This window comes from Spodoptera frugiperda, chromosome 12 (genome assembly GCF_023101765.2).
Source record: "Spodoptera frugiperda isolate SF20-4 chromosome 12, AGI-APGP_CSIRO_Sfru_2.0, whole genome shotgun sequence".
NCBI lineage: Eukaryota > Metazoa > Arthropoda > Insecta > Lepidoptera > Noctuidae > Spodoptera > Spodoptera frugiperda.
The window spans coordinates 4768358-4912536 of NC_064223.1; the positions used below are offsets into that span (position 1 = coordinate 4768358).

Sequence of the window (144179 nt, forward strand, 5' to 3'; positions counted from 1 at the left end):
GCCCTTGAAGGCTGCTTCCCTTCCTTGAGTGACGTGCGTGGAATTACCTAAATTCCAACGGAAATATATGTAACATGTTATGAGCCTTGTTTTTTTCTCGTTTTAATCCTACATGAGTCGTAAATAGGCTGCATTCGGTTGGTTTGTTATAATTTAAAACCACTTGCCAAATGTGGCAAAATCTAGATATTTCAATTTAAGACCATTATAGTGGTTTTAGTTTTCACTTTATGGGTTATATTCTGTTGCATACTATCATTTGATTTCACGGATGTCTACACCTCACGCCATCTCTTGGTTATCACATGTAACTTTCAGTATGTAGCTTATTTTTTTTTTTCAGATGTATTGCGCGTCTACAGTTTATTACATAACATTACAAATGTATTACAATATTACAACTAATCAACTTGTCGCAGTAGTCGTAGCAAGGTCCGTAGCATCTGTAGCAATGCCTGTAGCAAGGTGTGTAGCAACGTAATATATTTGTAGCGTTGCGCGTTGCTTGTAAGGGTTATAACTAGAACAATGTAAATTAAATATCTGTAGCATAGCAGTATAGCAATGTAGTAGGTAATGCGGTAAAAATAAAACAATTTAATCAATAGAATAATGTAACAATTATCATAGCAATGAGTTACTGTTCGTAGCAGCGTAGCATGTTTGTTGCGCCTATTGTAACACACGTAGCAATGAAATGTAACATGTTTCGTAGTACTAGTAGTAATGTTGTAGCCTGTAGCAGGGTCTGTAGCAATAATGTTACATTTGTGTGGTCTATAGCAGAGGCCGTAGAAATGTAGCATGTTTTCTAGCACTGTAGCAGAGTCCGTAGCAATTTTGCTCGTTTCGTAGCACTGGAGTAGGTTTGTAGCCGTAGTTGACCCTGCTACAGTGTTATTACAGTATAATTTGTAGTGTTGTAGCACAGTTCGTAGCAATGTAGCAAGATTCGTAGCACTGGAGTATGGCTGTAGCCGTAGACCACCTCAAATGGGGCCCAGCAAGGCTGATGTCTGATCCGGAGCCGCGGACTACCTAGTTGGTTTACCGGGGTTTCACTAAAAGCACTAAAAGCAGTAGTAGGAACGGGATGGTTTTTAGTCAGTAAGAGTCTGACACTTCCATTCACCTCGCCCAAGGCGAGAGAAGTCATTTGATGATATATATTTTTTCATACAAGAATTTTCCTTCCATGCTTTGATACGACACCCAAATAAAACAAACGTTTAATCTTAATCAGCATATTATTTAATTTCACTATCATTTATATTGTAATCATGTCAACCGTCATTCCGACAGGAACATTGCAGACAGAGGTAATGTACGGTTTCACAAAATTCATAGGTTTTACAATCTCTTTCATTTTAAACCAAGTTACTAATTGAATACAGAATACTTAGTACGAGTTTGTTTTACGTTCAATGAGATCGAAACGAGAGTGTGTTCGGCGCTCTGATTGGCCGGCACGAATTAACCAACCAATCAGAGCGCTGAACGCGCACTCGATTAGTTTTCGTTCAACGTAAAGAAAACTCGTACTAAGGGTACAGTTGTCGTAGTTAACAATTTGTATTATCTACTTATGTTTAAATTGTTTACAGTTAACCGATCGCCTAATTTACTTTGTCATATAGATGTAGGTTGTTTCTTTACGTTGTTTCATACAAATACTTTTTGTACCCATATTTATTTTAATCTTAATCATACATTTAAGTCAATATCGGCCGAAAGCCTCGTTAAATTTAATATTATTGGGACACACAATATATAAATGACATTAATAATACCTTCTCAATACAATAAGGAGAGATTACTAAACATTGCTGAATGCGTGCTTTGGCTAAGTTTGTCTCTGTCACGCAAGATTGTTTAGTTAGCGCTAGACAGAGACGGAAATATAGCTTGTTAAGTACGTGCTAGTAATGTTTATGTAACTCCACTTTGAGCCTTATTTAAGTATCCATGAAACTGGGCTTTAAGTACTGATCGTTATTTGATTACTAACCACCGAACTCAGAGTCATCTTAACTTAACCAAATTCCTTTGCAAATGTTTTTGATTATTAAGGAATAGTTTAAGTAAACATTGAATGTTTCTGAGTGCGGCAGTAAATACATGTCTCACACAATCCCTCACACTTCGATGTTCGAACACATTATCGTATACTTAAGTACAGATATAAAATTGAGCTACAAAGTTATCACACGAATTACTTATAATAAAATACAATAAGTAGTCGTGAAAATGGACAGTGTATAATAAATAGAAAATGAAACTATATTTCGTACTTAACTAGGTATAAAATGCTATAGCAAGAACACGATCACGAAGTATGATATATGAATATAAGCAGAATACTATATAATTTGACTTCACGTCGCTAATTGCTAAGAATAAATGTATATATTTATAAAATAAGCTAGCAAGTAAAATCTGGCGATAAGCTCCATATGAATAACTACCGTACACAGATACATTTAATGATTACTTAAACTATTCCTTAGTAACGATTTTGTATCAGAAACAATTGCTAAGGACTGGGTTAAATAACCATTAAAAGACTCTGGGTAAGGCAGTAAGATTTGCTTTGACGTTCAAAAGTGCCTTTCTGGTCTATTTGAAATAAATGATTTTGACTTTGACTTTGATTCTCTAGTTTAATGAAATGACACGCTCATGTAAATTACAAAATGCTTTAATTCCGGGAATGAATCAATTAAGTCTTCTTAAATATTACCGTTTGTTGAGACACTCCAAAAACAAAAAACAAAATAAATGCTAGACTTTAGTGTTTAGGACTTATCTGTTTCATAACACATTTAATTATTAAATTTCTCATTCCCAACTAGAACTTTTTATATAGAAATTGTGATAAAATGTTACAATATTCGTATATTGTAACAACATTGGTTGTGTTGTTACAATTTAAGTACTTTACACATAGTTTGAAGGTATTTTGTGACTTCTTGTATTATGTTGAAAGGAATCACAATACAATGATGTAACGTTACATAAAAGAGAATAGACTTGTTTGTTTTTAGATGTACATAGATTAATTTATAGTTAGAATGTAATAGGTAAGTCGAGTTCTGTGGGAGCTCTTTATTCAAATGCAAATAAGTAGTGCAATGAGAGAAATGTGCACTTCAAACCCATTGTTCTATTGTCTTTAGTTTTTCCATCCTTTCGATAGTTTCAACATAATTAAGTGCCTCTACTAAGTACATTAATTACCACGGTCTTTTAATGCCTACACGATTTATAAGACGTATCAGTCACATATTTTTCTGTAAAACTTTTGCTAATCGTAGATACAAATATAAAAAATATAGTAAAATTATTAAACTTAGAGCCGATTCAATTCCTAATTACACTTTCATTCCACCAAAGTTTACGCCATGTTTACCGAAAATAGCAAGAGGAATCATGACTTAATGTCCAATCCGTCACGATTCACTGTGCATACGAGTAAGTGCATTGTGCGTAATATCAAAGATTTATAATAAAACCCGATATTAATAATATTAACCCCTCCACACGTTCATTGTCAAATGCATTCTTGTTTATGACTAGCCAGTCAGTAAAGTTTTCTTATGAGATGTAAAACCACACACTTATAACTTGAATTTGGGATTAATGTATTATTAATTTCGGGGTAGAAAATATTGCATAACCACGGCAAGTTAGGGTGCGGTGTGGCGACGTGCTAGCTGCGTTTTGTAGACGGGTTGCTTGTCGCCGCCGCTGTGCGCTAGTCACGCGTACGTTTCGCGGAAACGTTTCTGGAGATGGTGAGCTGCGTTGAGGAGACGGTGGTGCAGCGTGAGGTGGGGGTGCGGGGTGAAGGCAGGGGGCGCGGGGGCGGCCACGGCGCGCAGTGGCAGCGGCGGCAGCACGGCGTCCTTGTCTGGGTGGCAGAAGAAGGCCACGCAGTGACGGCCGCGAGCGCGCGCGTACGCACCTGTGGGTACTACCACGCGGTGCACCTGTCGACACAACAACAATTGTTAGACCAAATCCATTATGACTTAATAAAAAATATAGGGTACAAATTAATTTAATAGTCTTACTGCCGTACTCAGAGTCATTTAATGCTTACTTAAACTATTCCTTAGTAACGATTTTGTATGGAAAACAATTGCTAAGGACTGGGTTAAGTAACCATTAACTGACTCAGAGTGCGCGAGTTTGTCTATTAATTAAATTTATGTAAAATACTTACAAGTGCTGGGAGAAGATTAGCAGTCCAAGCGGCAAGAAACTCTCCTGACTGAACGAGTATCGCTCCCGGGAGATGTCCAACTTTCTCCCATTTATCACTGCCGTTCAATTTCACCTGCAAATAAAAATATCAAGTCAATAACAATGTTCTCAAAATATCTAGACTTAAATTACTCTATCCGGTACAATGGCATCAGGAGATTAGAACAGTCATTGCATATAATAATGATGATGATCATGGAATTACGTTAAATTATACTTAAATGTCAAATAATGGTTTATTGAATGACGGGATGATGCATCGAGAATGAGTCACATGACTCATGAACGCGAAAATTTGTAATTTTACTGCAGTGGGTGACGTGTTCTTCACAGGTATTTTGTTAGTGTGGTCACATGACGTTGGTGAACGACACACAATAAAGGATAAAGGAAAAGATCACGAGGTGCTCTAAACTAATATTTAAGTAGCAAGTGTGATTAATGCTGATTTCTTGCAAGCTTTTATTTAACTTGCAATGTGTATGTAATAGGAAATACAGGAATCTTGTAAGTCAATTTTGAAGCAAATGGTTTTTTTTTAATATGTTTATTTACTTTTGTTCTCCACGGACTCTTGGTCCGTGCCCTTGTCATACAATTTGTTTTTCTTTTTACAATAAATCTTATCAATATGGTATCTACCTTACACACTACAATTAACCACAACTATTAAATTTTAACTACAAAAATACTTACGATTAACATATTTGTTTTCTTTTTTTAATCAACTAAATTAAATTTACCGGCGGCTCTGCCAAGTCAGTCCACCAGCGCGCTGGGAGAGCCGACCTGCCCCAGCAGAAGGCACTCGTTCACGAGTATGACGTGTGTGTCAGCAATTGGTCCGGTCAACCATTTTGTTGGGAACGGAACAACCCAACACACAGCGCCACCGACTGTAGGACATTTATGTGAGCGTGACGCCTCAACCCCTGTCGGGTGGGCTGACTTCAACAGAGCTTACAGAAGTCAAAGAGTTACCAATTATATAATTATATTCTTATTTACGTTTTCCGCATACACATTACCTCCCGCTATATAAATTTTTATTTTAGTCCGAGGAACATTTCTCGCCCAAAAGCACCCCCACAACTGTCGCGTCTCTGTGTTTGATGGCCATTTTCAGGTTGTAGTCCATAATCCCATGGTCGCTCTCTTCGGCAGCCCTTCTGATCAATTTACTTATCGCGTCATCACAGTTGTCCGTGTAGTAGATGCAACTATGTGTGTGACGCGAAATTGCAACTACTGCATGTGGTACGCTATCATGAATTTTTTGCCTCTTTGTTGCTGTGTTCACAACTACCACCTTCGCGGACGAAAGTCCCTGAGCCTCGTGTATAGTGAGGATGCGTGATCCCTCGCCCGACCCGTATCCCTGGTTCTTAAGGGATTCCTTTTCTGCCTGGGTGTGTATCAGGTATAAGGTGTCGGGGAGTGATTTTGGGATCATCGCTCCCGAGAATCTTTTTGTCTCGAGGGATCTCACGCCCGACCTGGACGAGTATATGCCACTGTAAACTGTGTTGAGAGCATAGGCCACGTCCATCGGATTCCTGTGGGTACACAGCAACTCCTGACTTATGGGTGTGATATGTGTAGGGCGGGCGTAGTGGAGAGGGAAGAGGTTGTCACGATCAATGAACGGGAGCTGATTTATGTCACCAATTAGCAGGACCTCCTTGGCTAAAGTTATTCGGGCGGCCATCACCACGGCTCCAAAGTGGTTCATAAGAGCCTCGTCTACCATTAGTCGAGTGCAGCTCTCTCGCCCCTTCAAGCCGTTTACTAAGATGGACGCCATTGTTCGAACCCTAGATTTGACTAGTAGTCCCCCAAATCGACAAGATAGTTTGCCTCTGAGGTCATTTGCTGCTTCAGTTGTTGTGGTGACAATAAAATCTTTGTCCGCATCAAATTGATCCACTATCCAAGTCGTTTTACCGCATCCAGGGACCCCGTTCGTCCAGTGAAACCTCGGAGTGCACCAGTTCTCAAAGGTTATGCCGTCCGGTCCGGATTCCGATATGGATTTTACCATTTCTAATATCCCATCGTCTAGCATAATCCTGGTACACTTTGCAACCACCACTAGGGAATCGTTGGGGGGAGTTTTAAACTTCACTACTCCGCATCGATTTGATTCCTTCTCGTCCAGCGACACAAATCCTGCAGTGGCGTTGTAAGCTGCCATACTACGACTTATAGAGGTTCCTCTCAGCACTCTCGATGTATTATTGTCGTATATGACTGCTTCTGCTGCTTCGAGTCTATCGTCCAGTATCAGCTCGTTACCCTGCAGATAGGTCTGCAGAATGGCTTCGCAATTCCGCAAGTTAACCTGCTTAGTTGCTTCTATTACTGCGACAAACTCGAGAAAAGCGTTTATGAGATGGTCTCTGGGAGTGGTGGCTTGTCGAAGCTTCGGTGGACAAACGTGGCCCATAGCTGCTCTTGTTGGGGATGACCTAGAATGAGCAGACTGTATCTGAGTGGGACAGCTCTCCGATCTTTGAGTGGACTTGGATGCATTTTTCCTGAAAGGTGACGCAATGAGTCCGGTTACTGAGCATATGGCTGTTGTTATTGCCCACATTCTACCTCGGGACGCTAGTTTTTTATTTTCCCTTTCGGTGGCCCGCTGTTGTTGTTGCAGAGCGCTCTGTTGCAAATATTGTTGCTGTAAACGCTCTGAGCCGCTTGGAGAATCCACCCTTGGCTGGCGCTGAACTGACCTCTTGAGGAAGCTCAAATCTTCCCCCCTGTCCTCGTACACGATGACCTCATGATGTTCCGAGGCCCTAATGCAGCCCATAAGGTCTGCCGTTTTCCCTTTCTCATAAGCCACCACTGCAGCGTCTACGCTAATTATTCTGGAATGTATGCCTTCTACGTCTCCCCACTCACCCACGCCTGACAGCACCTCACATGCTTGTGCAAAACCAGTTATAGAGTCGACGCTGGAAAACATTGCGATTGTTTTATTGCGTGTTCGCAACAATCGACAGCTTCGACCCAACAGTTTCATGTCTGGTAGTGCATCATAGACTTTGCGTCGCATGCTTGTTCTGGATGTGCTGCCATTGATCAGGGAGGCTAGGCCCGGTGAAATAGTGAGCCATTTGTTGTTCCTTTTTTCGCAGAAGGCTATCCCTAGTCTTTCGCTGCTGGTGTTCATGAATAGGGCTATCCCTCGCAACCGTATTCCTTTGGTGCCGCGTTCTCCATGTAGGAGTATTTGCCTCTCATTGATTATGAGCGGCTCATTAGTACGAGGAGTCTCGGGTACTGCCGTGGCAGTTGTTGGTTGATTCTCCAAGGTGGCTATTTGGTGTCTATTATTTAATGTGCTGTTTCTTTCAGCCGCCCTGCTAAAGATAGTGTCTATGTAGCTCAGGAAGTGCGGTCTTTTGACTTTATCAGCTAGAATGGCACTCAGATTGGAGGTATCCAGATTTGTATCTATTTGAGCCTCTAAGCTGGATCTGGCGGCCAGAAAACGGGGACAGTCGAGAATAATGTGCCATACTGACTCACTGATGGTTAAGTCGCATTCGCAACCTGCATTTTCTTTTAATTTGAATCGATGCAGGTACTCAGCGATCCCTCCATGTCCAGTCAACGCTTGTACTTGGGCAGGTGTTAACTTTGTCGATCTCACTAAACGATATGCCTCATTGACATCCGGGAGAAACGTCTTAGTGACCTGCCCAGTAGTGGAGGTGGTATACCTGTCCTGCCACTTTCGGATGGTTTCGTCTCTGATTTTCTTTTTGACGTAGGACATGGGTACCATACAGTAGTCTGCCGTGGTGTTACTTTTCTTTTTGGCAGCAATTTTAGCTAACTCGTCTGCCCTCTCATTCCCGGCCGTTCCAACATGGGCCCTCAGCCAGTAGAACCGGATTTCTCTTCCCTGTTCCTCCACGGTCTCCACACACTGCTTTATTTCTTTGGCCAAACGATGGGTAACTTTGGGGTTCTTCAAGATGTCGAGTGATGACCTAGAGTCACTCATGATGTTTACTCTAGTTGCTCTGCTGTCAAGAACCATTTTGGCAGCTCTGTTCAAAGCGTATAGTTCAGATTGGAAAACCGTGCAGGAAGGGTCCAGACTAAAAGTGGAGAACACTGACTCACGACCCTCCTCCCACCAAGTCAAGGCAGAACCGACGCCTCCCTCAATTCTGCTTCCATCTGTGTATATCTGAGGGCCGGTAATTCCTTGGACGAGAGGAGTTCCAGAGTCATCGCTCTCCAGAAGCTCATAGTTGATAGATATTAATTTTGAGGGATGTGGTTGATCTAGGTAGTTAACCTGTCTTTCGAGCTCCTTTTGAGGTGGTAAATAGTCTTGAGATAATCCTCTTTTAGTTAGATACAGAAGCAAATGGTTTCAACCGATTGAGCTGGAATTTTGTGTACAAATGTAATAACTTGTCATGAGAGATTTATGTATTTGTATACCCAAGTATTTTGTATATATTTCTGTCTATTTGAAAAGATGTGTTTAATTCAGCAGTGGAGCAGATTATAGGATATATGCTATTCCTTACCTCGAGTCCGCCTTCAGAGTCCTGGGCCAACAGAGTGAATGTGCCGTAGTCTGCGTGTGCGCCACAACGCGTGTAGTGCACGGCGTCGGTCTGGCAACAGGGGCCCACGTCTTCGGGCGGCACTGGGGGGTAGTACAACAACCGCATCGTGGATGGGTTGCGACCTTCCGCCGTCAGCATGCCCGAGTGACACGCCAGCAACGATGTCGGGGGAACACCTGGAATTATAATTAAGATATTTTATAACTTATGACTTTGTTTTAAAATTCATAATTATACATAATGTACTTATTTCGGTTTAGGTACAGTCATGTACAAAAGTCGATGACGACATTTACATTTTCAAAATCACTGCCCAACAAGAAAGGCGCCTGTATTGAATGAACTTCATTTAGGATCAAAACTAACTGAACACTGTGTAGGCAATCCGACTTCGACATTTTCGTGTGCCTTTAACCCGAAAAAGTAAAGGGCCCACTCTAATTAGACAGTGTTTAAAAAAAACAAATTACATATTCTATTTTGTATTCTTATAGCAATCTTGTTGTTTAAGTCGTAAGTAGTTGTATTTATGTAGGTTTTTACTAGCAAAACAAAACTTTTATTAGCATAACCAGGATATGTTCATACGGAAGTCAAGATTTTCATCGCTCAGTTTATGTGAATGTAATTATACAGACAACAGATGGCGTGTTTGTCAATCAAACGTAATGAGTTCCAAATAATGTTTTAGGATAGTCATTAACAAATTATGACGGTAATTAACCTAGAAATGAGATCATTAGAGTATATTTGCAAACTGGTACTGCCGATTTGGTAGTTGACCTTTAAATGTTAATTAAAAATGCGATATTCTAATTACTTTTGTGTTTATGCTGTTTATTCAAATTGTTTTGCTGGCGCCAAATACAATTGTCATTGATTGTAGTAGGTACTAAGTTAGGCTAAGTTATGTGTAAGTGTGAAATGAAGTGCAAAGTTTAAAATGATAGAAAATCATAATATGTACAATTTTTTTTAAATGTTGCCCACACTAGGATTTTCTCCTGTGTCGTGGCTACGTTTAAAAAAATTGTTGGATCACACAAAGTGTTGCTCCGTGCGGAAATCAAACCCGTTATACGTTGCATGACAGCCAGTTGCCTACCCATCGCGCGAACCGTGCAGTCATTATCCATTTCGAATTACATTCGTAAAGTATCAAAAAAATATGTAAATCTTACCGATAGCATAGGCGAGGGCCTGCAGCACAACACGCGAGAGGTTGGTGAGGTCCTGTGCGAGAGGGATGGCGTGTTTGGTGAACTCCGGCACCTCCTCCTGTGCAGGCATCGATGATGCGGACAGCGTGGTGATGTTGAACGAGTGACGTAACTCCTGGAGAAGGAAAGAAATATAGGAATTATTTGTCAAGTACCTTTATGTTTTTGTTTAGATCGGTTTCTGACTTGCTGGATAGAAGTTAAAGTTTATCGATGGAATGATACAGAATAAAAAAGATAAAGTAAATTTGAGACTGCCTATTTTATTTAATTAGAGCTATGTGTGTAGACGAGGTGGGTGGGTTGTAGGCCAAAGGTACTACGTTTCCTAGGTCACAGGATTCATTTAGTCTTGATTATTTTCCACAAAAAACCGAATGCAAAAAAGTTCAAAGTTTTCATTTATTAAGAGTTGAGACATTACACGTTTCTTTAGACTTAGTGAAATACGACGCTAATTTGTAAAAATACCTAAGCAGATGTTAACTCGTAACACAGCAAACAGAAGTCGTGTGAGTGTTGAAATCGAGTATTGTGTTAAACGATGACAATAACTACAGTGAAAGTCTGTAGTCTAGGTTTTCGGGTTACGCTAATTTAGCGTTCACTCGCTAGATGGCATTAGTAGTTCTTCAAAGCGCCCGCCGTGTTTTAAATGCGACGTCGGAAAATATTATGCAATGTTTTAGAGGAAATACTAAATATCTGTTGTTGAATGAACATTCTAGATGGATATTATAATGTACTAGATCATTAGTCTTAACCTTATAACATATAATTCTAGTTTTTATTTCAAGTGCGTTAAGGTACATTTCCGTTCTGCAGAGTATAAGTATTTGTCATAATATCAGAATTTATACTAGAAGATACGACGACAAAAGAGCTCTCCTTAGTGCCTATCAAAGGACGTTCGATATTTTAACAACTTTTTCCTCTAGACTAAAACATGAGTAAGTAGACAAACTACTACTAGGTAGAGTATTGTAGTAAAATTAACTAGCAAATTATGAATAAGTAATGCTCGTTCCGTTTTGTAATTCAGAATATAATAACTACAAAAAAATATATATTATATTACTACTAGCCAGTTCGGCTGCCTCGTTGGTTACGACTTGCAACCACATGCGCAAATTAAATATTTTCGCAAATTTAGTTTTTTGTAAATAGCACAGAGAATAGAGTTATACCCAATATGGTAATAACCTCACCCTCTAATACACGACGCGAAAAATAACAAGTTTTAGACTTTCGGGGATTAATAGGTAAATACATTGGGTGATTATGATTAATAGGAATGTGATTAAAAACTCACCTTCTTAGTGGTGTCAAACTGGTCCATGCCTGGGCGCACATACCCATGGTTGCTCACCGGGTTGCGTAGATACTGCGCCTGGCAACCTTCTGGCAGAGCGCAGAAGTTGTCCAGGTCAGCATACACTGCTTTCAGCTGAAAAGAACAGAACAGAAGATTATAAACAATCGTCGTTTACGTATTCTTCTTTATTATAGAACAAAAGGTCCCTTTTAAGAAGAGTTAGGTCATAATTTTCGAGTTGGGCGATGGGGTTTGAGTGTTTGAGATTTTACTTAGGTCAATGATTTTTTCTTGTCGAGTCCGTTCCAAGAGCAACGTTTAGGAAGAACAAGGTGATGCGATACCAGAAGCTGCGGACTGCCTAGCGGGTTAACGGGGCTCTGCCTCGAAAAGCAGGAGTAGGAACGGCGTGGTTTTTAGTCAGTAAGATTCTGACAGTCCCTCTCGCCTTGTCCAAGGCAAGCCATTAGATGAATTTCCCTCCTTAAAAAAAGGTGGTTAAAATAAATTACGTCTAATTTTTTTGAATCTCCGGAATGAAAACTTAGAACTAACTGTCACGAATCTGGCAATGATTAGGGAAACCAACGAGGCTGCTAGCCTTCATATTTTTTTTATTTAAAGAAGTTTGACGTTGCAAATGGGAAGTTAACTCAGCAGGAATAAATATGACGTTCTTTGTTAATTAATTCCTGATAAATATGGTTTAACTTGTTACTCTCATACAAATTGTTTTCTTCGGTGCAAGACAGAGATGAATATAGTTTTAGTTATACAGCTGTGGATCAATACACATAAAAAAAAATATTCTTCGAAATTTAGGTATGTATGCGCATAATTCTCGAACGACTGCACTGAATTTAATAATTCTTTTTTATTTTGTGCCTATGAAAACAAGGTTTGTATAAAAAGTTTGTATGGAAAATATCACTCGTTCGAATGGGTGGACGGCTTTTTAACTACATAATTATAATATTCGATATTATTATGGTTAAAGTAAGACCTACGCACTTTTTAGACATTAAAAAAGGCTCTTGAGACTGTAGGCGTTAAAATATGGAAATTAAAAATGTCATCGCTTCTTTATTCAACCGTTATCTGACCTTAGTTTAAAGACTAAAATTCTGTCATGTTATGTGTTTGTGTGTATGTTTGTCAGTGACAAACGGACTCAAGCACGTTAAAACGGCTGAAGGGATCGGAATGTTTGGAATAGGGGTTGATTATGGTCTGGAATAACACATAAGATACTTTATTACCCTAGGGAACGCGGGCAAAACCGCTGGCAGAAACTAGTTTTTTAATAAGAGATTCATGTATTTTTTTTCGGAGTATAAAGGAGTATGAAGAGGTTATTTACATACACAATTTAAATATATAATACAAAAAGGTAAGGTAAATACATTAGTTAGGTCATTTAAAAAGTAAATATAAATATTCTACTACTATTATAAATGCGAAATATTTCATGTTTATGGACTTTGTGCTCATGTCGCTGTAATTGGTTGGTTTATTCGAGCCGACCAGTCCCCCTAGTATGAGTTTAAAAAAACGCGTTCGGCACTGATTGGTTGGTTTATTCGAGCTGGCCAATCAGAGAGTCGCGTCGAACGCGTTTTCGTTTTGATCTCGTCAAACGTAAAACAAACTTGTACTAAACCCTCAAAACGACAAACACTCTCTCGTTTCGATTTATTTTAAACGTAAATCTAACTCATACTAAGGGTACAGTTGAGCGACCAAGAGATTCAACTATGTACCTTAGCATTTAGTTGTTTTAAGTATTTGAAAGGTCATTTGTAATGCAGGCCTTGGTCAAATGTGTATTGTGTGTGTCAACTTGTCAAGATTACTTATGCGATAAGAAATACTAATATAATTTGAAACTACGTATAAATGTGTTTTTAACCCCCGACGCAAAAAGAGGGGTGTTATAAGTTTGACGTGTCTGTCTGTCTGTCTGTCTGTCTGTCTGTCTGTCTGTCTGTCTGTCTGTCTGTCTGTCTGTCTGTCTGTCTGTCTGTCTGTCTGTCTGTGGCATCATAACTCCCGAACGGATGCAGTGATTTCGATTTAGTTTTTTTCGTATGAAAGGGGACTTATGTGCGAGTGTTCTTAGACATGTTTGATGAAAATCGGTTGAGCCGTTTTAAAGTTATGGGCGATGAAAGTGGGGAGAGTAGCCGAAGGTCTGCAAATATACTGGGATGGGGTCTCAAATTAAACCGCACTGAAAGAAGATATTGAAAGATATTATTTTTTCGTATTACCAAAAATAAAAAATAAATAAATAATTAAAAAAATAAAAATTTAATTAAAAATTTAATGACAAAAACATAAAATTTTCAATTTAACGTTTTATTATAAACAAAAAATCTTGAACCAATATAATCTTTAGCCTACTTATAGAAAAAAAAAATAGGAATTAATAACTATTATTAGAACTTAATACGGGATATTTACCATGTTTATTCATTTTATCGAGTTTCCGATATTTCGTTATTTAAAAACTTATATAGTAATTAATAAGTCAAAAAAATAAATAAAAGTGAACGAGCTTGACCTTAGATGTAATCTTTACCTTAACAAGAATCGAAATTATAGTAAGTATATGTAATATAGTTACTAAGCCTAACTCAACCTAACCTACCAAGCCTAACAAACCTACCTATAAAAAGTATAAAATAAAAAATTAAATTAAAAATTTAAAAAACCCCCGACATAAAAACTTAATTTCCCTTTAAAAAGTAAAAAATAATATAAGAAACTTAATCTTAAAGTACCTAAGAATGTACTAATAATTCTAAAAAAAATACGTCACGTTGGGGGACCGCATTCTTACGGACTGCACGCTATATTTCTATTTTCTGCGTTATAGTTAAGTACTTAAACATCAATTTACTTTAATAAACACCAAGCATGTGATACTTATGAACAAATCGTAGATAAGTAAGAAATAATTAGGAGCGGTCCCCCAACGCGACGTATTTTTTTTTAGAATTATTAGTAACTTCAAGATTTGACCACTCAGGTTTGCCTTGAGAATCGTGTCACATTTTAAAATATGTATGTAGTTATTTACTTTTGACGCGTATTTACATGTTCAAGGAAAAGTTAACTTTTTCCGACAAAATATTTTAAACGGCAAAAAATAATATTGCACAATTGAATGCAAGCGAATGAGTAGCAATGTAAAAGAATTTTGTTCGTCTTTTGTGGAAAATTGTCTTAACTACTTTTTCATTAACAAAATGAAGTTATTAATTTATTAATAACTTTTAGAATTATAAATAAAAAATAAATACTGATTTATTTAAAGTAATTTCATAACTAATTAATCTGCCTACTTGGGAATCCTTTTACCTACCAAAACCATTATAATAACACAACTTTTGTGGCCAGATGTGTGAAAAACGACATTTTCCTAGCAATCGTCTACCTAGCGGGTTTTCCCGGAGCTCCGGCTCAAATAGCAGGAGTAGGAACAGTGTGGTTTTTAGTCAGTAAGAGTCTGACAGTCCCTCTCGCTTCGGCTAAGGCGGGAGAAGACACTGGATGATTATGCCCCCTTGAAAAAAGTTTATGTACCTTGTAAAATCTCGTTATAAAACTCACTCATTGAATAACTAATTCAACTATTTCAATACACTAACATTCATCACATCAATAAATGTATTGAAGTCTATCGATCAACTACTACCTACTAATAACAGGTCAAGCCTTGAATCAACCATTTCGAGCCATACACCGCATACGCGTTCATCTCATTCAGGAAAACACCATGATGCGTTTGTTGATATAACTTCCTTCCTTTTACATTTCCTTATTTTCTATAGACCATTTATCCTGGCCTTGGGTACACCTAAATTGACTCTAGTGGTTGTCAACATGGAGGTTCCTAGAACTGGTCATTCAAGTGTCTGAGTGGTGTAGTCACAGTCATATAAAGTAGGTATTATTGTCGACGTCTATCAGGAAAAATCATTTACTTAGTCAACCCACTAGTCATAATAATCATGATTTCAGTAATATTCAGGATTTCAATAATATAAGGGAAAAACTGGCAGGCAGGTTACTCATGATGAAGAGTCCCTCTGTGACTCGAAACTAGTATGAGTAAACCGTGATTTTTAGTTAATTCAGTATGTCACACGATAGTTATTGTATATTCTTCTGCTGATGATGAGTTAAAAGTCTCAGGAAATTCATAGTTTTAAATTAAATTAAGTATTGTGTTTTCTTTAACCCCGAAAGTTCGGAAACTGAGAAGTTGAACTAGAAGTCCTATTATCATCGTCATTTATTATTTTCTTTCCAGTTAGTACAATTTTAAATTTAGAAATAAGAGGTTCTGATTCAACAAACGATTAACAACCGTATTTCTGTTTCTACAAAGTAAAATATTTGCTGTTTAAAATGAGGACTCACCTTTTCATCAGCTATGCCGTGGTTGACGAGTACCGCCAGTCCCTTGGTGCTGAGTGCAGTGAACAGCTGTTGTCCAATGCGTCTCAGCACTGATTTCATGGGGCACACATCCGTACCTGGGAAAGGAGAAATAAATCGTTATTCATCTGTTTTTATGGGTCTTTGAAAAGCATCAATGATGCATCAAAAGAAAATGGTAAGCATCGTACGCATTCCGTATGACGTCATCAGCACGCATTGCTGATGATGCGGATCAGTGGACGCAGTTGTATGAGTTTCTATACAAGACAAACTAAAATCCGTTGCGTGCGATGCGTACGATGCAGGCCTGTGGACGCGTACCTTTATCACGTACTTTTACATGAAGTAGCATAAAAATCTATGAGTATGAGCCTGTGTGTGTGAATATGACTTTTTCATAATGACTGTACAGGTGTTCACACATACATTATAATATGTATACTACTACATACATAATATTTATACCGGGAACATTATTTCGATTTCATGGGAACGATTTTACTTGTGAACGGATGAAGATCTGACAACAGCTATTTGTAACTATAATAATAGTACCTATACCTATGTACATACCTAGGCTAGGCATACCTAGACTAAGACTGAATTAGTATTTGGTTAGGTAGTATTGAGTGGAGCCCGCTCAATGTCCACAGACGTCATGGCAGAAGGAGATGGCGGGACGAACTCGACATCTATGACAAGGATTGGCTGCAAAAAGGCTTTAAACAGAAAGGAGTGGAAGGAGGGTAGGGAGGCCTTTGCCCTGTAGTGGGACGATCATGGTTGAAATCTAATCTAATCTAGATAGTATGTATATGACAAGAAAAGAATTGCAGCTAGAATGATGTAAATACATATTATATGGAATTTTTCGCAATTAGCTGACCCATAGAAGCATTATATAAATATGTCACGATAATTAAAATGGAACAGGAATTAAATAATAATAATTGGCGTGACAATCTATGGAAAATATAATGACGAAAGCGTAGGTATCATTTGTAATGATCGTGGTTGTTGAAATAATTATTTATAGTTACATATAGGTACCTATGTACATAGTTATGTAAGTAAATAAGCTAGAAATAATTATAACACAGGTACCTAAGTGTGTATGTGTAGTATTGTTTAGATGTGTTGTGTCTTTGAATGTCTTTTTATAATAACTAGCGACACGCCCCAGCTTCGCATGGGTGCATTGGTGATATATTAATACGCATGTATTATACATATAAACCTTCCTCTTGAATCACTCTACCTATTACAAAAAACCGCATCAAAATCCGTTGCGTAATTTTAAAGATTTAAGCATACAGACAAACAGACAAAAATAGCGACTTTGTTTTATACTATATAGTGACTATCGTGAGACATATCGCATACTAAATTAAGTAGAAATCACGGTTTACTCACGTAATTTAATGGAGAAAAGCTCTACGGTACTAGTTTCGAGTCATAGAGGGACTCTTCATCATACTGGCTCAGTACGCCGTGTAGGATAGGATATCCTTATTATAAGAATTTAGAAGATTTATATCGAGTGTATTAGGGTAAGTAAAATGGTACAGCCTAATTATACTTTCAGTAAATTAAGCGTTTTGACCATCCACAATGGAAGAATTTTCAAATCGCTCCAGCAGTTTTAGAGACTGTTCAATGTAAACAAATATTCAATATTTTTTTCCTTATTTATAGTTGGTAAGTACCTATTTATAGACATATAAATTATGATAGAATGAACACCATTTCCTGCACAATATAACGTTACTGCTTTCGATGAAAGTTGTAACTAAAAGTGAGAGTATAAATAAAAACTAAAAACTAACCTAACCTGTTTTGAGTTAGATAAAGTTAGTACCTAGCTGCTAGACTTCGTAAATCGTCATGTAGTTATAACTAAGAATGCAGAACAAAATGTTGTGGCATTTTATTTTCTTCAAAGTTACAAAATTACTTTTTAAGATCTGTTAGGGTTTTAAATGTAAAGAAAACCTTTCAAGCTGAGGTAAATAAAGTCGAACAAACAATGAGAACCTCCTTTTTGGGAAGTTGGTGAAGAAAGAAGTTGTCGTTGAATATAAAATCGTTTAAAAATAATTAATTTGGGTACAGTAAATTGTTTGTATATGCAGTGAATTGTTGCAGCAAATTGTTTGAAACTGTGTGCAGAGGATACAGAGAGATTACACTTATATTTTAACCTTTTTTTTAAGGGGAAAATCATCCAATGATTTCTCCCGCCTTGGGCGAAGCGAGTCTGACAGACTCTTACTGACTAAAAACCACCCCGTTCCTATTCCTGCTTTTTGAATCAAAGCCCCGGTAACCCGCACTAGGTACTCCGCAGCTCACATTTCAAAATTTAATATCGAAATATATCATTTGAAATAATTCCATTCTTTGAATAAGACTATACGGAATTAATACATTCTTAAACTTAAATAATCGTTGACCTGAAAGATGTAGCATGTAAAATGGCGGTTCACCTCGTCTTGTGCAATATGAATTAAATATGTCTGTCTGCCTGTAGGTACGTTCGGAGTTAGCTGAAGGTCTGGCCGTGACACCGATCTCTGATGCCATACACTAGGGTAAATCCGGGATAGATGCCCTACTTTTCGAAAGTGTTTCATTATTTGAATACCAAACATATTTGCATAAATTGTCCCTGTAATATAGTTAGTTTAATCATTTATAGAGTTTTAGAACCTGTATTTATTTACCTAACCATTACTGGTTTTGCAAAAATTAAATTTTTGCGAAACACATTTTTGGGGATAGGTGCCTACCTATATGGATAGACGCCTCACCATGAAATCGCTTAAGAGGATAGATGCCTGTGATGCGGGATAGATGCCTTTTTAAATAATCAATAAGAATACGTAATCACAATGTAATATTTATTTATTATCTTTATATAAAATGCTTAACCATAATTAAGTGTGGGAGAGCCATGCTTCGGCACGAATGGGTCGGCTCGACCGGAGTGATACCACGGCCTCACAGAAAACCGACGTGAAACAACGCTTGCGTTGTGTTTCGTTGTGTGAGTGAGGTTACCGGAGGCCCAATTCCCCCTTCCCAATCTTCCCCATCCCCATTCCCGAACAACAACCCTTAAATTCCTAACTCCCAAAAAGCCGGTAACGCACTTGTAAAGCCTCTGGTGTTTCAAGTGTCCATGGGCGGCGGCGATTGCTTACCATCAGGTAATACGTCTGCTCGATTGCCGGCATGTCTCATAAAAAAAAAAAAAAAATTATATTTATGCATGTCTTTAACAAAAAATACAAAAAAAATTCGGTTTAAGCGATAACATATTAAAATTATCATCTCAAACGAAACATTCCCGTTTCAACGTAGAAATAATTATTTAACATTTAAAAAAAAAAACAATATTCATCTCTTACAAAATAAAGATAATAATTTCGTTTAATCTTATTATTTAATATTTTTTCATTGTTCGTCTTTTTTTGGAAGCTTCAGTCTTGTTTATCTTAGATTCTATTTGTTTCTTTTTCCTTTCAGCTATATCCCTTTTTTCTTTTATTTCTCTAGAATTGTGAATATCTGCCGATTGTTTAGCTCTTCTTGCTAAAGTCAGAGGATTTTTTGGTATTGGTGATGCTTCGGCTAAAAATTTAGAAGGTGTTTCTTTTTCTTTGTTATCTAGAATCCTTATTAGTGAATCATCACCTATATCAACAATATCAATAAGAGTATCTTCTAAAATCTGAGGATCGATCAAAAGGCTTGGTGAGTTTCGGTTGAATGAAGTTGATGGCATATTGGGTGGTGTTACGTTCAGGTCTGCAACATACAAATATTCGTTTTCAAATGTAGTTGAACAATCAATCGAAGAAACCAGAAGTGTAGTTGTTTTTACAACTTCAACTTGCAGTATAGAGCAACACTTGCAGTATAGAGGGATAGAAGCCCCTAAAGTCAACTATCCCTTGTAAACTCGGGGCAACTATCCTTTTCACTAGGGATAGATGCCTCTCAATATTTTATAAATAAAATAAATGCAAACATCAGTGATTGACTCTTAAATGTGTTCACAAAGAACCAATGTATTAAAACAATTCAAATAAAATGTAATCATTTAACTGTTTATAAAGATATGGAATAGTGAATACTTACGTTTGAAATTTTGAAGCCTTCGTCGCGTCCGCTGCGAATGTACTGCGACACACAAGCGAGAAACGTCAGTCTAGCACAACAACTCGCGCGTCATTGAGGTGGGGGTGCATGTAGCACGTATTTAAACAACGAATTTGTTGTTTCGTTCTCCCGTAGTTGAGTTTATAGAAACGAGGCATCTATCCTAGCGCGGCATCTATCCCGGTTTTACCCTACATTTGTGCTGACTTCGAAATGCGGGCTCTTTTTTTATTATGATAATAATACGAATTAAGCTAATGTGGTAAGCAATTCGCTTTTATAGTAACGCAATATTTTTTAAAGGGGAGAATATCATGCAATCATTTCTCATAAACTCACTCTAAAGGGAGTGTCAGACTCTTACTGACTAAGAACCACCCCGTTTCTACTCCTTCCTATCAAACTGAAGTTAAGTAGTAAGTTTCCAAAATTCTTAAGTCAAACAATACCAGACTCTATTACATTGACTGAGAATTTAAAATGCAGTTACAAGCACCTTGTATGATCATAATTGATCTCTCAGATTTATTCAAGCACTTAATCTTGTTTGTAGTTCCAAGTCAAGGTTACAATCAATATCAAATAAATTAAATTCCGATACTAATTAGATATTATTATTTCAATCTTATTGCGAGGGAACAATGACCATTGTGTTGCTCCCTTATCAACAGTTAACCGCTTTTCAGTAGCCTTAGTATGAGTTTGCTTTACGTTCAACGAAAATGAAACGAGAGCGCGTTCGGTGCTCTGATTGGCCGGCTCGAATAAAACAACCAATCAGAGCACCGAACGCGGTCTCGTTTCGATTACTTTAAACGTAAAACAAACTCGTACTAAGGATACTGATAAGATCTGACCGTTAACGATGACCGTCATGGGTTCGTGACGTCATAACGCCTACTGTCTCGTTTCGTAATAAAACATGGCTGTCGCCCTCGCAAGGATCGCCGGAGATTAATTTTGTACAGAATAGTTCATTGTTCCAGTACTTTTTTTGGTTAGTGGTCTGGTTTTAAAGAATTATAGCTTAGTTTGGTATTCTTACTAATTATCTCGTGAGTTATATCACAGAATACTACAGTTACAGTAGCACCACTCTGTGAAACACCTACACATCATATATTTATATCATTGGGCCCTGGTTATGTCATTAACGTTTTGTTATTTTATGTGTTATGCTATTGTAATCTGAATCTACCTACTATATATCTAACTGCCGTAGTCAGAGTTATTTAATGGTTAATTAACCTAATCCTTAGCAATTGTTTTCGGTACAAAATCGTTACTAAGGAATAGTTTAAGTAATCATTAAATGTCTCTAAGTATTCTAAAGATATGAATAAAATTGTAATCGAAAGCGGTTAATATAAACACCATTAATTTGTATCGACACTCGAAATACCATAAATCTCATACTGTACATACACCCGTACATACAGTATTCAGTAAATAAATAACAAGACAGTGAACATTTCAATCAAATCGTAAATAAACTAGCACAATAGTAAACGAACGGCCATCTAACAAGTTTACGGCAAATAAACCTCATTCGTACGATCCAATTCATTACGGTCTATGGTGGTCGTCACTCGTAAATGACTCATATTTTCTCCTGCATCGGTTTTTCATTGGCATTATACTAACTCTGATTCATGGCCTCACTGCTAACAACAAATAAATATAAATAACACGATCTCCTGTAAGAATTTCATTGTGATTTCACAATGGTAAGGATGATGCATAGTTTCACAGTTTATACCTATTTCTAGAACTAGAATAACATTTATGACGTCAAATCGTCTAGGTTTTTAATTGGTACCCTTTTTAACATATACTTTTTGAGCCCTATGTAATAGAAAGGGAGCCTATCGCCACATATCAGGTACAATTTCAGACTAATTTTCGTAAATCCAGACAAGTACAATATTGCTATTCTCGACTACTCTGGTGTTGCGGGTGTCCATGGGCGGCGCTGATCGCTTACAGGTGACACGTTTGCTCGTTTGCCACCTACTCCATAGAAAAAAAACTCGGGAATTCTACCCGAGACCGGTTTCGCAGTTTCATTAGCGATCACTCCATCAACAAGGCAGTCGGTAGAATCACGGTACTAGTGTTCAAATCACCAGTAAAAAAGTTTGAATTTAGAAATATGATATAATATCATGTAGGTGTGTTACATAATTTGTTCTATTATAAAATAGGAATGAGTTGTCCTACATTTGATACGAGCACGGCCGTCGCGTGGGGCCGTCAGAGGGATTAGTACGAGTTTGTCGAGATAGAAACGAGAGCGCGTTCGGCGCTCTGATTGGTTGGTTTATTCGCGCCGGCCAATCAGAGCGCCGAACGCGCTCTCGTTCAATGTAAAGCAAACTCGTACTAAGGTTACTGGTAACACTACTCTGTTACTCTTGTAACATGAACAGATTGCCGTGTCGTTTGACGTCTGACACTGATACTTTGAAATATGTTAACGTTAAAATAAACAGTCTGTTGCTTTTTCATTCAAATCAACTTATAGCTCAAAGTTCACTGCAAACGAGGCGTAATTTGAAGAATTTCTATGCGGGTTTTTTGAATTGTTACCTTGTGTTACCAGTATTAAGGTTGTTTTAATATTAAAACGTATATTCGATGTTTCTGTGACGTCTAATGTTTTATGTTATCATATATTATGTGCACAATTTCGGTGGTTTGGCGCTAACATGCTCTTATCGTGTATCGGTCGGGGGTCAAGGCAATCGAAGTGATTCCGTCATACACCAACGTTTATTTTTAAATATTACACGTTTGGAGTGCCATCTGAGCGCCCAGTGCGAGTATTTTTTTTGACATTAGCAGTCGAAACGTTACCGCGTTTAAACTTGATTGGTTGGTTAATTTGAAGTAGCCAATCAGGAGCGCCGAACGTCATAAACGTGTCGTCTGCGTTAACGTAAAACAAACTCGCACTAGGCATTCTGTTGCTAGTCGGTTTGGGAAAACCAGTTATCATTGTGCATATTATAATATCTACCTTTGAATTTTAATTGTGTTCGCCGTCTGTTCCAAACAATCACGTCTAACAATCCCACGTACTGAATCATTCTAGAATTTGTTACCAAGTTCCCCAGATTCCCAAGATCTGTTATTTAGATGTTCTTTACATATTCTATTCTAAAAGCTGCACTTGCATGTGCATGGAATACTGATCTCAATTACTTGAGATTTAATGGTGATTGTGACGTGGCACATATTTCTAGCCATTCTCGTAATCACGTCTTCTCAAGAATATCAAGTTGCTATGTAATTGTACACTGGTTTCCTACAAGTATCCTTGTTGCGCGAGTATCGAGTACCGACATGTGCTGTGTTGAATCGATTTTAGTATCGATTTTTAGTGCTTGCATTGACACGGTTAGCTGAAAGGTCTGAAACTGTCCTTCATTCGCTGTTGATGGTCAGTCGACCACAAGGTTTGTTAGAGACCTTGTAAATACAATACATGGTCATAGATGCAGTAATTTAGGTAAACATTTGTATGTCATAAACAAGCTTGTTTTCCTTTGTTTAGAGTACATACTTCTATGCCTTATGTGACACAATTAAAAGTTCATAACTTTATACATCAAAACAAATCTTCATCTTTCGTCTTACATTAGATTTTGAGTTCTATTCCTTATTCTATTTAAGGTCTATTCTCCTTATTCTCTTCTATTCCTAAATAGAAGAGGCTAGGAGGTAAGTTACTACACTATCCTGTAATTTCATTCACAAAGGATTAATTAATTTTATTATGTACTACATTGGAATACATCGGTACATTGTTTCTTTCTTCTTATATGTATAGAGAAACGTGATAAATGTTTACAAAGCTTATAAATATATCAGGTAAATGATAGTAAGGTCAGGGGGCTAATGCCGGCATATTTTTTTACTCACATTTGAGTCTCCGTATCGGATGAACGTGTTGATGTATGATCAATGATATGGTCTCATCGAAATGAGAATCTATTAAGCTTTGAAATGCCGGGACCTTTTTTAATTAAATTGTCGCCAGTGCCAGGATATTAACTGTTTTTTAAAATTTGAGCAGTAGACGGATTTTTCCTTCTAAAATCGGAAAAATCCGTCATAATCGAAGAATTTATTGAAATCTTTAATTGTTTTAATAAAATACGTATTTGTAATATACTTCTGTAAGTGACAATGAATTCTGTGTTTCACAATCTTTAAAATAACGTCTCGTTTTGGTTAAATACGTAAAAATCATTTTTAGGGGCTATTTCGGCATGTTTAAGCCAACAGGGGTGGTCAACATATTTTAGTGGAGCGTTATCATCTCATTTGTTAAATAGGTACTTGTTAAATAAGTACCGCTATTTACGAAAATTATGATTTTACACCTTATACAACAGTACAAAACATTGGGTGATTCGATTTTTGAGTATACACTTATATACACATATACATTTAAAAACATCCCAAAGTAACATATTCTTGTGAAATAAACATATTAATGATGAAGACGGCGCAGATGAAGTAAACTAAACTTAAGATAAACGTACACCGAAAAATATGTAATTGTCTTGTTAAGGTCGTTTTAATTCACAAATCGTTTTAATTCAATCAAAAACTTAAAACCTATCAAAATCAAATGGTATTTTAAAACAATATTGTGGTGGCAATTATTCTGTAAATGTTACACACAAAAAAGATTTACGATCTCTGTAATGGGGCAAATTCGGCGTATTATGATTTTGCCCCATTCAAAATAGACGTAATTATGCACTTAATCATTTCGTGGTTACAAATTTGTTACGTTAAATAATCTGATCATTGGTAGCGTTATCTTGCAAAGAAATACACTGAAGATAAAAAACGACCCTACACTATATATATTGAATTCATTCGACACTGTAAATAACATAATTTTAAACTTATCTTCAAAAATACAGGAGCGTAGGGCACTTGCATTTCACTTTAAAAACGTAAGTAAACTTTGTAGACTGTTTTACCCGTTTTTATAGCGCCTAACGCCAATCTGATGAATTTTATTTATAGTTAAAAGTAATGTTGTTTTACCGACCGTATTACAAACGCTGTAACTCGACTGTAAGGAGCGTTATTTCAAGTAGACGGTTACGCCCCATAGACGGAATATGCCACCCTGACCTTACATATTAAAGTAAATATGACGTATTGAAAATATTTACTAAGTACCTGCCTACCTCTACCGTAGGTACAACTACAACGCAAGAGGTGTGTTTTGCTCAAACAGTTTGAACAAATAACTAATAATTTTATCTTGATTAAATGGAAATACATTATTTTCCAAAGTACCTACCTATTGTTAAGTACCTCCCCAGTTATCAAAACTTTATTTATCAAGAAGTTTATCTATAATTAGTGACAAGTGAGAATACAGAAGTGCATTTTTATTTTATACGAACCAAATTAAGAGTCATTTTCATATACAATACGTATTAGACAATGAGGCAGTATACATTTTTCCTACTTAACTAAATAACATAAAAGGATGATAACAGCGGTATTCCAATACCTAATACGCAGTTTAAGAGTCAATATCTGTAAAACGTTGTAAACAGCTGATGACGAATAGCTTGAACTTGTCAAAATATTTACAAGCGAACGATCCGTTACGCTTCTATATATTTATGATGAATGAACTATAAAATCCACGTACTAATTGATCCTGACATGACACAAGTTGTAAATGCGCCTTTTTATTAAAGAACCACTTTATTGACGGGGGAATCATCAATCATCAAATCATCCATTGACTTCTCCCGCCTTGGAGAAAGAGTATGACTCTTATTGACTAAAAACCACCCCGTTCCTCCTCTTACTTTGTCCGCAGTCAAAGTCCGCATGATTAGATTACCAGTTTACCTCCTGCAGTATTTTTTTTATCCTTTTATTTATTTATTTAATATATTATGCTTCATACACTTATATTAGCAAAAGGACTAGCCGTAGGCGCATTGTTTATCAGTCTGACAGTATCACCAGTCTGATGCAGAAAAGAGTAAACGATGGGTGCAAGGAGCAAGCAATGATTTTATGTAGGTCTTCTTGTACTTTACCCACAATATCTGTCCTAACTTCCTAAACTATTATTTTCCAACTTAGCATGTACTAGGATTACAGAAATATCCAAGATCTCTACATTTTCTTGGAAAAATAAACCTTAAAATTAAGATCTCTAATGGAGTAATAATTTTTACATATGACCCAGCAGTTTCAAAACTCATTCAATCAAACAAATAAACAATCAAATTTTTCCTCTTTATGACATGCGCTATGGACATGATTGCGATCGTATAATTGCATAATGGCTAGCATAAAAATATAAATAAGGTACAAAAGTTGAACTTTGGACTTGATGATAAAGCATAACAAAGTAATTAATAATTGAATAGGCAGGAGAATGCAAATGGTGTGCAGTTACATAACATAGATGGAAGTGCAGTAACTGCAGTATGTAATGTGTTACCTATACTGTTATTAGATGATTATGACATTAACAATGCGTCAACGAATAATTCTATGTTGTAACTTTATAGCAGACTGTGCATACATTAGTTTTATTATGAAAAAAGACTTAGATAATGTAATCATGACACGTACTATTGTTAGGTTTTTAAGCAATGAACATTTCCGGAGCGTATAAAAACAGTAACTATAAATAAAACTCTCATTTAGAATATTCTTAAACCTGAATTAACATTCAATTACCTTAAGACCATCCGATTTTTATTCTTGTTGATTTTTTTCATTAATACCCATTTTGCACATTAATCCGTCAATCTTTATTACAAGGATTAATCGAAGAACAATAAAAATGCTGGATTAAAACCGAAGTGGCTAGATAACTGATTACGCTATATCATGACGTGTGCGAGTATTAGCTTTAAAACAAAGACTCACGGAAGTGTTAGCCTAAATTAATATGGCTACGTACATATGCTGCAGAACGTGACGAAATAAAGAAGGTCATCTTGCTATATCCATTACTATTACAGCAGCCGAAACACTCGTCTCTTACGATATCTTTTGTAATTACACACAACACATGTATTTGTATTTACTGCAATCGTGAGAACTGTGTGTACTTCATAGGAATATTTTGTCCTACGCCCTTTGTCAACTTCATCACGTGCGTGAAATTATAAAACAATGCATTCTGTGTTATATAACGTCTATATATGGTCTATAATCGATTTCATGGCGTTGGAACCACCCAGAACTGTGCAGTTGGTAACTAGGTACATAAATCTAATAGCATGCTATGACTAATGTCACTTTACGAGTTGTTAGGCGGTATCCGCAACGGGTGTCGTGTCGAAATCGCACGCCCGCTTTACCATTGTGGGTTAGATTAGGTTAGTAGGTCTCTGTTACTGAGTCTGCGACGTAGTTACCCACTTACAATCCTCAATAAACAATTATTTTATAAAATCATACAGCTACATTCGTCTATTATAAAATCTCATTTATAGTTACGATAGCCTTGGAGGATGAGAGAAAGCTGATGGCACTAAATATTTTATTACTAAAGTAAAATTTATGTTACACTCCGTTTTATGGCAATTGAATTACTTCAATGCACCTGGCTTGCAGTAAACGGTGTATAGGTATTGATTAAACAAAGACAATATAACAGAGTCCAAGATTGATCACGCGCAGTGAGCCGTGCCACAATGTAATCAAACCATCAACTCGAATACATGGGACTAATGGAAAAGAATCCGAAAAATAAATTAAAGATACCAACCAATAAGGTAATCTAGGACGAAGCCTGACAAGTTTTACATTGGGTTTTCGTAATGAAAAAGATACAGATCAAGTTCCATGGGTTACTGACGTAGGTACATTTGACGTCGCACTATAAAAGTTCGATGTTGTAATACACAATAATAATATTATATTCTTAGGTGCTGCTTCTTTAAATAATTTTTTATTCATGATACTTAAAATGTCGACAGAAAGCGAACACACTGTGAATTATCATCATCAACATCTCTATTTTATAAACAGGGATTAGAAAAGAATAGAATATTCGACGACCGGGTTCATTTCATTTACATTTAAGATCAGTGATAGTTGATAGTGATGTCAAAGGAATAGATAAAAGGGGAATAAGGAATAATAAAATTAAAGCTACTAGGATACATAAACTTAATACATATTTACACATCGGTGTGTAGATGAAAGAGTCCTAGAAATAGCGTAGATTTCCTAGAAATCAGTTCAAATGTAAGTAAATATAGATGAATAATAATGTACTTACGACTCTTGTTACAATGTAGGACAAATTGTAGCTAGACCTACCTAGATTCTAGACCAACGCCTACGTGTAGACTAAACGTCCCAATTGATTTATAACTTGCGCTAGAAAGTGGGTATTTTCTTAATCCAAAGCCTCAATTAAAATTTATAATACTCAACCATTATTTAGGGATTTGGCAAAAATCCATTCAAGTCCAAATATTAAAGTCCAAAGTTTTTGAAGAGACCTTTGATTGGACATTTTCATATCTATTGTATCTTTATGGTAATGATTAAAGTGATGATAAGGAAGCAGGTTACAGGCATATCATACGAGGTTACCCCAATAATAAATACTACTACGATAACAAATTCACACGCAATTCATAATAACAATAACGTCAATTTTGATTTGAAGCTCAATGGAGTGCCGCAGGGAGCGATACTGGGTCAGCCCAATAATAAAATAATTAAATCTAATAATTGTTTTCTTTCTTATCTATGAGGGCTTTTATTGCTGGTAATTATGATTAAGTACTTATCGTTTTTCAAGAACTGGGCAGTGGGCGTGGTTTCTATCAATGGTAATGCACAATTTGAACAAAGGCAGCGTAAAATAAACAGATCTATTGTAATTACTTGAATAGGGCGTGGGTTGGTCATCATACGGGTTGCGTGCATAGGATCTCGATAAAAATTGAATGGGTATATTCATTCAAGTGCTTGCCGTTTGAGCATTTGTGAGCTAATCCTAGTAATTGACCGATAAGGATCGCTGTGCCAGTTTTCAAGTGTTACCTCTATGGTGGGAATGACTTTATTGGGGCCGACAACGCTGCGTGCTCTATTGTATGTCACGCTAAATAAACAAAATGGACGATATTTTACCCGTTATTCTGCAACGTGACTTTCTAAATACAAGTTTCTATTTCGACAAAGTTTGAAGGTAAATTACAAAACAAAATAATATTCTTACATTTTATATGAAAAATGTAATCAGGATATTTATGACAACATTTGAAAACAAATTGAGTTTTGAAGTAAAAAAGTACTTAATGAATGCCACTTAAGTCTCAATATCAAGAGAAGGTGGAAACTACAATAATATTTACAAGCTCTCGTTTGTTTTTTGTAAACAGCAACACTTCGTTTCTTAGGATTTTTTATTTGAATATGTTAACCTCGTGATGAGTCGTGTGCTAACCTTCACAGGCTGATGGGCGCTCATCTGACTTCTTGGAAACGTTGAAGTAGGTTTAAACAGAGAGATAAGATCTCTGTCAGTCTTAGATTACAAACATACACTCATAGAAGCAAACAGGATATGATTATTTTCAATCACGTGGATTTAATACAAAATGCATTTGAAATTAATTAATTTAATGTTGGTATCTGCTAAGTATTTCCTTACTGAGTAACTAAAACGTGCTTTGTTATATGCAATTAGGTTTTTAGGAACGAAATAATTGAACAAGTAAGTAGATATAAATAAAATATATGTTGACTTTTATGTGCACTTCGTAAATAAATTAGGTAAGTATGTTTTTCATATTGCATTTGAACAGGAAAAAGAAACTGACAAATAACCCTCCTTCTGGCGCAGTCGGGTAAAAAGAAACCGACAATATTCTAGACAATGTTTTATTGATAAAATATGAAGTGTCATATCTTATTTATTGTTATGAAACAAGCAAACTTAGACTTTCAGTAACCAATCATGGTGTTCATAATTCTTTGACAAAAAAAAAACTTGAACAGCTTGCTAGATTATTCCGTGACGTCCCGAAGCGAATTTACTTTAAAAATAACCGTAAAAATATCGATTATTTATTCAATCGGAATGGGGACTGCGTAGTTTGTCGACAGGGGATTTGATACAACGGAAATGAATGGACTTTTTTCCCACGACCGTTTTAGGGAACGCCTGACGAAGGAACGAAGCGTCATTAAGGAGTATTTTTGAATGTTTTTGGTTCCAAAATAACGTCTTTCTTGCCCAAGATGTATTGTTTAAAAGGCTACTGAGTTGCCTACGTGTTTATACCAAAGATTGTATTCATGGTGTTTACAAAGAATTCACTTTACGACATTGGACACGTGCAATGATCAACGTGAATGGTAATTCTTATCAGCGACCAATGCATTGCAAAAAACACGTTTTTAAAATAGCAACAATGATGTGATTGGATGTCGGTTTTAGAATTTTTTGATTAGGGAAATGATTGATGAGGTTCGCGATTATTTCAATTCAATCGTACGATTTGTTGAAGATATTCAATGCAGATACTTATCTATCTACCTACTCTTTGAATCTTTTGAAAATCAAAAGTCGTTTTTTGCAGGAATATGTATGTACTTTCACTTAAAGATTTCTATCTGTAGAATCCTTTTGAAGTGAGAAATTACTATCATAATTAATTTGTAGTTGCAATTTTTTACTCTAATCATAGCTGTCAAAGGAGAAAGTCTTAGATAGGAAGCTTTGAAAAATCTTAGATAGATAGCCTTTGTTGAAATATCGTAGAAACTAATAATTAGTTACAATTATTGTAAAAAGACTGCACGGTTGATGCGATGGCTGGGCAACCGGCCGGGTTCGAATCACGTACGGAGCAACTTTTTGTGTGAGCCACAAATTGTTGTTTCGTGGCAGGGTGTCATGTGTATGTGAACTTTGTAAACGCACCCACGACACAGGAGAAAATCCTAGTGTGTGTGTGTATTAAAAAAAAAAAACGGTTAAGTAATTGAGTAATTTATTAACACCAACAAACTCACATGGCCAATTTAAGAATTTATATCGAACCTACTTGGTGGCTATTTTTATTTTGTCTTGGTGACACAAACGCCACTTTAGTCACAATATGTTTTGTTATTCCTCTTTACTATACATAGTTACAAACTCCGTAAATAATACAACGTTAGTTACACTTGGCTTTGTTTAAGAAAATTATTTTCTTAGATATTTATATAAATCTTTGTTCGTGTGTCAGACGGAAGTGTGCGAACAAAAGGATTCTACAACCATTGTTTTAGTAGATATGACCTGTCGGCGTCAATATGAAGAGTCAGTGATAAAAATAAAAAGGTTTTCAACTATGTACTCATTAGTCATTAGTATATAAGTATCATCAATTTAAAAACGTGCTTAACAAACTATCTATTGACTAAGTTATCTGAAATAGTACCAAGAATATTTCATTGTTAGAAATGGGCGATAATTTTCAAACTCTTTTTTTTTAAGTTTATTTACATTTGTTCTCCACGGACTCTTGGTCCGTGCCCTTGTCATACAATTTGTTTTTTTTACAATAAATCTTATCAATATGGTGCCTATGTTGCACACTACAATTAACCACAACTATTAAATTATAACTACAAACTCTCAACTCTTTTGTGTTTAGGCATTACTTACTATTGGCAGTGCCTTTTTATTTACTTTTTATTTTCGAAATCGACTTTGCTGTATGTATGTTTTATCCAGCTAAATGAACCAAACACAGGACATACATGCCTACTTATATTAATTGTTGAATATTCATTTCATATCATGTAGGAAGATTATAGCCAGTCACGTTTACCTTTAACGTACCAAGAAGTTACAATAAAAAATAGTCATTACAACATTGCATAAAACTGATGCGTGTTTAAATTCAGTTTTTTATGATATCAATGCCTGAATGTGTAAGATTATTCTGGAAAATCTGTTGTTCTTAATGACAGTTTAATGAATATATTTAGTATCTTTATTCGGTCTTTAACAAATTGGTCGTATCTACATATTAAGTACCACTAATCGTCAAAACTTTAATTTATTTATTGACTTAATCTACATTATCTAATCCTACTAATCATTAATCTTTCATTCATTTACTAAGTTATTATTAACGAGCAAAAACTAATAATGTATATTGACGTAAAACCTAGAATATCTGCGTCATCGATCTCCGAATTTCATAGAACAATTTTGTAAACCAGTTGACTAGGTTTCAATATTTCTATTAGGTAAGCATACCACATGACAACAAGAACTTCTCATAAAAATAACATGTTTACAAACACAATAATAATATGTTCAAACACAAAGAACATTACTACTCAATAAAAATACCAAACGAACTGTACCCTTAGTATAAGTTTGCTTTACGTTTTACGAAATCGCGTTCGGCGCTCTGATTGGCTGATTCATTCTCGCCGGCCAATCAGAGCTCCGAACGCGCTCTCGTTTCGTTTTCGTTCAACGTAAAGCAAAGTCGTACTAAGTGTACTGTTTAACAATAGCTTTAAACTGAAGGGGAACTAAATCAGTTCGACTGACCCTTTGTCCTTGCAGAGACATTGACCGAGGTCAGGTCTGCCGGAACAAAGGACTAAAGCCCTTGCAAAAAACATCGTTCACATTGTAAGGTTAGACCCCCTGTCAATTCTGTCTGCCTGTCTGTCTGTCCGTCTGTTCAGCTTGACTACCATTATTTTATAATCAATTGTGTTGAGAAATGGTGGTGGATATGTTGTAGTGGCCTTTTTTAGAGGGGGGGGGGGGAATCATCCAATGACTTCTTTCGCCTTGGGTGAGGCGAGAGGGAGTGTCAGACTCTTACTGACTAAAAACCACCCCGTTCCTACTCCTGCTTTTCAAGCCGGAGCCCCGGTAAACCCGTAAGGTAGTCCGCAGCTCCGGGTCGTAGCGGTCTGGAGCTTAAAGACTTATCATGCAATGCTAAATTAATGCAGCCTTCAGTAATTCATTAAACCATAAAATATCTTGCAAATGTTGAAAATGAGGATAAAAGGCGTGACGTTGCATATCTTGTAAATGCAATCTGCAATCCGTGAAACTCGTTTTTAGAATGCTACAAGCATATCCTTAATCATTTAATCTCAGATTTTTCCTTAAAATATTTTTCCTTGAGACGTCACTGAGGTTTGTTAAGAGCTGGGGCCTTAGTACGAGTTAGCTTTACGTTCAACACGAACGAAATGAGAACGCGTTGGTGCTGTGATTGGCCGGCTTCAATGAACCAACCAATCACAACACCAAACGCACTCTAGTTTCGAGCCCTCTGATGCGCTGTCGAACAGGCAAAAATAATTTCTTTTCCACTTACCGCCGTACTCAGAGTCATTAAATAGTTACTTTACCCAGAGCTTAGCAATTGTTTTCGATACAAAATCGTTACCAAGGAATAGTTTCTACATACATATCGTCACGCCTTTAATCCCCGAAGGCGTAGGCAGAGGTGCACATTATGGCACGTAATGCCACTGTGTACACCCACTTTTCACAATTTATGTTGTAAGTCCCATGTAATAGGTGGTGAGCCTATTGCCATATACCGGGCACGTTTCCAGACTCCGTGCTACCACTGAGAAATTTTTCGAAAAACCGAAAAAAGCCCAGTAATACTTCGCCCGACCCGGGAATCGAACCCGAGACCCCTTGCCCGGCAGTCGCACTTGCAACCACTCGGCCAACGAGGCAGTTTATTACGGCTGCGGTTATTAAATAAATAGGTACATATCTACTAAGTCGTACCTAATCGGTAAAAAAACCTATTAGTCAATTGGGTTTTTCTATGTATGATAAATGTACAATTTAAAAGGTAATAATTGCCTATTTTCAGGTATTCAGTAATCGTTTTAGTATGACTATGATAACAATATTGGAGTAGGTAAATATATTTTGGTTTACGTGTATCGTGAAGTTATGAACTTTGATTAGGTTAAAGAATTAAAACGAATGATTGCAATCTAAATCAAACCAACTTCTCATTTTACTAAAGGAATTTTAAGGCATTAAAGAAGAAAATTGAATGTAATAAATAAGTAATTCATTGTTTCTATTAACACGTAATTGAATGAGTATATCACGAGAAATTCCAATTAATATTTGCTCAATTTATTTATCAAATGCAAATAATATAAAGCCTCTTAGGAAGCCATTTACTTATACAAACAAAAAGATAATGATAAGAAATGAAATATTGCACCTACGTAGACAATTAATTACCTTTGTCTAGATTTTAATTTTGATAGAATAAAGTATTATTAATTTGAAAATACTCAGTCTCTCTCACAAACTTATTTTTCACCAGTTATTTTATGAGTCCTATGTAATAGAGAGTAAGTCTATTATCACACACCGATTTTACTACATTGCCATATACCGACAATGCCATATATCAATATTACTATGCATGTACCAATATTGTCATACTAGCTTCTGCCAGCGGATTCGCTTGCGGTCTCGTGGGATAAAAAGTGTCCTATGTGTTATTCCAGACCATACTCTACCCCTGTTCCAAATTTCATCCCGATCCCTTCAGTCGTTTTGACGTGATTGAGTAACAAACATGTACACAATCACACAAACATTTGCATTTACAATACACATTAATACATGTATGTATAGTAAGACACATGTATGTATAGTATATTATGTCATCTTTCTACGGAAAACACGGTTTGTGACGTGATTGTATACAATTTTCCCTATTATTGACGGTATACCCCAAAATGATAGGTTTGCATTGTATTTTATGACGTAAGTAGCAACATTTAGAATTGCAATTCGTATTTGTACATGTTACCTTGACACGTGAATGAGGATTCACTTGGCACCTTCACTCCGATCGTGCTAGCTTGTAGGTACAAGGCGACTTAATAATGCCAGTGTTTTTGAAGTGATAGAAAATATGTTAAACGTCGTCGTATAGCATTGTAACTCTACTAATTCTCCGGAGCTGCGGACTCCATAGCGGGTTTACCGGTGCTCTGGCTCGAAAAGCAGGAGTAGGAACAGGGTGGTTTTTAGTCAGTAAGAGTCTGACACTTCCTCTCGCCTCACCCAAAGCTGGAGAAGTCATTAGATGATTTTCCCCCCTCAAAAAAAGCACCATAAAATTTGATTAAAAAACTAATTCATATTTTTTTTCTACTAACAGTAAAGTTGAACGATATGTCAGTTATCTTAATGGTGATTAGATAATGTACGTAACGCATGTTGTTCTATCTTTATTACTTTATATAATCATCGATTTATGGCCTGAGAGATTGTAAACTGTTTTGTAAATATTAATTTCAGACTTTAAAGGCACCCCCTTCCCAATCCCCGATTCCCCAACAACCCTCAAAAGGTAGGGAACCAGGTTTGAGCATTAATCACTACAGTTAGGTACTCAATGCGGGTTGGCGATTACAAACTTATAATCAGAAATTATAAGCCCAAGTTTCCTCACGATGTTTTCCTTCACCGTTTGTCATTGGTGTCTAAATAATCTTAGAAAGTACATATAACTCGGAAAAAGTCACATTGGTTTACATACAATTGGTTATTAATATACCCTTTAAAAAACAAAAGTGCTTATTTACTTTCATTCATGAAACAGTTGGCAAGACGCTCTGTGGGTAGTCTACGTCTGTTTACGTTCGCTGTACCGTAGTAATACACTTTACGTGATTCATTCACTAATAGTACACAAACTGTCTGTCTAGCTGCCTGTTTAGATTTAGGTCAGTTGTTTAGGATACCTATTTGGCTGAGTCAAAGTTAGTGTTTAGAAAATCTTTTTTCGCCTTAAAAAATCTTTTTATCTTTTCAACCGACTTAAAAATATCTGGCTATGTACATATGTTTGCGCGCAATTATCTCGTGTATGGCTGAACCGATTTTGAAGCGGTTTTCAGCATAGCATAGCATATTTTCAGACTTAGGTTACAAAGGTTTTCGGTATATTACCTGACTTAAAACATCGAAGGCGGTAAAAGAAAATTGAAGGCGGTTCCCATTTTTTCAACATTTTGGTTGTTAAATGCGAATTGTGAATAATTTTGGGTATTGAAAAATGTTTTGTTTTTTATATTGCATATTGTCAGTGACAGATCGAAGTTTTTATTCCAATACGAATAACAATCTAGTGTTCTCTAGGCTGAAATTGGCCTATCTAAAATGGCTCTTCTGCCTATTTATTTTTAAGGGATACCGTAGTAGGTATGATGTTATGTTCTTGACGTAGCATGTTTTTGTTTTTGACTTATGTAGATGTTATGTTCCGTGGTTTACGGGAATCACCCATCTGGTCTAGTTTATGTTACATACAACTTCTTCCAAGGAAATGTTTATGAACGTTGATGGTAAAAAAAGAAAAACAACTTTAGCAAACTAAAAATAAGATTCGAATTTGCTTATTGCGTAGTTTGAGATTGATCGTTGAACTGAAGTATTGGAAATTATCTTTAGATTTTTAAAAACAATTTCTTTCACAATATGTAGTTCAATGCCTTTGTCCGATTTATATACCTAATGAGATACCGGGGTATAATTAATTGATAATAATAGGTACACGTCATAATTGAAATCAATTAACGACGTCGCTGTCATTTTTAATTTCAATAACTAAACTTTTATGCCTGTTTCTTACCCTACTCATCTCGTGGGTATAGTGAGAGTCGATTAAGGGAATACACAATTGACAGAGACCAGTACCCTTAGTACGAATTTGCTTTACCTACTTTTAACGAAATCGAAATGAGAGCGCGTTTGGTGCTGTGATTGGCCAGCACAAATGAATCAACCAATAAAAGAGCTGAACGCACTCTCATTGAAGGTAAAACAAACTCGTACTAAGCCCTCAGATAGTTGCACTTTCTGATAAACCTTCCAATCGTAGATATAGAAGAAACAACTCCAGCATGGCGCTAGCGACCACTTAAATAAAAAGACTATAGTCCACTTGAATACTATAATCGCCATTCTTAGAATTGTATGACATTTAAGTACATACTTTAATTATGTCCTTAATTACTTTGCGGTTCTAAGACATACCTATATATATTACTAAGTATAATATGTATAGCATACTACGGCTACTACCTCAGTCAGTACCTAACCAATCGGTTTCTAAGAAACATTGGAATTCCCATCAGTATTGTTGAGGAAAATTTATAAAATAAATGTTTAATCAGTTAACATATATCTACTTCTAGTATTATTTAGATTTTGTTACTTCAATAGAGATAGTTTATCTATTCTATTTATTCTTATTATCGGTCGCGATTTGCGATTGTCTTTCATTGAAGATTGTACGAGTAATGTCATGTGACAGAAGTACGTTCTATTTTGTTCTCTGCGATAAGGGAAACACACCTCTTATTATTGTTTATTATTTGTATGTTGATGTCATAATACATACATAATAGGCTAGTTTTCCTACTAGTCAAAGTCAATACTTTTTTCGAAACGTCAAAACCTATATTACTAGCTACTTCCCCGCGGTTTCACCCTCTCTACTCGGCTCCTATTGGTCACAGCGTGACGTTTTATGGCCTATAAGCCTTCCTCGATAAATGGACTATCCAGCACAAAAAGAATTATTCAAATCGGGCCAGTAGTTCCGGAGATTAGCGCGTTCAAACAAACAAACTCTTCAGCTTTATAATATTAAGTAGTTTTTCTATGAAATTTTGTATGACATAGTGCGTTATGACGTCGTCAGATTTTTACGTCAAATATTTTATTTATTTATTTTATTGACTTATTTCCAGAAAATTATTTAGAAAATCCTCTAGTTACTTATTATTTTGTATGTTGATGTCATAGTAGGCTAGTTTCCTAGTAGTCAAATTCAATACTGTTTTCGAAACGTCAAAAACTATATTAGTATTTTCTACGAAATTGTGTGTTATGAACGTCATCAGATTTTACGTCATAATATTAGGTTTATGAGCTTTTCTTGAGAAAGATGCTATGAATAGAAAAATAAGTAGGCAGCTAATGATAGAGGAATTGCTAGATATAAAGATATTAGTTTATTTAAATAAATGAAATGATTTAATGTAAAGTTTACTAGACATCTGCGGATTCAATCGTAACTTTGATTGATGATACATATTTCGTTGCGTATCAGTTAAATAAACTAACAGATTGATTCATAAGTCAATCGTGCGGCCATATTTATTCAATAACATAATAATTAAACATATATAGGTACTTACATGCGTATATATATCGTATTGAATGAAATATTGTTTACTTAAATATGTTGTAAACTTATAACGTAAATACTAAGGAATTATTATGGAAACTATATTTGTGTGTTTTCAGTTATAATAAAGTTACTCGTACATTGACATGTTATTAAACTGTTGTACCACAATGGCGGATGTACTACTAATAATAAGAAACTGAAACAAACTTTAGTCCGTCAGAGTGGGAGCAAATACCTACGTCATTTCTACGGATAAAATATCCTAGAATAGACGTCACGCCATATTTTAATCGATATATCTTCGAAAGTATTTGTTTCCGTAAGAAAATTAAAAATACGTGTCTAATATTTTAAAATGATCTACAAGACGGACATTGAAATAAAAATTAGTCATCTACCCTATTATAATAACAAAGATTTTTGATATCTTTGTTGGCAAAAAGGGTGCGTTCTACAGAATATCGAGTATGTATTCGAATACAATGCGGTCATTGAAATCGATTTCCTTTTAACATTTAATGACAATGACACTGATTTAAATTAGCATGACTAACGGACACTTGGTGATAGACAAACTCCTATTTAGACAACTCTTTACAAGTATTTAGATAATGAGGTAAATGTAGAATTGAGACTTATGCCCGAATACTCAAACGCTACTCAATTTTAGGACGCTGTCAAATGTAGTTCTGTCACTATCAATTATTTATAAAATGACAGAGATAGCATGATATTTAAGTACAACTTAAAATTGAGTAGCGTTTGAGTAGTCGGGCGTTAATTGTACAGACTAGTGTCGTGGTGGCCCGGAGAAGTATAAGATGCCTGCTTCTCATGCAAAAGAAGAGTGCAGATTCGAAACCTACCAACGGCAAGTACCAATGTGACATTTTCCGAGTCATATGTACTTTCTAAGATTATTTAGACACCACTGACAATCGGTGAAGGAAAATATCGTAAAGAAACCTGAGCTTATAATCACTAATTATAAGTTTGAAATCGCCAACCCGCATTGAGCCAGCGTGGTGATTAATGCTCAAACCGTGTGAGAAGAGGCCTTTGGTCAGCAGTGGACACTTATAGGCTGTTGATGTGTGTGTATAGACTAAAGGTTTAAACTATTTTGGGCGCTTTTTTGCGCTAGAGTCATTCACACTATTACTAGATACAAATTCAATATCAGGTTCTTGTCTTCACGAATTCTAATAATAGAGATGGTGAGTGAACTTACCTGTTCATCCACTTTTACAAAACATCAATTTCGGTTGGAGACTAGTTTCTCTATTTTTTTCTTTATCTGCCTACTTAGACGGGTAATTAAAATTCAAGGCACCTGTGTTAATTTGACAAGAATTCTAGAAAAAATACGACACTGTTCAGAAGTTGAAAAAATAGTTTTATTTTTTATGGTATAAGCCGTTAAACGAGCAGACGAATCCTTGATGGTAAGCAATTGCCGCCGCCCATGGACACCCGCAACACCAGAGGCATTACAAGTGCGTTTTCCGGCCTTTTGAAGGCCTTTTTAAGTGTTGTTGGGGAAACGAGGATTGGGCAGATTTTGAAGAGGTTATTGGGCCTCCGGTAACCCACTCACTCACATAGCGAAATACAACGCTAGTGTTGTGTCACGTCGGTTTTTTGTGAGGCCGTGAGTTAACTCCGGTCGAGCCGGCCCATTCGTGCCGAAGCAGGGCTCTCCCACACACACCTTACTTACGTGAATAGGATATTCTTATGAAAAATATAAGATAGACAAATATCCCTTTACAAAATATCAGTGTTAAAATTCCATCACATTCCAAAATTAGACATTTATTTGCTCAACTGATTGTTGTAGATAAATAGATAATGTACACAACTAACTTCGAAATAAGATGTCGGGGCATGAGAAGGCATTTTAAATATGGTTCGTTTGTCTGTTACCTAAAGCAGACTGTCTATATAACAGTTAGTTACTTGTAATGAGGCATGTAATTAACATTTTAAATGCAGAAGCTAGCGTCATTCCTTTGTTAATTAAGGATTAATGATGCTTGATATTTTTTTGTTGGGGTTTTCACTGGCGAACATAGGAAAACTGTACTGTAGTTTTGTTATTTCTAGAAAACGAGGAACCTAAGTATCTGCTAATATCCGGAGTTGCAGACTACCTAGCGAGGCTGCGGCTCGAAGAGCAAGAGTAGGAACAGGGTGGTTTTTAGTCGGTAACTGTTTGACACTCCTTCTCGCCTCACCCAATACGAGGGAAGTCATTGGATGATTTTTCCCCCTTCAAAAATACCCGATCAGCAAAAACTACTACCATTTTCTGTACTACTACTGCTATAAATACAGAAACCGTTATTTCTATTTTGTCCTTCCCAATTATATTTAAACAGGTAATAATAAGTCTGTATTCTAGGAACCAAGGCAGCCATTTTTAGAATAATTACCTTTTAAACAATTATTGCCTCTATAAAGACCAAGGTGACAAGACAAGGATGGAAAGTGAAATCTATTTACGAAGTGCCGTTCACCGCTAGCATTTCTTGCTGCTTGTATTTATTTTAAGGCAGTAACTATTTGCGAATGTCTATTGTTTGCTCAAGAGAAACACAATCCGGTTACCTAAGATTAGAAGTGTCGTTGTGCCCAAGTGCCGAAGTTTTTGTGTAGAATCTAAAGTTGGTTCTGAACGAGCAATGTGATTACAGAATAAAATTGTTGTAGGTAGGTAAGCCTTTAACTTTGCATGCACCTACTTTGTTTCTATTGAGATCCTGACGTGATTCCGGAGCCATGTCAATCAGTTACGCCAATAAAACTTTTTTTTAAAAAGGGAACCGCCCTCAAAAGTCAAAATGATAACCTCCATTTTTTAATTCGGGTAATATATCTTCTCCTAAGTCTGAAAAATACTATGCTTTAAACCGCTTCAAAATCGGGTAGCCAAACGCGAGATAATCGCGCCCAAAGATACGAACGGATCAAATTGAGAAATTCCTTTTTTTGAAGTCAGTTAAAAATGTTTGAATAAATTACCAAGAAATTAAATTACATGGCAACGTTTCCAATGTTGCCATTTGATAGAAAAATAATGTCCGTTTAGCACTTATAGTTCAGTAAATAAATGTTATTAGCAAGCTATTTTATTGCTTCGTATCTATGTATTAACGAATTATGTAAGCTTAGACACGGTGACGGTTTTATCAACGGATCAGTGTATCTAAAGCGGGATTTTGGCACGCTGTTTATTAGAACATAGAAGCGAGTGTTAGATAAAAGATAAAGTAACATCAGTTTTGATATTTTGTAGGAACATAACAAACCTGTATAAATACCTAGATATCTATGCATCTGTTCAATATATAGTTATTGTATTCAAACAAATTAGGAGCTAAAGCTTGGAATTGGTCTGGCTATTGTTAATATAGGTTCTATAGGCCTATTCCAGCAAGCCAGTAACAAAGGTACATCTACTTGGCAGTTGGCACCCACTTCACTACTGTGTTTGGCTAAGTATAGGAACTATAAATCTCTATTAGGTATGTGGTTGTTGAGTCGCCACGAAGTTATAGAACAACTTAATATTGAAATTACAATTTTCAGAAACACAAACAAATTATTATTATTTTTTATTTACAAAAATGTTATGTATGTTCATTACATAATCACGGGACCACAGGGTCCCGGATCTTTGGAAGGCGTACGAGGGGCCGAAGCCAACTCGCAGAGGCCCGTTGAACAATTTTAATCTAAATGTAATGGGACATCAGCCGGCGATTATCCCTGTATGCACTATGGAAGTACACCAAAGGACAATCCCCGGCTGATGCAGGACTATTGTGCAATATGGAGGAAAATGATTGGGTTATGGGTGTGGGTGGCTAATGGACTGGTAAATATGGTAACTATGGACTACTATGGCCCCTGCCCCTGACCAATATTGAAAAATACGGATAAACAGGCAGGGGGTGACTCGCAAACTCAATAGTGGGCCCCTGAAACGGCCGCTAGCATGTAGCGACAAGGGAATCAACATCCGTTGAGCTGCTTGAGGAAGGGAGGGCATCCCACGGCTATCAGAGCAATTATTTTATTATTATTTTTTTAAGGTGGGTCCAGTGCGTTTCAGGGACATGAATGTCTTGGATGCCGCAACGAAATAAGTCAGAAGATATTATGTATTAGTGGAGAAGATAAAGAAAACGATAGTTCCAATAAAAAAGGATTGCTGTAAATCGCGCTTATAACTCTTGTCCCTTATTTGACAAACTACTAATGCACCTATTTATCTGCTTGTTACTAAGTATGAAATGGAATTACGAAAGGACTGGATATAGGAGCAAACAAAGTAACCAAGTACCAAGATGTAATAAAAATTGAACGGGTGCAGTAAATAGAATTTTGGCACAGTTGTACGATAAGCGGTTTCTCTAACGGAGAACCTTGTTTAGCCTCATTCACACAAATCACGGAGTGACAAAGACAGAAGCTGCTGAGAAATACCCGTTTGATGGCTTGCGAAACATTTCAACTCATTTGTTGTAGGTGTATTGAAACCATGAAATAAAGGCTTTAAGGAAAATGAAACAGCAAATAATCTGCATGCATTGAAAACAGAAAAACCTAGTAATTAATTTCTTTGGATCGGAAATTGAATCTGAGATTGATTGCTTTAGGAAACGAGCAAGCGAATATAGGTAAAAGGATGATAATGTTAGATAATACTTATGTTTGTTTTCCAGAGATGCGGACAACGTAACTGGTCGATACCGGGGGCTGTAGGTAAAAAAGCTAGGCTGTAGAAAATGAACGGGGTGGTTTTTAGTCAGTAAAAGTCCGACATTTCCTCTCGCCTCGTTCAAGATGGGAGAAGTCATTGGATGATTGTTCTCCTCAAAAAAAAAAAAAAAAATATGTTTGTTTATATCTACTACTTTGTTAAGAACACTATAGTTACAACACTATAGTCCCTATAGTTACAATAAGTACCTATATAAAAGAAAACAGATCTGCCATAGACCTCGTTAATTCATGATTTATGTCTACATGGGTAGTGCGAGTATGTGCAACTGGTTGTTCACGAGGACGCATTCAAGATACACGTGCCGACTCAATAAACTACTCGTAAATCAAATTGAACCAATACAAGGCTCAAGGTGTAAGTGCATCGATGCATATGCACTTGCCATGCCTTGCCATGCAACGAATCACCGAATCTAATGCACGATAAGAATGATTGACGTGTGACCTTAATTTCGAAGTCATGTTCCACAGTGCTGCCCTCTTGTGGTTATTGTCGGGTTTATAAGTAAGCTCTTGAACTTTTTATGATAATGTTCGGGAGTTAAGCAACTGTTTTTTGTTTTTATTCTTTGACGTCATTTGTTTGGAAATCCCCAGACCCCGAAATGTAATCTAAAGTATTGAAATTAAGAACCACTTCTAGATAATAATGAAACTCTGATGCAAGAGATGAGATTCTGTAGGTATTTGGTTATTAAAATATGATAAGTATTTATTATTCCCGGAACGAATTGGCAAATCTTCCTTTGTCCACTTTCGACAGTTATGTTATTGGTTGTATTATGGTCTAAAACAGCGGTTTAGTAATTCTAGCTAAGGTATTAACAATGTACAAGTTATTTACTTGGTCCATACCAAGAATTTAAAAAACGAAAAACCCAACGCAATTGAATACAACTATGACACTAAAAGACTTGGTCATCAAGCATTTTCAAGAAGCTATTAAAACATCTATTTTCCTATTCTAAAATAGCAACTACATCAACGATCAACAACACAGTTGTAAACGAAACAAACGAAACAGCAACGTAAATATGAAAATAACAACTTTATAACATTTCCAGTGTTTTTAATGACGTATGTTATGTACGATACATGCAAATATTCGCTGCGAATTTCATGTACACAGATGGTACAGTAAACAATAGCAAGTTGCACGTCATTAGGATGTACAGCATTTGTCGAGGGTCGAGGACAATGGTTGGCTCAAGGCAACCTATTCTCTGAACAAACCGTGCAGGTACCACTCAACACCCAGTACCCGGAAAATCCACCAAAATCGGACGTCTTTTTCCGCCGAGTATACCAAAATACACCCTATTACTGTCAGTTTAAAGTGTAATTTCTTTAATCATGTTGAGTACCAGTACCAGCTTCGTCTGTTGTCTCAACAAATATGGCTAAGAGGCCACGAAGGCTTGTCAATACGCACCTTAGTTAGCCGATTTTTAAGCAGTTTTGAGGTACCTCTAGTATCTCACATCTACATAAAAGTGTCGCGAAGACAATTGATAATTGAATTGATTTATTTTAGTTAAATTGACAGCACCATATAAGTGTGCTGTTAGTAAACAAAGGAGTGTCTAGTTTATTTATAAAATGATTGCCTAGTTAATAATAATGGCAGGTAAAAACTGTTTATTGTCATTTATTAATGTTATTGTGAGCTAAAGATTGTCATCAAATTGTGCGTAAAAAGCGTGAAGGTGAAAATATGATAAGCGGTTCAGAAACCTATGAGTAAATATATTGAAAGATAACATTGTTTGCTGCATTTATCGAGTGTTCAAATAATAATGAAAGTGTTTGCCTAGACACCTATTGATTAACTACTAGAATTTAAACTGTTTACAGAACAAAAGGACTTACAGTTGGGACATATTCCTGTATTAAAATTGTAGACCACACTGTATACTATGGATGCATTAAAGTGATTTGATTTGAACTAAAACAAACATAAAATTACATTTCGTGGTTATCACCTTTATTTTCCCTTTTCCATGAATAATATCAATTTTAAAATACATCATGTTCCTGGTGCAATGATAATAAAATGATTTATAGCTATTACCAGTCAGCTTTCTCTTCGTATGCTTAGTCTTAGTAACAGACTCGTTTGGCTACCTCCCGTAGAAAGATCTAGTTCCAACTAAACCCTAGGTACCAAGATAGACAGTCCAGGTGATCCAGGCATATCTGATTCACCATATCTAGTTATGTTATACCTTGTTTGTAAATAGAAAAGTTAACATGAAAAGAAGATACGATTTCGCACCTACTTTTTATGTGGTATAAGCCGGTAAACGAGCAGTCGGGTCACCTGATGGTAAGCAATCGCCACCGCCCATGGACACCCGAAACACCAAAGGCGTTACAAGTGCGTTGCCGGTCTTTTGGGGGTTAGGAATTTGAGGGTTGTTGGGGAATCGGGGATTAGGAAGATTAGAAACACAGTGCAAGCGTTATTTCACGTCGGTTTTCTGTGAGGCCGTGGTATCATTCCGGTCGAGTTTAACCATTTGTGCCGAAGCATGGCTCTCCCACAAAACCTCTACCATTACTTTCTAACTATTCTGTAAAAAATGTTAGCAACTTATACAGTTCTTATCACTGGCATCTGGTAACAAAGCCTTTGTAATCTGTGCGAGCCTTGACCTAATCCAAGTGTTTTTCCAGACTGTTTTACATTACAGAAAATGTCGGTCGTCTGAGGGAAAGTACTGAATGCCATAAATATTGATGATCCATATTTTTATTCACAAAAGGCTCCTTGAACATACATTGTGCACAAATTGTGTTCAAGAAACTATTGTGAAGTGAAAAACAATTTTGTTTCTTGAGCCAAGGATACGAAAAAGGAAAGCCTTGAATAACAATTTCTTTTGAAATGAAAAGGAATTCCCATTGTTGATTTTCCTACTCTTTAGTGCATTTCCTTCCCCCCTTTAGACGAAAGCGTTATTCATAGACTCATTGTTAAGGAATGGGAACTTTTAACTTATTTGTCATATGATTTGGTAACCACTTCCCCGAAAGAGCTACTTCATAATGTGCTCACTATAACACCTACAAAGAACCTCATACATTGCCACTTTATTTTACTGCTGTTTTTAATTGGAACTCAAGATTACTTCTCCGCGAAATGATATGTTTTTACTACATATTTCCTGTCGTATTTTACACTGCTTAAGACATGGTAAGGGAGGACACTTAGAAGTATATAAGTGGGCCATAATAAACAATTTAGTGACAGTTTATTCCGCTTCCTCGAGCATTTTCCATAATTTACTTGAAAAATTGTACGTAATATTGTTCGCTAATATTACCTATAGCTGCTCAAGTGCTCATGTCAAGTGCCATTAGTTTCGACTTCCTCATATCTAACAACGTTGCATTCTGATAACAGGAAAATTATATTGTTCAGAGCAATTTTAAAATAAGTGCTGACACAAACCGTGATATACCTAATACCTACTTCATTATCTTTATTGTGTACACGTACCTACCTAGCTAGTTTAGGTGTGTAGTAACTTATAGTACCCTAACCAAATAAGGCCTATGCCCCAATAAAGCCTATTTTGAAAATTTCCCTCTTCCCGATGTCAAATGGTCGCCAAAGTTTGTAGAAGTGTGCATGCACATTACTTAACTAATTTGAGCACAGCAAGCAACCCGTGCAGCGATTATGTTGGAACCTACAGACGAAAACAATCACGACGTGGAGCGCACTTTAGTTTTTATAAAATTCGAGTAGCGTAAACTGTTAGTATTTTTATATTTATCAGTATACGACGTGCCGTGTTTTGTCTGTATGACAATTATACATTTAGCCATCTCCTCACATTAGTGAAATAGCTATAATATCGGTGTATTTCATATAATCGTTGTTTTGTTTACCTATGTGCCATGCCCTAATAAAGCCTACAAAACAAAAATAAGGCCTTATTACGGCATAGTTGTTTTTCAGTAATGTCAAAGAAAACGGATCACCAGCTTCTGTCAAAAAGAAAGCCAATGGATTTTGCAAAAGATGGAAAACGCTGTTAAAATGGTAGAAAGGGGTAAACGGGGTGAATAGATACAGAAAAGGGGTGAATGGATATCGGGAAATTCTTCATAGTATCTATTCACCCTTCGAATTTTATACACCCTGTTTTACCCGGTAGGCTGCTGCAGCCAGATATAACATCCAAAGAAGTACGCATCATGTAAAGAGTGGTTTCCACTACACGAAAGCTAGGTCGGTCGCTAAATTGGCTACAGAACAAGAAGTTATTCTCATTCGTTTGACTGATGCTGGGGTGCCGATGACTTCAAAGATGTTACTTGGGTATTACATGATGAGAAACTCGTTTAGCCTGATGTATAATGACAAAAATTAATTAATAAGATCTCATTACATTTATTATAAGCATTGACAAAGTTTTGTTATAATTAAGAAGTTGAATACTTACCTACTAGTTTTTATTGAGGCCTTATTAAGACATAGGGTTCCCAATAAGGCCAAAGTGACACTTTAGTTATTTGTGTTTATAAAATTGTAAATTTTGTTTCTAAAGCCATTTTGATTCCATTATTACAAAGTTTAATAAATAAATATAAGATTTTGAAATTATCAGCCCATTGTCATTTTAAACCTACGAGCTAGGCGGTAATAAAAATAAGGTAGGCCTTATTTGGTTAGGTTACCTTACTACACACCTAATTTGTGAATTTGTTTATTTAGAGCTACGCATTCTCAACAAGCAAAATCGTATTAGGTTTCATGTTAGACTACAATGAACAAACGGCTTCCGTATGTAATAAATATTAATATGGGTACGTTAATAACTGTCTAGTGACTTAAACAGTCTCATGTCCGCGTGTTGGTTTAAAAATTCGTGATTAGACGCTATTTAGCAGAATAACACGTCTGTCGGCGCGAGCGAGCCGCGTGGCCGAGTAACCGATTTGGAGCGTTTGCAACATGTTACCAAAAGATAAAAAGAAATATAAACGAGTTCAACAAATTCTGGGAAGTAGCGGAACGTTATTACGGTTTTTGAGTGACGATGGCGTTGCCCTCTGCAGGATATTGAGCTGCGCAGACGCTGCGTGCGTACATCGCATCACGGCATCCTGCATCTGTCAAAGAGACCGTCTCGCTGACAATATACCCATGTCAGTCAATCATTAAAGTGTTCTTGACACCATAAACGCACGCTATTATAAATCGCATGTTAAACGCACGACTGATTCGCACCTATCACTATTAAACGCATTAAACTTATCATTTAATTACGCTCCAGCTTCTAACGGCTCAATTTCTAGAGAATTACTCACTTTCAGCTGAGTTAACGATGTTGTACGAAAATAGCTGTATTGACGTGCAATTTAGAGTGATAAAAATACTCAGTTGGTTGTAAAACGCGTGGCGTGACGCAACTGGCGTCTAGGAAACGGCGTGAGACATCATCACATCACTATCGTGGCTCACATAATGGGGGAAATTAGCAATTAGTCTCGGTCTATTTGGGTATACTACTGTGCAGACGGCTAGACTGCTAAATTATCTTTTACACAATAACCACATTATACATGCAACTTTTCAACTGTATAATGATCTGTCTGACATTAGTACGTTACTTATACATTTTGAAATACCTATATACCTATGTTACAACAGTCACATGTCCCACCGTGTTCAATGCACGTGGTAATTAAAGCTAATGGGTAAATTGATATTATTAACCAATTATTAACTAGTTAATGGTTGTCGTTACTTATGGTTATGGATACGACAATCTTTTATTCATCAAGACGATTTAAATTATTATTTATATTCTACAAGTTTTTATAGAAGCATGCTTTGTCCTTACCATGATGTGTTTATTATGGAAATAAAGTCCTTACTTGTGGCCTATAAGTGTCTATTGGATTTTCTACACTAGCAATCATAAACTAAAATAAGACGAAAAAAAAACAGCATTTATAAGTCCCAGATTTCTGGTAAATAAGGTATCGGCCAGATGTCGACCCATCGGCCAGTCAGATGTGATCAAACTACGTTCAAAAACTACCTTTGTATCGCTAAAATCATAAGTGGTTTTTAAAAACGTAACCCCGAAACATTTGATTAGTCACTCCTTTCTCAGTACACTCACTTCGAGAGCATCTCAAGAGAAATAAACTCATATTTTTTGTCTGTCAAACGTTCGAGTGATGAATAGCCTCGTATCTGGGTCACTGGTCGAAAGCCAGGATCAAATGTGACAGACCAATTAACACTGCGCTTTGAATGCTATGCAAATACATGTATAATGTATTATGTGTACATAACCTACGTCGGTGACGGTTTTATGAGCTTGTAACGGTAAATCTAATCGGGTTTTGTTATCTGATATAAAACAAAGGGTGGGTAAATGTGCTGTTTGTTTGTTTAATATCGAATCAACCGGGTAATTAGCTAGAAAGCTGTTTCGCTGTTTGTTTTTATTTTATGGAGTTAAATGTACTCTTGATAAACTTATTTTAGACGTGTTCTAGCTGTCTAGTGCATGTTATGTTTTTATTTTTACAGGATTATCCTAGTTTGGGGACTACCGATACACTTGATGACAACATCAAAATTAAACAAATTATTGTGATATAGTATAAGACCATGATGATTGTGAAGTTCGTTAATTTTACTTATAAATTTGGGAATATCTTTAGTTGTGTGGTTCAGTGGTTAAAAGCTAGATAGGTGGAAGTTGATTAGCTATCTACAACGTTTGATATATCACTAAGTAGATATCTACTAAGTACGTAACTTTTCAAAATTTTGATATGTATGTTGGTAAGCAGTATTTACGTAGAAGTTTGGATTTGAAAAACATGATATATCTAATCTAATCATTTGGTTGTTTTTGATTATATTTTGCAACAAGACTTTGGTTTATTTATCTTATCCGTTGCTGTCCTTCGGTGACAAAGCACTTGGGTGTAACTTGATCGACTGTCTTTGTTCATAGTAGGTAAAATAACACAGGTATCTGTGTTATTTTTCTCTTATTACACTATTTGTATTTGTAAATTCTCATTAGAAACGTATTAACATGGATCTATCATTAGCTACTAAGTAATTATCTTCAGTTACCAAATAATTAGTCTCAGCATTAAACAATCATTTGTATTTAATTCAAGGTTTAATTACAGCAACTAGGTATATAAATAGGTACAGACTAATTTAAGGATGTGACGTAGCACAACCACAGTTATCGATATGACTGAAACCCGAAAGAATCTGGAAATTCACTGTTTATATTTGAACAATAACGAAGCTGCGTCATTGCACCATGGGCGGTGAATCATTGTCATTATCCAGAAAACTACAGAGATGATTAGACCCTGCTTTTAATGTAAATGAAAAGTTTGTAGAAACTGTGTTCTGATGTTGTAGATAATGTTTTATGTTTAGATGCGTGCTGACACGCGAGTGCAAGGCGTGGTGCGTCGGCAAACGCATTGATATCGCTGAGCCTGCGCTCGGCTGGAGTTACAAAGGGCCCATCGGCCATTGCCCTCACATTGCAAAGGATCCTTTTTACGACTCCTTCGCTTAGAATATACTTTCTGACATAAGTAGGTATTGACGTTGAAGCGTAATACTAATAACTAGGATTCTTCGCATACTTCCAACTGTTATTTAACTTTTTATACTGAGTTAGTATAACAGTTCTAAAAACGGGAATTTCTATTAGAATCGCCTTCGTAACATACCTACGTGTGTCTATTATAAGATCGCTAAGTGCATGCATATTGTCCGCTATCTTGAAAGTGCACTTATTGCGTATTGTTAATGACATAACTAACAGACATTATCTATTAATTAGCAAGTGGATCGTTTATATGTAATAGGTAAATTATACTTTATGTAATTATATATTTCGGTAGATATTACTATTACGGTATGAGTTGCTATTTGCCTTCGGATTAGTTTTCTCCTGTTGATTCAATTAACACGAGCTTAATATAAACTGATCGAATATAGGACACGTAAGTAAACGCATGCACATCCCAGTTACTCATCGCTCCGCTTCAAAGCAGCCCTCCTTTGTTTATAATAAACATTTATAGCCCTCATAAGACGAGGTAGTGCCCTCTTTAGACGTGTGGATGTCTATTTAGTTTACTCGACCCATTAGGATTGGATAGTATAAATTAACGATGAAACTTTAATTTATCTTGGAATTAGGCGGATGAACTGCGATGAACGGTTCGGATCTGGGTGTCCGGTCTTTGAACCCGAGAGCGGGATGCCGAGATTGTTTAATGACAACAAATAAACCATCGGTGCACAGCTGTCGGTCGGCTGGCGGGTTGCACGCGAGACACCGGAGGGTCCCCCTTATTATACCGAAGGGTCGGCAGGTAGCCAACTTGATGGATTTGTATTTATCTGGCTTAACATTCTTTATTATAAAAATTCGAATAAAACTTAGGAAGGTCGTAGGTAGACGGGTTCTACTTGAACGCTAACAAATGTTACTGCTACGCCTCGATATAATCGTTTTGACAAAAAACCTATCTGCAATCTCATTGAAATTTAAATTAAATAGGTATACCTAACTGATTACTATAATTACGCAATACCGACAGGCGCTAACAGTACAAAGTTTTGCCGAGTGAATGTATAGTGAGGTGAATAGGTAGTGTTGTAGTGTTCAATGCAGCACTTTCGCTGATGAGGGCGGCGCAGGCGGCGCTGCGGTGAAGGTTGCAAGCAGTAGGGTGCAGGTGCTCACCTATATGCGCCAGGTCGATGATGGGGATTTCGCAACGCGAGAGCAGACTCTCCTCCTGCTGGGCCGCCATTGTCGTCGCTGGATACAACAGCTCTGATTTCCGCACGTCGAACGCTCGTTCAGTCAACACTCCTTATCACTCGACTTCCACAGTAATTAGCAATTAGCGAACGCGACACCGAAAGATAATTTAAGGTAGAGAAACGATAGATAAGCACTTATACACCGTAAGGTACAACGTAAACGTTAAAGTTTATTGAAGTTGTGAATGGTCTTTTGATTATTCCTGGTATAGAAGCGTTCAGAACTCATTTGCATAACCTTGTAGTTCTTGCTCGAGGCGTTCAGCGATCTGACGTAGCAGCAATAAGCTATACTGACTTGACACATTAAAAATTGGTTTCCGTTGCTTCTCTCAGAGTAAGTAACTATGTGTTAAGGTTGGTCCCGCGTGTACGACCGACGGCGTCGCGCGCCCCCCGTCCCTCACAGCTGGCGAGTTTCGAATGTCTCTCGTCGAACAAACTGGCTCACCGTGTGCGATGAGCGTTACCCTGGCGTCCGATGTCGGCTCTCACTTGTATATCATCGCGCACACTTTCGCAACCGAGTGCCGTGTCGAAACAGCTCTGCCTTGAGCACGCTGCCGTGTGGAGAAAGCGTACTGAGTGACGGGTGTGCGCGAGTGGCTCGGCGTTCAGAGTAACACTGGCGACGGGCGCTCGGGCGCTGCTCACAGTGCTCACTCGCGCGACTGACTCACGCGGCCGGCCCTTGATCGCGGCTCACTTCGCGCCACTCTGCCACGGCGCCGTTGCCCTGTGTTGGTGCCTCGAACCGACTATAACCTCGTCTCGCGACCCATTCACTCGCCTGTCTCATAGTAAACGTGGGTTGTCAAACCTTGTTGGCACCTGTGCAAGCTAATTTGTGTCTTATGGGGCATATATAAGGTCCACACATAGTCAAATCGTGTAGTACAGCGTACTGGTTTGGTCTACCAGAGAACATATGGACATCAGTCAATTCAAGGAGTATGGAGTTAGTAGTTGCATTGTCATCCTAAAGGGTTGATAGTTTATTTATGGAGTCGTTATTATCAGAAACTATCAAGTGACGCCATCTACGTGTGCATTTAAAATTAATCTAATAAGCGCCATCTACACGCAAACTTACAAACTAAAATAAAAAAATCGAATTAATTTAGTGGTTTATAATTTAAAATTCTACGAGATTTAGCCGTTAACAGGCACATCCGCATGAATATAATAAAAAGAAAATATTTGTTAAATTAATAGTGTATAAAAAATATAGGATGAACTCTTTCAAATACAAATAAATGATATTGACATTGTAAATACGTCAATCCCCACTTTTTGTTTTTGTTGAATAAATAATCAAATACTTTAATTTAAAGTGAGATTGTTTTATTTATATAGGGTTGGTAGCATTAATTTACAGTTGTGTTGCGATTTCATTTGAGGCATCTCTCGAAGTAGGAGGAGCCGACGTACCCGCCTCGCATCGCTCTCTGCACGTGCTGCTCAAACAACCGCCTGTTACTCTGCAGCTCGTCCGCAGCCTCCTTGTTTAGAGGGTCCTCGGGATTTGGTTCCTGGAAAAAACAAATATATTTAGAAACATTTAAAATACGTTGTTGGCGTAAGTTCACCGAACTTGGGGTCTTTTTCGATAGAAACCGATCACTTGGTTAGAATTATAGAATAGAAACCACTTTATTACAAAAAGTTAAGGTAGAAAAGAAATTCACGACATTGTTAGAATTTTATCGCATTTAATGTTAGGGTTGGGATACAAAAATCCCATCATTCTACCTGAACAGTACCTATTGTCATGAATGTTGAAATAGGTGTAATAACAATGCTATCGCGGAGAAAAAAACCATTTGCCTAATATTTAATTGTTAGTAGTTTAGTAGGTAAAGGTTTAGATACTAGTGTTTTAATTTTCATTGATAAAAAGTATTAGGATTACGTTTTCAATTTTCTTATAAATTTAGTAGTTTAGTAGGTGAATTTGTCGCTCATTTTATCTTTCTATCATAAGCAACCTACAAAAAGAAATGAAATCCCACAAAAACATTTCATGTTAAATGTTGCCAAGACGAGACCATATAGCTCGCACTGTCAAAAAGTAATCAGATCCCGTGTAGAGCCAAGTTTCTAACCCTATACTTTTGAACTGGCGAGTTGGCCGCACGGAAAGAGTTTAGAAGATTGAATAGATTTTTAAGCTCAAGCCCATATGACGAATAGCAAAAAGTCCGTGCGGCCGACTCGCCAGTTCAAAAGTATAGGGTTAGAAACTTGGCTCTACACGGGATCTGATTACTTTTTGACAGTGCGAGCTATATGGTCTCGTCTTGGCAACATTTAACATGAAATGTTTTTGTGGGATACAATATGCTACAAATGCTTGTTAAACAATAACCCTGATGTTATGGTTTGTATGTTAACTATAATAATCTAGGGAATGAAGCAAAACATTCAATAGTAAGTCTTAACTATGTGTCATACATGTTATAGGCTGAATGCCTTTCAGCCTTAAGCATGCCATAGAGCTCCCGACCGTTTTTTTAAGGGAGGAAAATCATTCAATGTCTTCTCCCGCTTTGGGCGAGGCGAGAAGGAGTGTCAGACTCTTACTGACTAAAAACCACCCCATTCCTACTCCTTTTTCGAGCTGGAGCAACCCGCTTGGCAGGTAGGCAGTCCCCAGCTCCGGGGTGGACAATAGTGTTTGTGTGTTACATATTTTCGACAGCTGTTTTACGTAAGGCATTTCATGTCACATTTTAATGTGTAACTGTTTTTTGTACCTAATAAATAAAAAAATCTTGATATACTGCTTGTATTCATTCAAGATGATGTCAGTGTAAAATCCATTTACCACCACCCCAATGAATCACGCCGTGAGTGGGTGTCTTTATAGCCGACTTAGGACCTAGTTACACATCATTTTACAAAACACTAACAACTACCACATTAAAATTCGACAGCTCAATAATCTACAGTCACCACTCAATACTGGCTGTATAGTTAATAACATTGGAGACTTGGTTGCCATTATAGGAAGAAAAAAAAATTACAGCAGCTGTTTGGTTTTTTTTCAATTGGTTTTTGTTTATTCCGATTTATGAGATACCTGCCAGTATAGAGATACCCTAATAAATAAAAAAGCCCATAGTCAATCAATAGATTATCACAGGCTATTGACAATAACAATGATAGAAAATTAACAAAATTTAAACACACTAGGTACAAGTTCATGATAGAAAATGTTGATGCATTATCAAAACAGTCAGACAAAATACTGTCTTTTTAATAATGGAATCTAGGTAATTTCCCATTTAATTACAAATCTAGGTAATTTCCCATTTAATTTAAATCTAGTGCATCAATACATGACATCAGTTAACAATAATAGCTTTTAGACGGCCATCGAGAACTTATCAGTTCTTAAAATGATTAGTCATTGTCTTTTATCAGTTTTCAATTTATTGTGTAATCATGTCTTTAATTTATACTAAAATTATACTGAAACTAGGATTTTCAATGTCGCAAAGTGTGTTGTTAAACAAAATGGAATAGCTTTGTTATTATGTAAAATGTGCAACGCTTTAGTTTAATGACTGTAATGTTATACTATTATACTTTAAATAAGTAAATCTAACTATATTATATTCTAGAAATAATTCACACAAACATACCAAGAATAAATACTGGAGTCCATATACTATAGAGTTGACAGTAAGCACAGGTTTCCAGTCTTCTCTTAAGATGTTCAGACACACGTTGCCCTCCAAATCTATGTTCGGATGGTATACTGCTGTTTCACACTTCACTTTCGGAGGCTCATGAGGATAGTTTGGTCCTACCTGTAACACCAATTCATACATATAGCAGGAAAACATACACAAAACAATATATAACTACAAAATTATTAGTAAATCTCGTTCACAATATGTTCTTACAAGACTATTCGATGGATATAACTTGAATGGTAGGATTGTAAGGTCTTGTAAGACATTTTCTTCGTCTAGGTATAAAAGAAGGTTTTAATGACAATCTTCATTTCATGCTTATTGGATAACAAGAACTAAATACCACAAAACAAAGAGGACAAGAACATAACAATACTCTTTGGTGACAATTTTGTGTAACAGGCAGTTTCAACTATGGCAAATGTTATTAGTAACAATGGTGATTCATAGATTTTAATAAAGTATACCTAAATATAAGATATTTAGTTTGTCTCCAAGCTTTCTGGTAAGAAAGCAACCATAAAACATGAGTTAGTTTACATTCCTCTATTTTGACTAATATGGTTTTGAAGATTTCATATCATTTAATACAGTAAACCATTTTCAAATACGATAAGATTACCTTAAAACTAAATATGAATCTCCCTCCTCTGTAGAATCCTTCATCAGGGCATATGATTAGTTTGAAATTAAGTAAATCATCTGGATCTGGAAACTCTGTATTGCATGTCTTGGGCAAATTCAATTCATTCAAATCTGAAAGGAAAAAAACAGTTATTAGGCCAATAATACTGTAAACAATTTAGTCATCCAGTACAGTAAGGCTTGCTTGAGGACGCAAGAAAATTATTAGATGCTTAACGTATAAGAATCTACCCCCTAACATCAACGTACAGCTAACTGTAAGTAGGTTATTTAGAGATTTTGCGTAGGAAAGCCTCTCAAAAATATTATACCAACAATGAGTACACAACGCGTATATTTGTTAAAATTTCTGAACTTTACCTTTTGTAATCCGCAATTGAGCGGCTGACGCTTTTTTCTGTGAACCTCCTGCTCTTGCCGAGCCTTCCTCATCTTTCTTTTGTTGTTTTAATGAAAAAAGTTTAATCATTGTCCTAACTAATCGATAAAATAGAAATTATTAGAAATAAAACCACGATCTATTTTGACAGCTTAAATTTTTGTACGAAACTTCAATTTAGTTAGATTGCAATTTGTAAATAAAATAATCGGCTCTTTTATTTTATTGGCAAACCTAACAAAAAGAAAAAATGTAAGACCAAAGGACCAATCACCAACTAGAAATTAGTGACACTGACAGTAAACGTGGATACCAAGGTGGTTAAAAAATCAACTAAGTTTTTAATTTATATTAGAAAATAAAAGAGTTTCATTAAATAACTTGTTTTTTTACTGTAAAACAAAACACATTTTCTTCAAATAATAAATAATTACCACAAACTTGTTTTCGAAATCCATGTGTTTATGATCATAAATAATTTTTAAAAGTATAAATATTTTATTTTTAGAAAAGTAGATATCGGAATAGTACATATAATATAATAAAGCGGATTATATAGATTTTAAATATTTTAATTTGTTGAAGACAAACACTTAATTATTTGGATGTAACTTAGATATGGCAACTATTGCTGCAAAATATTTCAATCAAGCGTCAATGATGGCAGCCCCCAAAAATAATGTCAAATGTTTTTCGTTTTCATTCTGATGTGTTGGGTGTCGCTAAAAACTATTTATTATTTGAACTGGAAACCACTTTTAAACTATTAATTTAGTATACGGACAGATTTCTATCTTAATGTTATGTGTTGTGATGTTGAATGTTGAAACCTCTTTGGATGTACAATAACTGAAGCATGATGGCAAGTGAAGATGTGATAGAATTAGGGTCTTCGGACGATGACACTGAACCGGCTCCGAAAAAGGTATCAAATTTAATCTAATGTTTTCTGTCTTAGATACATGTTTAATTACGCTCTTGTGGTTATTCCAACTTCTTAAATATACCATCAGTGTTCTGTATTGATGAAGTAACAAATTTTGTTTCAGAGTAGACCAAAGCCAGATGCAATGGTGTGCATACCAAGGTACAATTTTAATGATGTCACAATAAAGCCTTCTAGTACGAAATTAAAAGTAATTTCAGGACCTGGGAGATCTGGGTCCTCATCAAAAAATGATCCTATTTTAAAAGTGTTATCTGCGACAGAGGGAGTAACTATTTCCAAAGGAAAATCACAAAAAGTATTTTCTCCAAAAGAAATTGTAACATCAAAATCATCAGTAGTGTTGAAACCAGCAACCCCTTTAGCGAAGAAAAAAACAACCATAACCAGAGTTCCAAATATGATAACCAATCCATTTGCAAACAAAAATAAACCCAACGGTATACCTGTACAAACAATGATTTCAAAATCAATTTTTCTACCTAAAACTGTTAAAATCCAAAACGCTCAACCTAACAAAATGACATTATTTAAACAGAATCCAATAAAAATTGCGAATATTGCTCCTGCAGTATTGAATAATATACATCAACAAAGTAAACCAATCAATTTACCACCTAGTATAACTGTCAAGAGAACTCCTAAGCCTGCCCATAAACCAGTAATTTATATGAAATGCAATAGAAACATAACCAACACAAAACCAATCAATGTAGTCCCTACAGTTGAATTAGATGATGATGAAGGCTCTGCCAGTAAACCGGCTACCCCAGGTCCTGCATGGTATTTAAGACCAGAAGAACAAGAAGCTTCTACATTAGAAGAAGAGAATAACAAAGAGCCAGAAGGTCCTAAGATGATTGAAATAACAATAGATGATAGTCCTATTAAACCTGTGACAAATAAAAGGGCTGCAGAAATTGGTACAGAATTGGCTATCACCATTGATGACAGCCCTATCAAAGCTGTAACAGACAAGAACGGATCACTCAGTGGAAGTGAAGAAGAATCTACCATTCCTAAATCTCCAAACAGTAGAAAGAGATTGGAATATCCTAAAGAAGAAGATGAAAGCAGAAAAACTGTAGAAATTGAAATTGAAATACCTGCAGCGGAAGTTCTAGAATTAAACAAAAAGGGTGTAGATGAAGATGGTAATGATGATATAACTGAAGTTAGTGTTGTAACAGAAACTAGTAAAAAAGATGATTCCTCCAAAGTATCAAATGAGTCAGGATCAAGAGAAAAAACCGGTGAAGAGCCCAGTACTGGAGTCCAGGGTGAATTCCATCCTGTATACCAGAACTTCATTGATGTCTGTTTCCAATTAGAAGATTCTGAAGACATGAATAAAATAGTAGAGAAGAAAATCAAAGGCTATTACAGACAAGTTCCGAAAGACTACACGGAATCCGAGGAGTTCATTGACATGGTGAGAAGTAAAGTAGTTGCAATGAAGGCCAGCCCTGAGAAGATGTATTTGTTTATAAAAGATGTTGTTGATGAACTAAATATGGAGAGAAAAAGAGCTAAAGCACAACCACAAGTAGTGGCTTTGGAGACAGTACCTGAAGGTAACTATGCTATATTTATTTATTTTGTGAAATGTGACTATTATAATTGCCAAAAGTAAAGCTCTCTACTTATATTATTGTAATATGATCCATATGTTATGATTCTGATTGGATTAAGTATTTTGTGGGTTAATATAAAAAAGAAAGCTGTGACTTTTACTTAAAACTTTCACATTGATCTTTTTATTGTACTAGTGGTCGCCTAGTGGTCGAAATTCGACCATATACGATTTAATTTACAATACCACTTAACATACGTTCAAGGATAATTTGTATTTAACGAATTGCTATTAGTTTTGTAAAATTCAAATTAATATATTCCGGCGCATCATGAATAACCAAACCTCCTTCAATTAGAAACCTCTTTTCATATGAGACGTGAGAATATCATCGCAATGTCTGTCAATTTTGACGTTTTGTCAAATACGATACTATGCATGGTAGTGTGTGTAATGTTTTATTTATTGATTTTATGTAAGCATTATTTTTGAAAAATATTAACGTTCCGCAATTCTCCTACACATAAACTATAAGTGTACCAAATGTTATGCTCCTACGTCCGCGCAATTTTCGTAAAAACAGTTACAAAATTTTTGCTTCACGTATTAATATATAGATTGTATAAGCCGGTAAACAAACAAACAGATCGCCTGATGTTAAGCAATCGCCGACATCCATGGACATCCGAAACACCAGTGGCGTTACAAGTGTGTTGCTGGCCCTTTTGAGGGTTAGGCATTCAAGGGTTGTTGGGGAATCAGGGACCTCACTCTCACAACACAAGCGTTGTTTCACATTGGCTTCTTTGTAGAGGCAGTTTGTAAAGTTATTTTTAATGGTGTTTGATAAGGTAAAACTACCTTTAAGGTAGTTTAAAAAGAGTAATAAACAAGTGTTTATAATAGCCATTTTGTTTTTTCCAGAATCAGATAAATTTCAGTTTGGAGATGATAATGAATTTGATTCAAAACGTCAAAGGCAGATACGTAAATTAGAGAAGACTATAAAGAAACTGCACAGAGCTATTCAGAAATTGGAAGAACATGAGGTTGACTTTGATGATGAAGATGACTCAGTATATTTGTTAACTGAAAGGTACTTTATATTACCTTGAATTATTTGTTACTTGTTTGTAGGTTCTCTAGAATATTTATTATTTAATTGTGATTGTAAATGTGCTTATAAACATCATTATCAGCATATCAAATGATCAGTATATCTATAAAAATATGTTGATGTTGAAAGTAATTGAAACTAGAGCTGGTTCAGCGCTCTGATTGGTTGGTTTATTCGAGCCAGCCACGACTATGTTAAAAATATGTGGATGGGGATAAAGGGAGTGCTTAAAGATATTTATATTTGTTATTATTTTCGAATCTCAATGATTAAAGTTTATTCTTAATTTCTAGGTATAAAGAAAGAATGGTACGAGTTTACGCGAAATTCTGTCAATTGACAAACACAAAAATGCCTTCTGAGCCCCGTATTACAGTGGAATCGCGACCAGGCCAACCGGCGGGACCGGCTAAACGACTGGAAAAGTGGGTAAACAAAAAGGTACCTATTGGCACTCCACTGCCGTTCCCAGACTTCCATGATGTGCTCCGATGTGTTAGAGAGGCAAATGATGAAGATAAACTGTGTTGGAATGAGGCACAGATTATGGAAGAAGGTAAGGACTTTTATTATTGCAACTTACAGGAGATATGGAGGATAGCACAACATTAAATTGAAATACATAGACACTATGACAATTCTTCTATAGGCCAATGGCAGAAAAGGATGTTATTTAATTAACATAAATGCTTGAGATAAAAATATATTGTTATGATAGTCAGCTTTGTAAAATAGTATTAGCATTTTTTTTTTCATATCCTGTACTGATGATATCAGTTAAAACATAAAGTTGACTCATACTAGTTTTTAAAAATCTTATCGCAATCACATTGAAAAAATGTTAGCTACTTATTCAACACCGACTGTAGGGGACACAATGTTGCCCTTGTTATAATTCATTATCATATCATATATTATGATCATCTAGCTAAATTACTGTGAAGTAGTTCTCTTCAATGAGACTCAGGGATTCTTGCACATGAAATATATTGAGGTTATTTACAATAAAATAAACAAAATACTACAGCACATCGTCGCTTGTTAGGGTAGCGATGAAGACTCACGAAGCGATGGCGGCGATCCGCCCCCATAAATAAAATATAAGTACTGGCCGCGCTACTCCATCGCGGAAAAGCAGGCTTTTTGCACTCGTGTTAACAAGTACATTAATTCATTACCAACTGTTACAGCTCGAGACTTGTTCACAAGATGTGGAAAGAAACTACAAAGGCGTAGACAAGAAAACGAATGGCGACTAGCAGCTTCAAGACTAACATTGGATGTAGGAGACCCGGCGGAAAATAATGAGCAGCTAAGGCAACAACTTGAAGTGAACAGGAAGCTTGCATCCAGTAAAGAGACTGAAATATTTAATAAGTAAGTGTGATTTTATTTATTTTGTATAAACTATAACTGGAGAAACATAAGATTTCTGTTTTTTGCACTTTTATTTTGTATGTGTATTCTCTGTTGAAGATCTTAAATAAATTAAAAAGTATAACATATAAAAGGGATTCAAAGACATCTTAAGGTTTTAAATTTCAAATTAGCTAAAGACGGATGCATAATTCTCTGTCTATTTAACACATGATGGCTTGAAATTGTTCTTATATAAAAAGACGACCATATCAAATGTTTTGTGTATTCCAGGTTTGCTGACCGACAGAACCAAATGAAATTGGAAGCTGAAGAAATTGGTGATAAGGAAGCTGAAGAATCACCAGTTGAGAGTGAAGAAGACGAAGATGCTAACGATGACGATGAGAGTATTTCTTTAGAGAACAAAGGTAAAAGAAAGGAACGATTGAAACGATTAATAGAGGAGATATCCAAAGGGCCTAGTGAGGGAAAAGAGAATCAACCATTACAAGAACCCAACACCAGTCCAACAGAAGAAACTGTTAAAGAAACGGAAGTTAAAGGCGATAAAGAAGACTCTGAGGCTTTGGTAAAAAGTAAAAATACAGACAAGGACATTCAGAATGCTGAAACATTTTCAGTAAGTAGTGAAAATAGTAAAGATTTAGATTTAGAGTCAGATGTAGATGAGCTTCACTTGTTACAAAAGTTGCGTAAAAGTAATGAAGATTCGTCCACACAGGAATCTTCAGATTCTGATAGTCTAATAGCTATTTCAGACTCATTCGACTCTGATAATGACAGTAAAGAACTAAGTGACGTAATTAGTATTGAAAATTCGAGCTATTCAGAGAGTGAAGCTGATAAAGTGGATAGTGTGCCATCTAAAAATCTAAACATTCAACAAAATAATAAAACTGAAGTTCAAACTAAAGAAGTTGAACTCGTTTTGGAAGACACTGACATGAACCCTACAAATGAAATGAATGTAGAATGTTCTAAATCCGTTGAAGATAATCTTCTTGCGTCCTCAGATAACGAAAGTGGCGAAAATAAGAAGCCAGAACACACACTTGCTGTAGATATTGAGATACCCTGTGAAGATGTGGACACACCCTCTACTCAAGTAGACACACTTTCTCCTAGCAATACTTGCATTAATCTTAAAGATGATCTCATTTCGATTGACGAAACAGTTGTGGGAAATGAAGTTGCTAACCTGGAAGAAAATCCAGCTAGTGAATTGCCTGTGATAGAGTGTGAAACAGAGAATAGTGGGGATAAACTTAGTGCAGCAGAAAATGAAAATCTTAAAGATGGAGATAGTAGAAAAGAGAACAGAGATGATATCAGTACAGATTCATTACAAATTGAAGCGCCTAATGCACCTGAAGAATTACAAAAAGACATTGTTGGTAGTACTCCTATCAGTCCTGAACTGGATCCACCAGAACCTATGGATGTTGATGAGCCACCTATAACAGAGACGGTTGAAGCCCAATCACATACAGGAAGGCCTGAAGTAGCATTATAATCAGTAAATAATGGCTAATTTAAATTTATTTTGCTAAATACGACTGAAGTGTTTAAGTGCAGAGTTATTATTTTTTGTATAATGCGTGAATGTCGAGGAAGCCAAAGAAGTATGTATATAATCGCGTGTGGTGCTCTGCAAGTTATTAGTATGGAGTTAACATGGACATCAAGCTATTCAAAACCAGTTTATCATGGTCTTGCTTTGTTCCATCTTTCCGCACATTGGACGGTCAGTTTATACTAGTTTTGCATAGCTTATTGTGCCGTATGTATATAAAAATAAAACATAAAGCTCGTGAAAGTTATTAAAGTACTACAAAATATTGTATAACTTTGTGGTCTATCTTCGAAACACTATATGGCTGAACTAGGAAATGGTACTTTTGTTCATAATATTAAACAGCTATTTATTATATTATAAAATGTCCATATACTGGCTATGTAGAATCTATTTGGCTAATCTGATTGTCAGTTCTAGTTTTGTATAATTGAGGTACATAGATAGGGGTGTACTACGCCAAATCGAATGCAAAATAATTGATGATAATAAGGATTTTTATGTACGTGTGCGATGGCGGGTGTATTTTCCAGATTTGCCTAAATTTATTACAGTGATTTGGTACATTCTATGTACCTTTACGTGTCTCACTTGAAAAATTGTGTACCTTCACCTGTACAATGATATATTAAGAATTAGGTACACCCGCCATCATGACACACACGGATTTTTACATCGTATCGTCACGCCGGTTTATCCCTAAAGGGGTAGGCAGAGGTACAGCAGATACGGGATTTTAACAGTCATTGCTAAATTATAATTCAATTATTTGGCATTCGATTTGGGGTATGCGGAATCGAATGCTAGATATTTTATTTTCGTTTTATTATTATTTAATGAAAGTGGAACATCTTACGTTTACAGGTTATATTAGAATAGATAGTTATGAAAATGTTACACTGTTGATTTGTGTCAATATATTATTTTGTAAGTTTAACTTAATTTTGAAGTAAATAGATTACACTACGTTCATCATAATCATAACAATAAATACGACTTTCAGAAACTTTTCGTTGTTGTTTTTTTTTTTTTAATAAAGTTTGTAGTATGTCTTCCTGAGTATTTTATAGTATACTATCGTGATTTAATTAGTTTTGTTTCTTATACTAAATTGCGTTATTAATCTCGTTATAGTCTTAATTCTGGCAGAAAGCGGGTTGGTGGCCAAACGCAACTTATCAACACTGAAAAAATCTATAATATAAAAATGAAGCGCAAATCTCGAGAAAGGCTGAATCAATCTCGTTAATTATGTTTATGTTGGGTTTATTATTGTTAGGAGAAGTTTCTTATGTAAGAAAAAGAAATGCGCTGAAAAATTTTCAAGGCGAAACAAAATTCACAGAGTACTAGTTTTTGTTTAGTAGTAAATAATATTGAATGCAAGTAAAGGTCGTCACAACATTTATTTACAATATTTACAAAGGTTCTCTCTTAAGTACATAATGTTTAAACTATCCTTATTTACACGTGTGTTAGAGTTGAAATTCAAGTGTCATGTGAAGCAGACTGGTCCAGGAGTGAACGTGAACTGGTGTTCAGCGTCTACGAACGATAGAGGCTGGAAGTCGCTGATTGGCAGTCTGTCAGTACGTGATGTCTTTATTTCAAGCACTATTTCGCCCGTACCCTCCTGTAAAGTTAAACAGAAATTGTTTATGAACTGTGAACTATGCAAATGGGACAATGTTGCTCTAGTGCGGAATGTGTTACAAGCCGTTGTAGCATATATACAAAAAGTAATGAACAAATATGACGTTATCATAGAAAATAGTCCGAGATAATTAAGTACCTATTTATTACGGAAGTAAGATAAAAAAGGTGGTAGGAAGAATTATTAAAAATAATTATTACAAAATAATAAAATAGTCACCTTGCAGTCATCTTTGATCAATAGCGGTTCACGGAATTCCACGGAATTGTAACCGAAAAGTTTCAAGCTGTTCTGTCTCGTCAAATCACTGGGAATGTCGGATCTGAAACAGTATAAAGTAAGCATATTAATATACATATTAATCTATTTACTTGTTTGCATGGATGGACCTCTAATGAAGTACACTCAATCCAATAATTTGGTATGTATATAAGAATAAAGATTAGCATTATTATCTGCGTGTTTTATTGTTTACTTATCTAGCAAATAACTTGATTGACTATATTTTACTAATAAAATAAGAATGTTACCTTTGTAGAGGCGCCTGAGTGTTGACGCAGGAGTACGTGAAGTTCTGCCTCGCTCCATTTGACAATAACCTCAAGAAACGAAGTTGTATGGCACCAGATCCTTCACCCTCGTATGTAAGCTGAAAAATGTAAGACCACATTTTTTAATAGTAGAAATCAACCAGAAAAAAAATTACTTAGTTGAAGTAAAATTATAAAAACGAAAATTCCACTATATTAAATTACAATTTTTTATGGTATAGGAGGCAAACGAGCAGACGTATCATCTGATGATAAGCGATCAGCGCCGTCCATGTACACTAGAGGAGGCATAAATGCGTTGCCGGTCGGCTTCTATAAAGTTTCTATGTAAATAGGTAGGAAGATATTTACCCTGTAGCCATTCTCAGATTGCGAGAACTTGTGTGCAGTAGGATCAGTGGTAAAGACGGCTGGTTCTCTTTCATCCGGGTATATGCAGGTGCTGTGGCCCTTGCAGTATACTTTGATCGGTCGTCCGCTGCTTGCTCCTCCGCGAGCGTCTATCCAGTAGTAGCCTGTGGAAGAGGTACAAAGCAAATTGATTAAATAAGAGCTATCGTTAATCTAAAATTACCACAATAAACGTAATTATCGACGATGAAGCGTAAAGTCCTTTTATTGACTACGGGGGAAACCTTCAAATGGCGCTTAGCTTTGAGGGGAGAAATACTAGGGAGCGTGGGATTTATACCTCACTAAAACCACCCTTCTCTATTAAGACCTGCTCCGGAGCCCCCAAAAGCGTGAAGGTCTAATCTCTATGTTAGCTGTTAAAACAGTTGCTCGGTGGTGTGGGTGACCAACTTTTGAGCGATATGTTCGGAGTTCGGAGACAGATTTCAGAACGAACTTAATCATCGCAGCATCTATGTTTGTTTGTATAACATTGCAAGGTTTTGTTCTTGTTCTTACCATCAGTCAGATTGACGTGAGAAGTTCTGAGATCACGACAAGACAGTGCTGGATAACTCCTGGTCCCTCGCGGTCGTCTTGCTGCTTCCAGTGCACCGCGAGCAGACAAAACTCCGGTCATGATTTCTTTCACCCATTCTATGTCTTCCTCTGTGAAGAGTTTTATTATAGGTAAGTGCTTGAATCTCATTGATTTACCACATAGGGCTTACCACACCCGCATTATCTTTAAAATTATGCAACAAAGTATTTAGGTTGGTCCTCAAAGGGAGAGTCGAGAGAAGGGGTGTGATTAACTTACCTTCTTCAAAATTATCTTCAGTAACGGACTCCATAGATTGCATTTCTACGCTTCGACGTCGTCTAGTGTATGATGAGAATAGTTCAGCTGGTATTTGTGGCGCAGGAGCTGGTGGACCCGGAGGTCCAGGGGTTCCTGGTGGTCCAGGAGTACCTGGTCTTCCTTCTGGTCCAGTAGAGCCTTTTGGTCCAAGTTGACCTTCAGGACCAGGAGGTCCCACTGGCCCAGTGTCACCTTTTGGTCCAGGAGGTCCGATAGGGCCCTGGAAAACAAACGTTAATATACAGAATGTCTTGAATATATTATGTACTTCACTAGATTAGGTTTTTATTATAGTTTTAATTACCATGTCGCCTTTGGGGCCTGCAGGTCCCATTGGACCGGGTAAGCCTTGTTTGCCAACCTCGCCTTGGTCGCCTTTCAGTCCCATCGGTCCAGTATCTCCAATATGACCCTTTGGACCTCTGTTGCCCTTTTCGCCTCGTATGCCTTGATTACCTGGAGGGCCAGCCTTGCCTGGAGGGCCAGCAGGTCCCATTATACCTGGAGCGCCATTTTCACCCTGTAAATAAATAACAAAATTGTTTTTGTAACTTTTACTAATGTCTGTAACTTGTAGGCAATTATTTCGAGTGTACTTTTCATTCCTATTTATTGATACTCACAATGGGACCCGGTAGTCCTCTTAGACCTCGTTGTCCTTCTGGCCCTGGTGGTCCAGGGGGTCCATTAGGTCCTTGTTCACCAGGAACCCCTTTCGGGCCCATATCACCTTTTTCTCCAGTTAATCCAGGGTTCCCTTGAGTACCCGCTGGTCCTTCTGAACCCTACAAAATTGGCATAAGATTATTAGTACATTGAGCATTTTACTTTCAGTATAAATATAAACTGTATTTTAAAAGGTATACTTTACCGGATTGCCAGGCATGCCAGTTTCTCCGGGTTTTCCTGGTGGTCCAACTGGGCCTGGTGCTCCCGGTGGCCCAGTGCTTCCCTCAGGTCCATCTGAACCCGGCTCACCCTTGATGCCTTGTGGTCCTGTTTCTCCACGTTCACCAGGGAAACCAGCTGGTCCAGTGTTTCCTTTGGGACCCTCAGGTCCTGGTGGTCCCTTTGGCCCTGTTTCTCCTTGTAATCCAGGTAAGCCATCGTCACCTTTTGGTCCTACTGGGCCTCTAGGTCCCTGTACAGATAATTTGTAACATTAACTTAAGTTTTATAATTTTTATTAACGATCTAAAATCTTTATTCTATATTTTATCTTACCAATTTTCCTTCAGGGCCTTGCACACCAGGAGCTCCTGGTGGTCCAGGGCTTCCAATGTCTCCTTGTTGTCCTTCAGCACCACGGGGCCCAGGTTCTCCTTGTACACCCTTTGCTCCTCTACGTCCAGGTGGGCCGGCGGGACCAGCTGGACCAGTAGCTCCTGTAAAAAAAATATAAAACAATTTATTTTTCAATAGAGAGTCATCTTTATTCCTCTACAAATATCCTGAAATTATATTAACTAAATTCATACCTAAAGCTCCAGGGTCACCCATATCTCCTTTAGATCCTTGTTGTCCTTTGACTCCTTGAAGTCCAGCTGGCCCAGGAGGTCCGGTAGGGCCACGAACGCCATCTGTCCCAGGTTGACCAGGAGGGCCTGCGTCTCCAGGTGGGCCTTTATCACCTGGCAAACCAACTGGCCCTGCCTCTCCTCGAAGCCCTTGTATGCCAGGTGAACCCGGTGGTCCCTTTAAAAGAAAACAAGTTGTTGAAGTTCATCTACACTTCATAAGTATGATAAAATTAAGTTATTTTGCTTTAATACGTACAGCTTCTCCCATAGCTCCTTTGAAACCTTTTTCTCCTGGTGGACCAGCTTCTCCTTTGTCTCCATCTTCACCAGGGGGTCCTACTGGACCTGGGACTCCAGTTAAGCCTCTTGGTCCAGGTAATCCATCACGACCGATTGGTCCTAAAGAGCAATATTTCAACATAAGCACTACAGTAGATTACTAGTAAAGTATTAAATTAATTTGTAAAAACCTTCGTAATGTGAAGTGGTTACTGACCTACTGGGCCTGGTTCGCCAATTTCGCCTTTTTGTCCACCTGGTCCTGGTGATCCTCGGGGGCCTTCACGGCCCTGTGGTCCTTGTGGTCCTTCGTTACCAGTTTCACCAGGTTCGCCTTTATCTCCTCTAATACCTGGGGGACCGGGTGGCCCTAAGTCACCTTTAGCCCCTGGTATCCCCTGTAACATTTTATCGTTAACCATTAAGAATATGTGTTTAACATGCATACAGAGTTAACTTTTTTTACAAGGCTGAGGCATATTAATTAATTCTGTTTCATACTCACAATTGCGCCTGGTAATCCAGGTTCACCGTTGTTTCCAGGTGGGCCTGGCGATCCAACTGGTCCTGGCTTTCCTTCGGGGCCAGGCGGTCCTGGTGGACCTTCTTTCCCAACTTCTCCTGGAGTGCCAACGTCACCAGGTGTCCCTGGTATACCTGAAGCACCAGGTGGCCCTGGCGGCCCAGGCTCACCGTTTGGTCCTTGTGGGCCAACAGGACCTGAGGGTCCTGTTAATCCTGTCGCACCCGGTTCACCCTATTGAACAGTAAAACATATTTATTTATGTAGTGCTTACGCGTGTTATAGCTCCCACTAGTGTCATTCATTTATGTTACTAACCGTCGGTCCTCGTTCTCCTGGTGGACCTGGCAAGCCAGCTTTTCCGTCAGGTCCAGGGGGACCCATAGCACCAGGGAAACCGCGTACGCCTTCTAACCCTTGTGGTCCTCTCTCGCCTGTTGCTCCCGGAGGACCTGGTTGACCTGTATCTCCTTTGGGTCCTGGAGGTCCATCTGAACCTCGACGGCCACGAGGACCTCTATAGCCCTGGAATGAACAAGTTAATGGAGAATTCATGTTTAGATAATTTATAAAAAAATATTTAGTTTAATATTGAGGCCTTTGCCCTGCAGTGGGACGATCATGGCTGAAATTTAATCTAATCTTAATATTGATACTCACCCTTGGTCCAGTTTCACCCCGATCTCCTTGTTGTCCAGCTAAACCCTGTGATCAAAGTCCAACAGTTAGAAAAAAATTCAGAACTAATTAAGTAACGTAAGTAACTTTATTTCATGCATTTAAAATTTTCAGGAAAGTAGTAGGAAATTACCATTAATCCCTTGGTACCCCGTCTGCCTCTCCTTCCAGACGCTCCTTTATCTCCTTTTTCACCTTGACTGCCGGGGTATCCTTGAGGTCCTTGAGCACCAGTCGCGCCCTTCTCACCAGCTGGTCCAATAGGCCCCGTTTCACCTCGTGGTCCTTCCACACCCTAAAAATATGTAAACCATATTATCCACTCATTTGGTTGGTCGACCGGTAATATTTTGCAAAGTCCTTTGCTTTGTAGGTTAAAAAAGATGTATGTAGTACCTTTTGCCCTTCAGGACCTTCGATTCCAGGAGGACCAGGTTCTCCCGCTAGCCCTCGTTCTCCTTTTGGTCCCATATCTCCTTTTTCTCCTTCGATGCCTAAAATAATAATCAACATAAGATTTAGAATAAAAATCCATGTCACCATCTTTAGCACCTAAATCGAATGAAAGATTGATAGGTACCTCTAATTCCCTTGTCTCCTTTGTCGCCAGGTAGGCCACGTGGCCCTTCATCTCCTTTCAATCCTCGACTACCAGGAAACCCGAGCATACCCTGCAAAGTATCATGGTACATTATGGATATTGCATATTTTAACGATGAACACAACATTTATAATAGGAATAATTTGGGTACCAACCTGAGGACCTTGTGGGCCTACGTCGCCTGGTGCTCCTTGTTGCCCTGGGTTGCCTGGAGTACCTGGAGACCCTTCTGGGCCGGGTAATCCTGAAATACCTGGCTTTCCTTGAGGACCCTGCAAAGTACACAAAACGTTAAATACATATTCTAAGAAACTAGTCGAATTTTGTAGTTAAAATTAATTATAAAACAGGTACCTGAATCCCTGGAGCTCCAGTAGGTCCTTGTGGCCCGGGTGACCCTGGTGAACCAATCGTTCCAGGCTGTCCCGGTGGACCTGGGGCCCCTGGTTGACCTGTAGCACCTTTTGTTCCGTGAGGTCCTTCGAGACCAGGTATACCTGGGTAGCCTATAAGACCTGGAAAACCTCTTGGTCCCATGAAGCCTCGGGGTCCCTGAACAAAAAAAAGGACTATAATTATTTGGTTCTCAAAAAATATTAAAAGTATTGTTAGTTTAAAATAGATGTTTTAATTACCAGTTCTCCAGGAATTCCTGGTGGTCCAGGAGGGCCGTCATCTCCCGGTGGTCCATCTTGACCTGGTGCACCTGCTTCGCCTTGCAAGCCTGCAGTTCCACGTTCTCCTTTATCACCAGGCATACCGGGCTGGCCCGGGTAGCCTTGTTCGCCTTTCGTTCCTGGAGCTCCTGGCGATCCCCTTTCTCCATCCCTTCCTGCGTGGCCTCGTCGTCCTAATCTACCAGGTGGGCCTTGTAGACCTCGTGGGCCTGGTTGACCCTGGCAACATGATGTTTAAAATAAAAGGAGGTTCTAAAATGGTATAATAACAGTTAGTTGTCAAAAATTTATATGCAAACTTACGGGTTCCCCTTGCTCTCCCTGTTCTCCTTTAGGGCCTTCAGGACCTATGTCACCTTCCGGACCTGGTGGGCCAGTAAGACCCATTGGACCTTCAGCTCCTCGCATTGCAGCCTATAAATTATAATAGTTGTTATAAATATCGATAGATTTGATGCGTGATTTATTTTAGTATTTTATTTTGAGATGACGTACCATGTGTTGTGAAAACATTTGTCGAAGAGCCTCCGATTGAGCATCAGGACCTTTGTCAGTTCCTGATTGTTGTAACTGAAAATAATATGATATATGATTATACACTACATATAAAGCACAAATGCAATTATGACGTAAAAATAGCATTATTTGGCTACTGATAAAACTACCAAGTTTAATAAAGAATGACTCTGAACGGACTACGATTGCTGCTAGAAGCTATTGGAAGGTGAGACCAGATTTCATAGAAACTTTAGCATCAGCAATGTCACAGGATACATTGACATTGACGAGTACACGTGGTACACAATAGATGGCGTTAAGCGCCTCGATTCAACAACATTTCACTGTAAATACTGAAACCAATAAATTACTTACAGGGATTACAAAGACATTGCCAGGCGGGCCTGGAAATCCTTGTGAACCTTCAAAGCCTGGTTTGCCAGGCTCCCCTTTAGGACCTCTTGGACCTTGCGGCCCTGGTGGACCGGGGTATCCTCGAGGACCCATGTAAGTACCAGAACTGCCGTAGTCGTAGTAAGTCTCTGATGAATCGTAATTTGTTGTGGAATTGCCCTAGAACACAGAATGTTAGACATTTGCAAAATGAAATCGTATTACGTTTACTCAGCTGTTAAAATTGTATTCACCGAAAACGTAAAAACATTTTCGTACCAGTGTACCAATGTAACATTTAAAACAAATATGAAAGCTGTATGTTATCTCACTTCGTAAACTTCCGGTGGATGTGTGAGCCAATCTGAATCTTCTGTAGTCGTCATAGGGCTGTATGTTGTCTCCGTCACGGCTAGGGTTGTCGCAGACCCATCCGCTTCATCATCGTCCCCTCGTTTAGACTGGAACCAGATACGTTACGGTAATCATGTCACATGTCATAAAAACATGATAATTCCATTAAAAACCCTTATAATGTTAAGGTGCGCCGTCGAAATAATACGAAAAAATTTTTGTACGCGCCACATAAATGCGTCGTTCATTAAAATTGACAAGACAAACCTATTTGCGTTATCTCTCAATTTCCGAAGTAAGCTTGTTTGGTTCGTCCACAAATTCACGTTTCAATTTATTTTAAATAACAGTTTTAATTGTATTTGGCTGATTATATTTGACTTACTCTTTGAGTCGTCTGATCTAGAGAGTCCACGGGTTCAATGGGTTCAACAGGTTCGTTTTCAAAAGGAGTCTGCGACGGCGACGGGGGCAGGTACGCATTATCGTCCGTGAAACTACCGAAAATGCTGTTTTCATCTGAAACAAATGGTTGAGCTTTTAAAAACAGAAACTAGTACTCTCAAAGATATTTGAATAAAAGTAACATGTATGAATTTGATACCTGAATCCGTGGCTGAGAATTGGTTTGCGATTGGGAACGAATTGGAGATTTGCCACGAGGGTGGGGGTTCTGGTGTGGTCACTTCTCTAGTAGGCCATGGATTATCCGAGTCATTCCTGTCAAACCTGTCAGTATAGACGCCGTATCTCCTTCGTACAACATCATCTGTCAACGTTCGTTCAGTAGGCTGTGGTGGTGGTTCCACATAGAGAATGGGTTTAATTTCTGGTTCAATTTGTGTTGCTGATACTTGTGGTGGAATGTATGGAAGACCAGCGCCTCCTTCACAGTCCGGAGCTGTTGATATGCACATGTCGTAGGCCGCATCTGGTTTGGTTGCGAACTGAAGTAACTCGATTTCACCCTAGTAAGATAAAGATTTATATTAATAACTAGGTTCATCAGTATGGTTTCCTTTTAAGTCTCTAGCGAAACGTTATTTAGTGTGGGAGAGCCATGCTTCAGCACGCATGGGCCGGCTCGTCCGGAGTATTACCACGGTCTCGCAGAAAATCAGCGTGAAACAACGCTTGCGTTGTATTTCGATGTGTGAGTGAGGTTGCCGGAGGCCCAATTACCTCCCTTTCCAATCTTTTTAACCTCCGATTTCTCAAAAACCGTTAAATTCCTAACCCCCAAAAGGCTGGAAACGTACTTTTAACGCCCCTGGTGTTTCGGGTGACCTGTGTTGGCGGCGATTGCTTGCATGATGATGATCCGTCCGATCCGTTTACCGGCTTATACAAAAAAAGAAAAACAGGAACGTAGCGTTCAGTTTTGATCTATTTCTATAGGAATTTATCATAATAGGCCAAGCAGTCTAGTTAGTTAGTGTCCAGTAGGAGTATTACGTTTTTTAGACCCGATAGCGAACGTTTTAACTTCAGACGCATCAATTAATTATTTTTTCAAGTGCGTAAAGTTAAGCAGTGATTTATTATTAAGACTACTCTCTCTTAATTAATAAGTAGGGACACTTTATTACGTTCGCTAATTGTGTCAATCGAATCGAAAGAAAAATCGCCTTAGTCCATTTTAAATAAATGAAGTTATTTCATGTTAATTAATGTAAAGCACTCCAGGGAGCGACTAAACTGTGATTTTTGTGAAGAAATAAAAGTTTATCTAAAGAATTAGTTTAAGTAAGTCGCTCTTTATAAAATGTAAAAAGTATTTAATGCCATTAAATGGAACGTCAGTCTTATTGTTTTTTTTTTTTGTGTTTTTCTTCGTAATAAATTGACGTTAAAGATTGAAAAATTGGGATTATAGTAGTATTTGACAACTAGTCAAATTCAATTTATTTAAAAGACTTAACTTACTTTTGCATTTTATTAATTTATAGAATTAATAGGGACTGATTGTGTTTTCTCACTAAATACGTGGCCCCGCACTAGGGTTTTCCTATGTAGTGGGTGCAATTACAAACATAAAATTTCATATGCACATGACACGAGAATTGAACTCACGACCAAGGCTCGGATACCGGTTAAATTTTCAAACCGTTATTATGTACTTGTACGCAAAACCTTTACATTGGGTTTCGTTCGCGAAACCGGTTTTTTTAAACCGGTATTTGGAACAGTATTTTCATAAAGGTTTTTTCGGATTAACCGGTTTAGAGCAATAAAAACCGGTTAATACGACGCACATCAAAGAAACGCCGCGCGCTGTTCAGCTTATTTCAATAATAATATTTCAACGCGTGTACCGACATGCCCCTCGTCGAATAAACCGGTTAATTTAGGTTAAAATAAAGTTCTTTAATGTTCACGTTCTTAAGAAAAGTTCGGAGGAAAACCGATATAAACCGGTATTAACCGGTATTTTTTAAACCGGTTCCGAGCCTTGCTCACGGCATGTTGCAAGGCAGCCAGTTATATAACCACTACACCAACCATGCGGTCATTCTATTCAATTTTTAATTTCTGATGTTGTTTTAATTCGTAAAATGTAAGAGTTTTTCTATGTAGTAATCGTTTTATTGGTCTACTTACCTCATAATACTGGTCGGGAGTGATCTGGGAACCCACAACTAAGGCTCCGGCGAGGTTGAACGTGCTACCAGGTTGACGATTCAACCGCAGTGTCTCCTTCAGTTCACAGTCCACCAATAGAGTTGCTGAGTCGCCCTTAATACTGACAGCAATGCGATGCCACCTGAAGAGAAGAACCTTTTACTCCACATTTGGGTACTCGTACTAAAGAATCGTTAAAAAGAATGGACATGCGTAAACTCTTTAAATTTTGCGAACATCTCCAGTATTAGGTGTCACCTAACTACCGCGGTACTTAATACTCAATCGTGCATTAATCATGTATTCATCATTTTTGGTTTCATTATTAGCAGTATAGGATTCGGCCATCTGCGAACTATCTAGCGGGTTTATTGGGGCTCCGGCTCGAAAAGCAGGAGAAGGAACAGGGTGGTTTTTCATTAGATAATATTTCGCCCACAAAAAGAAAAAGGATTCAGCAATATGTAAGAAAAATGTTTGGGACATCAACCCAGCGAAGCCAGGTAAAGCCTAGCATTAGAAATATCGAAAGCGTAATTTACCCATCCATATACAATCATCTCTTCATTACGCGCATTTAAAAGTACTCTAGTTCTCTACTTAGGTGGTCTAGTCCTTGATCCAGCCAATCAAATTATAAGACATTGGCTAAAGTCATTAATATTATGGGTAAAGGCTCTCAAAATCAAATTGATAGCCCCAGCATGCGGTTGACTGCACTTTACGAATTAGGGGTGTTAAGTACATTCTGTCCCTATTCGCCACATTTGGTTGTCAACCCTGTCGTGGACATATCTTTATCAATCATTATCAACTATGCTTGAGCATCTACTTCTAGACTAGGGACCTCAGAAAAAAGGGGTTTGTCAAATCCTCCACACTTGATAGACAGTTTAAGCCTTCAAGCACCCAGTTTAATATCAATTATAGAGCGCGCGACTCCAACTCTAAAAAAACATATCTTCACTAAATAAGGAGGAGCAATCGTATTAATGGAACAAAAAATCATTTCACTATCAATGTGCAGCTTGTGTAGACTGTGGCCCTCATTTCTACATGCTAATAACTTGAACAGGATTCATTGGGCTGTTCATTGATGGTGGAGTGGGCCCTCTTAACTATTGTGACTTAATAAATAAACTGTTATGTTTCCTAAATAAATAAATAAATGTATATTCTCTGTCTGACTGAAAGAATCAGGTTTATCAGAAAACGCTGCTGCCAAATCCCTTAGTCTTTTACTACACACGCGGAAAGAGTGGGGGCTGACAAATGTTTCCTCTACCGTCACAAAAACCCATCTAACTACATTCGGACATGTTTTATTTACTAATAATTACGTCATTAATGTCCTTTAGACTTGTATGTTTCGGATTCATGGCGCGAACACGTTAATGGGCTGACCAGGGGTCGTGTAAATGGCGGGAGTGTGCGCGTCATACATTTTAGATGGAGCCATTCATTTCGCCACTTACATTGCTTGACATAGTCGGTTCACTCGGTAGTCTAGTGCTAGGGATTACCTTTCTGCGGATCGATGGAAAGTAGATGGACAGAATAAGTTTTTAAATCGATCGATTTTATGTCGATGATTTTATATCGATACCGTAAAGCATGGTTCCATCGCTCAAAGTTCTAAGGAATATTTCCCAAGTCGTCTAGAGCTTTCAGAATTTTAATGTAGGTACTATAGTTGCAGGGAGCCAAGATTAGTTACCAGTGCATCACATGAATAAATAATCTCTATATGCAGAAATCAATTGCCGTTCGTTAGTCTCGTTAAAACTCGAGAACGGCTGGATCAATTTGACAAATTTTGGTCTTATATATTATTTGTGGAAGTCCCAGTGGTTTAAAAGGTACGAAAAAATGTTTGATGCAGTACAACGTTTGCCGGGCCAGCAAGTTAATAAAAGTTATTTTAATGAGGTCCATTAGGCTCTAGTACATAAAGGGTGTTATTAAAAATTAATACTACATGTATTTAGATCTCAATTGTTTTTGATAAGTTAAACCTTTACAAACTTTCTAATACTCCAGGTTAACATTAGCTGAAGTTATTTTTCATTAGACAGATTAATACAAAGTTTTCGGTGGCCCTTATACAAAAGGAAATGAATAACTTTTTACCCGACTTGTTACTTGAACTTTGGACCGATTGAAATACTTTTGTGATCGTAATTACGATTACGAATGTCTCCGGGTTTGTTTTTATTCAATCTTTTTTGTTGTCCGTATTCATAGTATTTTTGGTTTCTATTCCTTATTTTTAAAATCAAGAACTTGTTTGGTAATAACTAACGCACGCCGCGAACTTTGTTTCTTAAAGAGATATATGTACTTACGAAGATTATTTAGACATCACTGACAAAACTGTGAAGGAAAACGTTGTGAGGAAATCTGGGCTTATATTTTTTATTATAAATTTGAAATCGCCAACCCGCATTGAGCAAGCCTGGTGATTAATGAAAGTAAGAAAGAAAGAAAAATGGTACATCAACATCCCTTATAAATTGTTTGACCCACCCCTTACATCCTAGACTAGACATATAGTCCATTGAAATGTTACATGAGCTTTACATTTTTTAGAGGACGCAATTTTATTTTTTGATCATGTAGGGGGGGTCAATAGAAGCTTAACTTGAAGTTTGTGGGGTCGCCACCCTTGTCCCTCGGCCGCCATCTTGGAAAAAGGGATGGAAACACTTTTTTGCTATATCTCGGAAACTATGCATCGTAATAAATTTTTTAAAATCATAATTTGTAGAAAATTATTTTGCCTACAAATATGTTTAATAACTTTTTGCCCTAAATTAACAATTAAAGAAGTTATAAGTAAAAAAGTGAAATTTTGTTAATAAATTTTTCTCTTTTGCTCTATAACTTATTTTTTACATTTTATAAATAAATGGCTTCAGACCAATCTTGTAGAATATTTTTCGAGAAAATTTTTTCCCTACAACTGTTTTCAATTTCATTCATTAGAAACTCAGTTACAGCGCTCCGAAGTTAACCGGGTTCGTCAAATTAGTCCAGTCAAATAAGCTTAAATTAGGTAAGAATCTCGGAATGCGAGATGACCAGCTGTAATTTTGTAAATACTTGTATATTGACACCCTAAAACTTGTCTCAAAACCATGGTATATATGGTAGGGTGTAAGCAACTCTTAAAATTCAGGGTCAAAGGTCCCAAAAATCGTTCTTTTGCGGTTTTTTTGGAAATATCTCATTTCCTATGGGTTTTTGGTATTTGTATTCATTATCAATATTGTAGAATACAAAATTCTCTACAACTTTTGTCTAATTTTTTTTTTACATGGTGAACCGTTGTCGAGTTAGAGGGCGGAGAACGCACGGTCACTGCATCACATCAGACATTTTTTTTTTCAGCTAACCTATCCGTGATGGTTGGTTATGGATAGGACATCTAGACACACGGCAGTGTGTCCGCCAAGTTCGAGCAAAAAAACCGACACACCGGCCGTGGGTTATATTACACGAACCATTTCGGGCCAAGTTCGACCCACCTATAACTCAAAATCTATTTTATCTACGCATATGAAATTTCTAGTATCTATCGAGATCTACTTACTTATCTAAAATACAAAATTTCATTAATGTACCTATTGTAGATTTTGAGATATTGACGTCAGAAAATCGCTATTTTTACTATACACTCACTGACTGACTCACTCATCAAAAACCTAGACCACTTCCAATAGTCGTATTGACTTGAAATTTGGCATGGAGGTATCTTTAGGTCAAGGTAAAGGAAAAAATCTGAAAATGGCCAAGTGTGAGTCGGTTTTAAAAATAATGAAGGTGTAAATTCATACCCCTAAGGAACTAAAACAAAAAAATTATCTATATCTTCCAATGGTCGTACCGACCTAAAATTCGTTACGAAGGTTTGTATTTAGTCAAAGTAAAGTAAAATAAGAAAAAAAGAAAATAAACCTTACAAAAATAAATGAAATCCCACCCAAAACATAAATGTGAAAGGATGCCAAGTTCGATAATATTGGAATGCTTCGCCTATAAAAGAAGTGAGATCTAAATAAGTACCAAGTTCCATACACAGACCTCAGTTAAAAATGATATAACTTGGCAAGTTTTAATAGAAAATTATATACTTGACTCATTGCGTTTAGTAGGTTTATAACAAAGTGTGTGAAAACTTGCCAACTTGTTATATCATTTTTAACTGAGGTCTGTGTATGGAACTTGGTACTTATTTAGATCTCACTTCTTTTATAGGCGAAGCATTCCAATATTATCGAACTTGGCATCCTTTCACATTTATGTTTTGGGTGGGATTAAAAAAGACGTTATGGTTTCTAAAACCATTTTTCGTCAAATTCAATTGTTTGAAAGATAGACGCTTCCAAAGTGGAAAATTGACCGTGCGTTCTCCGCCCTCTAAGCCGACAACGGTTCACCATGTCAAAAAAAAATTTAGACAAAAGTTGTAGAGAATTTTGTATTCTACAATATTAATAATGAATACAAATACCAAAAACCCATAGGAAATGAGATATTTCCAAAAAAACCGCAAAAGAACGATTTTTGGGACCTTTGACCCTGAATTTTAAGAGTTGCTTACACCCTACCATATATACCATGGTTTTGAGATAAGTTTTAGGGTGTCAATATACAAGTATTTACAAAATTACAGCTAGTTATCTCGCATTCCGAGATTCTTACCTAATCTAAGCTTATTTGACTGGACTAATTTGACGAACCCGGTTAACTTCGGAGCGCTGTAACTGAGTTTCTAATGAATGAAATTGAAAACAGTTGTAGGGAAAAATTTTTCTCGAAAAATATTCTACAAGATTGGTCTGAAGCCATTTATTTATAAAATGTAAAAAAAGTTATAGAGCAAAAGAGAAAGTTTTATTAACAAAATTTCACTTTTTTACTTATAACTTCTTTAATTGTTAATTTAGGGCAAAAAGTTATGAAACATATTTGTAGGCAAAATAAATTTCTACAAAGTATGATTTTAAAAATTTTATTACGATGCATAGTTTCCGAGATATAGCAAAAAAAGTGTTTCCATCCCTTTTTCCAAGATGGCGGCCGAGGGACAAGGGTGGCGACCCCACAAACTTCAAGTTAAGCTTCTATTGACCCCCCTACATGATCAAAAAATAAAATTGCGTCCTCTAAAAAATGCATAATTCGGCCCTCAAATTGTAACATTTCAATGGACTAATAAATAAACAATATTTCCTACACGTAGTAGTTTTACGTAATCTTAACTATCCATCAACTAGAAATATAAACTGCCAAAACTTCTTTAGATATTAAAATACAATTACATGTTTTTTTTTGAGGGCGAAAATCAAACAGTGATTTCTCCCGCCTTGGGCGAGGCAAGAGTGAGTGTCAGTTTCTTACTGACTAAAACCACGCCGTTCCTACTCCTGCTTTTCGAGCCGGGGCCCCGATAACTCGCTAGGCAGTTTGCAGCTCCGGGACAATTACACTTATGACCTATAAATTGATTCGCATGAATATTGTCTGTCACGTTCTCACAACTATTAAAATCTACTAAGATTACCATTGTCCATCTAACATTAACATACATATTAAGTAGGTCTAGGCTATCCGGAGCTGCGGACAACGTAAAAGGTTACCCGGGCTCCGGCTCAAAGCAGGAGAAGGAACGGAGTGGTTTTTAGTCAGTAAGAGTCTAACACTCCCTCCCGCCTCACCCAAGGCGGGAGAAGTTATTGGATGATTTTCGTCCGTCAAAAAAATAAATGGTCTAGGCTACGTACCTTCCATCAGCAATATCGACTCTATACGTGAGGAGTTCATGGTCCGGTGGATCTCCTCTCGTGTCCTCGTAGTACAGTTCTATCAAGTTACCGACCACCAGCTGCAACTGTTCGTCACCAGCATCCGAGTACAGGATGAATAGCGGGTTCTGTTCCGTTCCTGTTTTAAAAATATAATGTTGTAGTAAAAGAAGTTATATTCTGTATTATAAGAATTTTATTAGTGAAGAGAAATTGAGTGCGAATTGTAGTTTCGTAGCACAGTGTTTGCTACGCTGTAGCGCGTCTTAGCTTAGCGTAGCAAAGGTTATAGAAGCGTAGCCTTAAAAAAAATGTATTCCAAATATTTTAACGGTTTTACTTGAATATGTGTTTATAAATATATTACACCTGGATTATCTTAGAGTAAACAGTAATTATTTTTAGTAATATTTATAAATTCTGATAATTAGACAAATTACGAAACAAATTCTTTCTCCTAAAATGAGGACACAAATTCCAAGTAAAGCAAATCCTTTTTGCTTATTACACTGTTGTGTATTGTTGTACGATTTGAAGTGCCTTTGTAATGTGGCCGTTTAGACCCTCTTAATAGTCGGCAAGCCGGAAAATCTCAGAAAAAAAGGTGTTTATGCTATTCAGAGTGTACCCGAGAGGCGTTTAGATAGGTGAAGGAAAAAGTGCTTGTCTTTCAGGAGAAAACATTTAAATAGAATGTCTTTAGTACCTGGCAGTCGAACTACAGCCATTATGGAGAAATCTTCGGGGAACGTGTTGTAGAACATCCCCGCGGCCAGTCGGTGCATGGTGGCATTTTCATTGAGGGCGAAGGCTGTGTAGTCGGAGTAGTTCTCTAGGGGGGACTGGCACCGCCCCGGGGCGCGAGTGATCCCCTCAGGGAGCTCGTCGCTGTCCCTAACCAGAGATAAAACGTCGAAATATTCCGTCTCATCTGAAAAAAAGATACATTACAATTCTTTATCGACGTAATACAAGCAGCGGCCCCAAGAGACGCACGCATAGTTGCTGACGTCGGATACTCTAACAAATGCGATGTCGATAACTCTGACCTAATCCAGTTGACCGCCCCTTCAATAACTTCGAGTCCCCAGAGGACCATGCCCCTGATCTTACCATCACTAACACTTACAAGTTTTTACTCGCATTTATTTTTGGATCTACTCTGTATCGTGATGAGGTGCTAACAACTTTATTTCGCTAAATTATATGCGTAGTCATGCATCTCAATATAGAAATAAAAGCATTTAAACTAAAGGAATAATATTTACTCACCGTCCCCGCTGCTCCCGCCGAGTGCGCAAAACAATAAAAGGAGAAATAGTCCTTTTGTCTGTGGAGCCATTGCGGCCCGAGTAAATATGATCGGTGGTTTATATTTACATTCGGTCCCATCCCGGAGGGTGCGCGACGGGGTGCGTTACTTAGAGGCTGCGGGGAGTATCAGCCTCTGGGCGACCTCGCGGGCCCGGCGGGACATGTCGGGCTGCCAGCGCCGGCGGAGATGATACTGAGCCTCGGAGCCGCCGCCGCACCACATCACATCGCGAGCCAGCTTTATTGCATTGGTGTCAAAATAATGAACGCTAATGAAACGACAGAGATCATAAACTGCGTCCACATAGCGGCATTTGAATAATTACTAAATTGTTTATTTGTATTGCAGTTGTGTCTAACAAAGTTGAATGTTCTCTTTACTTAGCTTACTTGTTGGGTTTGTAATAGAAACGAAATTATCTAAAAAATATATTAAAAAGCAAACTATATACGAATCAATTTAATGGACGTAAACAAAGGCGACAAATATTGTTGCGGTGACTGTTTACTCTTGTAAAATGTTGTCGTCGCCTGCCTTGCTTATATTGATCAAATTCAATTCGCCTCTATCAGCTCCTTAATAGAGATTCATTTGTTTTGCGCCTAGACAAACCGTTTTATGAGCACCCAGTTCGAGTACTAAAATGGTGATGTCGTTGTACTGTAAGGTCTAATAAAACATAGTTTTATGGTATTTGTCTAATGATATTTTCTTTTTATGAGACCAGAACCAAAATTGAATTTGCGTAGATGAAGATATTTGCGATAGTTTCAATGGTTGATTAGATTAGATTAGATGTACACGTTGCAGCCAAGCGCAAGGTTTTTAGTACAAAAAGGTAATACTGGTTAAGGCTGTTGGTAATTAAGAATGCTACCTTTATTTTATAAAGTTGTCCAATAATTGTTATTTTTAAGTTGGCAACACTTTTTTCTCTCTGTTGTATTTTGGCGGCAAAGCTGTTGTAAGTATATGTAAAAGTATAACTCAATATATTATATTATTTTCCGTATTCTAAACAGTTTTATTTATCATCCACCTCTTAAAATCATCAAAAGCAAAACTATGAAAGGGTGTTTCAATTCTGATACGCTTAGTCAGTAACAAAAAAATTGTGTACAAATGTGTTTCCATACGCTTTGCTCACATCAAAAGCGCCACAACGTGTTATGTAAGTAATTTGCCTAATTTAATTTCGGGTTCTAAGATTATACATTAGAAGGTGAAACAAAATTCTCGAAATGGTGAGATGGTGGTGTAATTGAGTACATTTAAGTAGTTGACACTTGATATTAGTTACCACATTGTTGTATACTATCTACACAGAACAATATAGTCACATAATAAACATATTTAACAAAACTTACAAGAAAATTATTTAGATATCACTGACCAACGGTGAAGGAAAACATGAGGAAACCTGGGTTTATAATTTCTTCTATTTATAAGTTTGAAATCGCTAATCCGCATTGAGGAAAAGGTGATTAATGCTGAGAAAGCGAGGTGCGCTTCTTCATGCGAGAAGAGGCTTTGGACAGCAGTGACCACTAATATTGGCGGTTTATAGGAAGACCGAATGAAAGTACTTAAAATATCTATACAAGCGAGTATATTATGTAATGTTTAGACTTTTCTACTTCATATACTTAAGTTTTGTTGGAATTTCTTTACTTTTACTCTTGGTTACTTGGCTATGAACTTTGAACAAGTAACTGATGGGAAAGATAACGCCCCATGGCACATGGTGACAACAGAACAAAGAAGCAAAGTTTGCCTCATTACATAATAAAGTATATACGCAGTATCGCAGTGTTCTATGTACATTTGTCACGGAGCGAAGTTTTGATCTAATAGTTCTTTGACATAAGTTTGTTTCATGGAAAAAGAAGTTTCTTTGTAATTCAGTGTATAATATTTGGTCGAGGTGGCCCGGAGGTTTAAGACGCCCGCTTCTTATGCACGAGGGTGCGGGTTCGAAACCTACCTACGGCAAGTAACAATGTGACTTTTTCGAGTTATACTGCTTTCTAACATTATTTAGACACCACTGACTGACGGTGAAGGAAAACATCGTGAAGAAACCGTGAGCTTATAATTAGAAATTATCCAATGGCGAACCCGCATTGAGCAGGCGTAGTGATTAATGCTCAAACCTTCTTCATGTGAGAAGAGGTCTTTAGTCAGCAGTGATCACATTTAGTATAGGTTGTTGACGATGATGATGATGTATAATATTTATGACAGTTGTTACTTTATAAAATGGTAACCAGATGGATACTTACCGCCGCACTCAAAGTCATTTAATGATTACTCTTAACCCAGTCCTTAGCAATTTGGAACAAAATCGTTACTAAGGAATAGTTTAAGTACCTAATCATTAAATGTCTCTGAGTACCTACGGCAGTTAGAGTTATATGTGTTTTTTTTCTAGTTGTAAAATAACTAAACTATTTATAAAGACCGAAGGGCCTACTCCGGTTCTCGAATCCGAAGTTTCGTTTAATTTTCGGCCATAGGTTTTATTGATTTACTAATAGAATTACTTGAAATAACGTTTTATTTTTAATTTCATATCAAAATCTATTTATTTATCTTCATTTCATTCGTTAATTTTTTTTCACGAAAGTTCGCATTAAATAGAATTGCAGTATGCAATCTGCGAAGTTTCGGACGAAACTTCGTTTTTCGTTGAATTAGAGTAGGCCCCGGCTACGTCCCTAAATACATAACGGGTAAATACATAACCTACTCCTCACTCCATAGTGATTTATCTACCAACAAAATTAAAATTATTTCGAAAAACTAGTTCGTGATATTTCCAATTAAGTATTGACATGTGACTAATATCTGCCTACACTACATAGATACAAAATTAATTTGTTAACTTATTGGAAGGCTAGACCACATTACTTGTGTAAATAACAATGGACTGTAATGAACTCACAATACTTATTGAACATTATTATGAAGTTTTTTTTTATGGAACACGCCGAACGAAACTTACGAGCAGACGTATCACCTGATATTAAGCAATCACCGCCGTCCTTGGACACCCGGAGCACCAGAGGTGTTACAATACAGGTGTGTCGCCAGCCTTTTGGGGGTTAGGAATTTAAGTGTTGTTGGGGAATCAGGGATTGGTAAGATTTTGGTAATTGTGCCTCCGATAACCTCAATCATACAACGCAAGCGTTGTTTCACGTCGGTTTAGTAACATATTTTTTAGGTCAGCAAAAAATATCTGTTAAGTCGCCTGATGTAGGCGCTATAGTAACTTATTTACTTGACATGTAATATTTATTTTTGCAACGTCACGCTTTTGTCCCTGAAGAGGTAGGCAGAGGTGTACATTACGGCACATAATGCCGCTATACAATGTTATCCTACTTTTCACTATTAGTAAAAGTAATAAGTCCCATATAATAGGGGGTGAGCCTATTGCCATATACTGGGCACAATTCCAGACTCTGTGCTACTACTGAGAAATTTTTCGAAAACCCAAAAAAATCCCAATAGTACTTTGCCCGACCCGGGTATTGAATCCCGAAACCCCCGAAAAATGTTATTAGGTTTCTTCCTCTCCGATAAATCAACGTTCCTACTTTACACCTGAAGCTTTTCAGCGTATTTCTCCCGTGCGTGATTGGAGCGCGTTAGATCGTCTGATGTAGCTAATAATAATATGTAGAGGTTGAAAGACAGCCTCCAATATCGAGTGGTTACAAGGTGTGATATAATTACACGCCTCTCACACGCACTACTGAACTTAATTATGAAGATATTAGCTAAGATATTGTAGACTGCTAACAAGGTTTATTTTTGTTTACGTGTGTACGGATTTAAATGAATACGATAAGAATTGGCCACAGAAAACACTACAAAGAAATGAGTGGAAAGAGGGCAGGGAGGCCTATGCCCTGCAGTGGGACAATCACGGCTGAAGAAAGAAAAAAAATGTGTACGAATTTGACACAAAATGAGCAGCATCGCTCTTTAATAAACTCTAAGGGTGCTTTTCTTCCAGAGATGTGCTATGTAGTTTGTAGCTTTGCTACGAAAATATAATAGCTAAGCTGTAAAACTGTGTGACCGTTTTCACCGATACTAAGCTACGTAGCGGTGCGAGTAAGATGTGCTACGAAGATGTGCCGCTGCAAAGTTGCTGCTCGAAGAAGATGCGCAGTTTGAATATGCGATGTACCTATAATAGGGAAACCATTCATAGCACGTATCCATAGTACGTATCCTTCCATATAAAAAACATGGCTTAGCTGATTGCGTTTCCACCAGTGCTTAGCTATGTGTACCATTGAATATGATTGATGGAAGCCAAACGCATGTACAGTAACGTAGCATAACACATCCTTTTGAAAAGCTCTCTAATCCAACTGAAACCATCTCTCTTCTCACATAGAAAGGGGTTCATAGTCCAGCAATGGACTGTCATCAAGGGTTGTTTATGACGATTATAAAGTAATTAGATAACAAAACAAAATCTTTCACATGGATACCTTCTCAAAATGTTTATTGTATAACAATACGGATTCTTTGGCCCGGAAAATGGGTCAACCCTTAGTAAGTTACCTTGAATGTAAGTCCAAATTGTTTCCTACCAAAAAATAAAGGTTTAAAAGCTTGTAACATAAAAATAGTTGTAACACCGTCGATAGCAGTTCCCATAAAAGTTTATGGTTCCCGTGAGTGCAATCAGAGTAAGAAGCTGTTACAAGTAAGTATACTATCTGTTTAGGTATTTTGTTTTTGTTGGATGAAATGATCTAGAATAACATCCCATCTTTCTTTCGAATGGAGTGTTAATTTTTTTTTATGAGTTCTAATAATAGGTTTCGAGCTGCGGAAGCAGCCGAGGTAACACCTCCTGAAGATGCTCCATGGAGGAGCGAAACATATGTCGTGTGTGTTGCAACCTCTGCTGTATGAGCTTTTAATTTCGGGCGGGCGGTGTTGCACACCGTATGCTAAATTATGTAATATACTATAAGCTTAATAAAAAGGTGCCTACACTTTAATATATGGACATCGGTTTAAAAAAAAATGTCTAAGCGCTGTATCTGAATCTCCCTGATCTTGTGTAGATGCGGTGCAGCTCTCACAGGCTGTTGATGATGATGTGCTGTGACTAAATCACATTTTGCTTGGTACAATCAAACTTGATACCATTTCTAAGCAGTCTTACTTCCATTCAACCAGTCAGTGTAATGATCGACTCACGTTTGCTTAAGAATTTCAGCTTCTGACGAGTTTTAAGTTTTAATTAGAATTTCGCGTCACGAGTTTCTGATGTTGTTTGACTTAGAAGTTAGGAAGGTAGAATGGGATCGTGTGTCGACTGTACGTTGTGGATCTCTTACTACGACTCGACTGCTGTCGGATCCTGTGTCGATACTTTGTTAGCTATTTCAAGCGTGAATGAGCTTGAGACTTCGAGTTCCTTTTACAAATCGGACGTAGAAGTTTTTACACATGTCATTTTTTTACTAGTAAAATATTATTGGCGGCTTGGGTTGACTGCACGATTGGTGCGGTAACTGGGTCCGATTCCCGCACGGAGCAACTCTTGTGCGATCCACAAATTATTGTTTCGGGTCTGGGTGTCATATATATGTGAACTTGTATGTTTGTACAAATGTACACGTCGTCCACGACTGGAGAAAATCCTAGTGTGGGGCAATGTGTTGACAAAACAAACACGAATTTTGCCCAGTGTATGAAGTTATGTGTATGACAATATGCACCTGTTGGGGCATGGAAACTATACCAATGTTTTTATCACGGTAATATAAATAAATAAGTGGCAGTAGACTAGATTTATTACAGTGAAAACTATCTAATAACATTAATGGCGAAAGGAGCCTGTACTATAAGTACCGTACATTTCAACCTGTTGTGGTGATTAATAACTCCTTGGTAGACCTTTACTGTGGACAAACATACATTCTGGACCTATATCTTTTAACTTAATACCTAAGTACATTATCTACACGTGGTCAGCGTTGTGTGTTGTTACATTGTTATTTGTTACCATTTATCTGTTGTAACACTAACTGTCGCATTCAGAGATATTTAATGATTACTTAAACTATTCCTTAGTAACGATTTTGTTTGAAAACATTTGCTAAGGATTGGGTTAAGTAACCATTAAATGAATCTAAGAACAGAGTTAATAAGCGTTTGTTTTATCACCTTCAAACAAGTAGCCCATTAAGTTATGTGACAGATAGTTCATACAAATTGAGTTTTTAATTCAAATTGATCCGGTACATAGCGGCTACCTAGATATTGTGAAGCAGGTGCTAAATATTTTACATCCTACTGCGGACTACCTACCGGGTTACCGGGGCTCCGGCTCGAAAAGCAGGGTTAGGAACGGGGTGGTTTTTAGTCAGTCAGAGTCTGACACTCGCTCTCGCCTCGCCTAAGGCGAGAGAAGTCATTGGATGATTTCCCCATCTACATATTATCTTTTATAACTAATTGTATGATTTTCCTTTTAACAAAAATAAAATAAAATATTGCCATACAGGGGTTGCGGTCAACAGCTCACGACCTTTAGAAATGTTTCTGATAGTCTACATGACAATTTTCAAGTATAAAGCATGTGCAATTGAATTTTTGTGACATTTTCCATTGAAGCAATTTAATGACCTCCAATTTATAAAGATTTTAGAGTCTTTTGACTTTCGATTCTGAGAATTTATGTTCAGACGTCTGCTATGCTGCTTTTTGTATTGTTTTTTTTTCATAAGTAACGTTAGGTACTGCTTTTTTGACAATTGTAATTAAATTATTTTTTTCAAACATGTGTTTTATGTACCGTATTTTTCTTGTATGAAAGGTGAGAATGGCGGCACATGATCAGTGACAGATGACAGAAGTCACACATAGACGATCGACGAATAAATCAACGGATGAACATAAATCCAACATTGCACATACGGTACCTACTAAGTTTATATACGAATAAACATAGATAGAGAGTCCCAACGAACAACAGTTGGGAAGAAAGCCCGCCAGGCACGATCACCTCGACTGGTCGGAGGATCCTCCATTTCTTAGGGAACGTTACTCTCTGTTTCCTAAAAAGAGATTAGTTATGATCTGTAGAGTTTACTGCAGTAGCTGTACAGTTAAAATGATCATTTATTGAGCGAATTTCAATTTTAAAATGAAGAAAGATTATTGATTGCCTTCAACTTGATGAAATTCTCGAAGGAATGTGCCTAATAACACTAAACTTTTATTAACATTTTATATTTATGATTTAAGAAATTGACTGATCGGTACTCAACCGGTGAATACACTGAGTTTACACCGATCGAATACACAAATACACGTTCAATCTAAAAATAAATATTTTTGCTTTCTTACGGTCGAATTGTAAAAGGTTTTGTTCATTTATAAATGTCACATCTAAAGGTATGGAGACCCGCTGGCATTTAGGAATGAAAATCATATGACTCGGCTTTATAGATCTGATTTACGATCGCTTTTCTTAAATAAAAGTGTGAATCAGCTAGCATTTTGCGTGTTACCTTTACTGCACGTGTTCGAGGCCGGACCCCTTTTGGCTTGCGACTACATATACCTAACATTATTCCTCATATTTTTCCGAGAAATCGTAGGATTGTTGTACGCAGTTAAAGGAAATTTGTGGTATTTGTATTATTTTCGTGTTTCGTGACTGAAGTATTGCGTCGGTGTTGAAAATGAATTTATTTTTATTAGTGAGACCAGTAGGGCGCTACTTGAATGCCAGTGTTTTGCATCTTGCCTTAAATTCACTTAAGTCTATGATGCCATGTCGGTTTGTCCCAAAACAAATGTCGTATAATACACACATTTTTATTAGAAAATTATGTATTATAGGATATTCATAGATCATTAACACGACTGGTATACAAATTCGATATCAAGGTCGATTTCAACGATTCAAAATTATTAGGTTCAATGTAATTGAATTTTATTTCGTACTTTGTTGTAAACGGACGTGCCGAAGAATTATAAAATTAATAAATAAAAACTCGCTGAATCGTGACCTAGATTACCTACTGACCGAATAATACGTAATTGAAAAAGTGCAACATGCAATTCAAAAGAACACAGTCATATCTAGGTTAAATAACAAAAACTGCAACATAAAACCATGGATCACGGCTGGTCTCATACGATGTATGAAAACTAGAGATAAACTGCATATGAAAGCTAAAGCTAATCCGAATAATTTAATATTGCAAGTGTCATATAAGCGATATCGTAACTTTTGTAACGACCTCCTAAAAAAAGTAAAACGCAATTACGATAACACTGCACTTAAAGAGGCTGGTGCAGATAGCAAAAAGATCTGGAAAATTATTAAAAATGTGACGTATAATGCAAAACAGAATCAGTCTTCTTCAGGTTTATTACAAGCACATTCATCACAGTTGGCATCTGCGAACATAGCAAATAATTTCTTTGTTAACGTGGGCAAGTGTTTAGCTGACAAAATTCGGACACAATCGCAGTACCTAACAAGCTCATTGTTTGCATATAGCTCTACTTTATCATCCTTTGTGTTACTAGATACTGACGAAGCGGAAGTCGAAAGGATTATTACGGGTCTAAAAGCCGACTGTGCAGTTGGTTGGGATAACATACCTAATAAAATTATTAAGCAATTCAAAGATCTGTTAGTACCGCCGTTAACTTGCATTTTTAATAAATGTTTAAATACAGGTGTGTTCCCCAAGTGCTTAAAAAAGCTGTTGTTGTCCCAATTTACAAATCAGGGAGTAAAGACCAAGTGACGAATTATAGGCCTATTTCCTTACTGCCTTCTATGTCTAAAATATTGGAAAAGATTATAAACAATAGGCTTTATAAATATTTGGAGGATAAATCTATTCTATCTAAGCGGCAGTTTGGATTTAGACCTAAAATGTCTACAGATAATGCCGTACACCATCTAACCGCCTATCTAGCTCAGGAACTTGATAAAGGTAACCACACAGTAGGAATTTTCCTGGACCTCGCCAAAGCTTTTGACACAGTTTCTATTCCCATTTTATTGCGCAAGCTTGAAGCCATAGGCATCAGGGAAACTCAGCTGAAACTATTTAAGAGCTATCTAGAAGAACGTACGCAATGTGTAAAGATTGGAAATATTATTAGCGATGATGAAGAAAGCACAGCTTTCGGAATTCCTCAAGGAAGTATTTTGGGGCCGTCACTCTTTTTAATATACATAAACGATCTCTGTAATCTAAATTTAGATCACGGCCATATCGTTTGTTATGCCGACGACACTGCACTTTTGTTTTCGGCTGACTCGGAAGAAAATGTCTACAAGTTTGCGCAACACGGATTCAATGTTATTAATAAATGGCTTCAAAATAATTATCTAACCTTAAATGCTGACAAGACAAATTACGTCAAGTTTTCAATGCGCAAGCAAAAACTAACTAGCACTACCACAACATTATATGCTCATAACTGCACATTTAGCATAAATAACCAATGTGTTTGTCCTAATATTAAAATGTCTAATACAGTAAGGTACCTTGGAATTATAATAGACGAAACACTTTCATTTAAACATCATATAGAAGCTGTAAATATTAGAATTCGTAAATTGATATTTGTTTTCAGAAAATTACGAAACATTGCAGACCCAAAATTAATTAGACAAGTGTACTTTGCTCTATGCCAATCGATACTAACATACTGCATTACCACATGGGGTGGAGCAGGTAAAACATTGTTACTAACTACCGAAAGAGCCCAGAGGGCAATTCTCAAAGTGTCTACTTTCCGGCCTTTCCTTTTTCCCACTAACCTACTATACAAGAAATGTGAAGTACTAACCGTCCGACAGTTATTCATAATGAGTATTGCATTAAAGCAGCACTCAGATCTAATATATAGCACGGATGTCACTAACAAAAGACGTAAAGATCAAGTCTGTCCTCAAAATCACACCAAACATGCTTTCACATCGAAATTTTACCTGTTTCTTGGTCCTCTACTTTACAATAGATTGAACGCGAAGGCAAACATATATTGCTTAAATAATGTTAACTGTAAGAGAATTCTTAAGGAAACTCTTCAAAAAATGTCCTACGATGATACAGAGAAGTTACTACTTGTGCTAAAGTGATTTTGTTTTTATTTTGCTTTTTTTAACATTTTTGGATTTTTTTGTGTTTTTAGACAATTTTTAATTAAAAAATATTGTTAATTAAGAATGTAGAAGTTAAGATTTGGTAATAATATTATAATATAATAGTATAAGATATCTTGTCCTCGTTTACAGATCATTTAATTTATTGTATTTTAGAATCCTTTTGATTATTTGTTAATTTTAAATTATTTTAGCTCTTCTCGCCTGAAACACAGGATTTCCTAGTTCAGGCATGTAAGACTCGGATTTAAGTTTAATATTTAAGACTATATGTAATTCATCCTGTAAAGAAATTTTTGAATAAAATATTTATTTATTTAATATTTATTTATTAATTTAATGAAAATTATTCAAAAATTCTTTCTATAATGTGCCATGAATAGGCATTAAAACGATGTCAATAGCTGTCATAGTTACTGAGTTACACATAAACGTTACTCATCAACGTAATTGCTTTTTGCCGAAGAAACCTTGGATCAATTGTTTGATGTAATCAATGGAAGGAATTTCAGTACCTATTACTGAAATTGTGGACGTAGTTGTGTATGGCTATGTAGGCAGGTATGGCTTGTTTTAAGTTTGTAGTAGATTCTAAACTTGTATGTTAGGTATATAGGTACGTAATTATTTTATTGAAAGGGTAAGCTAACATAATTAATTTTAATTAAAAAAAAAATGTTATGTCATCCTGCTTATTTTTAAAGGGGGAATATCATCCAACGACTTCGCCCGTCTTGGGCGAGGCGACAGGGAGTGTAAGAGTGTAAGACTGTTACTGACTAAAAACCACCCCGTTCCTACTCTTGCTTTTCAGTCAATCAGGTAATTCATACTCACCTAATACAATAAATGGGAAAGTGTGTTTGTTTGCTAGTCTGTTTGTCTTTTATGTAGAATCATATAAGCTGCTATTTGTCTCCGTCTAACCTACTAACCCCCCGCTTTCCTAAAATGGGGATTGGAAGTTTGTATGCAACATTCCGATATAGAAAACTAAAAAAATGGTATGTGCCCACATACCATTTTTTTAGTGTTACGTTTTTAGTGTTTTTAGTGTACTTCTGACTAACAAAAAAGTCCTGCATCATATTTTTTTCTAGAAATCTGAACCCAACCTTTTAAAAATTACTTATTAGAATACAATATAGGTGTCATGACCTACGACAAAGGGTGAATGATTAACACTTTCGATTGATTCACGGTCAAATGCCTTTCACACAGGTACTACTAGTTACATAGTTTATTTGACTCACGTAAAAACATACTCTAATACCCATTATTTATTTTTTCAATGGACTTTGGTTACCTTTACCTTTAAATGTAGTAATCTATTCGTTGATTTACGATACTACGAGCACCTAAGGTCAGTCTAGGGCCCTGGATGACCTCCAGGTACATTTAATACACTCATATTTTTAACAGACACGTTCTGAGAGTCATTCAGTGCAAAATATTGCGATACTTATCGTATGCAATATATAATAACTATTTAATATTCAAGTGTTATTTTATTCTTTGTTCATAAATATTATACTGACTTGACGGCCTCGTTGGTCGAGTGGTCGCAAGTGCGACTGCCGGACAAGGGTCTCGGGTTCGATACCCGGGTCGGGAAAAGTATTACTGGGCTTTTTTCGGTTTTTCGAATATTTCTTAGTAGTAGCACGGAGTCTGGAATTGTGTCCAGTATATGACAATAGGCTCATCCCCTATTACATGGGACTTATAACACAAATGGTGAAAAGTGGGTGTAGATTGTATAGCGGCATTACGTGCCCTAATGTGCACCTCTGCCTATGAGTTATGCTATAAAATGCGTGACGTTCTTTTGTGCATAAATATTATTATCGTCATTATTTATTAGGAACAATGAGAATAACGGTTAATAAATTCGCCTGTCTGTCTGTTTGTCTATGTATGTTATGTAGGCAATTCTAGGAGTAATACTTCTTATTGCAGCTGTGGCCTAAATATGCAGAGTTAGTAATTCAACAATTTATGATACTTGTATCTTTTACGTCTGTATCGTATTAGAGGCGATGAGTAAGCTATGTCTCTGTGGCTACATGCAGACATACGACACAGTACCTATATTTGGTATTGGCACACAATCGATGGGACCTTAGCAATTATTTTATTTTGCAACTCAGAAATTATTATACTTCAGCACGAATTTGCTGGCACGTTCGGAGTGATACCAAGGCCTCACAGAAAACCGACATGAAACCACGCTTGCGTTGTGTTTCGTTGTGTAAGTGAGGTTACCGGAGGACCAATTACAACTCTTCCCAATCTTCCTAATCCCCGATTCCCCAACAATCCTTAAATTCCTAACTCCCAAAAGGCCGGCAACGCACTTGTAACGCTTTTTGTGTTTCGGGTGTCTATGGGCGGCGGCCATTGCTTACCATCAGGTGATGCGCCTGTTCGTCTATTATAAAAAAATACCGAAAAAGTCAATTAATTTTGTTAAATTGTAATAGTATCATACTTACTAATTCAGTCGTGACTTGCTATAGTATGTCTGATAGCATTCTATGTTAGATTGGCACTTTCAAGGGTATATAAGGAACTACTCTAAAGAAAGGCAAATATTTTGGTAGTTATGTTATGGGCCGTTAACTTCGCTTCATGTTTACGGAAAGCCATTAGATAGAGTTATACGATTTGTGGATTATGGTAATAAAATGTTATGATGTGTCTGTCAAAAGTATAAGCTGATGTCTTGATATAGTAGAATATGATTTATTTCTCTTCAAAATGTTTTTTCAGTACTATGTGAATATTGTACACTGCTACAAGTTCTTTTAGTTGCCACAAGAAGTTCACTTCTGAACACAGTTCCTACTAAGTACGTACGTGAAGCCATTGGACTTCTATGCCCTTAGTACGAGTTTGCTTTACGTTGAATAAAAATGAAACGGGAGCGCGTTCGGCACTCTGATTGGTTGGAGTATTCGTGGCAGCCAATTAGACCCTTTAGTACAAGTTCACTTTACGTTTAAAGTACTCGAAATGTGAGCGCGTACGGTGCTCTGATTGATTGGTTTACGCGTTCTCATTTAGATCTCGTTGAGCGTAAAGTAAACTCGTACTAAAGCCACAGAGCACCAAACGCGGTCTCGTTTCGTTTTTATTCAACGTAAAGCAAACTCATACTAAGAAGTGACCAGCATCCAGTGGCTCCTCGCGACATTTATCAGGTCATCAGTCCATTTTGTGTCCGTTCTTTAGCTCACATCACTATTAATTTATACAACTCGACAGAAGCATGCCAGTTATGACTATTTCGAAATTTAATAGACCAATAACACTTTGCCCAACCTTGAATTGAATCTGTGCGTGTGTTTATGATATAGGCCAATGAGGTCAATAAAGCGTGTAATTCATTTAGTCTTTTAATTATGAGTAATGATTTTTGTTTGGTTGTTTTAATTAAGAAATGACGTTGCCCTAGTGGGGGCATTTTTTTCATGTATCTTGGGTTTCAAGCATATAATATCACTTACGTAGGTACACAAAAGTTGTTAAAGTAACGAAACTAGAAATAAAATCAATGTTATAAAATAGATAGGTTTATTATATATTCCTCAATTAAAAATACAACAAAAAATGGCAAAAAGTAAGAAAAACTCTGATAATGTTTTAATTAAAATCTTATTACAAAAGTCCTCATCTGTATCCTTAGTACGAGTAGCGCGTTCGGTGCTCTGATTGGCCGGCACGAATGAACCAACCAATCAGAGCGCCGAACGCGTTCTCGTTTCGTTTTCATTCAACGTGAAGCAAACTCGTACTAAGGGTACTGAAGCTGTCTAAATGTACTTTGAATTTATTCTGGAAAGCTGTCCGAGTCGTTATTTCTGATTTTGTGTTGTTAGGATTAAATACACACTGGAGAGAAAGTACTATACAATTTTCGTGTCTGAATTATTAATATGGCCGCGGCGCTGTACTACACTTTAATGTACTACGATACAATAAGTATTTTACATTTTATTGTAATTTTCGTGAGACATACTTAATTAATTATTATGTTATCGGCTTAATCACGTAACTGTTTGACGAGGAATTTGCGATTGTCGCGTTGCTACTTGAGGGTTGAATAGCAGCGCGACAATCGCCGCGTCGTGTATCGCGGAACGCTGCTCATTAATATGAGCCTCTAGCATGGCTTGAAACTAGTCGAGTTCCTAGTCAAACAGTTACGCGAGTAAGCCGATAACATATTAAGTATTTTACATTTTCGATTTAATAACTTTTGGGTGAGTTTCTTTAAAAACTTTCTCTTTTAACAATTTTTCGTACAGCCTCGAAACTGTTGGGTATTTACTGATGTCCAATGCGTGTCTGAAAAAGATAAAAAAGTACTTTAAACATCTTCAATACATAGTAATTTTTTTCAATCGAAACTTTTCTTGAACTTAAATCTTGATATAGTGAAGAAATTGAATGTAAATACATGTGATCTTCGTGAAAAAGGATGGCTAACGTCTTATATGCTTAGTAGATAAAATATTATCTATGGAAAAAAGTATGTAATGGAATAAAAACATAGATTGTTAGCTTTGTGTCTCGTGGCAATTTTCGAGGGAAGTGGTTCGCAAGCCTACCTCGTAATCTACCCCAAGTTATTAAAATCTACATTATAATTACGCTTGTCGAATGAGATATCGCGTACCTACATACTTTTTTCTGGAAATAATTACTACTGTTATTAAGGTTTACCTATCCGTTGTGTTTAGAAACATTATCCTCTAAAATGAGGACGCCCTTGACTTTAATAAGGTGAAATAAGTTGGAAAATTCTATTTTTTTTACCTTCATACACATTAGAAGTGTTACTTTCACAGTCTAACAAAAATAACCTTTACGATTTACGTAATAAAGATGAAATCTCCATACCTGCCGACAGCATTGTACACTTGAGGCACCAGACATAAATCAGCCAACGTGATCTGGTCTCCGACGCAATATTCTCCAGCAGATTTCTGCAGGAGGTCCTCCAAAGTCTGCAGGCCACGATCGGTCCAGTATCTTGTGAACTTGGTGTATTGTTCTGTCGTGGGGAATTGGGATTGCAGACCGTTATTCTGTAGAGGCTGGATGCCGGACACTACCACCTGTTAAACAGACATGAATGTATTTTATTGAGAGTAGACCAGGCGATCATTTTTGCTGAGGATAATCATCAGAATATGAACTTTACTTCGACGTAGTTGGATAAAAATTGTTACGAGTACGAGGTATATCTGACTGTGGGATAAAACTGATGGCATTTGCGAAAATTACATCCACGATAACTTCACAATAGGGTAGATGAGTAAATGTCCGTTTTGTAGAATATTTTAAAACATTACTCTTACTAGAAACAAATGCTTTCGAAGACATATTGATTTGAAATATCGTGTGACGTCACTTTTAGGTACGTTTTATACGTAGAAATGACGTATTTGCTCCCACTCCTAAACTTAAATTCGTTTTATCTAAGTATTGTTATCTTATATGAAAAAAATACGTGTCTAATATTTTTTCATTACCTAACTGACGGACAAAACAGATTTTTAATTTTGCATACCCCGTCATTATCACTATTATTTCCGTAATTTCCTTATTTATGCTTAAAAACTTTCAAGATAAAAATCTCGAGATAAATTAATAAAAGTATGGTGGTAAAGATGCAAAATTTTTCTTACTAAAATTTTTCGCTGACTCAATTCGGAGCACCCTTGATAATTTAAAGCTTTATGCTAATTACCGGCCCCCACGCGAAAGAGGTGCCGCCAGTGGAGGTGCCGGCATTGGAGTTAGCACCTCGAAAATTCCCGTTTAATAGGGCCAGAGACAGGTTAAATGATAAATTCAATTAATTATCTAATTCAGAGAACAGTTAGTGAAAGTTTAGCCATTAACCGTTTTTATTATTGGCCCATGTTTTGTCAGCATATTAACTTGGGAATTTATTGTCTTTGCCGAGGTAATAGGGTCTTTAAAAGGGTTTCATAATAGCTTTATATGGGTCAAATTTAATTATTGAGTGGGATTTAAGTTGGAATAATGATGAATATTTGCTTTTGTATTTAGTGTTAAAGTTTGAGCCTTTTTTTGTCAAAGTTATCTCTGTATCTTATATGCATGTAAAAATGAATTGCTGTTCGTTAGTCTCGCCAAAACTCGAAAACGGCTGGAACGATTTGGATAATTTTGGTCTTGAATTATTTGTGGAAGTCCAGGGAAGGTTTAAAAGGTGAAAAAAAAAATATATTGAGATGGTACGAAGTTTACCGGATCAGCTAGTCTCTATATATAAAAAACAATTGCTGTTCGTTAGTCTCGCTAAAACTCGAGAAGGGCTGGACCGATTTTTAAATTGTTGACCTTGAATTATTTGTGGAAGTCCAGGGAAGGATTAAAAGGCGAGAATAAAATGTTTGAGGCGGTACGAAGTTTGCCGGGCCAGCTAGTATTTAATAAAAATCAATTGCTGTTCGTTAGTCTCGCTAAAACTCGAGATCGGCTGGACCGATTTGGCTAATATTGGTCTTGAATTATTTGTGGAAGTCCAGGAAAGGTTTAAAAGGTAAGAACAAAATGTTTGAGGCGGTACGAAGTCTGCTCGGTCAGCTATTTAAAGTTAGATACTTAAACTAGGGATTGTTAGACTTTAAGTTTGTCTAGTCGATCTGTGATAAGACCCTCTCATATTGTTGTCCCCTCTAGGCTGTTATTTCAATATTTGTTAGAGACTTATGAAGATCCTACAAATACTAGATTAGGATTTATCCTCCAGAGCGGATAATTACTAGTATTAGTTCAGACGGTTGGGACCTAGTGCTTACATCCATCGATTTATTCCAATGAGTGCTCTAATACACAATGAAAAAAATAATATTTGGTGTATTATATTTATAATCTTCATTTTATTTTATTTTTGAGCACATAACTACCGTTTATCTGCTTTTCATAAAAATATTCCATTTAAAGGTTATCTGGAAGAAATCACTTTGTATGATAAGACCGCCAATTGTACGCATATCACTTAAAATGTATGTAACCTAGGCTAATGAAATGTGTACAATAAAGCATATATACATAAATAAATAAATAATATTTTCTGTAGACCTTCCTAAAGAACAATGTATTCCTTCAAAGTATTGCATTTCAGATTTTCCAAAATTTCTCAGTAGTAGCACGGAGTCTGGAATTGTGCCCAATACTTATATTGCAATAGGCTCACCCCATATTACATGTGACGTATAACAGAAATGGTGAAAGTTACACCTTCCTCAACATTCTCACTCTCCCATTCAAAAAGCAAGCACACTTTACAGATCAGACCTTTTGTGTTTATTCCTGTGTCTAGTCTGTACATACCTCAACGAGTTCCCTCATTCTAGCCCTCAGCACTGGAGTCTTCGGAGTGAGGGCTGGTTCAGGACGAGTATCCTCCAGGTACTGCACGATGGCCATGGACTCCACCAGTGTCACATTGTCTAAACACAAAGTAAATTCTTCAATATGATATATTATGATAACATTTCAAATGCTTTCTGGTGACTATGTTATTATACTATTAGGGATTTGTTGGGATATTTAGTCTAAATTGTCCTTAGTGTAGACTAAAGGAACCTTGGTGCGATAGGACTCCATTTTTAGCGAAAACGTGTGAGACTAGGTGGTCTTCTGTTATTTCTTTTAAGAAAACACATTTTAATATTTACGCTTCTCAAGATAAATAAATTGTTCCAACTATCCAAAACTAGAATGAACATTTATCAAAAGTCTATTCCATACAATCGCAGACGAGGAATTTAAATATAAACATGACGTTAAGAATTGATAGCTATTGATTGACCATTGACAACACATAATCAAAGGCTGACAAAATGGTGTGAGTTGAATTGAGCCAATAAATAAATGATAGCGAGAGTATTTACCAATAGGAGGCCGAATAAAGGAACGCACAAAGAGAGCACGTAGTCGAACATAGGGGCCGGTGTTTGGTAAAAGGCTCCTCTTTATTATAAAGGCCTATAAAAGTGCTTGAATAGAAAGCTGACAAAAAGTGGGTTCTTGTTAGTCAGAAGACAGTCAACATTAAGTAAATAAAAACATATCAGAAGATATTATTTCAATGCACTTTAGAGATTAAATAAAACTTAAGAGTGTAATGTAATTAAATGGATCTCATGCTTTGGGCGAGGCGAGAGGGAGTGTCAGACTTTTCCTGAATAAAAACGACCCCGTTCCTAGTCCTGCATTTTGAGCCGGAGCCCCGATAAAACACTAGACAGTCCGCAGCTCCGTTAATGAAATGGCTACCTTCAATGTTTATGCGAAATACTAAGAAAATGGAAAGACCCAGTAGTAATAAACACATGTTATTCGGGATTATACCTAGAATCTTTGTAAAATGTCAATGGATAAACATCCTACACATTACCCACCGAAGGATTGTTCAGCGTACGAACCCTTTCTTGGTTTCAATAGAAATATTTTACGAACTTTTGTAGTCCGTGGGCAAAGCCGCTGGTCCGTCAACGCATCAATCCTGTGAAGACTTTATAAAAATATTCACTCCGATTGATACCGATGTGATCACAACTCGGTTGATTGGTCCCGTTGTGCCTACAGAACCATTAAATTTGCTAGAAGGTCTCACTATTCATTGATCCTCCGTCAACAGTGTCCCTTGAACAGTCAAATAATTCACTTAATTCATCTCGTATTTGATTTACAGGTAAATTAAGCGAACTTTAGAAATTCCTCGAGGTGGAAAGTTTGAACAAATAAGGCTGTCAAGTGGTAAATTATTTTCCTGAGTCCATTTATGACAATTTGAACCTTGTAGTGTGGTGATAGATGTGTTTATGCTGTGGTTGCTAGCTCTTGTTTTCTGTACTACCTTTGATCGTTGTCCCGAAAGCACACATATACATAATTGCTGTCAACATTGGTTACGCCACTAGTTTTCTGCATAGAAACTTGGCTTTAGTGAGCGAATAATTTTTACGTTATATCTCTGTTTACAGTGTTCTTTTTCTTATTTTCTTAAAAGTTTTTAAACAATATCCCAAGTGGATTGGATTGTGGAGATATTATTGCATCCATTTGCTTAAAAACTGTTTATACAAATTACTTAGAGTACTCGCAGACATTCCTATCAAATTACTTACATTCGACAATATTCGGCAACAATATGGTGCCTATCTATTGAAATTAAAATTCCGATCAGAAAACAGATTGAGCCCTAATAACTTTTATTAATAAAGAAAATATGAACAGTTTCCATTTCAAATAAAGCTTCAGTAATAACATTCCTTCAAAGATGGTCTAGAATTAAAATAGCGATTTTATTACTGCGTAAAGTTGAACAAACTGTTGTGATACAGATATATTACGAGGCACTTTACAGGATTCAATGACCCAAATAGTTACCAATTCAGTCAGAGTTTTTCTATGTGCGATGATATTAGACGGCGACACATTCATTTAATAGCTATTTGTGGAGTTATTGACCGGTCCACTTAAACAAACGGTCGGTTGCCTCGAGCACGCAAATGATGTTTGATTGTACTTGTGCCAGGCCGCGGACCAACGACACTGCTTGAATTTTTAATATTGCAGCTTTTTACATCTCCATTAAATCCCGACTGACTCAGCAAGGACTAAAAACTTTTTGGTCCGAGTTTGAGTTGAGTGCATTGTAATGATTCCATTTTATTTGCGGCCAGTATTATGATTCCATATTTGAATTCTGTTCTTTTTTCGAATTGTTATTTTTTTTTTACATTGTTTTGGTGTTTACTTTTCTTCCATTGTTCCATGATTATCATCTTATTTTTTCGTTAGTTCACCCTACCCAATTTAAAATTAGTTTTCTAAACTTAAATTTTGTTTATGTTTAAGACATACGTGGTCAAGTTTTAAACTTTAATAAGATAAGAAAACTAATTTAACTAATTTCTAGGTTATTGAATGAGAATTAGCTATAAAACGAAACACTAACATAACAAACAAACTTCTCTTAAGCAAACAAAAGGGATACAAATAACAACCCGTGGAATATTCTAGACAGAATGTACTTACAACTTCATCACATACAACTGTTTTACCAAAATACTAAAGCTGTTATCAGAGTCTGTAATCTTTGGCGAATCGTTTTAAAACGAGTAACGGATCTCTAATGGTGGAGATAGTAAATTATAGGGGTGTGGAGATTAGCAGCCCTAATGTGTTTTCTGTTTGGTCTACCTAGAACAGTGGTTCAAAACCGGTGGCCCGTGGACAAAATATTATCCGTGAAATAAAAAAAAACATACACAAGATTATTCTTGTGTCACGGTTAAAGCTCGAATTAAACTTATTTAAAAGAGACTGAGAATAGCAACTGATTTCAATAATCCAAACGTCACAATTTTTATGAGTGAATGAGATAATATCTAGTGACCAATGAAAAAACAATGTAAAGAAAAGAAATAGTGGTCCCTAGATAGCAAGAGTTATAAAAGTGGTCCTTGACCAGAAAATGGTAAGGAACCCCTACTGGCTAAAAACCACCTCGTTCCTACTTCTGCTTTTCGAGCCGGAGCCCTGGTGAACCCGTGGTTAAGCTAGGTAGTCCGTAGCTCCAGATCAAGCATCAGCCCTACTCGGCCCCATCGGTGGTGGGTTGGGAACCTCTGATCTGACATTAACTTGCACTTATTAAGTGGTGGTAAACAGAGATGGGTCGTTAATCTAAGGATTCTTAAGTTCATTTCATTTTGTTTACAATATTACAATGTATTTATTTCTGCGATAGTTGAAACTGAAAACTTTTAAATTGATTGCCAAGTTTTTCAATAGAATTAACATTTAATTCATTTTAAAGTTTTCTGTTAGTTTTAGTAACGGTTAAATACTACAAAATGTATAGTAATAATCGATTATTTTCTTTGAAAACCCTTCTATTTTCTCTTTCTCTCATATACAAAAATGAATTGATTTTCGTTAGTTTCGCTAAAACTTGAAAACGGCTGGATCGATTTGAATCATTTTAGTCTTAAATTATTTGTAGAAGTCTAGGGAAGATTTAAAAGGTGAGAAATAAATATTTGAGGCGGGACGAAGTTTGCCGGGTCAGCTAGTAAAAATTAAATGTAGTCTTTAGAAACAATACATTGCCGCCATTTTTCTTTTAACAAGTATGTACATTAAGCTTGGTACAAGGTAAATGATTTTGAAATCCTCAAATCATGAAACAAGTTAATCAAGAATGTATAACTAAGGTTGTCGTATCATACGAATATGTACATTGGCTTAGCGTAGGCGTAAGGTAAAGACATTGTATCATTGTAAGATATTGTTTTATTTTCATCTTATTTTTCTGTGTTTACATGGGACTATGAACTCATTTTAAATCTCTCTCTATCCCTTCTCCGTATTCTGCATCTGATGGTTGATATAAAAATAGTTTGTGGTCCGAATAAAATGATGATCTTTATTAAAAGTCTAAAGAAATACGAATTAAACTAAGGCTTCGACAGTATTACAAGAAATGATCTTATATGATTTTGAATTTGTAAAAATCTATTTTTTCTTCAATAGTATTTTTTGCTTTAATGAGCAATATTGATGAGTAGTGAACTTTTTTTTATTACTGAAGCAGTAATGTCTGGTCTAAATTGAACAGTTTACAATTTCAGCTTCATAAGAACTTTATGTTGCAATATCTAAGTATAGAATGTAATCTATGCGGGTCCAATTATTCCTATTTATATCTGTGAGTAAGGAGATTGTCTTGTGGCACAGATAAGCTTAAAGGCTAGCCTCTAATTGTTTCTACTTAGTCCATTAGAGGTTCAGGGGAATGCGCAGATGCAATTGATAGTACGGTATCTAATAACGTACCGTATACTACTTAGTAGGTACATGATAAAGAAAATAATTCGTCATTTGTTTTTTTTCGAATTATTTTTTTTGTTTATCATAAAGACTAAGGAGGACTTGGAGGCCTTTGTAAAGACTTATGGTTTTTCTTCTAGGATTTTTCTTTTGAGGTAGCATATACTTTTTACTTATAATTTGTAATTACCTTCTTAACTACTTGTCTGGTTACTTTTTAACACTTTAACCGACTGTGTCGCATATATACGACACATATTTCTGTGTTCTCTGCCACTCATGTCGTATTGCTGCGACAAAGAACACGATTCACACCATTGGTCCTCCTTATTTAGTATACATATATTTTTTCGATTTGTAGCCTCTGGCTAGGGGCACGGTAATTGATATTTAACTGAGCGGCTAAAGGACTAAACATTTCTAAATCTTGACTTACGGTCTAGCTATTTCAATGCCTCCATAACCAAAAGCTTAACGACTTATAGTTAGCCTGATTCCTGATTCATAACCAAATTACCTCGAGATATTCACGGTAAATCAAACAAAATAAACAAGAGTCATCAATCAAAGTATAGTTCACAACAAACTATCGAACACAGACCAACACTTGTACCTAATTACCTCTACAAGTTGATAGCGTTCTTCTGATTGACAGTTTGTCAATCCAAAACGAGAAATTGAATTTAGGCGTGAAAGTACCACGTGTGATTAGGGTTCCCAGATTAGAATGTGAAAATTCCGGAGATGATTCCTGATATTGGGTGAAAAATTCTGAACATTTTTTATTTATGTTGCTATGCTTGCTTATTCAAGTGAATAAGCAAATCTTATAGTTTTAAACTGCGATACACATGCGTGGCATGCATGGATGGGTTGAGGAGAATTGTTTTCTATCATCAACTGCCCACTTAAGTATTTATTTTATAGTTTTATTCGATTCTTAAGATCAGAACCAAATGTTAAATGTGCACAGGTATAGGGGATGATAGGATCCTAGTTTCTTCCCCATTTTCCCAAAAAAGCTAGGGCCTTCTGAAGATTTCCCCCGTAAAAAAAGGGATGGGGATGTCATTTACAAGTGTCATTTACGTCAATTCCATATAGTTTTCTACTCTTTTGGTAGAAAAAGGCTAAATAGCATTTGGCTCAGCACTGGATGGCTAAGGTTTCTCCGTATTACGTACGAGGACTTACATTCCCGAAAAATTTCAAACGTAGTCAACCCTACCTATGACTGAAGTGTATATTAAACGTGTTAATGAGCCGGTTATTAGCCGAGAGCAGAGTGCACTCGATCGGGCCAAGAGGCTATTGTGACAGCATGACATCAGCGAATATTGAACTAAATGCATGTCCGGACATACAGCGGCCTAATATGAGGAACACGTCAGCCAATGATTATGCAGATTTATTGTGTTCACTTATACTTTGTTGGTTAGGTTTATTATACGAGCGTGGAGTAGAATAATTGGCTTTTTCTATTTGGATTGAGGGATTTTGATTGTAATTTTTGTTTTATTTTTTTATTGGATGTCAGTTTTTATACTTGTTTTCTATTCTTAATAACATAAGGTTTTTAGTTGTTTCTAATCATCGTAGTTACATGTTACAACAGGACGGTAAAAAATCAAGAAGTATGTACCTAAACAAACAAGACTGGTAATTTCGATGTGTAAGTTTTTCTGGTTTTACTACAAATTACCTCTGAGTTTGTTTCGACTTTTTTTATAATAATTTTGACATTTAAAATTGCTTTTTGTAGCCTATTTGTTAAAATAAATTAATTTCATTCCATTTAATTTCGTTTCATTTCATTTCAAATCAATTCAATTCATTTTAATTAATTTCCTTTCAATTCATTTCAAATAAGTAAACTTTGGATTAAGAAAACCTTGTCAGCACATTCCAAGTCCCTAAGTATGTCTCGTAGGAAAGTTACAGTTCTAACAAGAATGTCAATACGGTCGAAACAAGGAAAGTGAATTTGTAAACGAAGTCATGTAGAAAATGGCCAGCCATGCCCAACAATTCGTGACTCCCAGTTAATACAGACAAAGGAGGGTTTAACTACTATTGTAGGAAGATTAAAACAATCTCTTTAACTACTGTACACACGATTGCAGACTATACTGAACCTTGATAATGTATATTATTGACTATCGAACATGAAGTTTTCACTCAATTAATTATTATGTTATCGGTTTACTCACGTAACTGTTTGACGAGGAACTCGACTAGTTTCAAACCATGCTGGAGGCTCATATTCATGAGCAGCATTCCGCGATACACGACGCGAAAATGGCCGCGTCGTGTCGTGAAACAGTTAAGTACGTGATTAAGCCAATAACATAATAATTAATTTAGTGTGTCTCACGAAAGTTATAATAAAATTTAAATTCCAGATCCATAAAAATCGTATTACCTATGTATTTTTATTACTTCAACTGTTGATATCTACCTAAATATAAACCGTATAACTGTCAGATATCACGCAAATAATATTATTATCATAGTTGAGTAGAAATTCCCCGTAAACATCCCACTAACCCTTTTCAAAACACAATACAGTTGTCGCATTCTGTCAAATTAAAATCTACGTATCGATAAGGCGATATCAACATGAAAAGCTGAATATTTTCTACTCATTTCCTTTTCATCAAATCGAACGGATATTGGTATATTAGGAGGTTTTATCGACATGAACGTGTCGATATAATAACCTCGTATTATATGTTTAAAGACGCACAACCCTACATTAAATGTGTAAGGAATGAAGGTGTGAATATGTTCACAAAAATTGAAAATGTGGAATTCCAATTCTTACGATATTTTGTTAACGTTTTCTGAATTTTGTTATTTTATAGTTTCCGAAAATATATTTACTTTTCTACGGTTAACCATAGGATTATTAATTGTAAGGCTTATAAAATGTCAAATCATCGTATATATCCCGTCCCTTTTTTTTAAGGGGGAAAATCATTCTGTGACTTCTCTCGCCTTGGGCGAGGCGAGAGGGAGCGTCCTGCTTTTCGAGCCGGAGCCCCAGTAAACCCGCTAGTTAGTCCGCAGCTCATTTCCCTGTCCCTAGGATATCGTGTCCTATGAACAATTATAAATACACTAGATCAGAACTTAATTGGATGATGTAGTATCTTTAACAGTCATTTTGTTGTCGTAACGACAAGACTTTTTGATTGTCAGTCTTGAACGTTTTTTACAGATACAGCAGAAACAAGGGGTTTGACTTTCTTTGCATAACAAAACATTGTCAACCTTTTCTTTTTTATACCACGATGGTAAGTGGTTACCGTGGCCTATGAACGCTTGCAACATTTGCGGCTTTACATGCGTTTTGTCAACCCTTAAGAAACCTATTTACTCCTTTATTGAAATACCCCATGTTGTAGCTTGTAGCCTACTGGGAAAACCTCAGCTCATTCCACAATTCTTAGAAAACAATTCAACAAAATAAAATAACAATAATAATATGTATTGTCCGCGTATTTTAATCATATTTTGTAGTGAAATCTTCTGCGAAAATGACGAAAATGACTTATTATTTCTTTTGCCTAGGGGAAATTACTTTTGGGGCCTATTGGGATATTGTGAGTACAATCAACCCACATGTATTTACAACGAAAACGAGTGACATTATGTTATGTTCGTCACGATGGCGAAGTAATATTTATTTTCAGGACCGACCTATGCCCGAGGACGTAGGTTTGTGTATAGTTGACAATTTTCCACGTTTTTTCTTGCGGTAATAAGAGGAAAACGGACTGACTAATTGTGTTGTGTAAAAAAAATTGAATGTTCGGACAGGAACGGTACTATTTAGAGTTGTTTAGGTAAATACAAATACCGTAGTAAAAAGATTATGTACTTATACATATACATTACACATTAGAATGAAACACACGACCATGGCTGGTAAAAAAGATTACATATTTTTCATTGAAAGTGTGGGCAGTACTTTAACCATAGTAAAAATCATGTAATAAATAAAGGGAATGGTATGTCTGGTTATTTTATTATAGAAGTTACAAACGGTGTATAGGTATTGAGACTTTTTACTTGAACACACTGAAATTACTTACGAGAGTATAAGAATATTATTATCTTGTATAAAGTGAGACACTGCTAATGTCTTGTTGTAGCAATTTTCTTGGTTTATGAATTTCTTTTAAGTATGTTATAAATAAAGAATTTAGTACATAGTTAATCCTACTGATATTATGAATTAAAAAGTTTGTATGTTTGTTTGTTACTCCTTTACGGCAAAATAGCTGAAGGGTTCGATGAATTTTGGAACAAGGATAGATCATGGTGTAAAATAACACATATGCACGTTGTATCTCACGGGAACGGGGACAAAACCGCTGGCAGAAGCTTATATAAAAATGATAAATGAGTGTCTATTCTGAAAGTCTGAAGTGAATGTTAGAAATGATAGACAGACAATAATAGACAGGTACTTTAGTATAAATGATAAAGTGCCGCGACATACAGCCAAGATAAGCTGACACTACTTTGTAGTACATTATTCAAACTGTGATGGGTCAGCGTAAATGGTTATGCTGACGTCATTGCTGCGTTGCTATTTATAAGTACCTATTAGGAATTAATTGAGTAAGTAATTGATGATTGAATACTCGTATAATTGCTGTTATTCAATTAAGAACCTAAGAGATATAGATATAGGATTCTTTATATTATTCTTATGCATATTATCAAGTAGTGCATATCTGCGCATACAGCAATGAATATTGGATGAGGAAATCAAGTTATTATCAGCAGCCTTTTTTCTTGAATGCGAATCACATAAGTGTCAATTTCGGTGACCTAACTGAAAATCTCATACCTTCCGAGGGTCTACGGGGCTCCGGCTCAACGAGCAGGCGTGGAAACGGGGTGGTTTTTAGTCAGTAAAAGTCTGACACTCCCTCTCGCCTCGCACAAGGCGAGAGAAGTAATTGGATGATTCCCTAATCATGAGATCTTTGTCTTTTATGAGATGATGATTACCAATGAAATAAATATACGGAAAACTTTACTTACCTATCACTAAAGCAGGTACTTTCTGCGCAGGATTGATGGCTCGGAACTGTTCAGTTTGCTGCTGGTTGGTCTTCACGATGTCAATAGAACGCTCCTCGAAAGGAATGCCTTTAAGATGCAGAGCTGCTCGCACCCGCCACGAGCATGATGACAGCCAGAAAGCGTAGAGAATTGCACGGTTTTCGGCCTTGGAAAGGAGTTTAAGATATTTGTTTGAAATCTTTTTTTTCTCTCTTATTGCCTACGTATTTACTTATAAGTTTGCTTAATTGAATAGATTACATGGACTGGTAATACTGCATGGAACTTAGAATGATGGTATAATTTCGGTTTTTGACAGTTAGGCATTGTTGTGGGGTCAGTATTTATTTCTTATTAAGGAAAACGTTGCTACGAGCAGGAATCGAATATCCGTTCTCCAGTGTGTCGTGAATTGGTCGTGTATGTAAGGTAATGCTTCCCTATTAGTTATTCTTCCTAAGTCTTCAGTATAAAGCAAACCGATGGTGATTTATAGCGTAAACGTGTAATTATTGATATTTTACGATAATTATTTACTTAATCATACCTACTAATAGTGAATAGGTACTACCGTGCATTGAATCGCAATGCACTATAAAAATTACTTAGCTCCTATCTAGATAAAGTTTCTCTGCATCTCAGACACGAGTCGTCTAAACTGTCGCAAAGTAAACATCTTACATTTCCAATCGCGGTGTTGTTGAAAGTGGTAATGCGAGATTTATTCGATGACAAATAAAACGTGTCTAGTCTAGACATGCTTAGGAATTGTTTGCTTTGAGCTTGATTGAACATGTTTGAAAGGGAAGGGACATTCAGATACCAGACATACGTTTGTTTTACACATTCTTTGATTGAATGCGATCTTTTTATGTGACGTTGGCGTTAAGAGATTTTTGAATTAAATATTTAATACGTCGCGGCGATCTCTTCCAATTATTTCTTGTATTTCAATGAGACATTATGATTATCATTCGTATGTTTATTTTAAAAGATCCCAACGCTACATACAGTCATTTACTTATTCACCTACTTAATGAAATGTGTCTAAAATAACTTATGAAGGTGGGAAAATCATTCAATGACTTTTCTCGCTTTGGGTGAGGCGAGAATGTCAGACTCTTACTGACAAAAACCACCGTTCCTTCTCCTGTCGAGCCGGAGCCCCGGTAAACCCGCTAGGTAGTCCGCAGCTCCGGATTAGGCATCAGCCCTACTAGGCCCAACCTGTGGTGGTCTGATGAATGAGGCGCGCGCGGAACGCGACGCGCCGCACGCACGGGTCTGGTTCTGGTCGGGCGGCGAACTACCCGTTTGCTCGCCGTCCGCAGGCCCGCACATTACGGTGGCCGGAGATCGTCACGCGATCCCCGACGCCCGGAGTGTCTCTCGCGACGGCTGGGGTGTGAGGAGGTTCGTTTCTCACGCGCCCCGCCTCCTCCTTAGCTAGCATGACTGCTTCGCAGAAGGAGGAGACGGCATCCCAGTCCCCTCGCTCCGCACCATGGCTTGTACCAATGCCGGACGCGAGAGGTCGCCGTCGCCGACTACATCCCTGAGGACACGGCGGTGCTCAGCCCATGCAGGGCACAGCGCCACCGTATGTTCCTGTGTCCTCAGGACGATCCTCGCAGTGATGACACCCGGGCGTTTCCTCCCGCCCAATCAGAAACAGGAACCTACCGAAACTAAAATAACTTATGATATAAAGTACGTTAGTTACGAAGTAAGTAGTGTTGTGTTTATAGTGCCTACCCGCTTACTAGAGGTTCTAAATACTAACTAAATATTTAATAGAGACCCTCCCTTGACATTTGAGTTGTTATCTCACAATAAAACAGAACCGGTAATAAACTAAAAGCGTAAACATGATAGACTAGTATAAAAATTATTCCGTAAATTTTGAGGTTAGGTTTTAAAGTTCATTAACCTGACACTACTTCTATTTCTAAACACGGCAACTATTTTACACTTAAAATAGTATTATTGGAGCTAAAATAAGATATTGTTGTTGATAAAAATACTCAAGTCTATATAAATCAAAGTCACAAAGAAATTAGATAGAATATCGAGTCTATGTCGATATTTTCCAATGAAACATGAGTAGGTGTTGTGTTTATAAACAATTTTAATTAGAAACTGACACAGGCTAAACAACAAACAGCCTGTCAAGACTGACCATACATCAATCAAGTGATTACCTCTGTCTATCCACAACTGACACATAAATTAACCTGCATCATTAAGGTAGCTAATTAACTATTAATACACCATAATTTGCGGCACGAAATATTTAAACGTTCTTATAAATAAATAGAGGTTTGTTACTTACCATTTCAGACGTTTGAATAACTTTTTTTATGTAATAATATCGTGATAACACTTATCAAAACAGTTGATGTTGTTATGTCAACATGACATTCCGATTGGACGGCGATCGTTCTCAAGGTTACATTTATAAGTCTGTAGGTATATTTAATGCATGATTTTATTAAATTATAAGTATCAATTGATAATAATATATTTTTTTGAATGATGAAAGGTTTAATAATGTAAGCTCAATTTATTAAGATCTGTGGTCATCGATTTGTTCAAACAATTCCACATTAAACCACTAGATGTCGCTATAACCTATTTACTGTTTAGGCGCCAATTTTCAAGTTATTAGGGGTTATAAATAAAACATGGAAGCTGATATACATTTTTTTATTTATTTACATATATAATGGCAATATACGTAATTAATTTATTATCACTATTAATATTATTCAAATACTTTTTGTTTTTTTTTAACCTTATAGACACAATAGACTTGGAAGTTATATAGATATTATATTCTATGGAATATTTAGTAACAAATAGTTTTTTTTTAGTTCAGAAGACAATAAGCATTGAAATCTTGCACACAAGAACGAAAGTAAGTACAGTAATGTCCACAGTCAATTTAAAAAAATAAGTACTAGTACATATTTATTCGATTAACATACTTATTGTAATATTGTTCTCGTATGTATAAACAGTCAATATAAGTATTTGTTATAAATTGTTATTTACTACCAGACAACCATCAAAAACGATAGCAAACATTTGGTCATTTTATTGTACTATTCAGCATTTTAAGGGATCCGATTTATTTATTCTAAAAATATTTTTATTCGAGTTACTCTTACGAACGGAGAGTACCTATAATACTTCTTTAAACGAATATCTTATTAAATTCAAGCACATGTAAAGAAATATGAGTTTTTATAATCTGCCAATCGAACGTAGTATAAAACTGAGCATTCCAATTAATATTATTGCTTTAAATACACATTTTTGTCGTTAACACACACATCTATCACTAGACAATGATATAACTGGCCAGAGATACTTAATAGCATACAAAAGCATCGCGATTCTAAGAAAACTCATACTAAATGAACCAATTTCATCCAATTATAATATTTTTGCTACTATTTTAACAATGGGACTACTTTCATCCGATATACTTATCACGTTCCTCGTTTAACTAATTCGTTTCTGCAAATTAGTAGGAAATTATAAAAGCCGTTTCAGCAATTCCTTTTAGGTTTATCCCCATCTAAGTGGGGAGCCGGGGGGTCGTAGGAAAGTGGCTCGAGTCTCTGCAGTGAGGGCCCCTCCGCCATCAGAATCAAGTTGACCGGTGAACGAATGTAGATGTCGCCGATGTGCTACTAGCTCATGACCCTTGTGGTTGAGGCTCTGCAGACGACTCCATAGCGAGAAGATCCTTTTATTCACTGCTTTGTTCTGCGTTTGGTTGTCTGAAAGGTATCAGAATAAAGTTAGTTGGGTAACATTTTGGACTCCTTGAAATGGACGGGGGTTAGTCAGCGACACTTTATCTCAACGAATGTTTAGAATACAGCATAAGATTTTTATAATTGATCATCTTATTAATCAAATTATTACTCGTTTTAGTGGAAATTAACACTATTTTTATAGGCATCAAAACTTGTCGGATGTTATCGAGATAATCTTTGAATTCAGAGACAATGTTTAATAGTTAAATGTTTTCACAATGATTTGTTATTATTTCAAGAACGGCATGATCTGCTGTTACCAGTATACCAGTTAAATTTTCATGAGATGACGAAGCATGATTTTTTCTTTAGCATTTCCAACTCACCTGTTGCCTCATTACTTTGTGAACTAGTTACGCCTTCCCGTTTCACTTTAATTACGCTCACTTCGGGGTTTTCATTCCTGAATTCATTCTTATCGTCCTCTCTCACATTAGTTTCTAGTCCACCATCTATAAGATTAGCATATTGGGCATTGGCGTTTCCAATATCTTTATTCAAGCATGCTAAACGCATTTCTAAGATTAGTAAAGGGTTAGGCGCAGCTACCACTGCATCGTAGACATTATTCGTAGCAGGTTTGCTGTCTATGTAAATTTCGTTGGTTCTATCAGGTGCAACTTCTTCAGAGTATTGTTCTTTATTCGGGTCGGGATCGAAATTTCTCTTGTCGGTATCACGCCCATAGAAGTTGTGGAGGCGATCCAATTGTCTCGGATAATTATGCCACTGTTCTTTCCGAAAACCTTCGCCATTGTAGTTATCATCTTTATTTAAGATGTTAAAAATGTCATCATCTTGATTATTATCAACGTCTGCGTATTTCGGTTGTAAATCATTTATCGATTCTGGTTTGAGCTGTTGTGCGACATACATTTTGTATATTTGATCGAGTATGTTTCTTCTTTCATTTCTATCACTAAATGTATTGTCGTTTTGGCTGTCATACCCGAGTTGTTCTCTGTTGAAGTCATTTATGGATCTTGGAAGAACATTACTGGAGGAAAGTGCCACTATCGCTAGAAGCAGCACGGGGACGATATATTGGCCCATCTGTAACAAGAAAACGTAGTTTGTGAGATCTCGTACGAGTAAATTAAATCGGAGTTAATTGGCTTAAGTAAACGTCTTGCGACGACGGAGAAGTTCGTCTGTGTTTATTAATTAAAATTCTAATGTCACCTGATTTGGGTGTGACTAGTAGAGAATATTCAAACATTAGTCGCTTCGGTGGAGTGAGTGGCATCGTTCAGTGGTGATTTGCATATCTTTTGGTCGCGTTCTCGAGATAATAAAGCACATGGCGTAGTTGTGTGCAAACCCCTCGACATTAATAAGGTTTCGGCAAACAACCAGCCGCTAAGAGAAAATCAATTGAGGTTTATTTATCTTGCCGCGGTAAGATTTCCAACTTTTAGGTCGTCTCGTTAAATTGTGTAAAGTTTACTCTGTTTACGATGAAAGCAATGTTAAATATTTTGATGTAGTGTGTCTTTATTATGCGAAATTGAGTCCCATCTGATAAAAGTAAAAGGGACGAGCAGAGGTGTACAATTACATCAGGTTAGTACACTACTAACCAGTCGTGCTCTTAAACAAGACAAGTGGCTGGTAAATTTGTGGCTGCAAATAACTAGAGTTTAAAAAAAACACTAATATTTGACGTGGTTCGTGAATTGACGACATCGAAGCAGTCAGCATTACACAGAATATTATACCCGATAAACTAGAAGACCAATCTTCTTATGACCCTTTTTTTTTACTTCTAATGGGTCGACGTTTGGACCTTTATCTTCTTATGACCCTTTATCAAATTAATTTACAGTACCTACCTACATGCTTTGTAGCTCTAAACATCTTACTACTACGATAAATGCATAATTTTGTGAGTTTATGTGTTTGTGAGTATGTTTGTTACTCAATTACGTCAAAACGGCTGAAGGGTTCGGGATGAAATTTGAAACAGGGGTAGATTATGGTCTGACTGAAGTAACACTTAGGATACTAATCTGAAATAACGTATAACACACCGGAACTTTTCTGATCCCACGTGAACGCAGGCAAAGTCGCTGGTACAAGCTAGTATTTCATAAATCCCCTAGAGACTCCCAGAATAGCTTACTATTAGCAAGAAAATTTCAAAAGAGCCTTCACCAATAAACATGGTCGTCTCTAAGGAGAGTAATGCATTAATTATGAAATAAACTTGTCCCGTACAAGTGCAAATATCCAAAACTGTCTAAAGTACTTTAATACTTATTATAGCAACCTTTAAATAGGTAAAGGTCCTTGCAAATATAGTATGGAAAACAGGTAAATAACCTCTTATAAAAGGGTATACCTATGTATCATTATTTTTGACAGTTAGGTACCTGCGCTGGTGGATACCTAATTGGAGTCGAGTTTATTATGGACATTGGGACATTTACTTTTTATCAGGATAATTTAGAAGTGCCTATGTGCTAATTTAGAGATAGTTCACAGACGATTAATTTGACAAAAGCAATTTTACTTTTGAATAATGTTGCCCCATATTCGTTTTTTTTTCTGCTGTATCATCGGTGCGTTTACAAACATATAAGTTCACATACACATCACACCCAGATCCGAAACAACAATTTATGGCCCACACAATAAGTTGCTCCGTGCGGGAATCGAACCCATTACACGTTGGGCGACGGAAGCCGGTTGGCTAGCCTCCGCGCCAACCGTGCAGTTATACAAATTATCCGGACTCAGAATAAATCTAGAATAATTTACGAGTATTTACTTAGCAGTAGCCGATCATCTAACCATTAGTCAAATGACGATGCAAAAATCTTTTACTTAAAAAACACATGAGTGAACGAGTGACTTTTCAACACTCACTCACCTCACTCATTTCTTATTAACTTTTGTAGGAAAAGCAAGGAATGAACACCATCCCTAAGTCCCTAACTCGGCATTAAGCTTGGAAGTCACGAGTCATTCTACGTTATTTACATTCGTATTTGTCGTTGTTGGCAGACAGTTGGCGTCGGTATTAAAAAGCAATAAAGGTTATTAATGGACGCTAGAGATGTCGGTAATTAACGACTCGAAGTCTTCCGCCATTGGAGGACCAAGGGATATTGGATTCGTCCTCTTGTGTCACTATTGTTGCGGAATACTGGCTGGATATTATTTCTTCTTTTTCGTTATTCGATATTTGAACATGTATTTTTGTTTTTCCCAAAAAGGAGGAGGTTCTCAATTCGGCCGGTATGACTTTTTTTTTGTATTTACACCGATTATGTCGAGATATTTTATAGACCGACTAGCAAACCCGGCGAACTCCGTTTCGCCACTAATGATTTCTCTTGAATTTTTCTGAAATTTCTTAGCTGTAAACCTCACGGAGCCCGAGGCCTCTCCAACGAATGCAAGACTGTGGAAATCGGTTCGTGCGTTCTGGAATTATAGCGTCAGGAAGGTAAATCTCGATTTATTTTTATATTATAGAGAAGATTTGCGCGATTCTTTTGTTTTGTTAAGTGATATTTGCTTTGCGTATTCTGATCGAGAGTGTAAAGAAAATCATGGCTTGTGTCATTAGACTGCAGAGTATCTAGGTCCGGAGCTGCGGACTACCTAGCGGGATTACCGGTTCGAAAAGCAGGAGTAGTAACGAGGTGGTTTTTAGTCAGTAAGAGTCAATCCTTGTCGCCTCACCCAAGGCGAGAAAGTCATTGAATGATTCTTTTTTTAAAAGTCTTCTAGGTATGCTTGATTGAATAAACTCGACAAAAGGTATTGGAGGCATAATATATTTTCAGCATTAGGTTTAATTTTCGGGAATAAATCCTTGTAACACATTTCTAAGAACAAAATAAATAAACAAGGAGAGATAGGTACTTAGTTTTGATGCCCTACTTACGCAACGCTAACACAAATGAGGCTTTCACAGATACGAAGGTAACGTTAATTGTAAAACTTGGCCAAGTTTAAAATAAGTTCTAGTACTTAGGTACTCGGCAGAACATGTTTTACAGCTGTTCTGTTGACTTTAATCTGTACTTGAGAGCCTACTAACTTCCATGGTCAAGTAAAGACATGCGATTGTACATAAATTCGTGCGAAACATAGATTTAGATTGAGATTTCAACCATGATCGTCCCACTGCAGGGCAAAGGCCTCATAGTACGGGCTCCACTCCGTAGTGAGTTTTGCCCACCGCTCGTCCGACATGCGGCAGACGTGACCGGTACCAAACACTTTGAATTTTTTTTTCATAACCTACGCAGGAAGGTAATTAATGTATCTAAACAACACTTACATTTCGTCAGTTATGGAAAAAGCGAGGAAATACTGTAAATGATTTTCAGAATCTAGGCGTAGGTACTTAGGGAGCTTTTCCACCACAGATGTGCTATGCTACATTGCTGTGCATGCGTTTGGCTTTCACCAATTATATTTATTGGTCACATAGCTAAGCACTGGTGGAAACGGAGTCGGCTAAGCTATGTTTTTTTTAAATGGCCTCAGGTAAGTTATGTTTCTATGAATCATACTCGAGTTGTGAATCTTCCTAGCACAACTACCTAGCTTATTATCCGTGGAAACGGTCACATAGTAGAAAAGCAAAAGAATTTCGTGAAGCCGGAAATATCTTTAAAAAGTATTTAATATTAGTCCAGGTACTAACTGACCATTTTCCTTACTTTATGACCTGCCTACGAACTCTTTGTAACAAAACTTAAAAATGTTATAGCCACTCACTATTTTATACTTAGCTTGGGTAATAACTTTTTTCGCGGCACCGTGCAAACCGCTGCGCAAATGACTGGAGGAATACACATAAAAATAGATGATTTGGAAATTTTAAACACTCGTAAAACTTTATTACTTACTCCGAATAGCTAAAAGTCTGTGTGACATTTCAACTTTTATCGCATAAAATGCATTTTTCACGATGCGATGGCCGTCGGCAGATTACATTTATAGGCGAAACTAGTAATTTATGTATAGGTAATTATCACGGAATACAGAAACTAATGGAAGTGTGATGACACGCGTGTCACGCCTAGTGACACGCGTGTCATAATTATGAATATTGGTCTTCAAACTTCAAAGATGTTCATAGACGTATTTTGTTAACGGGTGAAGTTTCTATGCTAATTTATAATAGATGGGGCCCAGTAGGACTGATGCCTGATCCGGAGCTGCGGACTACCTAGCGGGTTTACAGGGGCTCTGGTTCGAAAAGAAGGAGTAGGAACGGGTTGATTTTTAGTCAGTAAGGGTCTAAAACTCCCTCTCACCTCGCCCAAGGCGGGAGAAGTTATTGGATGATTTTCCCCCAACAAAAAAAGAAATAAGCTATAATTCTCTGAAGAGCCCTTCACGAAAATAGCTTCTAAAATAGTGGCAAAGAATGGGTGTACTGTAAGTGCTTCGTATTGTCGTATAACGTGGTGATTTTTCGTAGAAAACTATCAACAAAACTGTTTTGTATGGACCTCGATAAGTATTTTATCGTCGGAATAACGGAGTGATTCAGTCACTCAAGTTTTTCGGGAACAGTGACGGACTTTCTTGGAAGTGCGTTTATTTGTTCTATCGATATTTTTGTTCGCGTTGCTTAGCAACCGATACCTGTATCAACAGTTTGTCATCAAAGTGATTCTTTTGTTATATGAATCTACTACAATCACTAGAAATATGATTTGTGATTCACTTTTCAATTTACTTATTGTGTTTTAAATGAGTGTAATTAATTATTAATTAATGTTAGATAGTGAACTGGATTGTTGCTATTTTATTTATTTATGTTTATTTTTTATTTACCTACATCTTGTTGTGACCTTGATTCAATGCATCTTGGGCTCAGTATCTAAGTAGATTAATTTGTTAATGGATCGATTATTTTTCGATTATCATTGGGTATCATGAACATAATCTTGGATGTTATGTAGACACCTACCAGGGATTTACAGTCCAGTGTTTTGTTACTTATTATATGTTGATGGAGTGCATTTACTAACTTATTTTTTATTTTAATTACAGACAGTAATACAGAACACAATGTTAAAACTCATGACACGACTGGCGACAAAAGTGTGGTTAGGTACATTGAATGTCTTCTCTGCCTACCCTGTTGATTAACAGAAACCGTCATGTTATACCGGGCGACTACAGTCCACCGCAACGCAATGAGTAGCGCAACGCGGCGTCAACGTAATATTGCACGGTTTTGTCCGACGCGGCACACGCTGAGCTGGCGTCTGTCTGCGGTTGCGGGGACGAGGGGGGAGAGGCACAGCGGGGCGGGGGCGCGGGGCGAGACACGACCGAGAGGGGAGCGGCGCGCCACGCCACCGCATACCGTTGCGACGGCGTCATATTCGCTCAACGTCACGGTGAGCGCCGTGCGACCCATTTATTTCACATTACATAAGCTAAAATGAACTGGAACGATGACGATTTAATAGAGCAAGTCAAGAAATATCCTGTACTGTACCGGGATAAAAGGAAACATTACAAGAATATCATAAAGAAGGGTAATTGTTGGATACAGATCGCTGCTGCTTTGAACAAGACACGTAAGAATATAACCTAACTACTATTTATTTTTAATATTTTTCTGTTATTTACATAATCATTGTTGTGGTATTTAATAGTGTTGGTACCTAAGTATGTATGTGCAACGCACAACGTCGAATCTTGCTCGCTTCAAGTTAAATGTTTGCGTTCGCGAGTATCCCCGCGGTCGCGCGGCCCAAGTAACCACCGTTCAACAGCCGCGATGTTTCACGGACACCGGTTGTGTTTTTATCACGGGAATTTGAACTCTATTTACAGCGCTTGTTGTAGTGAGTGAACGTAACTTACACTTTTACAATAGTGGCTAATATTGTGTGCATTTACTTTCGATGTTTTGTGTAATACGTGTGCATTGTGTACCTGCCTACCTTATCTTAATATTGGACACTGATAAAAATCATTAGTGCCTGTCGTTTATGACGTAGATTGGGTATTTACTTATATTCAATTTGTTTTATTTCCTACATCGAAATGCACGTATGTACATACTACCTAACTCGATTAAAAACTCAATCATCAGAATCTACTTACCTATATAATATAAAATAAAGCATAGGAAATATAGTTTAATATAAATAAATTATTGTTTAGTTTATATTTTACCGTATTTTATCGTAAAGAAAAGTGAAATACCAGTTCTTCAGAACTATACCTACATGTTATTATCTCCTCATTTCATATGTCTATTCATACTATATTATCGTAGTTATTATCGACTTATCAAAAATAATATTTTATTAAAGCTTAACTGTCGAAAGAAATCTGTTGAAGGCAATTTCTCCGCTAAGCGTCCATCACCAGTGTCCGACGTGGCGTTTAACGTGTTAATAAAATATTAAACGACCTAAAAAATGTAACTAAAATCAAAACTTTTTGTTGCAGCCGAAGAATGTAAATCAAAATGGCGGAATATACGGGATAGCTACTTAAAGAATCAAAAGAAAAAACTGGCAGGCGACGCCCCATCGAATTCCAAATACTTCGATGAAAAACTAAACTTTCTATCAGAGGCTTATGACACTGGAGATACTTCGAACAATATATCTGCTGATGAGAGTCCAAGTCCACCCTCGACTCATATCGAGTCATTTGACATCGTTGTTAAAGAAGAATACGATGTATTTGCAGAAGAACCACCAACAGAATCAAATTTTGTCTACAGTCCTGGAAATTCTGAACATCGGGAAGACAATCTACCAATCATTACTTCTGTAACACCTGCTGCATCAAAGAAGGTAACTCCAGCTGCAAGAAGAGCGTACAAACGAAAGCTAGACACTATTGTAGACGAAATGAAAAAGGACAGAGAAGAGAGGAATCAAATTCTAAAAAGTCTAGTAGATAGAAATACGCCGAATACGAGTGGACAATCATCTACCCATAAATTCTTCTCGTGTATGGCTGATATTGTTAGTAATTTTCCACTAGAAAAGATTGCAGAAATACGAATGAAAATTTATAGCATGGTCAATGATATGGAACTTAGTATAATGAAGGAAAAGGGCCAATAGGTTTAAGGTAATTATTGTCAGTAAGTCATTAATTAATAATAGGATGTGTTTTAAAAGACTTATTTCTGCCCCACACCTCATTTCAAGTTCAACTTTCTTGGGGTTGGTACTTTTTCTACATTTTAAAACTCCGTTTTAATAAGATCTCCTTTCTGTTGTCTGTCTCTTTCATTGTTCTTATCTTATATCTATTTAATTTTTTTATAAAAGACAATTAGTTTTTAAGTTCTTTAAAATTCGTTAATGTAGGATTCAATCCGACGTTTTACTAAATGTGATTCGATTGTTAATTGATTTGATTTTAATGAATAAATGTTTATAGACTGTTTGCTGGTTTCACTTTTGCTTTGTGTGATTAAGGTATTTATATTATTTTTATTTAAAGCATTAACTGTTGAAAGCAAATCCTCTGCTAAGCGTCGGATACCAGTGACCGACGTGACAGTTAACGTGTTAATCTTTAAATTGAATATTTGAATTAGTATTTTTGTACATGCATCACATTACCACTACTCGATTGTTTGTAAGAATAAAATTAAGTGTACGATCGAGTACAGACTCCTTAATATAATTGAAATTAAAACATTTTGCTTTATTATGCTTATATTAGTTTAATCACTATTTTCTTGCACAGGATCAAATTCCTGGTACACCACAAATAGAATTAGTTTGTCCTTATGCAAATGTAAGGATGTTCCGAAATACCACAAGGTATTTTAGCCTCTCAAGGGTCCATCTAATGAATATTTATTGTCTATAAATAATAATAGATCTGTCTCACATTATGCTTTGAATTCATTGGAATAATTACTATGCCCACTTTCCTTGTTTACTGACACCCGCACAAAATAAAAATACACACGTTAGGTACAACGACCCTGCGGACTGCCTAGCGGGTAATCGGGGCTCCGGCTCGAAAATCAGGAGTAGTGACAGGGTGGTTTTTAGTCAATAAGAGTCTGACACTGCCTCTCACCTCACCTAAGGCTGAAGAAAACATACTTGGCAGCACCGCTGTGACTTTCTCAACGTGATCATCAGCTTTAAGACGTCCTCTATTGAAAAATAGCCTCTCTCTTAGACCCCCAGTTCTAACGACAACTTGTACCCATTGGCTCCTCGCGACATAGTTTATCTATACTTAATATTATAAAGCTGAAGAGTTTGTTTGTTTGTTTGTTTGAACGCGCTAATCTCCAGAACTACTGGTCCGATTTGAATAATTCTTTTTGTGTTGAATAGTGCATTTATCGAGGAAGGCTATAGGCTATAAAACATCACGCTATAACCAATAGGAGCCAAGCAGGGCGGGTGAAACCGCGCGGAAGCAGCTAGTATAATAAAGAATCTATATTAATGAAAAAGTACATTCTGAAAACTTAGAAGATATGTTTTCGTTGAATTTTCATCACAATTCTGAATTGATTTTCGTCTGGACGAAGTTCGTTTGTTTGCGCAGCCCTATACAAAAGGCGACTTTAACACACATAACTATTATTACCTATATATGCCAGTAGCCTGTGGCAGACAGGAAATTGTGCCTTCTAGTTCGTAAATTACTTATTGCTAGCCGCCCCACTAATCTTCTCTAGTCTAATATTATGACCCTTTCGGTCCCCTAATAAGGGTACCGGCAAATAATTACGAAATTGCTGTACTTTGTATCCTTATTTTCTTAACGTTTTCGCTTCATTTGAAAAGCTGAAAAGGATAATACAATCTGAAGGTAATGCTGAATCGATTTTGAAAGGGCATTGACGCATAATTATTGTATTATGTAGGGTGTATTAAGTTATAAGCTTTGAAAGGGTCAGGTGTTTTACTAAACAATAAATAAATCTTCTAGAATAGAATGTTCTGATAAAATTGGATCCGTTCATGGTGTAATTATAGTTAAGGTTTTTTGCCTTGAATAATATCATTGTGACAGGTATATTGATGGTAAATACATTTCTGTGATCTGCTTTACCCTGTTGGGAGGTTTATTTATGTATGTATCGTCACGCCTTTTTATCTCCGAAGGGGTAGGCAGAGGTGTACATTACGGCACTAATGCCACTGTACAATGTATACCCACTTTTTCACTCTTCACCATTTTGTGTTATAAGTCCCATGTAATACGGAGTGAGCCTATTGAGGCAGGGGTTATAGTTAAACACAAAATTAATCCTGGTATCTAATAGTAATCTTGGGTAATTCCTGTTAGTCAAATAATTTTCAATTTCGTAAATTTTCAATAATAGCACGCAATTTAGAGTTGTGCCGACTGTTTGGTAATAAGTTCTCCCATGTATTGACGTTGGCTTATTGCCTATTGCTTTTGTATCGAAAGGTCACATCGTGGGCCTCAGAAATTAAATTAACTTTAGCCAATCCGCTGATATGATTCATGTACTTATTGAATGCTTTTAATGAACGATTTTGATACTGAAATAAGTATCTAAGCTATCTTAGAAATTGTTATTTATCCAAATGAATTAAAAAAAGGGTATTTAAGATTCAAAATTGATTAATGGACCTAAAACAATGTAGATACGTAGGTCTGTAATATATTTTTTAATTAATTAGGTAATAATTAAAACCTCTGGGAACCACTTACTGGCACACTAAAGACATTTAATGGTTACTTAATCCAGTCTTTAGCAATTGGAACAAAATTGTTACTAAAGAATACTTAATCATTAAATGACTGAGTGTGGTAGTTAGTGTACATATCTATTAATTAGAGTAGGTTTATATCAAGTAGTGGATGTTTTGTGGCTTATATAACAATATGCTGATGCTGAATGATATCTAGTTACATTCAACTTGATTGTAGACCCATTGGATGTCCACGTGCATTGGTGAAGCGAGCGTCTTACGCTCGAGCGATCAATGGACTAAAAGGCTGTGTGCCTACCGATGCAGTTTGCAGCAAATTGTCCAGTCGACCAGAAATTGTTGATTTCAATACAACAGTAAAGAGAATTCTTTATTTGGATGTAGTTTCACCTGAATGTTGTGCAAAAAGGTGTTCTAATGATCTTTAGGTAGGGTTTATTTTAGGTTTTAACAAGACCGATTCTATAGTCGAATTTACAACGAAACGAACAACATAGCTTATCGATACACAAAGAGTAAAGGTAGGTATCCTTTAAATCACTTCGGTACTATTAGATTACGGAAAGCCGATTCAGCCATTTCACCGATTTAATACATATTATTTGACCCCGATTCTCGGCTAGTGTTGCGAAAATCTTTGTTCTATACTTATGTAGGTGCCTTACAGGGGTCTTTGGTAGCGAAAACCGATAAAAACCATTATGATTTATCGTTCACAGGCTCTTAAAAGCCCCGATCGTATCGAAGGGTGCATTTTATTGTCGCGACTTTAAAAACGGATTGTGGTACTTTGTCAACGGCGGTCGCACGGAAAAGGGCGAAGGAATAAAACACGAAGAAATCCGTGAAGAAAACATACAAGTTAATGTTGACGTAAGGAAAATATTGTAGTAAAATATAACATTATTTAAACTTGAATTTTCTGCAAAGGTTCGCTTCTTTTAAAACTTCCGAGAGGCAGAGAGAGGGCCAGAAAGAGAGAGAGAGAGAAGCGAAAACAAAGATTTCTTATGAAACTAGATTCGTAGAAAACTCCGAGTATATATATACATACAAAGTCTAGACAGACTGTCTTATTTGACTTTAATTATTATGAAAACAGGTACGTGGTATCTTAGTGGGTCTTTTACACAACATACACCATAAATAAGCCAAAAAATAAAATATGGAATTATCTGCTAAGTGAATTAATTCGACCTACGCAATAATATTTGGGCCAGCGTTCACTTAAAGATATTGAATTATTATATTAACTAATAGCGCATACTGGCATCACTTATTGAATGAAATTGAGCCTTACACGACTCTCGATGTTAATATTATCTGGTGAATACAATAAGTCTAATACCCATCTAACAAATAAGTCATCTAGACTCATTTTTATTTTAATGTCCGTCTTGTATATTATTTTAAAATATTAGACACGTATCTTTTATTTTCTTACGGAAACAAATACTTTCGACGATATATCGATTTGAAATATCACGTGAAGTCACTTCTAGGTACGTTTTATACGTAGAAATGACGTATTTGCTCCCACTCCTAAACTTTGTTTTCGTTTTATCTAAGTATTGTTATGTTATATGACAAAATAAAAAAGTACGTGTCTAATATGTTTTCATTATCTAATTGGCGGACTTATTGCCTTGACTAAAATAAATGAATACGACTAGCAATTACAAAACGGAACATACTGTAGCTACGGACTTCAATCTACAAGCCAACAAAGGGAAAGTCTTCAAAATATAATGTATAAAGTTATTTTATGCCCAATTCTCCGTGTGTGCCGCAATGACTTTTTGTTCAGGACCATTAAATCGCTTGAATGTTTCAAGCACAATTATGCCTGAACAGACGAGCAACTTCTGTCCGATTGACTTAACAACGTAAAGGAGTACCTATTGTTACGATGTCTTCCGTAAGCGATCTAGAAGCGAATGTGAAGCGGTGTGCCGCAGCGCGAAAACAACAAACTGACAAAATCTTTTGACGTGGCCTACGTGACCAACCGCACGCGGGATGCGGTGAGCGATTTTGGTGAGCTATTCGATATAAGGAATCTACTATCACCAAAAAATATGCCATTTTAACATGGAGAACCAGCGTTCTTCAAATCCCTAACCCCGTTGCAAAAAACCAGCAAAACACATGTTACTCTACCTCTTGTGTTGTGCATTAGTTACTCTCCATGGGCGATTGCATACCATCAGGTGATCCATCTGCTCGTTTGCTGGCCTATCCCATAAAAATCTTTTTGACTATGCCTAATAGAATTTTATCTTCAAGTTCAAAAGTCCCTCGTCTGTACAAGCCTTTAAAGTAAAACTTTTGATTAATCATGCACGCTTGGCGAGCGTAGCTCCGTTCAGAGCTATTTATTAAGTTGGTAACTTATGTTACATTGGGGGAGCTTGGCTCAAGTCTAGTTAATATGTGTTGCAACTCAGTGATATTCTAAGCACTTAAATGTCTGTGTCGTGGCCAGTTTGTAGATTAAAAGGGTCTGTTTTAGTTTCTATTTGCAAGTCGGGTTGTTGATCTCAAGTTTTCAGATCTATTTAGTTAGGGGGTTCGTTTTTAGGGTTATTTGGAAATAGAAAAGTTTTTTTCATAGTATGCATGGCGTGTCAATCGATATAGACTTTGTTAACATATTCAATCCATCTATCATCAATCAATTCAACAACCCATGATTTTCTAAACATATCTATGATACTTATAAAAAAACCTAAATCATTCTTCAGTTTTCTATCTGCCACATAATACAGATATAAATTTTATCTACCATAGAATCTCTCAAGAAAGAAAGACAAACATACACACTTTCCTATATAATATTAGTATTTAAGGATTTCAAAGTTAGTTTATGAAGTTATTCTTGACTTAGAAATAAACAGCTTGTAAGCGAAATATTATTAGCCCACAAAGGCTTCTGCCTCGACAAACTAAGTGTCGCGCGGTTTGAGGTATTATTTCAAGCAAAGTTTCAGTTTACTTAGTTCAACAATTGAATTTTGTGTTATTTGATTTTGAAAACCGCTCGTGAATGACCCAGTTGAATTGGATTTTGTTTGTGAGTTGACTTAATGGGTAGAAGTCAGCTGTGAGAGAAGAAGTCAAAATAATATTTGGCTATTTAATACAAGTTTTTTCAACAGTTATATGGAATTATGTTTAGTGTATTGCAATTAAGTATTGTGTGCCAAACGGCTATAAGATCAAAACGTATTGTTAACCTCTACTTACCTCTCAGTAGGTAATATCCAAATCCACAATATTACATTAGACAATACAACATTTAAAAACTCATCTTTCAAAGGTAAAATCTGTTTTTATAAGTTTAAAAAACCTTGATTCTTCAAAGTATATTTCATAATTAACTGGCAACTGTAAAACGTGGCCTTCACTTTCTAAGAAATTTTTAAGTAAATCCTTGAGAGAATAATTATTAAAACCGTATTTCTAGGTATCGGGCTAGACAATAGGCTGCAATGGGCATTTTTGGGGAGATTGAGGTCAGCTGCTTTTGCGGTTAGACAGACTAGACAGCTCAGGGCGTAAATACAGTAAAGCTTATCAATTAGTTATTTTCACAGCATTACGTCGTAGATACAGTATTTTGCTAAGGGTTTGAGCTGCAGAAGTAGAAATTAATTGAGATAAATGCTTCGATTATTACATTATTATTATTAGACCAATGATTAATGATGGGAAAGGTGGAAGGGAAGGGAAGCGCCAGGTGAATAAAAACGTCATGTTTACGCAATATCCGGGATTTGACCGGTATCAACATTGTCGAACAACTTTTCCGCCTGGCCAATGACAGGGATTTAAGAAGACACTATAAGAAGAGTGAATTAGATAAAGTTATGACTGCAATTAACAAAAAAAAATTCTTTCTATAATATCCCAGATACTAACCCGGTTAAAGGCAAGCATTCCGTATGACGTCATCAGTACGCATCCCATGTGTGAGGCATTGCTGATGATGCGGTCCGTACGATGCGGTTGCAGTTTCTATACAAGACAAACTAAAATCCGTTGCGTGCGATGCGTACGATGCGGGCCTGTGGACGCGAACCTTAAGGGACCGTCGAAGTCCCTTTGAATGAAGATGTCAAATAGTGTAATATCCACATCAATGATTAGGGCACGGATGCTAGAGAGTTTGACAATGATAAGGGTGTAACCTCCTCAGCCACTCCGGAAGAGGTCGTATCGTTAGATTTTGTTTGATAGAAGTCAGTCAGTTTTGGAATAACTAATGATATTGCACAGAAACTGCTTGGTGTAGATGGCGTTGTTTACGTTTTTGAGATAGTTAAAAGGGAAAAGTTATAATTTATTCTAAACTGATGCATCATCAGTTGGTTTCCGTACTAGTGAATTAAAATAGATAATTGTATACATATAAGAATGGAATTTTATACCTATTTATGTGTCCAAAAAGGTTCTTCTACTTTAGACATCTCTCGTTGATCCTGTTACCTAAGCTAATAAAACCGAGAGTTCACTTTTTGTGTAGAACAGGTCTCAGAATAGGATCCAGTTTTAGACAAAATATTATTAAATATGTATAGTAGACAGAGATATGGGGGTAGGCAGAGACAATGATACGCCAATTACTACGATTGTATAATAGATTATTTTATTAACATAAGATAACATTATTAAAAAAAAATCGAGTAAATACATTTCCAGCTTATACCTACCTACCTACATAATGTTAATTTGTAGGTACTTACTAACAACGTATAATAATATGTTCGAAACATATCAATATTTTACATGAAACCGAAATTACACAACAAAACATGTTTTCTCCCTTATGTATTTATCCTTACATAACATGAATTTGAATTAAATTACTACGATAATGGTGTAATAATCTCTTGTAATGTGTTATAATCTATACATATAATAAAATTATAACAACTCCATGTCTGTACATTACAGATATTTAAGAAAAAATAAGATGGGGGATCTTTATTCAACCAATAGAAGCGAAAAACATGATTTAAAAAATTTTTGTCTGTCTGTCTGTCTGTCTGTTTGTTGTTCGCTTTTCACGCAAAAACTACTGGACGGATTTTGATGAAACTTTTTTTGTTATATAGCTATTAGTCCTCGCTAACATATAGGCTATCCTTTTTTTGGAAATTCGCCCTTTAAAGGGGTTAAAAGGGGAGGAGTAAGTTTGTATGAAACTCCGTCAGTTTTGAAGCTAATTCGATTAAAATTAATATTCGGCTATTTGGTTACAAATTAAGAATGATGCAATGAGGATTTTTGGAAAATATGCCTAATAGGAGCTGAAAAAGGGGGGGTAAGTTTCCATGAAACTCCGTTAATTTTGAAGCTAAATCGATGAAAATTAACGCTTTTTACAGGCTTTCGACGTTCGGTATGGTGGAAGTACAAAGTGTCCTGATCAACATATATGAGAAGTGGTTATTTAACTGGCATGCAACACCTTCACTTTAAAAACATACGGAAATGACTCTATTATAATAGTTTTTTATCTTCTGTTGGCGCATTAACATCTCTTGGCGAAACGGAGTTCGCGGGCACCAGCTAGTCGATTATAATCTGGATATAACTTATATGTTCTAATAGTCAGCTGTTATTATAATGAAGGCGACAGTTTTTAGTTAATATTTTAGTAGCCTATTGATGTATTTTTGTGTAGTTGAGTGGTTATATTAGAAAGTATAAGACATATTTACTACCAATTGAAAATTAAGATATTTAATGCGATAAAACCTGAATAAACATTTTTAAACGTTGCCTCACACTAGGATTTTTTCTTTCCGATGCGTTTACATAATACAATTTTACATACACTCAGACCCGGAAAAACAATTTGTGAATCATACAACGAGTTGCTCCGTATGAACATGGATATCGAACCCGTTACGTGACAAACAGTTGCCCTGCCACCACGCTAATTCGTCAGTCATATTATTATGCGTACAGTATTGTTATAATAAACCAAAAGCCTCCTTAAAAAATCCGAAATTATACTAGCACTATAAAATGGCCCAACAAAATAAATAGGTTAATCTCCCAAGCTAATTACTGCAGTATCAACCGTAAACGGCTTAAAGATATAACTATTAGAGAAAGTAAATCGTCGAGCAAATAAAAGTAGGCACGCAACTAACTTCCCGACTTCCTCATGTTAATGAGGAAGTCGGGAAGGTAGTTGCGTTGCGCGGCTCAACTTTTAAAACTTTTCTTCTTTTTCCCCATTCAATGAGAGGGTGAATTAAATGGTCTAACTTATATGAAGGTTTTAATCGTTGCAATGACGAAGACTTAGAGAGCAATGAAGGAGACTTGTTGTTGCTATGATTACCTTTATTTTTTTTTATGGAACACGACTGGTATACGAGGTGACGTATCACCTGATGGTAAGCAATCGCCGCCGTCATCATTAAGTGTCATCCTATACTAACTTATTCACTTATAGGAGCGAGATGACACACATACTACATTGTCATCGGCACAGCAAGTGTTCGAAAATATGGCAAAGAGAGAAGGACTAAGGTGATGTAGTGCAATTATAAAATTGGAGTAACTACACATTTTTACATAGTCAAGCAATGTATTGTACCCACTGTACATATTTTAAAGAGTAACTTTAAACAAACAATACCTAATAATAAGTAAGTACACAGTGGGCCTAAGTGTGCCGGTCACTATTGTCGAAGTACTGATAACCGTTGGGGTAGACGTGTTCTAGAGTGGAGACTGCGTCTAGGCAAACGTAGTGTAGAGCGCTCTGCAGCTAGGTGAAGTGACAATATCCGCAAGGCAGTGGTTAGATGAGAAGAGCTGAAGATCGAGCTCAATGGTGTGATGTTAGAGTAAGTAATAATTAAGACAAAGTTTATCTTAAAAATGTTTTGTATCTAGGCATGATTGATGTCATCAGTAACGTCTGACATGTCATTTTTTAAGGCAATACAATGAACGACTCTTCAATGAATTCAACAATTTGACGTTTCAAAAGTGCCTACATAATTAAGGGAATTGAAAGAAATGCTTGGACTTTGACTTTGACTTTGAACGATACGATATAATACACAACCAAATAAAAAATAAACAAGAAATATTGTATACCAACAAAAAACATGGCCGCCTAAACCACAACAAACTTATTAACTTTCATTCTTGGTATCATTTGAATATTTTACGTCCACTACGCATTTCCATTCGAATTGGGTCAGAAGTCACAAAAGCACGGCGGCTTACTGGTTATTGTGATGGAGATTCCAGATTCCTGATTATACTAAAACGATTTCCGTTCAATCTACATAGGAGTAGTCCTCGGATTGACTCGTCATGCGTCACACTTTATACCGTCGCGTACACTCATCAATCATTCTAGTTCTGATGTTTTCCCTCTTATCTAGATGGCGCTGCGAACTGCGCGGTTGGTAAAATTAATGTAGAAATAAAACTAACTGATGGAGATGTACAATTGTCAGGTTTATGAAACGAATTGACTTGACTAATGTTATTGAGGAACAGTGTAGTTGCTTGAGTATGGATATTTATTATTGTCTTCTGTGTCATTAGCATAGGTTGGAGTAGGTAGATTGATTTTTGGTACGAATAACATGGATAAGACATTTAGCCTGAAAGTAATTCTGTTATTTCCAGATTCAATTAAAATTTTAATGTTTGTAGTGATATTATTACTCAATAGGCATGTGTACTGAAAAAAAACCTAATTAGTTCGTCAATTATATTAATATAAAAGGTTTGACCCATATTTATTGATTCGTTACGTGTTTAAGAATTTTGCTAGAGATGACATTATGTATTCCATAATTAGACAGAAGAATGAAAGAAAAAACATGTATTTGGTACAACATGGACCTAAGATGGAGCCCTGAGGACTCCTCTCTCTATTGTCATATATGACGATCTTAGGGTAGTCCCATCATTCAAATGCAAATCAACAAACTGCTTCCTAAGTGGAAAAAGTGCAACATTTGCACAATACATTTCTTCACAAAACTTGATTAAAGGACACGAAATGTCCCAAGTATAAATCCTTAAGTAGAAATGCCTCTTGTGTCTGTACGTACTTAAATAATTTCGTTACAGTTAATTTAGATTTAATTGCTATATAAATAAAGTTACATTTGACTGGCAGAGCTAAATTAACAGAGTTTGTTCAACTACGGTTTCCATACGAATGAATTTGAAAAAGAAATTACTATTTAGGTACTAGAAATGATATTATTTCGTAACATGTACTATTATTCGCATTCTAAAGATTGCCTTGCATCTTTTGAATATATTAATATAGAAAATACTATATTATATAATCTATGGATAGGTTTTTAAAAAAGACATTAAGGTTTCTAAAACCATATTTCGTTAAAATCAATCGTTTGAAAGTTAGACGCCTCCAAAGTGGAAAAATGAGTGTCCCCCACTAACTTTTAAAATAAGAGAAAGAGTGAGAAAGCTAAAAAAAATATATGTTGTATTAGATTTCAATGGAAACTTTCAACGAAAATTGGTTTGAACGAGATATCATTATTAGTTTTTAAGAAATAATACATTTTTAAAAACCGCTAATATAACTAAACGCAAAACCAAGTTATTTTATAACTTTTATATTATGTCTTCTACTTGCTGTTACGGAACCCTTCATGGGCGAGTCCGACTCGCACTTGGCCGGTTTTTGTTTGTTTGTGATATTGTGCCATTTGGGCCGAAGCATGGCTATCCCAGGCTTAGAATTTTTCTATCCGAGCTATCCAGAATTTTCAAATATTTCTAAAAGACTAGACTAGGTACAATCTTTGGCTAGACACAAATAACGAGAAACATGAGGTTCTAAGCGTAAAATGAATAGAGAACACAATTGGCTATATCTAATCTTAAACTTTGATTGGACTAAGAGTATTTTCATCAATGAGAACTACACACTCATTTAACGCAAGCCTAGTACAGATTAGGATCTTGGGTGCTTAATCCTCTAATCTAATCAGTGAGTTCATAAGTTAATCTTACTCCAGATTAATGGGAGACGTTTAAATTCAGACAGAATTCGAGGTATTTAATATTCGGTGTAGCTTCGTATTTAGAGCTGCTTTCAATTTTTCCAAGTCACTGTGATTATTACTTATTTAGTTACCAGTAAACTATACTACTGTCTGTCAATATGGATTTCTGTGTCACTATTTACCCATTTCTATATTGTAGCTTGCATAAAGCCGATTTCACACAATTTGGCAATCGCAAGCCAATTTCACTCAATTTACATAAGTTTGACGTATCCATAAATGCTAAAATAGCAAAAACATCATTGCATTTAAGTCACTGTGATAATGTAGTGAATTATGGACTGAACGAGAAACGATAATAATGCGTTGGAACGTTTTCTAAGACGGATTAACTTAATTTTAAAGAAATTGGTGGAATTTAGTCGAGATTTTGAAATTGCGTTTTTTTAAGTCCATTGTGGGGATTTGTAATTCTTATTATAATAATCCATTGAATCCTCTCAAAGGATTATTAAATCTTTTTTCTTTTACAATGGAATTTGTAATCCCTCGATTTTCCTTGTCCTTTCACAAAACGTTTACCAGATTGTATTTTTCTTTTGTATAATTTGGCCTTTTGTGTTTCAATAAAGCGGTTGTAGCGGATCGAACTATAATTTGGAAATTGTTGGTCAAAAGTCAAATGGGTTTTAAAAGTTTAAATGGAATACTAAAAGTTGTCGTGCGAGAGAACTATGTCATAACTATGAATTCTCGATCGTTTTTTATTTAACCTTTTCGAACCAGATTTTTTTCCGATAACGATTTTCATCTCAATTTCAGTATTTTTTGCGAAGCAATCGTGTAGCTTGTCGCTCAGTAATGTGATACGTTTGACAGGAGTTCTCACTTCTGATAACTCGGTAATGATACGACTATCATTGTGAGTGAGGAGACCTGTGGCATATGAATTTGGGTTAGAGCAAATGATTGATCTTCAGGAACATTATGATTGCTCTTCCAATAGTGGTAAGCGTAGGTGTATTGTACGCCTACTTACGAATATCCATAAGGGTAATCGGGATCGTATCTATGTACCATTTTGGAATAGATATTTAATAATGTTTCGGTCCCAAACTAAGGTCACAGAATAGGATTGTTAATGCTAACCAATCGTGGAACCACAAGATCAAATTCCAGTAGAAACCTAATATCTATAGAAATAAGCGTTGAGCGTATTATATTTACCTGTAAGCGTATGACCTTGAATATTTTGAATGCGAGATTGAGTTAAACTTTATACGAGTAAACCTAAATGCTTGAGTATTAAGTTACGAGTAAACTATTTTTCAACGTTACGCCTTTTATCCCCGAAGGGCTGCCCCTGCAGAGTTGCACGTATGCACATATATGTACGCAATAGTGGGTGTACCCACTTTTCACCATTTGTGTTATAACTTTATAAGTCCCGTGTAATAGGGGGTGAGGAGCCTATCTCATACCGGGTACATTTCCAGACACCGTGCTATTGCTGAGAAATTTTCGAAAAACCCAGCAATACTTTGCCCGACCTGGGAATCGAACCCGAGACCTCTTGTCCGGCAATCGCACTTGCGACCACTCGACCTCGATGAGGCAGTCGCCATGGATTTCTGTGTCACTATTTATCTATTTCTATACTGTAACCTGTAGCTTGCATTAACAAGCCAATTTCACTCGTATATCTATAAGTTTGACGTATCCATAAGAGCTAAAATAGCAAAAAAAAAACACTGCAACATAAGTCCTTTTGAATCCGAAGCTGTTCTGTAACGTCTTATAAGTAATTACTCGGTGTGATATAACCCTTCAGTGCTTTATAAAGGTCGGACCGGAATCCTTTTAGGGTACGTAACTCAATAGTGTTTAAAATCGACTTACCAGCCATTATTCAATCAAGACCACTTACTCAGAGCTTCGTATGAGAAATGATTTTGTTCGTAAAGTATAAGATACTGTATATGAGTCGTAGATCAGTGTTATTTGGACAATGGGATAAGTGTAAGTGGGATATATGACTTTTATATAATGATAAAGGATATTTTGTCACAATAGCCGTGTCCGAGCGATGTTAATACGTTTTGTTGTGGTAATGTATTTTTGGATTCTTTATTTTTTTTTGTGTGTGTTATAAAAATAGAGTGTTGAGTGTGTATTCTAAGAAACTCATAACATAATAGTGGGGTGGTTTGGTAAAGAGTAGGTGTTTGGTTACATTTTATATTTAGATATCGACCCATTCAAATTCTATTGTTATATGTATGAGCAGCATTCCGCGATAATCGCTGCATCGTGTGTCCCGGAATGCTGCTCATGAATATGAGCCTCTAGCATGGCTTGAAACTAGTCGAGTTCCTCGTCATACAGTTACGTGAGTAAGTCGATAACATAATAATTAATTTAGTATGTCTCACGAAAGTTATAATAAAATCTATTGTTATTTATATTATAAGGTCAGTTTCTGGATAACCTGTTGTTGAACCACATCGACAGCCTATAAGTGGCCACTGCTGACCAAAGGCCTTCTCACACGAACAAGCTTTGAGCATTAATCACCACGCTTGCTCAATGTTGGTTGATAGCGTGTGTGAAAATCATCACAACAGGCCTTTACATAAAAACCCAATTTAAAAGTGCATTATTATGTGATACGTGTGGGAGAGCTATGCTTCGGCACGAATGGGCCGGCTCGACCGGAGTGATACCACGGCCTCACAGAAAACCGACGTGAAACAACGCTTGCGTTGTGTTTCGTTCAGGGATTTGTGTGAGTGAGGTTACCGGAGGCCCAATTCCCCCTTCCCAATCTTCCCCATCCCCGATTCCCGAACATAAATTCCTAACTCCCAAAAAGCCGGCAACGCACTTGTAACGCCTCTGGTGTTTCAAGTGTCCATGGGCGGCGGCGATTGCTTACCATCAGGTAATACGTCTGCTAGATTGCCGGCTTGTTGCATAAAAAAAAAACTGACACTGAACATGACTATTTTTAATGTAATTGTCACGGGTTGTTGAAGAAGAATGCATTCAGGTCTACATACTCTTCTGGGTTAACAATCTGTTATCATATCTATACTTCTATACTTATTATGTTAGAAATATAAGTATATATAGGTACATATAGTAAGTAACTCTTCAGCTTTATATTTACTATACTAATATACTTATTATATGTATACTTATTAGTATAGTAGTAAATATAAAGCCAAAGAGTTTGTTTGAATGGGCTAATCTCCGGAATGACTGATCCGATTTTAATAATTCTTTTTGTGTTGGATAGTGAATTTATCAAGGAAAGTTATTGGCTATAAAACATCACGCTATGATCTATAGCAGCCAAGCAGAGCGGGTGAAAACCGAGTGGAAATAGCTAGTGATAAAATGATGTACTTCTAAAAATATTTCATTAACGAACAAAACCCCTAGTCTAAAACTATATAACAATAGATAGACGTAGAACTGTTATTTCCCCGTTCTATTTATATTTAGTATCTACCCAAAGGGTTATCAATCCTTTGATCTGCAGATCAGTAGCTATTGATCTAACGATAGATATAAATAACGAAAGTTAATAGCATCGCTTGACAGTCGATTTGACATCTAAATGGAATTTTACAAGGACGTTGTTCCTGGTATTTTATTATAAGTGGGTACTTTTCCACCAGAGATTTGCTGTAGCTATGGTACGAAGATGTAATAGCTAAGTTGTGAAACTATGTGACCGTTTCCACTGATACTAAGCTATGTAGCTGTGCGAGGAAGATGCGCAGCTTGAGTGTGTGATGAATTGATAGTAGCGAAGCCATTCATAGCATGCAGGTTTCCATTTAAATATAGCTTGGTTGAGTCTGTTTTCACCAGTGCCAAGTATGTTATGTGTAAGTGTTCTATATCAATGAATATGATTGGTGGAAGCCAAACGCATCCACAGCAACGTAACATAGCACATCTCAGGTGGAAAAGTACCCCAATGGTTGGAATTTGTAAAGATGCGATTAAAGGTTACTTAACCCAGTCCTTAGCAATTGTCTTGCATATAAAATCGTTACTAAAGAAGTATGTAGTTTAAGTAATCATTAAATGTCTCTAAGTATGGCAGATAAAGTTCAACATATGTATAAACTTACTTAGTCTTCATGAATGATCCTGTCTAATGAATTCATCAATGGCCTAAGATGAAGCTTTCAAAGATGGCCTCGGATTCAGACAAAAATAAATCAGGCAATGCTAACACAGACATCAATATGACATTGAGTGTATAAATTGTGTCATCTCAGATTGTAGCTGCGAATGAAGTGCCAGGATTCACAGGGAGGGTGAAAAAATATTCACAAATTCACTTCGTAAAGCTACAGATTCGATTTAGGAAAATACAAATCGCATTTCGTGTTCGGAAAATGAGAGCTTGTATGTGCGTCTAAGTTTAGAAATGTGGAAAAGTATTGATAAATAAATGTATATAAGTATATGCAAATATGTAGGTTTCCATTCAATGTCAAAGTATTTATAATTTCTTTATGGAAGTACTACATATCTAATCTTACGAAAGTTGTTGTGGGAAGTTTCGAATGTGAATTTTCAAGTTAATAAGAAAAATTAAATATATGAATACATGACGTTTCTTATTCCTATTCATTTTTCATTAGCTATATGGAAGCTATTAACTGCCTAGCGGGTTGCCGGGGCTCCAACTCGAAGAGCAGGAGTAGGAACAGGGTGACATTCCCTCTCAAAAGCGTATTTTTTTATAGTATAAGCCGGAAAACGAGCCGTTGTATCATTCGCCCATGGACACCCGAAACACTAGAGACATTAGAAGTGCATTCCGACCTTTTAGAGATTAGGAATTTAAGTGTTGTTCAGAAATTGGGGATTGAGAAGAATGGGAAGGGGGTAATTGGTCCTCCGGTAACATTAAAACTTTTTTTCTATATCTATATACCACATTGCTACTAAAGATAAAACGACATAAGTATCATAACAGACGAAAAGATCTAAGCATTAGAAGTGAACTAAAAACACTACATATCCCCTTTCAGAGGATCAACATCATTATTTGAAACGCACAAACTATCACGTTCCTTTTTGTCTACCAAGTTATTTGACTATGAAAAATACAATATGGCTGATTCTCGTGGTACATTGTTATCGTCTTATTATTTTACTGTAACGTGTGAACTGAAATTGGTACGAGTATTTGGATATATGCCATTAAACATGACATCTTCTATATCTATACTTATAATAAATCTGTAGAGAGGTCAATTCTGTACATGAAATATATTTCCAAAATAACTATCAGCGGGTGATTAGTGATCGATACTGACGCCAAAAATGCAATCAGAAAAATTTTTGTCTGTCTGTCTGTCTGTCTGTCTGTCTGTCTGTATGTTCTTTATAGAAATAAAAACCACTCGACAGATTTTAACGAAACTTGGTACAATTGTTCTTCATACTCCTGGGCAGGTTATAGTATACTTTTCATCACGCTACGATCAATAGGAGCAGAGCAGTGAAGGGAAATGTTGGGAAAACAGGAGAACTTACTCCATTTTTTAAGCTTCCATCGCGTGTGCAGCCTTAATGGTTAAAGCTACATAGAAAATATGTATGACGGAAATGTTCTCCTTAAAATTGTTTAAAAAATATTCCACGACAGCAAATGTCTATCTCTTATGGTTGACTCACAATAACACGTATAACTCCCGATAGCTTAGCAGTTCGGAGCTTTCTGATTATATTTGTCTACTCTTATGTTTATAACAATCTCATTCATTCATTCATTCATATTATAATAAATCTGTAGAAGGGTCAATTCTGTACATTGAAAATATTGAAAGAATAAATAGCACTGGATTGTTACCAAACCCAAATATGTGATTTTTTTTTGTCTGTCTGTCTGTATGTTCATGCACGTGAAAACTAACGGTTCGATTTCGATGAAACTTGGTATAATAATTATACCTTACTATCCTGGGCATAAAATAGGATACTTTTTATCCTGGAAAAATACGTAGAAAAAAATCTTTATTTTTCAGTTTTATTCTACAGAACGCGAGCTCAACAGCAGTAGCTCAATAGAGGGATCTCCTTAATTATTATGGGCCTCGCCGTATTTGGGTCCAATAGATATTTATAAGATGTCATTGTCAGAGTTACTTAAAATGGAGAAATAAAACTTCCACGCGAAGACCGACATCCGCGCGGACGGAGTCGCGGGCGGAAGCTAGTTGATAATAATACTTTATAAGTACTTATTATTTTTTTATTGAAGTGACATATGAGAGAGATACATATATAAATAATTGGGTGGATTTAAAAGAAATCATGGTGTCTTGTCAAATTTCGTAGTAGCCCGGAGGTTTAAGGCGCTCGCTTCTCATGCATGAGGGTTCGATACAACTGATGTACGACTGGGCGTGTGTGCACTCACGTGCTCATCAATGTCCAAATAACTACCACAAAGTTAAAATTCGACGGTTCATTAATTTGCTGTCAACACTTGACACTGGCAGTATAGTCGGCAACATTGTTGCCATCAAAGAAAAAAAAATTCTCAGTAGTAGCACGGAGTCTGAAATGTGCATGGCTCACCACCTATTATATGGGACTTACCAATATAAATTGTGAAAAGTGGGTGTACACTGTACAGTACAGTGGCATAATATGCACCTCTGCCTACCCCTTCGGGGATAAAAAGCGTGACGATATTTTTTATTGTTTTTATCATTAAAACATGCAACACCATAGCACTCGCTTTTTTCTTGGAAACAAAAGTTTTGCTACTTTTTGCCGCCAAAAGGGACCGAGGGACACTCAGTCCCAACTTTTCCGTTTCGATCTTCACTAGTTTATCGCCGTGTTACATAGACAGTTGGGTATTATCTAAATAATGTATCTATTTTTAGAAGAGGAGACAGATTTTACTCCTATGGGATTCAAAACGAAATTGTATTTAGTGAATTTGGAATGAATATGTTAAACAATTTGCAGTAAATAAGTGTATAAAAATAGTTATTTGTGTGTTTCGACCTCTTTTTATTATATTTATTACGATTTTGACCTTGATAATGTCGGGTTGTAATCTCCTTCAGAAATGCACTATGTACGGTTTTAAGTAGAGACGTGACTTCATAAATAAGATTTATTTAAGTTCTGGTAGCGGTTTAGCCCGCTAGTGAGTACCGGAGACCCAGTGACCCCCTCCAATCTCCAATTTTCCAATCTTCTGAATCCCTGATTCCTCAACAATCCTTAAATTCCCAACCCCCAAAAGGCTGACAACGTACTTGTAAACCCACTGGTGTTTCGGGTGTCCATGGGCGGCGGCGATTACTTCAGATGATCAGGCAGCTCGTTTACAAGCTTATACCATAAAGAAATTCTAAGAATTTCACCCATAATATATATTGTTAAGATTTTCTATCATTCTTTATCCGTAGTGTTCATATTTAACTTATAAAGTAGGTATGAACATTTAACTTGGAAAAGTCGCAACTGTACTTGTCAGGCTTCGAACCCGCGTCTTACTTTAGAAGTGGGCGACAAATCTGTTTATTTATTCAATATATTTATTTACGGTTTTCCGGGTTTTTACCAGTAGGGACCCCATTTTCCGGGTGAATTTTTCGAAATATTTTTTGTGATAATTTCGTCTGACCTAAATAGAAATCGATTGACTCGTCGAATGAAGTTAAATAATAATTATTTATGTAAATATAGATTAATACTAGCAGAGCATAAATTGACCATCACCGTCTCTTCCCGTGAGGTGGTAAGCCCGATTACATATATTTGTACATACATTGTTTAACTAATGCCAAGCAGTCTTAATATTTAGAATGGGTCCCGACTGCTTCAATTTTACGATGACTTTCTTGTTTTAGGGTATTTCATTTTCATATTTTAAAGACCGCAGTCGGGTTTTTTAGTTTTTTAAATTAACTTTTTTTATTTTGTAAGATTTTTTCATACAAATAAATCTACGTATCAGTTTGTTATGAAAGAGCCATCTCTTTCGCTGTGTCTCTCGCTTAATCCATTGTTTTCATTGACGAAGCGACGCATCGTGCGTATTTGTGAACCACTTTATGCAGTCAATATTTTTTTAACTTCTGGTCCAGGGTACGAAATTTCGTCAGTATTATAATCTTCAAACACAAACCTACCTCCCATTAAAGCCGTGGCAGATTATTTTAGAACACCTTATATAATATTCTTAGGAATTAGGCTAAACCAACACCACATTAAACCTGTAATCTATCCATTACTCAGTACAAGATCTTCTATCTCTCAAGCTTTAGACTGCATTGTATTAAGACATATGTCTACGACCTAATTACTGCCTACTTGCTTATGATTAACGTCTTAAGTGATGTCACACCTGAGCATCGTTAATTATGATACTATCTGTGTTAGTGAATGTGCTAATGTGTGTAATTTAACTGGTTTGTACCAGTTATAGTTGGGTGTAACCGGTTAATGGTAAGCGTCCACAGGTACGCATCGTACGCATTTCGTATGACGTCATCGGTACGTAATGCATGTAGGCATTGCCGATGATGCGGTCCGTACGATGCGGATCAGTGGACGCAGTTGTATGAGTTTCTATACAAGGTAAACTAAAATCCGTTGCGTACGATGCGTACGGTGCGGGCCTGTGGACGCTTACCTTAAAGAGGGAAACGATAGTGCAAGGATCGTTTGAGATGATGGTAGCTTCAGCCTACTCCTATGACATTGTGGCGACACATGACAAGTGACAGATGACAGACGAATGACGAACTAATCAACGGATGACGTCGTAAATTCTACATCGCACATGAAGTTTACATGCGAATAAACATGGATAGAAAATTCCAACGAACAACAGTTGGACAGAAAGCCCGCTAGACACAATCACCTCGCCTGGTCGTTAGGGTCCTCCTTTTATTAGGGAACATAGTTAAATTAAGCTTTAAATTAAGATTTAATGCGTAAAGGCATAATTATTATCCTAAACTTTACTTTGAATTTAAAACATGTTATAACAACGCAATTCGCAACAGATAACTGTTCGATCTTTCATTTTATTAAAAAGTCTCATTACCATGGTTTATCTCTCTTTCAAAATTCATCAAAATCAGTTTAACAAGTTAAGAGATTGTATGCATCAAAGTTAATGTTTCATTTTACATACCTACTACAGTAACAAATTCCTCAATATCTATGTTTAAAATCTCTTTGGTATAAATTGATGCATATATTTCTTGATTATTATGTTATCGGCTTACTATAGTTTCTAGTTTCGTGTGTCGTGGAATGCTGCTCATGAATATGAGCCTCTAGCATGGCTTGATACTAGTCGAGTTCCTCGTCAAACAATTACGTGAGTAAGCCGATAACATAATAATAAATTTAGTATGTCTCACGAAAGTTATAATAAAATTACATCTATTTCTTATCCTAAGTCATTTTATGTATGAACTCATTCAATAGCAAGACTAATGAAGCAAACAAAATATTATTAAAAGAAAAGAGTAAAACCTCATTTCGTAGCGAAGTTCATTTGAAATCTTTAGTTCTATTTAAGACGACCATATTGCAGTCGCTGTGTCGCCGGGGTTCAAATTATTTAAAAAATAATTAACTCCGGATTACAGAGACTTAGCGAGTTTCTTCTCGGCTAAGATATCGCTTATTCAGCGCTGTAAAGATGGTATTTTCATTTGTATTTGGGAAATATAAAGACAATATAGCATCTTTAGTTTTTGGAAGGGGTAAGCAGAGGCACTTACAGACACTTATTAAATGTAATTTGCACTGTAATACTTCTTGGTTCTTTGGCATACAATAAATATTAAACGAATACTTAAAAAAAAACTTTTTTTCGATCTATTTCGTTTTTCGGAAAATTTAGATTTTCGTTTTTTTTTCGTCTTGGTTGCAGCAACCAATAACAAACCTTAAAAAAATCTAGAAAATGAATAGGGAAGTTCTAAATATAACACGAAAATATTAAAGAAACTGCTAACTGTACCCAGAAAAAACAAAAAAAAATTCGTAACAAATTCAAAATTATTTGTTGACCAACAAATAAATAAGTCAGCCTCGAAAGAACGCGATACAACAAAATTGGGGGCGCCATATTGGAAGTCGGTGTATCCCTATAAATAGATAAGTATTACTGCCTTGTTGGCCGAGTGGTTACACGTGCTACTGCCGGACAAAGGGTCCCGGGTTCAATTCTTGATCGGTAGATTCCCGGATCGAACGAAGTATTGCTGGGCTTTTTTCGGTTTATCGAAAATTTCTCTGTAGAAGCATGGAGTCTGGAAACGTGCCCGTATATGGCGATAGTCTCACTACCTATTATATTAGACTTACAACATAAATTGTGAAAAGTGGGTGTACTTTGTACAGTGGCATTACGTGCCATAATGTACACCTCTGCTTACCCTTCGGGGATAAAAAGCGTGACGATAGAAAAAAGATAAGTATAAATAAAGTACGCACCTAAGTAAAATATAATACCTACTTAATTCTTAAACTTGTTCTTTTTTTAGCCATCCCTGAAGATTCTGGCATTTTTGTATCATATACTTGATTATTTATGATAGTTTCGACTTTCTTTAGTAAATAAATACTAAATTAACGAAAGAAAGTAGGTTACGAAGTTTGGAATCGAAACAATATTTTGTGTAGACTAGGACATAATACGACTATCCGAGGACATTGGTGTGGGTTACATGTTTACCAACATAATTTTGTAATAAGTTTTATTGTAAACTTGAACATGTATCTGTTTTTGTGTCCCAAATAAATAAATAAATTAAAAAAAAATACTAAAAGAAAAGAAGGGCCAAATTAAATGTACCTTTAACCGATGAGCATGTATGAAAAGATCACACACCTCTTTCGCTTCATCAACTCTGATGACTGTTGATGAAGCGTGTGTGTGTAAGAATTGCAGTAATTGGCGTTCCATTGTCTCTGCCTACCCCCGTGGGAGACAGGCGTGAGGTTATGTATGTATGTTTTTGTACTTATATTCTGACTTTGACATCGTTAATATGAAGTTATAAATCGGTAGACACAGTGGTTTACGCGTTAAGAAGACATAGAGTTGTGAGTTATTTTCGTATTTATATATTTTTTCATTGACTACTCGGTTCCTATTAGTCATAGCGCGATGTTTTAGCCTTCCTCAATAAATGCACTATCCAACACAAAAATCATTATTTAAATCGGACCAGTAGTTTCGGAGATTAACGCGTTCAAACAAACAAAGTCTTCAGCTTTATTTGTTAGTATAGATACAAGAATTAGCCTTACTTAGAAAGTAAATAAAATTCAAAGAAGAAAATTATTCTTAAATATTCTCTCTCTAAAAATATTCAATTTTTCAAATTATGTATACTATGTTTATGTATCGTATCTTATTGTCTTTGAGCCATTTCGTTGTCTAATAATGCAAATTCTGCGGAGGCTTTCGTATAATTAGTGAAATTTATGAATCAGTGTCCGAGGGGTCAATGGTGAAAGGCTTGACATTGA

At 36.5% G+C, this 144179-nt stretch overlaps 7 protein-coding genes across 7 annotated transcripts in view; 2 read left to right on the top strand and 5 right to left on the bottom strand.

The window, feature by feature from the left end:
- Nucleotides 1-1228: 1228 nt before the first annotated feature.
- Nucleotides 1229-52655, bottom strand: LOC118262971 (uncharacterized). The gene is made up of 7 exons (XM_035574689.2): nt 51829-52655; nt 15828-15943; nt 11397-11531; nt 10046-10199; nt 8823-9040; nt 4226-4339; nt 1229-3989 (listed from the first exon to the last, which is right to left on the bottom strand). Exons 1-7 carry the CDS (start codon nt 51896-51898, stop codon nt 3759-3761), a joined length of 1038 nt encoding a protein of 345 aa, XP_035430582.1. The 5' UTR covers nt 51899-52655; the 3' UTR covers nt 1229-3758.
- Nucleotides 52656-53026: 371 nt separating this feature from the next.
- Nucleotides 53027-56887, bottom strand: LOC118262970 (NEDD8-conjugating enzyme Ubc12). The gene is made up of 4 exons (XM_035574688.2): nt 56618-56887; nt 56235-56368; nt 55559-55726; nt 53027-53443 (listed from the first exon to the last, which is right to left on the bottom strand). The coding sequence occupies exons 1-4, from the start codon at nt 56724-56726 to the stop codon at nt 53303-53305; spliced, it is 552 nt and encodes a 183-aa protein (XP_035430581.1). The 5' UTR covers nt 56727-56887; the 3' UTR covers nt 53027-53302.
- A 394-nt stretch (nt 56888-57281) lies between these two features.
- Nucleotides 57282-64236, top strand: LOC118262969 (daxx-like protein). The gene is made up of 6 exons (XM_035574687.2): nt 57282-57561; nt 57686-59156; nt 60080-60251; nt 60566-60828; nt 61463-61649; nt 61923-64236. The coding sequence occupies exons 1-6, from the start codon at nt 57493-57495 to the stop codon at nt 63163-63165; spliced, it is 3405 nt and encodes a 1134-aa protein (XP_035430580.2). The 5' UTR covers nt 57282-57492; the 3' UTR covers nt 63166-64236.
- A 376-nt stretch (nt 64237-64612) lies between these two features.
- On the bottom strand, nt 64613-82164 carry LOC118262955 (collagen alpha-1(I) chain). Its single transcript, XM_050697529.1, has 32 exons — nt 81910-82164; nt 81344-81568; nt 80617-80776; nt 74810-74972; nt 72813-73176; nt 72594-72727; nt 72187-72315; nt 71837-72034; nt 71459-71533; nt 71267-71377; nt 70922-71182; nt 70641-70838; nt 70442-70558; nt 70266-70356; nt 70082-70179; nt 69819-69980; nt 69668-69712; nt 69326-69532; nt 68990-69241; nt 68702-68882; nt 68462-68604; nt 68164-68380; nt 67910-68070; nt 67557-67826; nt 67309-67470; nt 66990-67205; nt 66644-66905; nt 66343-66492; nt 65782-65945; nt 65410-65528; nt 65099-65201; nt 64613-64858 (listed from the first exon to the last, which is right to left on the bottom strand). Exons 1-32 carry the CDS (start codon nt 81977-81979, stop codon nt 64721-64723), a joined length of 5346 nt encoding a protein of 1781 aa, XP_050553486.1. The 5' UTR covers nt 81980-82164; the 3' UTR covers nt 64613-64720.
- Nucleotides 82165-95691: 13527 nt separating this feature from the next.
- LOC118262965 (probable maleylacetoacetate isomerase 1) lies at nt 95692-111580 on the bottom strand. The gene is made up of 5 exons (XM_035574682.2): nt 111430-111580; nt 109077-109263; nt 99507-99625; nt 97038-97255; nt 95692-96482 (listed from the first exon to the last, which is right to left on the bottom strand). The coding sequence occupies exons 1-5, from the start codon at nt 111430-111432 to the stop codon at nt 96371-96373; spliced, it is 639 nt and encodes a 212-aa protein (XP_035430575.2). The 5' UTR covers nt 111433-111580; the 3' UTR covers nt 95692-96370.
- A 207-nt stretch (nt 111581-111787) lies between these two features.
- Nucleotides 111788-144179, bottom strand: part of LOC118262961 (uncharacterized) — a 53212-nt gene continuing 20820 nt past the window's right edge. The window contains exons 2-3 of the mRNA XM_035574678.2: nt 113251-113977; nt 111788-112885 (exon numbers count right to left, since the gene is read on the bottom strand). Of these exons, the coding sequence (XP_035430571.2) occupies nt 112671-112885; nt 113251-113977 (942 nt within the window). The 3' untranslated portion in view covers nt 111788-112670. The remainder of the gene's footprint in view (nt 112886-113250; nt 113978-144179) is intronic.
- LOC118262954 (uncharacterized) lies at nt 119205-121329 on the top strand. The gene is made up of 2 exons (XM_035574666.2): nt 119205-119484; nt 120368-121329. Exons 1-2 carry the CDS (start codon nt 119346-119348, stop codon nt 120994-120996), a joined length of 768 nt encoding a protein of 255 aa, XP_035430559.2. The 5' UTR covers nt 119205-119345; the 3' UTR covers nt 120997-121329.

What these genes read in the sequence shown, in the direction of transcription:
- LOC118262971 (XM_035574689.2), bottom strand. Translation starts at nt 51,898, where the DNA reads ATGGCGGCCCAGCAGGAGGAGAGTCTGCTCTCGCGTTGCGAAATCCCC. An exon ending in CATCGACCTGGCGCATATAG is followed by an intron (nt 15,944 to 51,828) that starts GTGAGCACCTGC and finishes CTCCTTTCCCAG; the next exon opens with GTACGGATGTGTGCCCCATG. An exon ending in GGCCCTCGCCTATGCTATCG is followed by an intron (nt 9,041 to 10,045) that starts GTAAGATTTACA and finishes TTATAATTCCAG; the next exon opens with GTGTTCCCCCGACATCGTTG.
- LOC118262970 (XM_035574688.2), bottom strand. Translation starts at nt 56,726, where the DNA reads ATGATTAAACTTTTTTCATTAAAACAACAAAAGAAAGATGAGGAAGGC. An exon ending in TCAATTGCGGATTACAAAAG is followed by an intron (nt 56,369 to 56,617) that starts GTAAAGTTCAGA and finishes TTTTCCTTTCAG; the next exon opens with ATTTGAATGAATTGAATTTG. An exon ending in GATTCATATTTAGTTTTAAG is followed by an intron (nt 55,727 to 56,234) that starts GTAATCTTATCG and finishes TTGGTGTTACAG; the next exon opens with GTAGGACCAAACTATCCTCA.
- LOC118262969 (XM_035574687.2), top strand. Translation starts at nt 57,493, where the DNA reads ATGATGGCAAGTGAAGATGTGATAGAATTAGGGTCTTCGGACGATGAC. An exon ending in CTGAACCGGCTCCGAAAAAG is followed by an intron (nt 57,562 to 57,685) that starts GTATCAAATTTA and finishes ATTTTGTTTCAG; the next exon opens with AGTAGACCAAAGCCAGATGC. An exon ending in GAGACTGAAATATTTAATAA is followed by an intron (nt 61,650 to 61,922) that starts GTAAGTGTGATT and finishes TGTGTATTCCAG; the next exon opens with GTTTGCTGACCGACAGAACC.
- LOC118262955 (XM_050697529.1), bottom strand. Translation starts at nt 81,979, where the DNA reads ATGGCTCCACAGACAAAAGGACTATTTCTCCTTTTATTGTTTTGCGCA. An exon ending in TGAAGATAATTTTGAAGAAG is followed by an intron (nt 66,493 to 66,643) that starts GTAAGTTAATCA and finishes AACTCTTCACAG; the next exon opens with AGGAAGACATAGAATGGGTG. An exon ending in TGATCAAAGATGACTGCAAG is followed by an intron (nt 64,859 to 65,098) that starts GTGACTATTTTA and finishes TTAACTTTACAG; the next exon opens with GAGGGTACGGGCGAAATAGT.
- LOC118262965 (XM_035574682.2), bottom strand. An exon ending in AGTACCTGCTTTAGTGATAG is followed by an intron (nt 99,626 to 109,076) that starts GTAAGTAAAGTT and finishes CTTTGTGTTTAG; the next exon opens with ACAATGTGACACTGGTGGAG. An exon ending in GTGTACAATGCTGTCGGCAG is followed by an intron (nt 96,483 to 97,037) that starts GTATGGAGATTT and finishes TATCTTTTTCAG; the next exon opens with ACACGCATTGGACATCAGTA.
- LOC118262954 (XM_035574666.2), top strand. Translation starts at nt 119,346, where the DNA reads ATGAACTGGAACGATGACGATTTAATAGAGCAAGTCAAGAAATATCCT. An exon ending in TGCTGCTTTGAACAAGACAC is followed by an intron (nt 119,485 to 120,367) that starts GTAAGAATATAA and finishes TTTTTGTTGCAG; the next exon opens with CCGAAGAATGTAAATCAAAA.